The 142,748-nt window shown below is 41.7% G+C and overlaps 12 protein-coding genes and 1 pseudogene across 14 annotated transcripts; 8 read left to right on the forward strand and 5 right to left on the reverse strand.

Annotated features, from left to right (window-relative positions):
• The first annotated feature begins 4,031 nt into the window (after positions 1–4,031).
• Positions 4,032–8,909, forward strand: LOC127766968 (phospho-2-dehydro-3-deoxyheptonate aldolase 1, chloroplastic). The gene is made up of 5 exons (XM_052292158.1): positions 4,032–4,724; positions 4,835–5,112; positions 6,283–6,559; positions 6,651–6,896; positions 8,343–8,909. Exons 1-5 carry the CDS (start codon positions 4,140–4,142, stop codon positions 8,622–8,624), a joined length of 1,668 nt encoding a protein of 555 aa, XP_052148118.1. The 5' UTR covers positions 4,032–4,139; the 3' UTR covers positions 8,625–8,909.
• Positions 8,910–14,518: 5,609 nt separating this feature from the next.
• On the forward strand, positions 14,519–21,907 carry LOC127766550 (lysine-specific demethylase JMJ21). The gene is made up of 16 exons (XM_052291621.1): positions 14,519–14,756; positions 15,568–15,675; positions 15,815–15,870; positions 15,945–16,087; positions 16,202–16,399; positions 16,473–16,672; positions 17,157–17,256; positions 17,340–17,921; positions 18,005–18,127; positions 18,599–18,679; positions 18,760–19,067; positions 19,149–19,388; positions 19,832–19,916; positions 20,000–20,177; positions 20,624–20,798; positions 21,397–21,907. Exons 1-16 carry the CDS (start codon positions 14,629–14,631, stop codon positions 21,551–21,553), a joined length of 2,862 nt encoding a protein of 953 aa, XP_052147581.1. The 5' UTR covers positions 14,519–14,628; the 3' UTR covers positions 21,554–21,907.
• Positions 21,908–22,522: 615 nt separating this feature from the next.
• Positions 22,523–24,816, reverse strand: LOC127766551 (40S ribosomal protein S6-like). Its single transcript, XM_052291622.1, has 6 exons — positions 24,731–24,816; positions 24,546–24,610; positions 23,765–23,822; positions 23,570–23,678; positions 23,202–23,474; positions 22,523–22,968 (listed from the first exon to the last, which is right to left on the reverse strand). Exons 1-6 carry the CDS (start codon positions 24,734–24,736, stop codon positions 22,727–22,729), a joined length of 753 nt encoding a protein of 250 aa, XP_052147582.1. The 5' UTR covers positions 24,737–24,816; the 3' UTR covers positions 22,523–22,726.
• A 3,671-nt stretch (positions 24,817–28,487) lies between these two features.
• LOC127767540 (serine/threonine-protein kinase SAPK1) lies at positions 28,488–32,750 on the reverse strand. Its single transcript, XM_052292908.1, has 9 exons — positions 32,337–32,750; positions 31,285–31,359; positions 30,117–30,218; positions 29,980–30,033; positions 29,803–29,895; positions 29,603–29,695; positions 29,395–29,499; positions 29,193–29,291; positions 28,488–29,069 (listed from the first exon to the last, which is right to left on the reverse strand). The coding sequence occupies exons 1-9, from the start codon at positions 32,454–32,456 to the stop codon at positions 28,782–28,784; spliced, it is 1,029 nt and encodes a 342-aa protein (XP_052148868.1). The 5' UTR covers positions 32,457–32,750; the 3' UTR covers positions 28,488–28,781.
• Positions 32,751–38,095: 5,345 nt separating this feature from the next.
• LOC127767374 (cytochrome c oxidase subunit 6b-1-like) lies at positions 38,096–42,770 on the forward strand. The gene is made up of 5 exons (XM_052292692.1): positions 38,096–38,240; positions 40,617–40,871; positions 40,946–41,028; positions 41,146–41,227; positions 42,415–42,770. Exons 1-5 carry the CDS (start codon positions 38,205–38,207, stop codon positions 42,466–42,468), a joined length of 510 nt encoding a protein of 169 aa, XP_052148652.1. The 5' UTR covers positions 38,096–38,204; the 3' UTR covers positions 42,469–42,770.
• Positions 42,771–45,809: 3,039 nt separating this feature from the next.
• On the forward strand, positions 45,810–48,377 carry LOC127767375 (histone H3.3). The gene is made up of 5 exons (XM_052292693.1): positions 45,810–45,929; positions 47,359–47,430; positions 47,516–47,592; positions 47,684–47,774; positions 47,872–48,377. Exons 2-5 carry the CDS (start codon positions 47,359–47,361, stop codon positions 48,040–48,042), a joined length of 411 nt encoding a protein of 136 aa, XP_052148653.1. The 5' UTR covers positions 45,810–45,929; the 3' UTR covers positions 48,043–48,377.
• Positions 48,378–49,261: 884 nt separating this feature from the next.
• Positions 49,262–52,509, forward strand: LOC127767373 (uric acid degradation bifunctional protein TTL). 3 transcript variants are annotated; one of them, XM_052292688.1, is made up of 6 exons: positions 49,262–49,489; positions 49,608–49,681; positions 50,270–50,327; positions 50,411–50,512; positions 50,823–50,982; positions 51,794–52,509. In XM_052292688.1, exons 1-6 carry the CDS (start codon positions 49,343–49,345, stop codon positions 52,255–52,257), a joined length of 1,005 nt encoding a protein of 334 aa, XP_052148648.1. In that variant the 5' UTR covers positions 49,262–49,342; the 3' UTR covers positions 52,258–52,509. The 3 variants fall into 3 exon arrangements, with proteins under 3 accessions (XP_052148648.1, XP_052148651.1, XP_052148650.1); XM_052292691.1 differs by having other exon boundaries at positions 51,869–52,509; XM_052292690.1 differs by having other exon boundaries at positions 49,263–49,489; positions 51,854–52,509.
• A 4,571-nt stretch (positions 52,510–57,080) lies between these two features.
• LOC127766265 (uncharacterized) lies at positions 57,081–61,872 on the reverse strand (annotated as a pseudogene).
• A 385-nt stretch (positions 61,873–62,257) lies between these two features.
• On the forward strand, positions 62,258–65,985 carry LOC127768567 (cysteine protease ATG4A). The gene is made up of 9 exons (XM_052294174.1): positions 62,258–62,400; positions 62,683–63,233; positions 63,315–63,400; positions 63,491–63,541; positions 63,672–64,057; positions 64,427–64,565; positions 65,205–65,260; positions 65,377–65,447; positions 65,542–65,985. The coding sequence occupies exons 2-9, from the start codon at positions 62,804–62,806 to the stop codon at positions 65,745–65,747; spliced, it is 1,425 nt and encodes a 474-aa protein (XP_052150134.1). The 5' UTR covers positions 62,258–62,400; positions 62,683–62,803; the 3' UTR covers positions 65,748–65,985.
• Positions 65,986–68,552: 2,567 nt separating this feature from the next.
• On the forward strand, positions 68,553–70,056 carry LOC127768304 (E3 ubiquitin-protein ligase Os03g0188200-like). Its single transcript, XM_052293853.1, has one exon. It carries the CDS (start codon positions 68,609–68,611, stop codon positions 69,854–69,856), a length of 1,248 nt encoding a protein of 415 aa, XP_052149813.1. The 5' UTR covers positions 68,553–68,608; the 3' UTR covers positions 69,857–70,056.
• Positions 70,057–73,999: 3,943 nt separating this feature from the next.
• Positions 74,000–79,129, forward strand: LOC127765264 (phospholipase D alpha 1-like). Its single transcript, XM_052290129.1, has 4 exons — positions 74,000–74,193; positions 76,003–76,068; positions 76,175–78,083; positions 78,504–79,129. The coding sequence occupies exons 1-4, from the start codon at positions 74,098–74,100 to the stop codon at positions 78,974–78,976; spliced, it is 2,544 nt and encodes an 847-aa protein (XP_052146089.1). The 5' UTR covers positions 74,000–74,097; the 3' UTR covers positions 78,977–79,129.
• An 11,510-nt stretch (positions 79,130–90,639) lies between these two features.
• LOC127767328 (transcription factor PIF4-like) lies at positions 90,640–92,660 on the reverse strand. Its single transcript, XM_052292628.1, has 2 exons — positions 92,513–92,660; positions 90,640–92,418 (listed from the first exon to the last, which is right to left on the reverse strand). Exon 2 carries the CDS (start codon positions 92,389–92,391, stop codon positions 91,444–91,446), a length of 948 nt encoding a protein of 315 aa, XP_052148588.1. The 5' UTR covers positions 92,392–92,418; positions 92,513–92,660; the 3' UTR covers positions 90,640–91,443.
• A 36,144-nt stretch (positions 92,661–128,804) lies between these two features.
• Positions 128,805–130,846, reverse strand: LOC127768798 (putative cyclin-D2-3). The gene is made up of 6 exons (XM_052294447.1): positions 130,612–130,846; positions 130,105–130,197; positions 129,854–129,952; positions 129,532–129,733; positions 129,293–129,420; positions 128,805–129,207 (listed from the first exon to the last, which is right to left on the reverse strand). Exons 1-6 carry the CDS (start codon positions 130,825–130,827, stop codon positions 128,986–128,988), a joined length of 960 nt encoding a protein of 319 aa, XP_052150407.1. The 5' UTR covers positions 130,828–130,846; the 3' UTR covers positions 128,805–128,985.
• Between the last annotated feature and the right edge of the window lie 11,902 nt (positions 130,847–142,748).

Below are 142,748 nucleotides of genomic sequence, written 5' to 3' on the forward strand. Positions count from 1 at the left end.
TTATTGTGGTAGGGAAAGAGAGAGTTGTGATTAATTATGAGGCCATTAGTGATGAGTAGGGTCCCCTAATATAAAGCCAAAGTCCTCTTAGTTATGCCTCACCAACTACCATAGGAAGGTTAGTCAATGAAGCAGAGAACATAAACTGAACTCGCAATCGCACTCCTACCTAATATCGATTGCTTGAGCTAGCTTGTAAGGCTCTACTTGATACAGAATATATTGTGGATTAGTTACTTGGCTTAGCAAAAAACCATTATGCGATAGAAGTAGTTTGTATGAAAATTGGTAACATATACATCAGGAGATTGGATCATGCATCCTTTGTTTATATTGAAAATTGAGAACTTCCTCTTGTAGCAATGACATGCGAGATCATGTAAGGTTACTAACACGTGGATCAAGATGTTAAATCCTCGATTTCAATCAAAACATCATATATCATCATATTGTACCATGTGTACATGAGAAAATATCTTATTATTATGAAGGTGTGGTTTAATTTTGAGGTGTTGTCTATATTGTGAGGAACTAGAATTATTGTATCCAAGATATTAATTTCTTTCTTAGTCAACCAAAGGTGATCGGTCTTTGTTAATTTGTGTATATGTATGGTGTTTTATTACCCAAATTACTAAGCGTCAAAGGAACTTACAAAATGATATAGTACTCCCTCCATAAGAATATAAGGTGATCTAGCTTCTAAGCAAACTTCATCAAGTTTGACCAAATTTAAAGGAAAACATATCAATATTTTTTAAAACAAAAAATATATTCAAAGATCAATTTAATGAAATTAATTTGGCATTGTAGATGTTGCTAGTTTTCCTACAAACCTGACCAAAGTTAAAGTAGTTTAACTTATGACAAATCCAAACATCTTACGATGAGGACATCCAGTGGCAAATGTAGAATGAAATTTAAGGGTGTGCTCTTACATATGTAAATTATTTTGGCGCCAAGTAAATATATTTATGCATGTCATTTCTCTAAACTCAATCAATTAATACATAAACAAAACAAAGAAAAGATGAATCGTATAGCCAAATTATGATTCAAAATTGTTGGTGTGGCCCATGGCCATCTAAATAGTTTAACCGTATGACCAAATTCCCAAATTATCAATGACTTTATAGTTTTTGGAACATTAAAAAAAATTCATCCAAAATTAACAAATTGGTATTCTCAATGTTTATTAATTGGCACATCAGGTACATTATCTCATAATCTGCTCATCGATCATGTGATAGGATTAACGAGCTAACAAACAATCTGGTCAATTAATACTCACAGCTTTTAAAGTTTTCCATACTCATTGGTTCTCAGTAAACAGTTTTGCGTTATTGCAGCTCGGAAAGATGGAATGGCTCATAGGTTGGGCGGGCAGAGCTGGGGCTTAAGCCCCAACAAGCCCCAACCATAGATACGCCCCTGAGGACATCAACACCATCGATACATTCACGTCTCCACAAGTACATCTTCATGGTCCGATTCCCCGCGCTCGTGCACGTCAACTCAACTATCAGGTGAGTTCATATTCATCTTATTTATATCCAAGAGATGTGTACACTCTTATTTTACTTAGGAATGATGGAGTGGATCAAAGGAGAGAGGTTTCGCGCGGGCTGGATGCAGACTGCAGGACATCACCAAATTGTGACGGCCGCCACGATTTCATGCGAACTCTGATTTGGGTGTGCAAGCACTTCTTGGAAAGCCTATCAAGTCTACTTTCAGATGGATATAGCCTCATGTCCATATCTATTTTGGAGCGGCCGCAGTCATCGTTTCACTACGAGTCCTTTCCTGTCAAAGGTGTTGTGTCACCTTATTTGGGCTCAATGGGCTTTGTACCATGTTGGGTCCATTAGGGACGCGTCCTAGGGTTAGAGCATGACCCCAGCACCCCTGTGGTCGTTCTCCCCCTCTTCTTATACCCTTAGCCGCTGCCAAGAACATTTGGGTTTTGATGATTAGAGTTAGCTTCTTACTACCTTATCGCAGTGAGCGTGTTGGTTAAACCGTCCGTCTGCTTGTAATCGGAACCCCGCCATTTTGTGTTTTTTATAGTGAAACTTTCATCTTCATCTAGTAATTCAGTGTTGGTGTATCGGTTGCTAAGGCGCAGCGTCTTTAGACGGTTGTAGTTGGGTCGTGAACGTCGTCGTCATCCAATCGAGTTATCCCCTGTCTCTCATCGAAAGATCAGGACACTAACCCTCGCGGGTCATCATCATCTTACATTCTAAAACTGATGGAGTAGTCTTTTTTTTGGATGGGGGAGGCTAGTATTCTAAAACTAAATATTATTTTGTTGCTATACATAACTTGTAAATATATAGTGAAAACCCTAACTTGGGTTAAAACTCTTGTAAACCTCAATCAAAAAGATATCTAAATCCATAAAAGAATCACACTAAGATGATGTAACATAAGTACAAAACCATGTAAGAAAATTGTCCAAACTCGACTTCATTTGGGAGAAAAATAACAAATTTCAAACAAAACTTCCCTATGGTTTTTTTTTCAAAATTTAATATTTTTTAGATCTTATAAACGAAGTCGAGTTCAAAAAAGATTTTTTATATAGTTGTGTAACATCATCTCATCTACATGTGTTATTGTTTTTTTGTGAATTTAGATGATTTTTTTATCGGGTTACACAAATCTTCACATGAGTTGAGTTTCCACTATATATTTACCCATATAACTCTAATTCAAAAACTTCTAAATCATGTAAAAGAAATAAAAAAATCCACAACAATGCCAGACAAATACTTGTACTACCTCCATGATCAAATAGATGATGTCCTAGAATAATTAATTGATGAAAAAATATTAGATTTGACATGAGAAAATGATATATATTTTATGAACAGTTAGAATTTGACATGAAAAAAATACTTTTACGGATAGTTAATTTGTTACTATATTTTATAGCATGGGAAATATGTGCATGGGAAACACAAAAAGTAAAACATGTGCACGGGAAACTGGCTCGCTATTAAAACGACAATTCGGAGGTAATATAAATTAGCAGCATTGCTACACACTTAACTAGAAAACCATCACCAATTAGAGCAGGTACAATAGCAGGCTATAAGCCAGCTATAAACATATTTTAAAGAGATAAAAGAAGAGAGAGAAGAGCAGCGGGCTACAGATCTGTAGCCAGCTGCAGCACGGACTTCAAGACGTAATGTGTGTATGACAAGTGGGACCAGGTATTAATAGTGAATGCAATAGCCAATTCATACAATTGCATTGACAAGTGGGCTATACTATTAAACTTGCTCTTAGGAACCTATTTTTCATGCGCACACATCTCAAAATGTTAAACGGATCGTCTTTTGAAAAAAAATCAATAGGAAAGTTGTTTTAAAAATCTTATTAATTATTTTTTAAAAAGTAGCTAACACTTAATTAATTACTTTTAATAAATTGTTTTGTTACGTGCGTGATAGATTATTTCTCAACTCATTAATAACAACACAGCCTTAATTAAGGTATGAACATAACTGATGCTTCCTACCCTGTTTAACTCACGAGACCATGAACCAACACGTGTCGTCTGTTGCCACGTTAACATCGCCGCAAGATCCATTTTTCCCATCACCTATAGCCCCTACCACACTTCCTCTCTGCTCCAGCAGTTAGCAGCACTAATAAGCCCACTAACCTCCCTCTCTAATCGCCATCACCAACAACTCCAAACTCCACACGTCTCCATCTCCATCGAGCCCAGCTCCACGAGCCGAGCCGAGCCGGCACAGCGCGAGCCACCTACCCGCGAGGCCGCCACGACCCGGTCCCACCGGTCATCCTCCCTCCCCCCACCTAACTTCACGGGGGCCGCCTCCATGTGGCGAAACGCGAGCGCAACTAGCAAATTACTACAACGCGAGCTGAGATGAAATCCCCAAACTACCCCTCCTCCTCCCCCCTCTCCCCGTTCAACAACCGCTCACCAACCCCGGCTGCCTCACCGGCTCCGGCCACCTATAAAAACCCCTCCCCCCTCCTCCACCTTCCTCCTCAGGAGACACCACCCGCCGCCGCCGCCGCCTCCTCCATTACCGAGAAGAAGAGAAACCTCTCTTCTACTGTTGGATCCAACTACTACCTACCCGCACGCCGCAATGTCGCTCGCCACCAGCTCCTCGATGGCCGGTGGGGCGGCGGTGGTTCCACGCAGCGCGACGGCGACGACGGCCTCGGCGTTTGTCACGATGAAGCGGCGCGCCACGGCCGTGCGCGCCGTACACGCGGCGGAGCCGTCGAAGAACCCGCCCGTCGGCGTCCCGTCCGCGGCGAAGACGTCGTCGCCGTCGGTGGCGGCGCCGGAGAAGGCCCCCGTGGCGGCCGCGCCCGCGCCTGTGGCTCCGGCTCCGGCGGCCACGAAGCAGGTGGCGCCGGCGAGGTGGGCGGTGGACAGCTGGAGGACGAAGAAGGCGCTGCAGCTGCCGGAGTACCCCAACGCGGCGGAGCTGGAGGCGGTGCTCAAGACGATCGAGGCGTTCCCGCCGATCGTGTTCGCCGGGGAGGCGAGGCACCTGGAGGAGCGCCTCGCCGACGCCGCCATGGGCCGCGCCTTCCTCCTCCAGGGCGGCGACTGCGCCGAGAGCTTCAAGGAGTTCAACGGCAACAACATCCGCGACACCTTCCGCGTCCTCCTCCAGATGTCCGCCGTCCTCACCTTCGGCGGCCAAATGCCCGTCATCAAGGTAGTACTAGTACACCCAATCCAAAAATTCCCAAAACAAAATCCAATCACGCATTCCCTCAATTCCTTTTTCTACGATTCGATTCGATTCGTGTGTGTATGATTGAAAAGGTTGGGAGAATGGCGGGGCAATTCGCGAAGCCGAGGTCGGAGGCGTTCGAGGAGAGGGACGGGGTGAAGCTGCCGAGCTACAGGGGCGACAACATCAATGGCGACGCGTTCAACGAGAAGAGCCGCATCCCTGACCCGCAGAGGATGGTTCGGGCCTATGCGCAGTCCGCCGCCACGCTCAACCTCCTCCGCGCTTTCGCCACCGGAGGATACGCCGCCATGCAGCGCGTGACGCAGTGGAACCTCGATTTCACCCAGCACAGCGAGCAGGGCGACAGGTGAGAAGAGATCTTCCATGCACTTTTGACATGGGACCACCTATACATTTATCGACAAATTTTCTACTAAAAATTTGACAGATATAATTATAGTACAATTATAGTGTAATTACACTGTAACTTATATATAATTACACTGTAACTTCCATGTAACTACAGTGTAACTTGTATGTAAGTTCACGTAATTTTGAATCGTTAGATCTTTTACAAGATTTGTTCTGGTGAAGAAGAAAAAAATCACAGCACACATATATGTGAAAAGAGTTGTTCCCACGACCTCTATTTTACTGAAATAACATGTTACCAAGAAATTCTTGAAAGTTACATACAAGTTACATTATAGTTACAGTGTAATTACATACAAGTTACAGTGTAATTACACTACGATTGTACTGTAATTACATTTGATAAATTTTTGGAGGAAATTTTGTCGACAAATATATAGCAAATTCGTTTGACATAGCTTTTGGTGATCCTAGTAGATGTTTTGCAACTTTTGCTGCGATAAAATTGGCATCGCGTCGTTGTCGAATTTAAAGGGTTGTTGTTCAATTGCTCCCACATACCTCCCTGTCAAGATAACGTGACAACTTGGTTTGCAAACGATTGATGCTACAGCATAATACATTCTTACGATGTAGGTTAGGATTGGAAATTATGATTTATATTCTTTTTCTTTCGGGTAGGGAATCCATGAGAGTTGGTCATCGAAACATGTTATCCAAATTTCTAAATATTTAGGTGCTCTATATAAAGAAATTACCAGTCTTTTGTTTATTGACGTTTGATAATTGATCAATAAATTTCTTTGGTTCTGTAAAACAAAGGTACGTAATTGCAATATTTCCTTGGGCTAAGCAGTATAGTTTAAATGGAGAAACAAGCACTGGATTACATCATTCTGCTACTATTCTAGTACTGTTGTTTCTATAGGAGAGGCTTTGAAAGCATTGGACCATTCATCGTATCCGTTCTAACTCAAGTGAAGTTAGATTCCACTTACTACTGTTTGGATATGAAATTAGTCCTCCTCATAATTCCATCTTGCTCTGTGTCAATCTCTGTTATCATTTATCAATAACAGTTGTTAAAATGCTAAAGGCTTTTGGTAGTATTTGGTAAGTTGTCATGCTATCCAATGATCTGACAATTGTTGGTATGCTGGTGCAGGTACCGTGAATTGGCACACAGGGTTGATGAAGCCCTTGGCTTTATGTCTGCTGCTGGGCTAACAGTGGACCACCCGTTGATGACAAGTACTGATTTCTGGACCTCACATGAGTGCCTTCTCCTACCCTATGAACAATCTCTGACCCGTCAGGACTCCACAACTGGTCATTTCTACGACTGCTCTGCCCACATGCTATGGGTGGGCGAACGCACTCGCCAGCTCGATGGTGCTCATGTTGAGTTCCTCAGGGGTGTTGCCAACCCTCTTGGCATCAAGGTTGCCTTTAGACCCAACTTCATATTTACAGAGTTAAATTCACCCAACCCTTGCTGACATAGAAAAAACGCTCACAAAATATGGATTGCAGGTGAGTGACAAAATGAACCCAACCGAGTTGGTGAAGCTGATTGAGATTTTGAACCCATCAAACAAGCCTGGGAGAATTACCATCATCACAAGGATGGGGGCAGAGAACATGAGGGTCAAGTTACCTCATCTTATCCGTGCGGTCCGCCACGCTGGACAAATTGTCACATGGATTACTGATCCAATGCACGGGAACACCATCAAGGCTCCTTGTGGTCTGAAGACACGCCCCTTTGACTCCATTCTGGTAAGTTCTGTTTTTCGATACACCGTGTCTGTTTTATTGTACAATTGCATCCACAAAATATATAAACAATTCGAAAGAAGATTTAGATTTTCTTGACGTTCTTAGCTGGTATGCTACCCTATCAACATAAAAGAACAGAAAGAGGAACACGTTTTGGGCGTGTACTCATGAAAATAGAAGAATTTTCTGGGGAGCATTGTATGAGCTAACTAGCTGATGCATTGTCAAATGGCAATGTTGATGATGATGGTGTAGCGTGTTATATTCCACTACTTGTTTCAGATGTTCCAGTTCAGAATCCATAGGGGGGACTGCTATTGAAAATTATTCGTTTAACTAGATGATCATTAGTTGTCTATAATAAAAAAGGTTGGTGGGTGGTCAGTGTTAGCTCAAATTTGTATTCCCTGGGGATAATCTAGACCACAAAAAGACATACTAATGGTGGAGTAGAATGTTGCGTTAGGTATAGATGCTGGTACCTATCAACTATCATATGTTGTTTCATTGCGAAGGTGGCTAGTGGACTAGTACTGCCGTACAATAGAGAAAAGATCTTTTGGTCTCTATCATAGGTGGTCACAAGTGGTACATGTCAGTTAAATGGTTTTTAGTGAAGTGGGTCCAATGGTATGATAGAAATTGATCTACTGAAACCACTTCTTGATGTGGGAACTGATTGGGGAGTATTGGAGGTTGAAATATCTTGTCATTCAAGAATATTTGGGCGCATGGGGCATCTACTGAGTTTTTTCCTGCAACTAATGCCATGGTGACAATGGCTACTCCCTCCGTCCAGAATGTAACAACCATCTTAGGATAATGTATCTGGACATACATTGTCCTAGTATGGGTCTCATTCCATCCTAGATTGCTGCATCCTAGAACAGAGGTAGTAGTGAATAGAGAAATACTATCTGTGGGTAGTGTAAGTTCAAGGGCAGAGGATGGTGACATCACAGGACTTCTGGACTTCATGAGTCTTCAGGACTTTTAAATCAACTGAAAGGCATTAAAAATAATGGGTCTCTTATAGTATACATTATGCCGATAGAAAATTGCTTGACGCATTCAACGAACGATTAGGTGTAACAGTGTACAGACCAAAACAGTCCTTGTCACCTTAATGTTGATTATGGGATATTAGGATTCTATTGGAAGATGCTGACAACACAAATCCGAAAGAGCAGATGTTCTGCATGTTGGAATGACGAAGGAAAAAAATGAGATTTGGTCACAAACTATAATCCAAGACTCGTCAATATTTACTTAATAAGACTTTAGTCGTTGAACCGCAAGACTGGCAATAGCTATCCAGTGATAGATATATCTGCTCAATGATTCTCAACTGATTGTTTGACATGTACCTTTTAAAAATGTTGTATTCTGCATTCAGGCCCATGCAATTATCAGACTGACTAATCATGAGCTTGTAATCTATGACAGGCCGAGGTACGAGCATTCTTCGATGTGCATGATCAAGAAGGAAGCCACCCAGGAGGTGTCCACCTCGAGATGACTGGGCAGAACGTAACCGAGTGCATCGGCGGATCCCGAACCGTCACCTTCGATGACCTGGGTGACCGCTACCACACCCACTGCGACCCGAGGCTGAACGCGTCCCAGTCGCTGGAGCTCTCCTTCATCATCGCCGAGAGGCTGAGGAGGAAGAGGATCCGGTCGTCGAAGCTGAACAACATGTTGCCGTTGCCACCCTTCGGTGTCTGAATCTGAAATGGGTAAGGGAAACCAGGGGAAGACGGAGGAATGACGAACGGGGTAGATAAGATAGCTGCAGCAAGAACTCGACGACGCCTATTCCATTTGTTGGTGGGATGCTCTTGGTGAAATCCTATATTTTGCGAGCTTTTTTTTCTGTTGTAACTTTTCAGTTGGTATATATATGCTCTGTAATATCATGCCAGGCTGAAAGGCTTTGACATTTCGGTTTTTCTATGTTTCTATCATGGATAAGAGAATAAAATGCAAGATAGAAGAAGGCTTTGTGAATAATTACTTGCAAGCGATTAATCCCCTATCTTCGTTTGCTGTGTTCCCTTGGTTAGTTTCAAAATGTGCTATGCGGTTTTGGAGCTTTGAATCTGCACACGGGAGCCAAGCAAACGGCCTCTTGCACGGATTGTTCATCCAGACTTGCAGTGCTGCAACAGGGAGCATGAACTTTCTGTAGATATGAAATGCACCTTAGGAAATTAACGCCAGTAGAGTTAGTTTAATCAGGCAATCTTTGGTGTTAGCGGGCCAAATTTTTAGATAACATTAGTATTGGAGGATTCAATTGCATAGTCTTCTCTTCAAGGAACTGGTTGTCCTGTCCAGGATATAGTAAGAACAAGTTACTTAGTAAGAACATGTGTATTTCTCTTTCCACGGTTTTTTTTTTAAAAAAAAAAAGAACAGGTAAAGGAGCACACAGAAACCCTGTTATCAAGGCCAAATTCAACTTATGTTTATTAACAGCACCAAAAGCTTTGCACTCTTGTCCTCAGAAAACGCCCAGGACTCTCCAGCAGACAGACATGGCTAAGCCGAAAGATACAGGAGGGCTGGACACCCACGCCACAGTAGTCCCATATATAATTGGGCTAACCCCGATTATAATCCTGAAAGGGAAAGGAATAAGTTCACTTTAGGTCCCTCTATATGTTGTCGCGTCTAAAATTCGTCTTTAAACCGAAATAACAGATATAGGGAGGAGAGGAATACTGTGAATATTGGATGCAATGTATTGAGCCTCAGAAGACGGGTATGTATAGAATTACATGGGGAGAAGATAATGAAGGATTACAGATATGGAAGGAATCTACACAAATCAATTATTTCTTAATATAACTCTAACTACCATATACTCTAACATCCCTCTGCAGTCCAAACGTGAGCAATGCGGACACTTGGACTAGAGAAGAAATCGGTTAGAGTGCTCAATATGGATGGTAGCCCTTTGTGCCGTAGTCAAGATGAAGTTGTCGTAGTCGTAGTAGCCAATCGTCGCTGATATCAATGCAGCACAAGTCACTCAATAGTGTGCGGTTGCAGTGCCAGGCGCGAGAGTGCGTGGGTGCAGGCGAGAAGCCAACAAACACGATGACCAAAAGAAAAAATAATGAAAAAGAAATAAAAAAAAGAGCACTATGGTGACCACAGCGTGAAGACGTTGGTGATGATGGGCAAACACAATGTCGGACAATGTTGTTGTAGCCTGGGACAAGAGGTTAAGAGGGCCGGTATATATAGAAGTACATGGGGAGGAGATAAGAAAGGATTAAAGATATGGAAGGAATCCACACAAATCAATCATATCCTTATATGACTCTAACTACCATATACTATAACATATAATGTGTCCCTTATTCCCTTAATTTTTAAAACCGGATCAAATGAGATCCAAAGCAGTATTAGGCCCTTCACAGTACGAGGATGTGGTGAGTTCCTTCGCATCGCCAGCGAGGATATTTGCCTACGTGCCGCCTAAACGCGTGCCCTTGCTAAGCCTCTTGCCTCTACACAAGGATACGCGTGCTTCGCCTTTTGCAAGTCCACACGCGGCCGAGAAAACGCATCGCGCCTGCACTATGGCAGTCGTGCCTCCCTCTCGTCGTCCCCTCGGCGCCGCATAAAAAACCAATCCCCAAATTCGCCTTCCCACGCCACGATTTGCTCACTCCCGCGCAAGCAGTATCTCTCGCCTTGACAAGTCCGAGCTCTGCCGGAGCCGACGGCAATGGAGCACTGTAAGTCCGTAGCGCAAGTAAGAAGAGAAAACAGATTTTTTTTTAAAAAAAAAGAAAGAAAGAAAGAAGAGAAAACAAGGGGGGAGAGAAAGAGGCGGCACCGGCAATAGAGCTCGACATGTGAGGCGCCACCACCTCCACCTACGCGGAGAACTTCGCTTCCTTCTGCGATCCCGGTCCCGCTAGCCCTAAGCCTCCGGTGGCGTCTGACCCCCACCGCGCCGCCGCCATGAGGCGGCCGCTCGAGTTTGCCGCTGACAGGCTGGATGACGATGACGACTTCCTCTTGCACGCCACGATGGAGACGGAGCGGATCCACTACGAGGCCAAGCGCCACGCTTCCGCCCCGCTGCCACCACCGCAGCCCCAGGCCCTAGGTTTCCTCGAGAGGCAGTGCATCTGCGGCCGCGGCTCCTGCAATATGGAGGAGAGGGAGCTCGGGCAGTGGGCGTACGTCTAACGAACGACTCCGGTGAGGCTCTCCCCCTCTCCAAAATCATCTCTTTGCCCCCCCCCAACCTCCCTCCCCCCCACTCTCTCTGCTGTGAGGCGAAGCAATCATGGTGGACTGGGCAACGACGACCGACGGGTTGAGGGACACTATGGCGATGGGTCCGAGAAAGGCGAAGGGTAGTTGGCGGAATTAATTTCTTGGGCTGGGGCACCTTCCTTAGCTTGGTCACCTGCATTTGGGCTTTGTGGCCTTTACAGTAGCTCGCCCCAAATCAAAGCCACGCAAAAGAAGTAACATGCACTATGGAGTTGAATGGCCTTGGGCCGATTTCGTAGCGTGACTTGTATTGCTACTGCCCTTATGTCCAGTTTTAGCGAACATGAAAATCTGAGTCAATGGGACCCACACGGACCCCACATGTCGGTGGCTAGCACTTTCTTCCTCCTCTCTCCCTCTCTCTTGCTTTTCTCCTCCTCCTTCAAATTTAAATTACAAATCATTTTTCACAAAGTTTTATATCTCCATTTAAAAGGGATGCATTAAAATAATGGACTAAGAGAAAAACAATAAAACTAAAATGTCATATGATAAAGCCCTAAAACTAAAGTGTCATATAACAATATCATAGAGTGTCTTAGAGTAAATTTTTTTGATTGAAAAAAAAAAAAGCTCATCGACAGATTCCACACGACGCCAAAAGGAGCCCAAGACTCCAACCGGACCAGGGAGCAGCATCTGGACGCACGAGAGAGAGCATCTCAAGTCAACGTAGGATAGGAATGGGATTCGCCACACGCGTACGATAGTGCTGGCACGGAACGGAATACAACTTATCAGATCACCTGCCACGATAGAAAGAGGGAAAAAAAAACACTGCATCAGACAGCTCATAACAGCTCTGCATCAAAGGTGAAGTATATATATATACGGTGAAAACAGTAAGTTTATCGAAATTCTGAGAATTTCCTAAAGAAAGGTTCTGAGAACGACCCGGGAGTTATTTGTGAAAGTAAGACTACAGAGACGAATGAGTTGCAGTGGCATAACTACATATAATCGTCAGTAACTATAACGCGTGACTTGGCGTTTCAGCTTAAGATTTTTATAATTTAGATTATTTACAATATTATGAAACAACCAGATAAATTATTATGATAGACTATTATAACCTATAAGCTAGTATAGCTAGATTAGTATAATCTGTAGTCTCCACTAAATGTGCTTTTCTTTAAAGATTATTGGTAGCTAAAGATCTACTACCCTTAAAAATTTTATGCAAATTACCGACCGCCACCGTCTCATCCTCCTCCCACTCATAATAGCTAAGGGTATTATAGACATTAGTATTTCAAACCCAATAATTTATGCTTCCAATAATCCAAACAGACAAACAACTCATAACTTACCCCCCCCCCCCCCCGTCAAAAAAAAAAAACCAATCCTAGCAATGAATCTGGACACATACGTGTCCAGGTTCATTGCTAGGATTAGATTCTTTTTGGATGGAGTAGTATTCTACTATAACTTATTATAATCAACCTTATAATAATCTGACTCAATAATCTTAAATTGAAACAAACATGACCTTAAAACCTAAAACTAGGTAACTCTGGCGTCTTAATTAATCAAAAAATATGGATTATTGAATAATCTTTCTTTTTTTAATAAAAAAGAAGAAGAAGAAGAGAGTTTAAGACTTCTGGATGTGCTTGCAAGTCACTACTATCTTCGTTTTATATTATAAATTATTTGATTTTTTTCTAAATCAAACTTCTATAGTTCTGATTAAGTTTATAAAAAATATAATAATATTTTCATCATAAAAAACTATCAAAATATGCTTAATGTTAGATTTGATAAAAACTAATTTAGTGCTATGAATGTTGTTATATTTTTCTATAAATTTGAGAAAACTTAAAAAGGGTAACTTTTGAAAAGTCAAATTTACTTGTAATATGAAAATTGTAGGATGACAAAGATAAACAAATAAGCCCGGTGGCGGAGCTGGACAGAAAATCAAAGGGGGGCCAGCAGGTTTTGACAGTTCAAAAAATTAGCAATTTCTCTTTTTTTTCATGCATTGGTAATATATAAAAGCAAATAGTTTCCAAAAGTCGACGACAAAGATTAGCTACAGATGTCAGATTTTGAAATTTAGGATTGGTGGGTACATCAAGTTCATAGTGACGTAATTGACATCTCAAATTGGCTCTCTCTTGTTCTAAAAAATCAGCAGGAAAGAACTTTGAAGCTAGAGAGCACACTTTATCAATATTGAATGAACTGAATGAATCACTTGGATCCAAAGATGTACACAAAGTGAGAAGCTCTGTTGCTTGTTCACTGAATCTGCTATGATATATGGGGGTAATAAAAAATTTTGTTTTTATTGGGAGGGGCCATGGCCCCTGCCAGCACCCCCTCAGTTCCGCCACTGAATAAGCCTGTAAAGTACGGCCGTGTTTAGTTAGTGTGCCAAAATTTCTTTTGAAGTATACGGACACATATTTAAAGTATTAAACGTAGACTAATAACAAAATAAATTACAGATTACGCATGTAAACTGTGAGACGAATTTATTAAGCCTAATTAATTTATCATTAGCAAATATTTACTGTAGCATCACATTGTCAAATCATGGTGTAATTAGGCTTAAAAGATTTGTCTCTCAATGTACATACAAACTGTGCGATTGGTTTTTTCCGTCCAGATTTAATGCTTGATGCATGTGTCCAAACATTTGATATGACAGAATTTTTGAAAGTTTGAAGATAACTAAACACTGCCTACAATTGAAAAAAAATAAATCAACTAATTCAAATTTTGGTTGTGATTGATAAGTCGAAGAGTAAACGATGGGGCTGATTATCACAGCGGATTTTATCAAAGTTTAACAATCACAAGATATGAATGTCGCTTAAATTTTATTAGGGTGCCTACTTGTAGTTTTTTTACCGGAACTTCCGTACTAGGTTCCATTACTTTTTTTTTCTTTTTCCTTTTGGCTTTGATGTAGGTAGACGGGGTTATAAAAATCGTTAATATTAGTGAATGATCTAGTATCAAATAAAAGAGGTGAGGCTTAGAAACTAGCCCACCATCTTGTGGAGCTAACTGGAAAACCTCTTGGTGTTTCCTTGGGTACGGGGTTGTGTTTGCGAGGAAGGGAAAATAGAAGTGAGTTATTAATGCACGATTAATTATATAAATATTAATTTTTAAATTTAAAGAAATGAATTAATATAAACTTTAAATCAAATTTTTTAAAAAAACACACACACACACACCGCTAGGAAAGCGTACACAATACCACCAATGAGTCAGTTTTTCTCCCAATCCGCTGAACACAGCTATGCGAAGCAAACAGTCCACGGTTTCAAAATCTGGGGCACTATAAAAATTCCCCACCGCGAAACCACCACAGCCGCGTGGTCTCCGACTCCCCTCCCCTCCCCACGCCCACCGATCTGATCCACCTCGCCCCTCCCCTCCTCTCCTTGCCCGCCTCGGCCTCCGGGCTCCGGCGATGGCGGCGGGGAACGGCCGGAGGGAGGCGGCGCTGGGCGGCCTCGCGGCGCTCCCCGACGAGGTGCTCTGCGCCGTCGTCGACCTCCTCCCGCCCACCGACGTCGGCCGCCTCGCCTGCGTCAGCAGGTTCGCCGCCGTGGACTCTCTCTCTCTCTCTCTCCTTCTGCTGCTTTCCCCACCTCCTTTTATTTACCAGTAGTACTACTTTGTTTATGCTGGGTTTTCTTTCTCAGCCTCCCTTTTTTGTTAGTTTGCTGGAAATGCTGAGGTTGTGATGCTTCGGTATGTGATGAGTCATGATCGCTCTGGATGACTAGTAAAGTGTATCTGATTGCGAATTTTGTTTGATCGTGGTCAGTTATAAGAGTGGAAAATGAGCCAATTTGCACAAATTGTAGTTTAATCTATTTAATCAGTTGAACTGATTGAAGAGCTGAAGCCATGTTAAATTATTACACATTATATGTTTTACAATATGATGGTATATATGGTATGTGTGTTTGGGGAAAAGAATCAGAGAGGAAACATTTACGTTTCAGTGAGACTCTTGTGGATTTTTTTTAGGCATGGGCCATCCATGGAAAAAATGAATTTGCACTTTAAGTAATGTTTAAAACATGCGACTCATGGAAAAAAATGAATTTACATTTAAGTCTAAATTAGATGTCAGCAGTTTAGTTTTTGATTTCCGCATGCTTATTTTGGTTTTTCTTCTAGGCAGCACTGTCATGCCAAATGAATACACTACATGCTCTCTGTAATTGTGAGATGTAATAAAGTGGTTCATAGGGATAAGGAAATAAATGCTACACTATTAACTTCTTCCCTGACCTTGCTATGATTATTTGCTTTCTTATAGCATCTGCGCAGTTGCACTGCCTTGTTGTGCAATAGCTAATAGGATGTGACTGTGGCATTAACTTAAATTTCTTGACAGTGTCATGTACATACTTTGCAATGAGGAGCCTCTCTGGATGAGCAAGTGTCTTTCAGTTGGGGGTCTTCTTGTGTATAGAGGTTCTTGGAAGAAAACAGCATTGTCTAGGTATGTGCCAATTCTATATTGTGATGTTACTTTTAGCGCAGAGATATGTAGTTATGTTATGCTCAGTATCTTGGAAACCATTCGCATATAACTATGATGGTCACTAAAATGATTACATACTGTTTGCTTCGCCTTCCAGACTTAATCTTTGTTCAGAAAGTGATGAGATTTACCAGAAGCCTCGCCATTTTGATGGTAAGATACGTTTCCTTTTGTTAGCATTCATTTTGCTTATATAATCTGCTGCTTATACACTTAATTTCCTTCAGGGTTCAATTCCATGCACTTATACAGGAGATGGTACAGATGTTTTACTAATTTGAGTAGCTTTTCCTTTGATAATGGGCACGTTGAAAGGAAAGATGACCTTTCTCTGGACCAATTTCGCGCTCAGTATGATGGAAAATGTCCAGTAAGAACTGGTTAACCTTTTGTTTACTTCATATTGAACAACGTAGAATTTGTACACTCTTCTCTTTATTGTGTTTGTCTCCCTGAAAGCACTTTATTTATGTTGCACTGATAGGTTTTGCTTACTAAACTGGCTGAAACCTGGCCAGCAAGGACTAAATGGACAGCGCAGCAACTGACACATGATTATGGTGAAGTTCCCTTTAGGATATCTCAGAGAAGCCCTCAAAAGATAAAAATGAAACTAAAAGATTATGTTTCTTACATGGAACTCCAGCATGACGAAGATCCACTTTACATATTTGATGATAAGGTGATCATAACTTTAGTTTTGCTTGTGTTGTTGAAGTTTCAAAAAGAGAATCTTAGTTGACAAATCATTGCAGTTTGGAGAATCAGCACCTACACTATTGGAAGATTACAGTGTCCCTCATCTATTTCAAGAAGATTTCTTTGAAATCATGGATTACAACCAACGACCAGCTTTCAGATGGCTTATTATTGGACCAGAGAGATCAGGTGCTTCTTGGCATGTTGATCCAGGGTTGACCAGTGCCTGGAATACTCTTCTTTGTGGCCGAAAAAGGTTGGGATCATTATTTTTACATATAGTAGTTGTTACCCAACGGTGCTCCTGAGTCATTGGCGTGTTCTTATAACACTTTTACTATTTTTGCTTTTACAAAATTATCGTGGCAATATTTACACCTTGATATACTGATATTGATTTTATCATCAATCCTGCAACTTCTGTTTTGGATGGAAGAATGTAATGTATATGTTGGAGGCTCATCTGTAGATGATGAGGCATTCAGATGTGCACCAAACCCGATAGTATTTAAGGGTTCAAGTCGTAGACTGGCGTCCACTAATTTTACACTTTTAGGGGCACATTCAGTGGGAAGTGTGTGCACCTTTGGAGACCCTCAGTCAGTGGGTGCGTGTAGTGGACACAAGTGTGTGCTTGTAGTATGTGTTGAATGTGTGCACCCACGCCATGCTATCTTTCTTTAAAAAATGTTATAAAATTAAAATGAATAGTCCACTAACAGTGTCCATCTATTTCATAGGTGGGCAATGTACCCTCCTGGAAGAGTACCAGGTGGTGTCACAGTACATGTCAGTGATGAAGATGGTGATGTTGACATTGAAACTCCTACATCTTTGCAGGTGTTTTACTTACTACTGCCTTTGCTTTCCTTCAGACTTCTCTTGTTTCTCCATGTTACTCAAATTAATTGTTTGTCTTGCAGTGGTGGCTAGATATCTACCCAAATCTTGCTGAGCATGAGAAACCACTGGAATGCACACAATTACCAGGAGAGACCATATTTGTTCCTAGTGGGTGGTGGCATTGTGTTTTGAACCTTGACATGACAATTGCTGTCACGCAAAATTTTGTCAACCAATCAAATTTTAAGCATGTATGTTTGGACATGGCACCTGGTTACTGTCACAAAGGAGTTTGCCGTGCTGGCTTACTTGCTGCTCCAGACAAATCTATTAGAGATATTGAAAATCTTCCTAGTATAACGAGTAGATGGAACCACTCTGACATGGCCCGTAAGGAAAAAAGACTGAAAAGTTCAGAGCCTATAAGAACTTCAAATAATGCAAATCAGTGTTCTGCATTTGAGTTCTCAGATGTTCATGAAAACTTGGGGGACCAAGTTTTCTCGTATGATATAGATTTCTTATCCCAATTCCTTGAGAAAGAAAAGGATCACTATTCTTCTGTCTGGAGCCCTACTAATTCAATTGGCCAGAGAGAAGCAAGAGAATGGCTACGTAGGCTATGGGTTCTTAAACCTGAATTGAGAGAACTAATATGGAAGGTGAGCTTTGTTCTCACAATTATATGAAGTTTTATAGTCCTTGAATTTATGTGTATGCAAATGACATCTGATTGGTCCTGCAGGGTGCATGTCTAGCAATTAATGTAGACAAGTGGTATTCATGCTTAGAGGAAATAAGTGCATGCCATAGTTTACCACCACCTTCTGAAGATGAGAAGCTTCCTGTTGGCACAGGTAGCAACCCAGTAAGTGTACTCTTATGAGAATGGTTAAGTTTAAACTATCGATAAGCTATTGTGGCTTGTTAGCACTGCAAACCTTAAAGTAACCAAAGCACTGAGAATATTTATAGTATCATATTAATTATATATAATTAACTCCAGTAAGTCCATTTGCTACAGATATCACAACAGCGATGAATCCATAATTTCATATACATTTTATTTATATTTTTTAGGGGCAACCAAAGGAAAATGCGCTGCTTATATTGAAAGCATAAAGCAAGAAACAGAGTTCATTGGCCAAGCATACAAACACAGTAACAGACAACACAAACTACCAATTTAAATGCATTCGGTCCTTCTGTTTAGTGAAGCTAACTCAAGAAGATTTGTAGGTGGTACATAGTTGCTCTCTATGGTACCATGACATGTTATAGCTCATATGTTTGCCGGTCAATTTGGTAATTTATTTAACCTATACTCTGAACTTTTCAGGTCTTCATTGTTTCTGGCAATGTGATCAAAATTTATGCTGAAGGAGGGTTGGGTTATTCTATACATGGTTTGGGCACAGAGGTATTGCATTTCGTCCTAAAGCTTAGGAAGTTAGTACTCGTTGGATGCCACACTTCTGATTTTTTTTTTTCTGGCTGCAGCTTGAGTTCTATGATCTTCTGCGAAAACTTGGCTCGCCATTGATCAACCATGTCCCTGAGATCATTGCAAGTGGCTTTCTTGTGTACCTGGATGGTGTCTACAAGACAGTTCCATGGGATGGAAACGGAATACCAGATGTTCTAGCTAAATACTACTCTTTGGAGGTGTCTTATGCAAACGGCTCTTTTCCTCTTGGATTATGGAGCAAGCAACTGTTTGGATTGAGTAATTCAACTGATGCTCCAGACAGACCAATTTGTCCTTACATGGTTACCAGAAAATGCAAAGGGGATATTTTTGCTCGCATGTAAGTTTGTTTACTTGAGGGAAGTGTGGTTCTCCTAATTAATTTTAGAAATTGTACTTAAAACTTTTTAATTTTTTTCAGACGTGATAAATTGACCAAGACTGATGTTTTGAATCTTGCATCATCCTTGGGAGTTCAAATGCGAAATATTCATCAATTACCCCTTCCACATGTGGAACACATATCCAAATCTGGGAACGAAGATATCAAAGCAAAGGAAAATTCAATTTCTGATGTCACTCATGTTCCGCCTGAATGGAAACAAGTAGTTTCTACTCTAGACAGGAGAAAGAAAAGTATAAAGAAGCATCTAAGTAACTGGTAGGTGGAAATCTTTTGAAGCTGGTTTGTCGGTATATATTTGTAGTCACTAAAAATGATTTTTGTTTTGCTCTGTTTTTTATTTATCCAAAAAGTAATATTTTTTAATCATTGAGGAAAAGATTTTTTTCCCTCCGAAATAAATTGCATAGAATGTGAATACAAAGACATTATCAAACTATATAAAGGTTCAGTACAGGTTATGTTTAGATTGTGCCCTTGGAGTTCCGGAAACATTGTTCGAGGCTTGTCCAGGACTCCAGAATACAGTGGTAGTCGTGGATTAGATTACTAGTCCTATCTCTTTTCTCCTTATTTAACATAAGCAAAATCTAAGATGCAATGACTATGCATTTATTTGGAGTTGACTTGTTATATCCTGACAGGCAATCACTAGATGCAGTTCATAATGATACTATAACATTCTTTACGTATCTGTGTAGGGGTGGTTCAATTCCACAGGTTCTAATTGAGAAGGCTGAAGAATATCTCCCTGATGACATCCGCTTTCTTATCAAGTTTGTTAAGGTAAGTTTTGTGGGTTTGTTGTTATATGTATCCACTATCCACTATCAAACTTTGAGTGTAATGTTTTCTGATCAAATAATCAGGACGATGATGGTGATTCAGTCTATGTGGTACCTTCTTGGATACATTCAGATATAATGGATGATAACATTCTCATTGAGGGGACCACAGAACCAGGAACTTCCACTGATTGCATTGCCGTTGAAGATCTGAACAAAATGGATGCAATTCATATCATTGATTTCAGTGATCTGTCCATTGGTGAGCAGCCAGCTAACTTTGTTCACAATAACAAAGCTTGATTGCTCAGTTGTTTATATGCCTACTTTAAAAATAAAGTGATAGTGCATCACTAGTTGATTAAATTCAAGATAAAATAAATGTGATAGTGCATCACTAGTTGATTAAATTCAAGATAGGATAACCATGAAAGATTGTATGAATTATTGAATTGAGTTACCCTATCTCTGTTATTCACTGATTTCCTCGTGGAACAAGATCTACAATTGTGCAAATCTTGGTGAACTGGATGTGGAGGGTTTAGTTGTGATCTTTTGGTTTTGGGGATTTAGTTCAAAATTCAACACTCCGCCCACACAGATCCGAATAAGCCTTAAAATTTTAGCAAATTCTAATGAAGTCTGTGTTGATCTGTTATATTGATTTCTGTGTTGATCTGTTATATTGATTGTTATTTCATTTAACAGGGGATCCTCTATGTGACTTAATTCCACTGCACTTGGATGTATTCCGTGGTGATATTGATCTTCTCAGGCAGTTTTTACGAAGCTATCAGCTTCCTTTTCTGAGAGCAGAATCAAATAAAGATATATACAAGTCAATACAAAATTCTAAATTCAGCAGGGCATCGTATCGTGCGATGTATGTACCTCTCTCTCTCTGAAATAAGATAATCTCATTCTTCTTGTTTTATCCTTTTCCATTGCATCTTGAATTGGCAGTGTAGGTTACTGTTGGTTGATGGAAATTGTAACTGCTGGCAAAATCCGTCTTACTAGAGGCCTCTCAGAGTATCGGCTTGGTGCTTATCAAATTGCATGATATATATAACTACTAGTAGCTAACAAATAGATAATAATCCAGAGAAACAAACAGCTAGCAGCTTATTCTACGTCGGCTTATTATAATCCAGCTTATGGTAATCTAGTTCTATAATCTAGATTACAATAATCTTAAGCTGAAACAAACATGGCCCTAGTTAAGTAGCTAACTCGCATTTGCTAAAAAATTCATCCCTCATTCTTCTTCATGTGCATATAACTATAGCAGTGGCTCAAGCATAGATTTGGCTGAACTCACCCACTTCTCTGCAAGTTCTGTGTATCATTGCAGTAATCCATTTATAGCTGGTTTGTTGATGAACAAGGCACGAACACTTTGCAACCATTGCTGATTCTCTTGGTTTGTCACCTGACGGATGACGATGATACATTGAATTGTTGATCTCCTCTGTTTGCAGGTGCTACTGCATACTTCACGAGGACAACGTCCTGGGAGCCATATTTAGCCTGTGGAAGGAGCTGGGCACCGCGACGTCATGGGAAGATGTTGAACACTTGGTCTGGGGAGAGCTGAATCAATACCAGCAGTCATGCAGCGTGGGCGAAATTAACTGACGCGATAGAGTTTTCCATACTAAGATAAAGGCACAAGAAATTTGATTTGTAACCTGAAACTGTACCACAAAGTATACCATCGAAACAGTGTATTATGTTACACTAACACATGCTTGATATGCAATAACAACGCATCGAAAGGACAACTTCGTTCAGATGCAACATATTGGAACAAACATATGTTACACCCTGTTATTTTACATTAATACAAACTTGATACTCCATCCACCTAGAAAAGCTAACTTCTATCTATGAATCTAAGCATAGCATATGTTCAGATTTATAGTCAGGAGTTGGCATTTTTAGGACAGAGGGAATATGTAGTCAATGCATGAGAAGAACGACTTTGAAGCTCTCTGGCATTACTTCAGGTGCAACATACTGGAACAAACTTTGACCGGGGTTCACAATACTGATGCAGATAAAAACAGCACGCAAACCATATCATCAGATTTCATGAAATTCATCGATTAAAAGCCAAGTAAATGTAGTAAAAAAAAATCAAAAACTAGTTCGAATTTTCAGCTGTTGTTTTCAACCGGTCCGAAAACTGAACTGATTGCCCCCGGGATTGGATCGTAAACGCTAGTCGTGACTCCTGACTGGTGACACCGTTTTGTTTCACATTGCATCGAAGGAACTCGACTTTGAAGCGCTCTGGCGTTACAGATTTCCCTCAGATGCAACATCATATTGGAACAAACAACATTTGCAATATAAAACCTACGACCGGTAGCCAAGTTTTATAAAAAAGGATCTTACTACAAGTTGATTAGATATAATCCGAACAAGTCATGATATAGCTAATTTCAACTTCAAAAGTAAAGATATGACCAAATAAAGAACGTTGCCACACAGGATGAGAACTTGACGACAGTTCTTCAAAATTTGAGTTTTCACAGAAAATAGCACTAGAAATGCATAACAGGGATATAAAACAGTCAAGGAGAGATATTACGAGACATCAAATGACACAAAAACCAAGAAAATAGTAGGCACAAGTTATATCATCAGAATACATAGCAACTGCAAGTGCTCAAAAATTGTGACAAAGCATCATCTTGTCCACAGAAAACTGCACCAATTACCGAAGAAAAACTAGCAGTAGCATGTCTATCCATCACAACGACAAACACTTCCTCATCTATAATGTTTTAAGGTCTTATAGGGGTCTTATGCGGTGGTGGCAGCAGCCTTGGTGGCAGCAGAAAGCTTGGACCTCCTCTTTGCCAAGCTCTCACTCCTGCGTTCCCTCTGCTCCTTGAGCCTCTGGGCAAGCAGCTTCTGGTACTCGGCAGCCTCGGACTTCTTCTTGGCAATTCTTTGCTTCTTCTGGGCGATTCTCGCCCTCTTCCTCTGAAGAGTCAGGGGAGTGACAAGCCTCTGGATCTTAGGAGCCTTGCTAACCTTCTTGCCTGCAGGAAAAAAATAAATGGTTGGTAAATAGGTCAGCTCTACACTAACCATTAAATTGACTGCATATGCTAGGCTATGTCAAAAAATTACAGATTATATCTTAGCTTATTATCTTGATTAGGAGTGTGTTTTTTGTGTTGATTACACAAGCACCAGAGGCATACAATGCAGTCCACAACAAACATAATAGCAAAGCAACTCAAGGTTAATACCGAATGTTAGGAATGCTCACCGTTCTTGGTAGTGAAGGTTCTGCGGTAAGTGTTGACATACTTGCGGACATCATCATCCTTGGCAAGGTTAAACAGCTTCCTGATCTTAGATGCCCTCTTGGGTCCCCTCATCCTGGGCTTCTCAGTGTCAGTCAAGCCAGGAAGGTCATTATCACCCTTCTTTACAATCACCAAGTTGATAACAGAGAGATCTTGGCTGACAATGCAACCACGGACTGACTTCCTTCTGCGCTCACCATCACGCCTGCCATATCCACGGAAGCAGGGGGTACCTGTCAGTATAAAAATGGAACATTCACATTAGAACACCTGCCAGCAAAGCAAAATGAAACATAACCATTCAAATGTAAGCATCTTAAACATCTACCCCTGTGGAGGAGAAGGCGGACACGTCCAGAAGTAAGCACACCCTGCTTCATGGGGAAACCTTGCTTGTCACAGCCTCCCATGATCTTGAATACATAGCCCTTGAATTCCTGTACAAACAGACAAACTTAGTCATCCAACTCATTAAATAGCAAGACAGTTGAAGAATCATGGAGCAAATTGCCAAAGAAATTACTTCGCCAAGAGCATCACCACTGACTTCCTGGGAGATCCTCTTGTCATAAAATGCCCGGCTGCACAATTGATAGGAAAGCACTAATTACATACCATTACAACAGGAGAGCTTGAACAAATATATAACACACCAAACGGACAGATAACTATAATAGTTCTTCTTCCACATAACAACAATAACACCCACACTAACTGATACAGGATTACAAGATAAAACCTAAGCAAGAGAGAGCACTTTTTTCAGTATTACTATAAATGACCATAGATGTTTCAAACTACCTAAACACAGCTAAACCAAAATTACATTCTGATCTAGTGGATAAATTGATGCATTCTATGCTGCCAAAGATCCACCAAAACTAACATAACACTGATGAAACATGGCATTCCCTTCAAGCTTTACTGACTATTATACAATGCTTCTACTTTACAGGACTGAACACTCGACACAATGACCCATTCCACACTATCCTTTCCCAAAAAACTTCCAAACATATTTCCCTCGAATATTTCCGAAATCTGATTTAGCACCTACCAATTCTTCATCTTCCAGTAAGAGACTAAAAATAATCTACGAGCCGCACAAACACATAGACCTAAACATCACAACGCGATCATAGACCAGTTCATATTGGGACTAAAGCCGGAGCCCAACTTGCCAACAATAGTAACAAATTACACAACGAAGGACCGAGCGGACAAGCTAGATTAACACGATGCAAGAGATCTCCACGCATTTCAGAACAGATCAGCATCAAGAGAGAGAGAGGAGGAGCACTCACAGCTTCTGGTCGTCATCGATCTCGAGCTTCTTCTGGCACCCGGTGGTCGGGTTGGCGATGTTGAACTGCGCAAAACATCATCAGGGCGACCACAAAATCAGATCAAACCGCGCTACAAGAAACAACCAGCCGGACCGGATCGAGACGACCGCGTCGCCCGCGGGGAGGGGAGGAGGAGTGGGTACCTTCATGGCGGCGGCGGCGGCGGCGGCGCTAGGGCTAGGGTTCGCTCGGGGAGAGAGTGGGTGAGAAGGGGAGAAGCGGGCTTATATAGTGGACGCGTTGGGAGCTAGGGGTTTGTGAGGGAAGGCGAGGGTTGATCTCAGCCGTTGGAGGATTTGATGGACCGTCGGATTGGATTTCCGGGTCTTGGGCTTTTGGGTCCGGCCGCGTGTGCGGTCGCTCGGTGATTTTCTAGTCAAACTTCGTACAAAAAATATAGAGATTTGGAATATTTCAATTCTATAGAAAAAATTGGTATGAAAGTTTTTTAAACAAATGATTGAATCCTATCATATCCTTTAAAATTCTTATAAAATGGGTAATTCTATATAGATTTTAGAGGAAAGTTAGTAAGAAGTCCAACCTCTTAATAGAACATGTTTGAGTCTATTTTTCTTATTCGATTTTTGTTTTTTTCCTGCAATCAAATCAAATGGTTGTTTCTGTGTTTTTTCTTTTTAGTGTAATTCTCTGTTTTATACTTATATTTTAGAATCATATCTTTTTTCTATTACTTTGTTTTCCCATTCGTTCGATGGGACCCTAGACTTTACAAAACCATACTTTTACACAAAGAAAATTGAAAACATAACTAAAAATGGTTTTGTGAACAAATTGAAATATTTGGTTTTGCATCACATAGGCAAAAATCTTTGGTCTATAAGGAAACTATGCCTTGGTTAAAAAAGAACTTGGCAAGATTCTACTGGGGCTTAAATCTTGATGCTCGTAGTTTTTAACCATTGGTGTTTTTATTTCCTTATGATCGATCTAATCTTTGGAGATAGTACATGCCATTTTAAAGCATTAAGGGATTTCACAGTGACCTGAGGTGTCGTTCAGCCTCAGCGTTCCACCTCAAAGATTCCACGCCACGTTGGTTTCTCCCGTTAGCAAGTGAGGAACGCGGAGCTAAAGTAGGAAACTCGTTCCTCAGCAAAAGAAAAGGTTGTCAGAGAACTCGTGGGGAAAATGATTCATGGTGGGGCCGGCCTAGAAAAAAAATGATGATGGGTCTATACAACAGCTACGCGCACGGTGAGAATGGAAGGCTCGTCCGTGTTTTGCCTATGTGGAGGCTTTGGCTCCTTATCCCCGAGCGGACGCACTGCTACTGCCCTAAGTGGGAAAACACATACCCACGCTACTCCATGTGAGGCTATGTCTCTAATTAAATACAAATCAGTATAAGAGTATACTGGCTATGGATTAATATCACTTATAGTTAGACTAGGCACTACAAGATAAGAACTGCATGTGATCTTGGCCATCCATTTTTTATACGGAGGGTCCTGATTTAAAGCTACAGCAACGGAGCTACGTTGAACACTTAGTGCTTTATTTGGTTGGAAAGTGTTTTTGGATGATCTAATCGTTATATTTACATCGAATGGTGCTAGTGTGACTGCTTAAGTTGTAGTCACGCTAGGGACTGCAAGTGAACCAAATTCACTTGCTTTGTGTGGCCAACTTGTATACTTTTAAAGACAGTAACATATCCATATATAATCTCTAGTATGTGGGATGGGCTAACCCCTTTTTTTTAGAAAACACCCAGCCAACATTGGTTTTCATGTATAAATCTATAATAATTAGATAAATGACTGCACTTAAATACAAATAAGCAGTAATAATAATTAATCCAACATTGTTAAATTCATAGCTTCCTCACTAAAAAAGATCAGGGATGAGTTGCTCTATAGGATTTACTATTAATTTTTCAGAAACACGCAGTAATGAGGATAACAATGTGATCAGGTCCGAACCCTCGATGAACAATGCACGCCGGTTCATGCGCTTTGTGGCCAGGAAACTGGGAAAACCACGCTTGTAACTTGGAAGAGAAGAAGAGACCTAATTAACCTAGTTGGTGTCAGAGTGTGATCGATCGACTCCTCATGATTAAGCTCGATCTCTCTTTAGATTAGCCGCCGCATGCACGTTGTACTAATCACACGCGCATCCCTCGCCGTACGTGCCCTAGATAGCGGGGGCGGCGCGTCGAGGCGCGTGGCATATATGGATCGCAAGAAGAGGAGGATGGCGGCGGCGGCGGCGCCGGCGAGATTCGACGGAATGTCGAGCAAGCAGCTGGTGAGGCTGTGGGAAGAGGTCATCGACCGCGACGTCGTGGCGGCGCGGGAGGTTTTCTTTCGGGCGCTCCTGCGGGACGCCGCGGCGGAGTACAACAAGCAGGAGGCGGCGGCGGCGGCGGCTCGCGGCGCCGCCGGGGAGGAGGAAGGCCAAGATCGAGGCTACCAGCGCGAGCGATTCTTGCTCAGGCCGTGTTCCACTTCCACGCCCCGGGAAGCCTCGCCGCCGCTGCCGCCGCCGCCGGAGCCGCCCATGGTGGTGCTGTGCCTCCGCGCGGCGCCGCCGCGGCCGCCGCCTCCGACGCCGCACCTGGCTGTAGGCGGGCAGAAGAGGGATGCGCTCTGCCGGCTGGACGCCACGGCCGAGCACAAGCAGGACGAGGTGGTGGCCCGCCCCGCCGCCGCAGCAGGGGCGGACGGCGGCGGCGCCGGCGAAGATCGAGGGCACCCGCCGCCGCGTGAGCGGCTCTCTTCCGCGCCCTGCCGGGAAGCCTCGCCGCCGTTGGAGCCCACACCTACTGCTCCCATGGTGGTGCTGTGCCTGCGCGCGGCGACGGCGCCGCCGCTGCAAGCATCACGCCGGCGTGGTGCATCAGATCATGCTTGATAGCACGCAAGAACGATGGCCGGTGTGTCATCCGGGAGAAGAAAATAGTCATGTGTAGATTTGTTCTTTGTTCCCCCCCTAATTTGTTTCTTCAATTCTTTTTAGCACATGTTCATGCATGTTGTAAAAAGGAGTATACAATGGACATGTGACAAATGTGTTGTTTTCAATCTTTTGATTATATACTATCATTACAATATGATAAGAAATACGATGATTAGAATCACCTTGTAAAACTTGCTGCATGCTCCCTTAAAGCGGATCCTGCACGAGGGCTTCGGGGTCTCAAACCCCACGAATCCCTCGCTAACCATTTTCTATTTCTTTCTGAATCCACTTCCTTTGCTCCCACAAAGACTTTATTTTGGGCTTCCTCATTTATGCCACATATACTTTATTTCTAAAGCAATTAATATATTGGAGTTTGAGAAAACAGTGAATAAATGATAAATATATAGGAGTTTGAAAAGTAGAGGTTTTGAGTTTGAAAAGGTAGAGTAGTTTTAATCTTTCGGCTTTGTATTGATATGTGTGAGTTTTTTTTATGTACGAGTATGTGTGAGATTGGAAAGAAAAACAGTTTTTCTATATGGAGGTAGTAGAGTAGTAGTATATATAAGCACATTCCTATTTAGACAGTAAACATGTATTACCTCTATCTTAAAATATAACTATTTTTAACTATTAATCTGAATTCTCTTAAAATATAACAATTTTTAAATATAAATCCGAATTCCATCTCAAAATATAATAGCTTTGAACTATAAATCTGAATAAACACTTGTCGATTCATAACTAAGAATGTTCATATTTTTTTTGACTGGAGAATATTCATATCTTGAGAGGAAAGAAGTATTTAATACCATATATGCGATATATTATCCGATAACACATGAACCCAAAGTATTGTATTATTACTTACACATATAAGTGCATTCCCTATATGTAAATGTGCACTCGATATATGTCCATACTCTGCGGTGCAAAGATGATAGTAAAACAGAATCTGCTCCAGGCTGGTTGTCAATTGCGAGAGACGATAGTAATTTGCATAAAGAAGAAATGATCATACAACTAAAATTCAGAATCAGCAGCACAAAAGCACTCTGCCAAGAATATAACTAAGCATGCAATTAAATTCATCTTATTTATCCACAGCGATGGCAATCTCTTGGTCACAAAGCATATGTGATCCCAGAAGTAAAAACGAGGCATGAATGACAGCAACACATCAGCCACAAAGAAAGCTCGCTGCCCCGCTACTTCAGTCTTCATCCAGCTGATGATCGATCGATCGAATTTGGCATCTATCGATCACAAGGCGCACACGAAGTCCCCGCTGTTCTCGATGTCAATGTCGTCGATATCGTCGATGTCGTCGAGATCCATGCTCCCCAGGCAGGCGACCTGCCCGGCGCCGGCGAGCTTCATGGCGTCGCCCGGTTTCCGGGCCTCCTGGATGATCGCCATGACCTCCTCCAGGCTCTGCGACGGCGTGTTCATGTCCGCCAGCTGCATGCTCCTCTGGTACTCGTCGGTCATCTCGATGGGCAGGTTCTTCAGGAACCATGGGTGGTTCTTGATCTCTGGGATAGTTATCCTCTACAAAGAGAAATGCATGCAATTTACGAATGTTTGTCGGTTGACACCATGTTGGAAAGCCAATGCAGATTGATCACTAAGCTACTAGGTGAAATGGTGAATTATTTCATGACGAGGAGTCACCTGCTCAGGATTTCCAACGAAAATTCGGGACAGGAGATGTCTGCAGTCCGCTGAAACTCGAACGTAGTCTGGAATTGAATACTGTACACTGACTATCCTCTGCAAAAGAGGTCAATAGGCTACATGATCAGACTGACTAGAATTGAGACAGATTTTGAATTAACAGGAGTGGGGGCTATGGGCAATGGCCGGATTTACTCACAGTGATCGTCTTGCGGAAGTTCCTTGGGTCATCAGGGTCCTCAAAAGGATACGCACCAACAAGCATCACATAGAGTGTTACCCCACATGACCAAACATCAGCTACCTAAGATTCGAAGTAATTATGTTTCAACAGTCCAGTCATGGAAATTAAGACTATTTGGTAGGATCATAGAGAGACTCATCCCAAATCATGCGAACAAAATTACCTTTCCATCGTATTCCTTTCTAGAGAGGACCTCTGGAGCAATGTAAGCCGGTGTGCCAACAGTTGATTTCGGTTGAGAGTGCAGGACAGAAGACTGAAAATTAAAAAAGAAAGGCCCAAAGGGAGGGGTGGCCAGGTGGGTACTAATTTTAGGCAACAGAAAACATGAATGTCAGAGGATAGTATCTGCATAAATCATACCTTGGAGTAACCAAAATCACAAATCTTAAGCCGAGGTGCGACACTGCCATCCAAGAGAGTATTTTCGAGTTTCAAATCTCTATGGCATACTTGCTGCAAGCAGAAAAAGATAAGGACAAATGTGGGCAATAGTCTACAAAAGAGTTGATATTTTTAAGTCAACTAGACATCATGTACCATAGAATGACAATAGCTCACTCCAGAAATCAGCTGTTGGAAGAAGAACCTTGCCTGATGAGGATAATGAATAATTTGTCAATGCAATGACATAAATCTGCATAAGAGTCCCAAAGATTGTGGAGAATATTCTCTACCTCATCCTCACTGAATCTCCCTGCGTTGCAAATCCTTTCAAATAGCTCACCACCAGCAGCATATTCCATAACTATTGCCAAATGTGTGGGAGTTAGCACGACCTGAAAACTAAGGACTACTTTAATTTTCCAACTCTCAATACAAGTTTGAATGTTAAACCTCGTCAAACAGTCAAATACATGTGTTCAGCGATGAATGCAGAGAAAGAACTGCGGAAAGTGCTTGCAATATTCACAAGGATAGCTTTATTCTAAAAACCCTGTTCAACAGATCTTGGAAGAAAAAATGACGAAAGAACCTAAAATAGCCCTGAAAATTTTAGCACCTAATTTAAGACTTTCTAGGTCTGTTTTGGGCCTTGGGCCAACTTGTTGTATTCAACTCTCTTCTCTAATGGAATGCCATGCAAAGCTTTTGCGTGCTCCCCACAAAAGAATTTTTTATAACAACGTCGATACAGTAAAAGGCAGCATAAAAGGACACATACGCATTGTCAATCTAAATAAGAATCAACTTCCCTGAGTTACACAGAACACAGACAGCAGTAAGACAGAGTTAACCTGAAAAACATGACTCAACAATTAATGCCAGACACTAGTACATTTAGTTCCCTGAAAATAGCAGATTAGCAACTTTTGCTTTCATGCACTTCTCCTTTTCTTTTGTAAATAACTTGTTTTTATAATAATAACTCCTAATTTTTGTTATTTTAGAAATAACTACTATTTTCATTTGTGCAGAGTGTAAAAAAACTGCCCTGATTTTTTTCCTTCAAAAAGGAATCTATGCAATTAGGCAATTAGCCTACTAGTCTGCCCGTGGAAAAAACAAAGTACAAGGTTCATGCAAATCATACACACTAAAGTGAGCAGCATATTCGAAGTTAAAGAGAACTCAAAACAGAAAAAGAACAAAACAGGGGTGAAAACAGTGACATTCAAGGGATAAAAGTCACCATCAAAAGAGTCCTCCTAAATGTGCAACTAAACTTTCACGTTACGTATTCCATCTGTCGTCCTATAAACATAGAGGCGTGGAAGAATACAGATAACTATCGCTTTCTATCAGTAGAAAAAAAAATTCCCGAAAAGAGCAGAAACAATCATAACACTCAATTCAACTAGAGATTATATTACACATTACTTCCCTACAGGCCCAAGAGATTACCTCCTTGAACCGGATTATGTTTGGATGCTTCAGTGATCGGTGGTTCATAATCTCCCTTTGAACATGTTCATCAATCTACACAACGATAAAAAAATAAGTGGTTAACCAATGAAACAAAGACGCTCAATGATGGATACCAAAGGCCCTTATTAGAGTACCATTTTTTTTTTACAGAGAGATTAATATTACAAACAAAAACAGCTCGAACAGAACAAAAAATACAACAAAAATATCATCAGCCCGAAATAGTAATGGACAGCACCTCGACAGTAAACGAGGAAGAAGAACAAGAAACGGACAGCATAGCACACAGTAACAGTAGAGCAATTAATGAACTAATAAATGACGAGTGACATGTATGAAAGGCTAGCGAAAACGCTAGAAACATCCACCAAATGCCAAAGTGAGCTTAGAAAAGGCCATCAAAAGCAGCTACAAATTTGAATATAAAAGACAGCAAGCTACATAAGTAATAAAATTGATTGAAACTTATGTCATCATAGCCAGTGCTTCACGCCAAAAAAATAAAAATAAAAAATCACTATGCGTAGAACAGTTTGGCTCTGCTAGCTTCCTTGAGGCAAATGTCACCGATAAGAGTTCGTCACGTGTTAGAGAGTCAGGGACCAAATATAGTCAAAGGGATTGACCAATTTTCTTGGGTTCCTTTTGGCCTAACAAAAGGTACCAGCATTTTGGGATATATTCCTTCTCTAGAAGCAAATTAGTTACAACTAAAAGTAATCTAGAAAGAAATGCGCAAGCTTCAACCAATCAACTGCACTAAAAAGATGGGGGAACAAATGTAAAATCCTACTGCAAAACTAACGCTAACCGATTCTCCCGGATGCTGAAAATTCGGCTATTTTTGCAGGACTCCAAATGTGAAGGAAACATTTCAAGCAGCGTTGCACTAGCAATTCAGACAAGCCCCGGCCGAACGGAGCAAACATCTCACAGCCAGCACAGATCGCACAGTTGATGTGCATACCATAACAAAAAGAAAGAAAGAAAGAAAGAAAAAAGTTTGGAGGGTGAAGCTTTCATTTTACCTTGAGTCCCCTCTCGATGAACTTGACGGCGAAGAGGTGGTTGGTGGCGACGTCGCGGACGAGCTTGGCCACCCCGAAGTTCCCGGACCCGATGTCCCTCATCACCTCGTACCGCTCCATATCCCCTCAACGACCTCGCTCCGCCGGTCCGCCCCCTCCGTTAATCTCTTGGCTGCTCGTGGCAACTCGCTCACACGCAGCCAGCTCGATCGATCTCTCGCCCGCCAAGAAGAAGGAGCTGGATGGGACGGGAGGCGGTGCACGAGGGAGGGGAGGGATTCTGGGGCGCTCGTGATGGGGATTGGGATGAGCGAGAGGTGGTGGTGGTGATCGAGCAGGGGAGGTTGGGAGGAGGGAGACGTTTCCTTTGTATAGGCGGCGGCAGTCGAGCGAGTCCCGACCATGTGTCGCCGTGGGTGCCGTCCGAGGGGTCGCCGTCGACCTCATCGTCGATTTATTATTAAATTATGCATAGTACTACCGTGGAGACGGGAAACGCGCCGCAAGGGGATGACACGTCGTCCGTACTACGTAAACTTAGGCTATGTATAGGTTGAGGGTGTAAAGTTTTGTGTGTTATATCGGATATACGGATACATATTTGATGTATTAAACGTAGCTTAATAACAAACTAAATTATAGAATGTTTAATACATCAAATATGTATTAAACCTAACAAGGCCTAAGGGTCTGTTTAGATCCTTAACAAAATTTTACACTGTCATATCGAATGTTTGGACACATGCATAGAGCATTAAATATAATCAAAAAAAATTAATTATTGCGTGTAAATTGTGAGACGAATCTTTTAAGCCTAATTGCGCCATGATTTGACAATGTTGTGCTACAGTAAACATTTGCTAATGATAGATTAATTAGCCTTAATTAATTCGTCTCACAATTTACACGCAATCTGTATTTAGTTAACTTTTTCGTTTATATTTAATGCTCCATACATGTGTCCAAACATTCGATTTGACAGTGTAAAATTTTGTTAGGGGATCTAAACAGACCCTTAGGCCTTGTTAGGTTTGGAGGGGATTGAGGGGGAATAATTCCACACCACAATAGGTGTGGAATAAATCCCCTTCAATCCATCCCTCATGGGGATTAACCGAACAAGGCCTTATGGGGTGTTTAGATCCGGGGTGCAAAGTTTTAACTATCGGATGTTGTATGGGGTGCTTGGGTGTTAATAAAAAACTAACTACAGAATCTGTCAGTAAAGCATGAGACGAATTTATTAAGCCTAATTAATCTATCATTAATAAAATATTTACTGTAGCAACACACTGTCAAATCATGGAGCAATTAAGCTTAAAAGATTCATCTCGCAAATTAGTCGCAATATGTATAATTAGCTATTTTTTAGCCTATGTTTAATACTTCATACAGGTATTTAAACGTTTAATGTGACATGGTATAAAGTTTTGGGATGGGATCTAAACATGGCCTTAGTTGTCCAGAATACACCTGTTTAGATTTGTAATAATATGATATATCATATCTCGTATTAGATTAATTTATTTTAGGATGAAGGTAATACCTCAATCCTTAATTAAATTGCTCCATGAGTCTTAAAAGAAAACTCAGAGATGTGGCCTACTACAACGAATCTGGATAAAGGATTATCTAAATTCTTTATACTAGTAGAGATCATAGGTTAAGTTTTTTTTATGAATGAAGTAATTATACTCCCTTTGTTTCAAAATTTAAGATATTTTAATGGGAGCAAAATCCCTTATATTTTTTATACGGACAAAGTATTTTTATGGGTTGATTGGTATATAATAAGGTTTGCCGTAAAATACTTTTATGACCTTTTCAAAATAATTTATGGTTAAGAATAGAAGGGTAGTTGAGACCGGAGTAAGAGAAAATTGAAATGAGATATAACTGACGAGATAAGTAGTATTTTAAAATGATAAATTTATGAGACAAAATTTAAACGATAAAAATAATTAATTTAGAACGGAGGAAATACTACTCGGACTCGCCCTCTTGGAAATGATCATAGTCGGCATAACTATTACAACTTTAATTTTGATCATACTCCAATACATTTCCGTCGACGTTGAAGTCAATTTAGCTTTTCTCCAAGCGAAACTAGACCATATAAAACTGAATGAAATTCGTGGGTATTTTTAAGTAATGAACCTCCATTGTTTACTTGTAGCCATTGTGATTTCCATCCAATTATCGCATTCATGAAGACTGAAATTGGGACAGAATTTAAAAGCTCCAAAAAAAGCTGATTGTTTTCAATTTAATTATTAGGGATGGCAACGGATCGGATCAGGCACAGGCGGAGCAATACCATGCACGTCAATACCCACCCGAATCATGTCGGATAGCAGTAGCGGGCAAAACTTTATGCTCGTATCCATGCCCATACGGGTACAGGCATGCCCGGTGGATACCCAGAGGGCACCTGACGCCACTTCTCTGGGATCTGTCGTCGCCTTGAGAGCCACCGCCGTCGCTTGCTCATGTCGCCGCCCGCTAGTTGCGCCACTGCCACCTTGAAGCAAGCACTGAGGAGGGATAGAAACAACCCTAGGGTTGTATGTTGTTGGTTATATATATATATATATATATATATATATATATATATATATATATATATATATATATATATATATATATATATATATATGTATGTCCCTGGTTAATGGGTTAAATAGACCAAGAGAAAGGGGTATGAGGATGAAGAAATGGGCCAAAATCAATAATACATACATCGGGTTAGGTATGGGTTATCCACGGGTAAAAATAAGACCCGATTACTGCCTACTATATTATCGGGTATTAGATGGGCTGCACACGGATAAAATATTTCACCCATATCCGTGTTCATAAGGTCGGGTATTCGCGGATACCCATACATGTGAGCAAAATTGGCATCTCTAATAATTATATAACGCACACATAGCCACAAGCACACCATCTTAACACTATAATAAAGCATGCAAGGTCAATCGTAAAAATTCCTAACATCAAAAATTGAATATATCTGCATGTGTGTAATAGAGTGAACACCAAACTTTGAATTCTAGTGATAAAATCATGTATCCTATACCCCGAGGCCCGAGCGCACGATCTTTGACGTAAAGAAAGCTCACCTAAATTCCCTCATTAGAAAACTATATATCATTGGACAAGATAGAGACACATCTCGAGATCTTGGAATAGCAGAAAATAATAATAATATTGGAGCATGTACGAGTACGAACTACTACATCCGTTCAAAATAAGTACATCCACGAGTATCCGTGTCTAACATTTATCCATTCGTCTTATTTGAAAAAAAATAAAAATAGTCATACATAAAGTATTATTTATGTTTTATCATCTAGTAATAATAAAAGTACAAACCATAAAAGAATTTTAAATAAGACGAACGGTCAAAAGTTCAACACAAACAATATAAAATTATACTTATTTTAAAAATTGTACTTATTTTGGGACGGATGGAGTACATGTCATCGCTCCAGGCCACATGAGGACGGAGGGAGTACATGTCATCACTCCAGGCCACATGATAAGCAAAAGAGGACTTTATGGGGTTTTGACATATATTCTTCTTATACCAAACAAATTAATGCCACTTATAAAAGATGACCCATAGTCCCGTACATATTTATATCACTAAAAATAATGAGAGATCTTTGCAGCCACACAGAACATGAAACACAGTGTCAGCTCCTCATTGGTTACCCATATTTCTTAATAAGTCAAAACAATTTATTAGGAATGAAAAGTAATTTATAGGTAAAGTTTTTATATATTTTTTAACGATTTGAAAATCAATATAAAAAATCTACGTTGATCAAACTTCATATTTTGTATTTAGCTTTGATTTATTAGAACAAGCCCTCAACCTCCTCGCTGTATAATGGAAGGGGAAAGATTTGTAGCGGTTCACAGGTACGTACGTGTTCATCCAAGAAAAGAAAGAAAAAAAATAAAAAGCTATACGAACTGCTGTCCTTGCCCTGCCCTGCATGCGCGACACAGGTGCGTACACTGTTCTGCAGTTGCTGGAAGCCTGGAAGCATGTATACAGGCATGCAGTTGCCTGTATGAGATGCACTGTTCATGCCCGCCCGGTCGGTCGGTCGCTTTCGCCGACTCGATGGTGTCGCGCACGCCGCACGCGTAGCAAGCAAGCTTAGCGTGTGTCTAGCTAGCTGGGTGCGTGTTCGTTACCGTATGAGGGGTTTAATTTGGAACGTGCACGCGAAACTGTGCCGGTATCGCCCAAGCAAAAGAGCATGTACTCCCTCCGTGCCCTTTCTATGAAAAATTAAACTAGATAGCTTTTAATTAATAATCATACTAACTACTGTATATCCTATTTATACTAAGTATTATGCATGTTATATTATTATATTCATATTTTAAAATACTTCATGTGATGCTAATTTCATATTTGTTGGGATTAGTCAAACTATATTATTAAATACCATGTAAAAAATATAGGATTTATAATTTGAGAAAGAGGTAGTATTATATAAATGGTGATGCGGTGGTGGCAGGGGAAAGACCGAAAGAGAGTGCCACCACCACCGTCACCCGATGAGGAGGAAAGGAAGGGAGAGAAGAGGGGAAAGAGAGGGATGGTGATCGTCGTCCAAACCGTTTTTGCAGGGGCAGAGAGAGGGTGCTTAGGAACCTAGTCAAGAAAAATATTTTATCTATAGTTTATTCATTTCACTATATGTACATCTACCTCAATTCAAACTCAGGCACTAATATTAGTCTAAACTTAGTCTAAAATAGAGTAAAGTAAGCAAGTGGCACATCTCTCTATTTTGTTTCAACTCTGTCCTTAGCGTTTTGTGATCTAATTTGCACTGGTTTTAGAAGTAGAGATGAGTCATATCAGATATTTCTAAGCCATAATCGGGTTAGGCGGTTAGCCATATGCTAGCGAATACAGCCTAGTCTGAAAATGTTTCTGATTTTTGGTTGGAAGAGAATTGTAATTTCATATCACAATTAGTCTGTGATGACACTTTGATTGAGTAATATATTTCTACCCTTCCCTGCAAAAAAATTACGATTCAGTGATGGAATTCAGACTTGGTGATAAATTTAGAAATTTATTCCTAAAAAGGGAGAGAGAGAGAGGAGGAAGGGAGAGGAGAGGAAAGAGATGATGATGGTGTGGTCACCCTGACGTGTGGGGCTCACGTGGATCCCATGTTGAGTCAGTTGCCACATCGGATAAAACCGGAGTCAAAACCGCCGAGGGATCTAGTTTGCACTGGTTTTGTAAATTGGGGATGTGTTGTATCCGGTTTTATGGTTGGGGGGCGATTTTGTAACTCGATGACAAGTCAAGGGACCTACTCCCTCCGTCCCAAAAAAAGACAAGCCCTGGTTTCCGTGCCCAACGTTTGACTGTCTGTCTTATTTGAAAAAAAATAAAAAGACAATTCACGCATAAAATATTAATCATGTTTTATCATCTAACAACAATAAAAATACGAATTATAAAAAAATTTCATATAAGACGGACAGTCAAAGTTGAACACGAAAATTCATAATTTGTTTTTTTTTTTTTTTGGGGACGGAGAGAGTACGGTGTATTTTTTCCGAAACAATATACCCACACAGCGACACGCGCTAGCCATTTCTTCGGCCCAACTAAAATTTCCGGGCCCATTTGCTCCTCCCGAGTTTTGCAGCCCAGGCCTACCAACCGATCAATCCCCCTCTCGCAGTCTCCACCAAACTCTACTACTACTACTACTACTACTACTCTTTTATTATCGCCTCCCTGGTCGCCCTCCTCCCACTCTCTCGCCGCCGCCGCCACTTCTAGAAGCTTCCATCGCCACCACCGCAGCGCCCCGCGCCGCCATGGCCGCCGAAGCCAAGGCCCCGTCGCTCGCCGAGGTAAGCGGAATCCCCTCCACCCCTTCCATCCCCCTCCTCTCGTGCGTAACCCCTGGCGCGCGCGCGCGCGCGCGCGCGATGTGTTCTCCTTTCCTTTCCTTTCACTGTTCGGTGATTCGGTAGATCTAAGGCGCCGCTGTCGCCTCCCAGATCTGCGCGTCTCCCCGTCTCCTCTACCGAGATAGGGTGGTTGGTTGGCTCGGTGATTAGGTTTCGCTTTGTTCGTCCTGGCACTGGAAGGCCTTTGAGGTAGGTAGGATTAGGAGGGTTTCTGGATGGGTTTGGAATTTTGGGGTTTGGGTTGCTCCTGATGGTGATTAATTTCGTGCTGGGTGGTGATTGGGCTCGAAATTTGCATCTAGGTGCTGTATCTTCAGGGTTGGAGGGGATTGGCCCCTGCGCGTGTGGAGGTTTGAGTAATGTGGTAGGTTCCAGGATGAAAACCTGAATGTGTGATGGGAATTGAAGGATTCGTTGTAGTAAAAAAGTAAGTAGTTTGTGGTAGGATTTTTACAACACCTGAAAAGTATATTCTCCCCGTTTCTAATTATTTGGCACTGTGTACTGCATTGTCACAATATTAACCACTACTTTTTTGTCAATAGATTTTTAAATACTTAAACCAATATGATGTTATTAAAACACGTTGAATCATAGATGTAACCATATTATTTTCATTTAACATAACTGAACAATACACAAGTGATCCAAGTATTCTGAGCTTGAATAGTGCAGTCAACGGTGTCAAGTATTTAGGAACGCAGGGAGCAGGAACTTTTCTAGAGATTAGATATTTTAGGTGAGGTTTCTATGTGTCAAGTTCCAAACATGTTTCCTTGTAGGACTAGGATATTGCTGCATGGAAAATGACTATTGGTCTAATCTATTAAAAAAAAGACCAACGTTGGATATTTTCTGTGTTGTAAGAACCTAGTCTTGCATGGAAATATGTAAATATCTAGAAACTTCTTCGAAAACATCTATTTTCCAGAATGGATTTCTAACTTCTTCTTACTGACAGTAATCTACCATAGTTAAGTTCCTAATAATACCAAATTGTTCCAAAAAGTATGCTTTAATACTTCTCAACAAGATATTTTTTGATACAATCTACGTAGTTTGATATCTGTGCTGTTTTTCTAGTTGAAAATGCAAAATAAAAGGAGAAAAGTCTGACAATGTTGCATGAAGAACTAACCCATTGCCATTGGCTTAGAAAAAGTGGGGAGGTTATTTGTTTGTATCAACGAATTCTGGGTCATTGGTTTGAGTGTGAATTGCTATGTTTTAACGATAGGAATTTATCAATATGAAGGAAACATAGGTGTGTACCAAGTAACATTTTAGGACAGTTAGGTGTTTAGCATAGCTTATGTTATAAAAGATGGGACTTAATTCTTGTTAAGAGTGTAAGTATAATAGTGTGTTCTAGGGTATTTTGGTATTTTCCTGTCTCTTGTACAATATATATTTATGTGCTAAATATATTTTGTACAAGAGATGGGAAAGGACCATAATACCCCTAAAGCACACTCTAGTATACTTAGTACTCTTAACAACTCTAAGGCAATAAGGTTTTCAAAGCAAGAAAACCTCCCAATAGCTATTCCTGCGATTTTTCTTGAATCAGCATATATGCTTGTTGGTGTTCAAATGAAGTGGTCACTTTTCTATTTCATTATCTGATTACTATGTGATATTTTGGTCCAACAGTTTAGAAGGACAGTTAGGTGTTTATCACATGTCATGTCATAGAAGTTGTGACCTAATTCTTGTTAAGAGTACAAGTGTCGTAGTGTGTTTTAGGGTATTAATGTATTATGGTCTTTTCTCCTCTCTCTCGTATAAAATATATTTTGTACGAGAGATGGGAAAAGACAACAATACCCCTAAAAAACACTACTCCCTCCGTCCCATAATATAAGGGATTTTGAGTTTTTGCTTGCACTGTTTGACCATTCGTCTTATTCAAAAAATTTCAGAATTATTATTTATTTTCTTTGTGACTTACTTTATTATCTAAAATACTTTAAGCACAACTTTCCGTTTTTTATATTTGCAAAAAAAAATTGAATAAGACGAGTGGTCAAACATTGCAAGCAAAAACTCGAAATCCCTTATATTATGGGACGTAGGGAGTATTATACTTGTACAGTTGTACTCTGAACAATTCAATAAGGTTTTCAAACTAAGAAAACCTCCCAATAGCTGTACCCGCGATCTTTCTTGAATAAGTAATATATGCTTGTTGGTGTTCAAATGAAGTGGTCACTTCTCCATTTCATTATCTGATTACTATTTAATATATTAGTCCCTATGCTATTGATCTTTGGCAATCTAGAAAGAATGATTTTTGGACTTGACTTTCATTCGCAGGAATACTCACTTCCTCCACAGGAAGCCCCTGTTGAAAAGGCAGTTGAGGATAAGCCCCAGGAGGCTGAAAGTATCGCTGTAACGAATGATGAAACCCCTCAAGCTGATGAGACTGCAACAGCTGTGGAAGTGAACCCTGAAACTTCTGAAGTGCAAGAAGTTGCTGACAAGTCAGAAGTTGAAGACACCAACCCTGCAGCAGAGGAAACAACTGAGACTGCTGAGGAAGAGGCTGAGGAGAAACCAGAGATTAAGGTTTCCTACTGCAAAAGAAAATGATAGGATATTTGTTATAATGATTATTATACTAAGCATGTTTTAATATACAGATCGAAACGGCTCCAGCAGATTTCCGTTTCCCAACAACAAATCAAACAAGGCACTGTTTCACACGCTATGTTGAGTATCACAGGTACTACTATGCTCTTTCAGGGAATTGAGTTTATTAGTTGGTTTACTGTTATGAAAGAAATCCATTGGTTTAGTTGTGTTGATGACTTGATTATCAAAAGATGTGCTTATTTATCAGGTGCGTAGCTGCAAAAGGGGAGGATGCTCCTGAGTGTGATAAGTTTGCAAAATACTATCGATCTCTTTGCCCAGGTGAATGGGTATGTATCTCCTGTTTTTTGAACATTGCTTTCAGCACTTTTAAACTCTTCTTCCTTCTGTCCCTGTAAGTAAAATAGGTACTCATGTGACTTGTGGAGATTCTTTGGTCCTCATCACAATTTTTGTATCTACTCCAGTTTCACCATAACAGCCTAGAGTGATACTGTTGCCATAACTACTTTAATGTTAGAGTTGGTGAAGTTGATGATTGGTTCCAAACCAAATCCTCACACCTCTTCTTTCATAAAAAAAGAAGCGGCAACATGTGGGCCCTTCATCCCTCCATCGGCCTGTGATTCCCCATTTAGCCAACTTTCCTTATACAAATCTCATGTATTGTCAGAAAATTTATTCAGTATTCTCCATTATAAGAAAACCAACTTCTGAATTCCCATTGCAATGCATGTGCACATAGTTCTTAAAATGATTATTTAGATATACACGACACTGCTTGAATAACTTTTTAAAATATTATTTAAAAATTTGTGGTGTCCCAGTTAATCTGCCTTTGTATTGGTTTAGCTATTAACCCACAATTTATTAAGGATCAGTGAATTTTGGTCACCTCATAATATTGGTTTGTTAAGTTTGTTAGTTGGATATGTTAATTATCTCCCGAGATTTGTTATGGCTACCTATGGCTGTTCATGTCATGGCCAGTTTTGCCCTACACGGTTACATGACTGAATGGCGATAGTAGATTCTGATTTTAAGTGCTAAATTGTTACCTTCGGCAAATGGCAAAGGCAATTGATGACTCAGTACATCTATATTCAAGAAATATCTGAGCTACACACTTAGTTGCTTCTGATAATTTCTTTAGATAATGCTATATCCTTCTTTCAACTTTGAAGCGATTGCTCTTATTGTCTTGTGTTTAGCACAACTGCATTTACGTGTGAATCTATATGTATGGTTTCTTTGTGAATGTTATGTTTCAGCCTAATTACTCCACATTGGCTTTATTGGTACATACTAGCTTGTGCAACTTGGTCTATGCATGTGCTTAAAATATAAGCAAATCGATACAAGTTTTCTACTTGCACACATGCAAAGCATAATTGGATCCACAATTACTTGGCTGATATGGGTACCCTTTAATCAAGATCATAGCACTATCATTTAATCAGAACTTCAATGATTTGATCCTGTACACCTTAACACCATTAACGTGTTTGATTTTCAGGTTGAGCGTTGGAATGAGCAACGGGAAAACGGCACCTTCCCTGGACCTCTGTAAGCATGTGCAAAGGGGAGAAATACGTTGTTGTCCGGGCTCTCTTCGTTGGTAACTGGCGTCATGTTATCAGAATCGGAGGGATCGTCCTTTTTTTTTGGAGAGATTTACAAATAAGAGATTTCTTTTTTGATTTGAAGAATGACATCTGTTGACTCTACCTAAACGATCATCCTCTGCACTGCTGAGAAACTCACATTACAGCTATGATCTTCCTCCCTTGACTGATCTTCCATAACTGTTTTCTCAGGATAATGTGGTTGCTCGCTTGGGAAAATGTGTTGACATAAATCTTAAGTTCTTTATTTTCTCTGTTTATGTATTGTCGTCTACGCTATGGAGTTAGCGGTGCACGGCAATTAGACGCGAGTGACTTTGCACTCTACTTGAGTATGACCATTGTTCAGCCAACTTGGCAGTGTTGGTAGTGCGTGTGGTTGCACCTACCAGTTGCTAAGCAGCAGGTTGATCAGGTCATCTGAAATTTGGATGACCTACTTTGAGTGCCAAAGCACCCCCGTTTGCTCTTCAGATTAGCTATATGCGAAACGGTGGGGATTAATCAGCAGGACTACTCTGAAGCAGTAGAAGTTTGTGCGTTTGTTAAAACCCTACGCTCCAGTCCAACCAAGCCAAAGGACTAATTCGGTTTAAACAACTCTCTTTGCCGACTGACAGATCAGGTAAGATGGATGATCGGATACACGGGATAGTCTCCAATCTCATGAAAATGTAGAGAATGGTTTTGAAAATTTTCGAGACGTTAGGTTTTACAATACTACTCCCTCCATCCCACCCTAAAATGTAAGGATTTTGGACATATGAAACACTTACTACTACAATAAATCTGAACTATTAGGAAACGTCTATTCTGTAGTATTAATTTGTACTAGCATTTATGATGGAGACAACAGCGAAATGTAAACGCTAGAGTTAAGAATTCTTTGAAAAAAGAATATAAAATATGAGTTTTTTGGAGTAAAATTTTCTTCCTATACGAAATATACATGCTTTAATCCTCACTAGGTTGTAAAGAATATAAAGCCATGGTTTTCAGATCTCCCATTTGCTATATTTTCCCGTGTTCAGTATAGTATATTTTCCCATGTTCGCTATATTTTTATAGCGTTCTATTTTAAACATGCAAATACGTGTTGTTAATACTCGTGAGGCTGCGTTATGGAGAGATTTTGGATGAATTTTCCGATGGCACTTAAAATGAGACAAAGTCATTAGTGTATGATTAATTGAATATTAATTATTACAACTTAAAAATATATTTATTTAGGTATTCATCAGTTGTCCATATTTTTAATAAGCCAAAAAGGTTTACTAAAAAATAAAAATTAATTTATGGGTACAACTTTTATATATGTCTCCGTGATTTAAAAGATAATATTGAAAAAGAAAAATCAACTTTAAAAATTAAGTTTAAAAATTTAAATTTTAGCTTTGGCTTTGCATTTGACTTATTAGGGTAACCGATGATGCTATTAGTTTTTTTTAAAACAACTTATAAAACACATCTTTAGCGGTTCAGGTAGCTTTGCTAACATAAAATAAGAGAGTTGCTCCCTCCAACCGAAGAATCGAACGCATGCTAAGTATTGTTAGAACTAAAAGAACAATATTATTTATTGGAAGGAATAAAAAAACATAACTAGCATTTATTCTAAAGAAATCCTTACTGCTAGTAATATTGTCTTTTATAAATTCGAAAAAAATTGAAAAAACTTTAATTTCAGATAAAACTAAAACACCTCGTAGGGGTATATATTAGTAGCACTGGCATGTTTTTCCCTTTTTAATTTGAAAAGCCATTGATACTAGTATAGGAGTACGAGATCTTCCCATCATCCCTAAAGTGTTTTTTTTAATTCGATTCATGTCACTACAAATATATTATTTCAGATAAATATTATTACAATTCGTTCATTGTAGCTGTGTTACTAAATTTTTACAAATTTTAAACCATGCCACGACCGTCACGTTTTTCACACTTTTCCTCATGCGCACACGGACCCCATTGGTGCATCATGTCCTTTTCGTTGCACCAGAGCCAAACACGAAGAAGGAGCACATAGCGTAGCTGAGTGGGGATGGGAACATGTAACCCTTGCCGTACGTGGAGATGAAGTAGTGGTTGCTATAGAGGAGGAGCTCGAGCTCCACCGCGAAGAGTGGTGATATCTTGCTGTGCACCGTGCGGCATGACCTCACATAGTACAAGGAGTTCGGCGACAGAGAGAGCGGCACTGCAAGCAAACAAGCTTGACAGGTGGAAGCTTGTCGCCGGGGATGTGTTCCAAGTATAGCCACCCAACGCTCCTCCGTGTGATGGTTGGCGATGGGGGTAGGCTCCATTGGTGTCCTGGCCACCCCCACCACCACCTCCAACCCTAGAGGCTGTGCTGGGGGAATCTCGTCGATTTTTACTCCGCTGCCACTATGTTGCGACTTGCGAGGGAGAGGGAGGAGGAGGAGGGATGGGGGCAGTGGGTCCCTGTGTCGACAACCGTCGCGCCGCCGCTTGCATAGCTACCGTCGCTGTCACAAAACAAAAGGATGGGAAGAGAGAAGAAAGAACATGGAGAATGAATGGAAAACGTGATGGCAGTACGGTTCTAATTTTTTAAAATTCAGTGACGCAGTTACGGATAGATGAATTATAAAGATATTTTTATGCCAAATGGCATATCGATAATGACATGGCTCGAATTAACCTTTTGGTTTTGAGCAATGCTACACGTACTAAATTTTTCTTACTAAACTTTTACTAACAATCATCTCAACCGTTTGATTTAAGTAGATGAAAGTTAAAAAAAATCTAGATGCACTCATAGCATGACACATCAGTGTTAGTGTTAGTAAGAATTTAGTAAAAAAAAGTTAGTACGTATAGCCTTTTCCTTTGGTTTTCCCTGGCTGACGAGTGACAAAACTGCAGTTGAGCACATGCGGCAAAAGAACACCCCCAGCGTCATCGTGCCACGTGGATGGCCCCCGCACCAAATCAAACGGCCCCCGCGAGAGGAACGCCACAACCAACCTCTCCCCCTCCTCTCCGCAGCCGCACACTCCCGTCACGTTGCGGTACGGACACCCACACACACAGAGACACGCTCCGCCTCTCACTGATCCGTGGGACCACCGATCCGCGGCACGCCAGTTCGGACCAATCAGAGCCCAGGGATCCACGCTGGCGGTCCGCGGGCAGTCACTCACCCCCCGGCTCCCACCCCCACCGCCGTCCGATCGTGGCGGAGGAAACACACCCGCGGACGATCTCGGCCGTCCGACCACGCGGGCGGATATACCAACCGGGCGGGGGGTGGGGGATTCCTCGCTATAAATAGGAGGCCGCCGCTGGGCTGAGCAATTTTTCTGCGGTTTCTTCTTCCTCCTCCTCGCGCTCCCCCGATTCGAAGCGTGAAGAGAGGAGCGGCGCTTGCGAGAGGAGAGAGGTAAGCATCACGGCGAAGTTTCCCTCTCTCTTTCTTTTCGTCTCGTTTGCTGCGACCCCGGCGGGGTATTGAGATTCTCCGTTGAGGTCGGTTGGTTGGGGGCTTGGGGGATTGGGTGGGTTAGGGCTTGGGGGGTGGGGGGAATTTGGCGATTTGGGGGGTTTTCTCGGGTGATCTGCTTGTTTTTGCGCCGATTCGCCCGGTGAATGCCAGCCCCGTGTGATTTGCTGGTTTGGTTGTGGTCTGGTCGTCTGATATTCTAGGGCTGTGTAGTCCTGTAGTTTTTGACTAGGTAATTGGAGTGCTGATGGGATTTGCCGTTGAATTTTAGGTTGTTTAGCTCTAATTTACCTGCAACGTTTTGGGAATTAGGGTTTCTTGGTGAATTTTAGGTTGTTTAGCTTTAATTTACCTGCAACGTTTTGGGAATTAGGGTTTATTGGTGATATAGTGGATACGCCTCGTAAACTTGTATTTAGGATTCCCCTTGGGATTTTGTAGGCGAGTGGCGGCTGTATGTGATTGGCACGAATTATTTACTCGGGTGAATTTAGACTAGCTATTTTATTGTTGCCGTGCCCTTTCTGGATATGAACGGATGAATCTGGCGTCACTGCTCGATGATATCGCAATGTTATGATTGAAAAAGCATAGTAGCTATACTGATGCCATTGTGTAGTAGTTAGTTTGTACCTCCCCTGGGTTGCATTGCAACTTGCGTTAATATGGATACTCCGTACAATTGTTTATTGTTTACTTGGTATAGCTATGCTGCATTTTCTATAATTTGTTGGGTTATAAGTTATTGTCCAATATTTTTAATGACTTGTGCCAGAGGCTCTCAATCCTCTGTTATTAGACCTGTAAGTGTAAGGTCTATTTCTCCTTCATTCTGTTTCAATGTTAGTTTGTGGATGTACAGAAATCAAGCTATGACTGATATAATACATTGCTTTGGCATAATGGCACTCTTATTTTTGTTTTATTTAGGAGAGTGCTGTGTATTAGTTTGTTCAGTTAATTCAATATTGTATGTTTTACTGTGTCGGGAACTTACAGATGTTCTCTTTAGGTTTCTATCCATTAGTAAGTAGAGTTGTTGCTTTGCTTGAAACCATCAATTTGAATCTGTTTATAGAGATAGGCTGTTATTCCTGCTTACTATTTTTTATATAGTTACTTTGCCATCCGTTAATCAGGTTAAGAACAATAAATTGTGTCCATAATCAATGTTTTCAATGGAACTCACAAAATTTTGACAGAAACATGTTGCTTTCTTAGGTCAATCTCTAGCATATTGTTTTTTTTTGAATTGTTACTTGTTTCTGTGGTGTTATTACAGAAAGTGCTTACTTCCACTCTAGAATTTTATTACATTTTTGTCACAGCATATTCTGTCTGTAACATGTTATTCCTTTTTGTAACATAGATGGCCCGTACCAAGCAGACCGCTCGTAAGTCCACAGGAGGAAAGGCTCCCAGGAAGCAGCTTGCCACCAAGGTATAATTCTTTTCATACTTGCCTTTTGCTTTGTTAAACACAGAGTGATTTCGACAGATGGTCTTACATCACCATCTCTGTGCAGGCTGCTCGTAAGTCTGCTCCCACCACTGGAGGAGTTAAGAAGCCCCACCGTTACCGCCCTGGAACTGTTGCCCTCCGGTTAGTATCAAATTCCTGGGATGGTTTCCTCCATGTGGTCTTTGATATGCTTTTGCTTATTTGTTTTGCTACTATTGTGCTTATAAAACAGTGAGATTCGCAAGTACCAGAAGAGTACTGAGCTTTTGATCAGGAAGCTGCCCTTCCAGAGGCTTGTTAGGGAAATTGCTCAGGACTTCAAGGTTGGTATCTTAAAAGTTCATGGCATAATTTGATTGCTTTCAAATTTGGATTGTTTGTGATGGCTTATCGATTGAACTTGGCTTTGTTGTTTTGCAGACCGATCTGCGTTTCCAGAGCCATGCTGTCCTTGCCCTCCAGGAGGCTGCGGAGGCATACCTTGTTGGTCTCTTCGAGGACACCAACCTGTGCGCCATTCATGCCAAGCGTGTGACCATCATGCCTAAGGACATTCAGCTGGCTAGGAGGATTCGTGGTGAGAGGGCTTAAATTCCCCTCGGCGATTCCTTTGACAAATGAAGCATGCGTCGTAGTGTTAGTAGTGGGTTTAATCTTTTGCTTATAAGAACAATCTGAGTAGGGTGTATTTTGTGGAACAATATGTTTCTCATGATGGTGCTGTATTCGTCTTATTGGTGGATCTGTCAAAAATACTCAGCATATTGTCAGTGTCTGGTGACTCTTATTTTGTTAGTCTGATTCGTTTGCGTCTTATTCTAGCGGTGCTGCCTCTTTGGCACTGTGCATGGCTAGATACAATTACATTGTAATTCACCTGTCTCTAATCCGTGTTAATGTAAGTGTTCCGTTGCTGTTCGTGTGAATTGTGTGATGCTAATTTCGCTTGGCTTTGGCTGTGTGTACCACAAAGATTAGGTTCAAATTTATACTATGTTTTAACTAGGGCAAAGAATCTTGTGTGGTATAGACCGTTTTGATGATTCATGTTGTATTTATTGGTGCCCTTGAAATTTTGTGGTATTCTTTGAATTTTTTGGCCGGATGCTGAGGTTATATTCAAATTCACAAAGTCACACATTTTTGTGCGAGGTGGTCGATTGCTTACGAACAACAAACATATCTTGAAATTGTTAAATGAGGAAAGTACGGCTCCCTTTGAATTGAAGGAAGGAAATTTATAGGAATTGAAGGAAGGAAATTTGTAAGAATTTTAGAGGATTTTATTTCTATAGGAATTTTTCCTACAAAGCCATTTGAATGAAAGGAATGAACCCTATGAAATCCTATGAAATTCCTATGGAATACCTCTTGCCATATTCCATACAATTTGAAATTCCTATGGAATGGAATACCTCTTCCCATACAAGTTAGGAATACCTCTCTTCCCATACAAGTTTCCCATACAAGTTTTGGAGGAATTTTAACAAGAGGTAGAATCTCATGGAAAAAATCCTTTTAAGTCTTTATTTCTACTCGAATTCCTGTGTTTTTCCTGTGGTCCAATCAAACAGTCATTCCTACGTTTTTCTGTGTTTTGTAATCGTCTATTTTAAACTTACATTTATGTTAAAATCCTATATTTTTTCTATTTCTCCATTTTTTCATTTATTTGATTCAAGGGGCCTACACGTGATTTCCTTGAGAATAGAAGCCCACAAGTCCCAGTGGACCCTGCACCAAACAGCTTTTATTCATTCCAATTCCAAGAGAGGAGAGAAATATAATTATATAGCACAGCACATAAGAGTACTAGTGAGTAACCAGTGAGTAGTACGGCCGGAGCTCGCATCGCATCGCATCACCGGCTGAGAGAGATCCTAATTCCGAGATGGCCACGACGCGGGGGCAGCTGCCCGTCGAGGACGTGCTGCGCGTGAACGGGAGCCGGCGATTCGCGGCCGCGCTGGCCGCCGCCTCCCCCTTCGCCTCCCTCGCCGACGCCCTCCTCGCCGCCCGCCGCATCTGGCTCAACGAGGTAGGTATTATTATACTCCTACCTTTCTAACCACCACATCCCCCCGCGGTTGATGATGATGATGATGCTCGCTGCTCATGGCTGGATATGGTTTGTTGGCCCGCCGATCGGATCGTAGGTGGACGTCAACGGGTGGCTGGAGGCCTTCGCCGCGCACCCGGCCATCGGCACCACCTCCTCCTCCGCCCCCAAGTCGGTGCCTCTCTTTCCTTCTTCCTTTAGTTTTTTTAGTGGAGTAGTTTTTTTTTTTTCTTTTTGGGTTTGTTTGTTGTCGATCTCCACTGTCTGTCGCCGAGAGCGGATTGATTTGCTTAAGAGCTCCTAGCAGGAAACTCCCTCAGCCAAGATGCTTTGCTCAACTTGTTCAAATCATCCATCCTATGGAGAAATTCACTCTGCGGCGTTATCAGTTTTGACGAATAGAGAGATCTGAATTATCAATGCCCGTACTGGCTTACAATACAGAGAGGCATAGCATAGTACATGTTCATGGTGTTGACAACTACCTTAATTTACAGACCTCTACAACCTTACATATTGTGCCACTAATGTAAGGTGGTTCAAGACGAGTCTAGTCTGATATATAAAATCACACTAGCCAAAGCCAATAAACAAATGAATAAAGAGAATCAGGTAGTTTTCATCAACAAGTACACAAGGGTGGACAAGTAGAAAGTGCTTAATTGGTGGTTGGGAGCTCTTGCATTATTTGAGTGTATATGCCCTTTAAAAGCTAGTACCATGGTAGGAAAATTTTGATTTGCTTCGTGGGGGTATTAGGTGGTGCAAGGAGGAGCAATCAGCAGCGCTTGCAACTGCCACTGATTCGACCGCGCAGGTGCTGCAGCTTTCTTTGCCATCATTTTCTTGCATGTTTTACAGTACTTGCAGTCTCAATATGCTTCTTTTCACCTGCTGTAGGAGTTGGCAGATTGGAATGCCAGGTATAGGGAGAAGTTTGGGTTTGTGTTCATGATATGCGCGTCTGGGAGGACTGCCCCTGAGGTCTTAGCGGAGCTTAAGGTCTGGATATGCTCTTCTATTACCTGATTAGTATTCTGTGCTTATTTATCTCTTTTTAACTAGCGCTCGTATGTTTAGATGATTGTTCTCTATGAGTAATGACGAACTGTGTGACCTGTGGAATAACAGTAAAATGAGAGCCATGGAAGTAACACTGTTTCTAAGGGATACACATGTTAAATTTATCTCTGACACTGTTTGCTGGATAACCTATTTCTTAGCATGACAAGCATTTCATATACAACTAAGCTTCATATAATGACTTCCTTTCCATTGTTGAAGTTATCTTATTACCATCCTGCTCTTTCAGAGGCGCTATGAAAATAGGCCAATTGTTGAACTTGAGATCGCAGCACAGGAAGAACTGAAGATAACTGAACTGCGTCTTGCAAAGCTTTTTGCATCAGAGCCTGTTGCCCCCCCTTCTTCAACGGTTGGAGGTCCTACTAGCCAATCGGATAAAGCAGCAGGTACTGAAACAGTTTTATCTGCTGTTAATAAATGCATGCTCTTTATTCAACATATTCGAGGATTTTCCGTGTACCTATCCAATATACTTATCCCAATGGTCCTCATTAAGTTTCTTGGATTGGTAGTTCCCATGCCCACATTTATTTTTTGACTGAGCAGCTGTGCTGTGCATATTTGGGCTTTTCGCATATAGTCTTTTCCATGACGAAGGCTACACTTTGATGTTTTCCATGGTCATGGTTGCACCTCATAGGTTAGTACATCATTTTTTTTCTCAGAAATAAGTCCTGATATCCAATACTAAAGGAACTATATTTTTTCTGACTCTAAAAAAGTAAAAAAGAAATGCAGTTCACCTAGTATTTTGGTTCACTTAATTTGCAGAAAAACGCACTGTAGTACTGTATAGATTAGTAGTTGCAAACTTTTTTTTCTGATGTTAATGAGCAACCTAGTGTTGACATGATTACACGCAGCAACTTTGCTTACTATTGACCTCCGATCCATTTTCTTATCTATATGTATTATCTCTTGGCATATAAAACTGTAACTGAAAACAAGAAATGAAGTAATTCATATGTGGAGTAAATAAGTAATGAACTAACTTTACTGAATGAGCGTATCCTGGAAAGGCATCTCCTGGGCATCGCTTGTCATCAATATTTGAAAGTTGAACTAGCTGCGACAATTAACCTGTACGTTATAATTAACATCACTTTATTTTCCTTCGCATGTTGTGTTGTGGAAGTGTAGCATACTACTAATGGTTTTATAATTATTCTGCTTTCTTACCATTTTACTGTTCAAAAGACCGCATGCGGATTATTGGAGCACATCTTGGATCTCACACCCAGCATTCTGCCAATAAAGCTCCTGAAATTACAGGTAGCTCCAACCGAACTCGCCCTCCGATCACAACCCATGTTTTGGATGTCGCTCGTGGATCGCCAGCATCAGGAATTGAAGTTCACCTAGAGATGTGGAAGGATGCATCAACACCCCCATCATTCAACAACAAAGATTTCAATGGATGGGCAACCCTGGGCTCATCGGTTACGAACAACGATGGCCGCAGCGGTCAACTGATGGACATTGTCAATAACGTCGCTCCTGGTTTCTACCGCATAAGTTTCAACACCAGCAAGTATGCACCTTCAGGGTTCTTCCCTTATGTGAGCATCATATTTGAGATAAAAAAGAACCAGACGACCGAGCATTTCCATGTCCCTCTGTTGCATTCTCCTTTTTCATTCACCACTTACCGTGGCAGTTAAGTTAGCCTGTCCCCAAGTCTGCGAGATGCTGCATATTCCATCTGAAAAGTTCGTGTGTAATATTCCTCTTGGTAGCAAAATGTCGGGAAAACAAGTTTGCTTTGGTAGCAAGGGTTGCCTGTTTATGTGCACTGACATTATGATGCAAGAATAAATTTGATATACTAAAATGTATACAGAAGCTTGATGTCTATAGTACTAAAGTTTCAGTGCATGGTTTGGTACGACACATGCCACTTAGTAGATGGATTATATTACACTTATCAATCTTTACCTGTATGACCACTTTTTTGATTCATTTGCCAATTTTTTTCCTAATCCAAGACTTGAGTTGCAGATACTGATATTATTGACTCTGGAAAGATACGGGGAAATATCTGCTGAAAACCATCAAATAAGTGAAAACTTGTTAAAGGCATCAAAACAAAAATTTTACAAGTTTATATACTAAATTCCATTCAACAAACAAGTGTGTGTAATACCAATTCAAATTATTAAGAAAAAAAAACTAGATATGAAAATAGGCAATGAATTATATATTCAACAAACAAGTGTGTGTAATACCAATACAAATTATTAAGAAAAAAAAACTAGATATGAAAATAGGCAATGAATTATATCACCACCACTAAATTTCAAATTCAAACTCAATTTATTTTTGAGAATTACACAGTACAACGCAGATACTCATAACGCACGCGCACTCACCCCTATGAACGCACGCACACAAACTCTACCCCTATGAGCATCTACCTCTATGAGCATCTTCGAAGACTGGGCCGGCAAATCCTGGAGATGAACGCACGCACACAAACTCTACCCCTATGAGCATCTTCGAAGACTGGGCCGGCAAATCCTGGAGATGTCGACGGGTACGTTGCCTACCACTGAAAGCTCAACGCCGTTAAATCCTGGAAAATTCGCTCCCATGGAGAGTCGAACCCAGGACCTCAGGTGCTACTGAGGCTCTTGTAACCACTAGGTTACAGGCCCTTTCGCAAACAACTTTTAATTAAACAACTTTCACAAACTCAATTTTAGTTGGAAGAGGAAAAAAAACAACTTTTAATTAAATACAAAAGGCACCAAAATAATTAAGCGAATAGCATGTATCTGTTCTATCGGCAAGCATGACACCACAAAACCAACAGACGCACCAATCTATCAGGCCAGGGTAACTAGTAAAATTTAACGATTTGATATTATATTCGTTGACAGTTTAATTCTATTAGCACTTGAAGATATAGTACCTACAGTGCAATCTTAGAGGTTTTTTTTTTTTTTTGAAAAGTGATCCCCATATGTTATTGTATATAGATTAAATCTCCACGAGAAATCTGTTTAAGTTTGTGGTTGGACTCGTTGTAATTTTTGTTTCATTTCTAATTAATAAAATTTGAAACTGTGGGGGACTCCCGTGCAATGATTGAGGTAAAATAAAATTCTCTCACTGTACCCTTCATCACTAATTCACTGCCGTTGCCAGGCCACATCTTCCCCCATCCCCTGCCTTCGGGCGCTGAAGGAACGGTGGTGCAGTCAAGCCATCGTCACCGTCAAAAAAAAAAAAAAACAGTGGCTCACATTCGTGCATGTATACATAGAGTAGAATGGGCCAGCCCATTAGTCCGTGCAATCAAGCCAGCAAATGAGGCCTAGCCAGGTTGGCGCATTATGGCGAGAAAATGTCCGTGGTAATGGAGTCGCGGAGGGAAAAATGGCATCTTTACTCTATTTTGGCGCCGTAATTACATAATTCTCTTCGTTTACCCTTTTCACCTCCATTTCTCTTCTTAGGAACCCCTCCTCCCCGGCACGCAAAACAAAGCATCTATTATTGTATGATTAATTAAGTATTTGCTATTTTTTTTAAAAATAGATTAATATGATTTTTTGAGCAACTTTCGTATAGATTTTTTTTTTAAAAAAACGCACCGTTTAGCAGTTTGAAAAGCTTGCACGCGGAAAACGAGGGAGGGAGGTTGGGAAAGTGAGGTATTGAACGGAGCCTTAGCTGTAAAAAGAATTTATGCCCTTTTCTTGTCACCTCTTCACAGCCTAGTTTTGAGATGCAACAAGCTTGTGATCGGTTAGGTATAGCAGAAGAAATCACTTGAAGACCACGTATTTGCCACCGTGATTGGTCAGTTTCTACGAGAGAGATGGAAGAAAAGGTGGATGGCGAGCACCATGAGTCCATGAGGCAAATAAATACCATCTCTATACTTGTCATTCTTCAAGCATGGCTGTATTTTCTCTGTAGTAATAATCCACTTGTGATTTTTCGGAGATGGGATGATTCCTAGTGCACCACCTCAACTTGGAATGAAGTTTCAGGATGAGATGGAGGCTTGGGAGTTTTGGAAATCTTATGGAGGTAACACTGGTTTCGAGGTTACAAAGAGGTACGCGAATAAGAGGAAGTCTGCTGGTAGTTAGATCATTTAGATATATTTGCTCAAAAAGAGGGTCATCTGAAACAATATAAAAGAGGTCATTTAATAAAAATGTCCTAGAGCTGAAACTAGAACGGGCTGTCAAGTAAGAATTGGCCTTATACTAGACCAAGAAGTAGGAAATTATGAGGTGACTGATCTTGTTCTAGACCACAATCACATCCTTTATCCACGAGAAACATTCCACCTAATGTCATCACAAAGGAATATTTTAGATTTGCAACCTTTTGAAATTGAGACAGCCGATGACTTCGGAATTGGACCAAAAGCTGCACATGAGCTAGCTAGTCGTTAAGTTGGTGGAACATTTAATCTTAGCTACACCCTTCGTGATCAACAAAGTTATTTGCGTACCAAGCGACGGAGGGAGATGGCATATGGTCAAGCCGGAAGTATGTTGAAGTATTTTCAAGACAAAATTGCTGAGAATCCATCCTTCCAATATGCTTTGCAAATGGATTGTGATGAGCAAGTAGCAAACATATTTTGGGCTGATGCTAAAATGATCATAGACTATGCACATTTTAGTGATGTCACTTTTGGTACTACTTTTGGAACAAATAAAGAGAGTAGACTTTTGGTGTCTTTGTTGGATTCAATCATTTTCGAGAAACAGTAGTTTTTGGTGCAGCTCTTATGTATGATGAAACATTTGAGTCTTTCAAGTGGTTGTTTGAGACCTTTATAAAATCACATAATGGCAAGCAACCTCAAACAATTTATACAAACCAAGATAGTGCAATGGGCAAAGCTGTTGAATAAGTGTTCACAGAAGCATGGCATGGATTATGGACGTTCCACATAATACAGAATGCTATCAAGGATTTATCTCAACCGAAGAATGAAGGCTCAAGTATTTTATCTGATTTTAGTGCTTGTATGTATGAGTACAAGGACGAGGCAAAATTTGAAGAAACATTTGACACCATGAGAAGCAAGATGTAGAAGCAGACTTGGTTATATAGTATCTACAAGTTTAAAAAAAAGTGGGCTAAATGTTATATGAAGGATGTCCATACATTGGGGATGAGAAGCACACAATTAAGTGATAGTCTGAATAATGACTTGAAAGACCATTTTAAATCTGATTTTGAATATCATTTGGTTTCTACAACACTTTGAGAGGGTAGTGCAACTGAAAAGAGAAGGAATTGAATTCTCTATTTGAGTCGAGGAAAAAGTTGCCAAGAATTAAAATGAAAAATACCTATATTGTTGCAAGCAAGCAAGCTGTACACACCCATTATATTTGAAGCATTCCAAGCTGAATATGAACGTTTCATGGCAGCATGTGCTGAAGTGTTGGATGGAGATAATAAATATCTTGTTGCAATTGGAGATGAGAATTTAGCATTTGAAGAGGAGTACATGGTTGCTGGTAATCCTTTAGAGCAAATGGCTATATGTAGCTATGGTCAATTCAAGAGGATTCGAATATTCTGTGGCCATGCTTTAAAAGCTCTTGATTTGATGAATATCAAGTCACTGCCAACACATTATGTGTTAAAGCGATGGACGCAAGAAGCACGTCTTGAAACTATACAAGATAACCAAGGAAGAAGCATAGTTGAAGGTCCAAGATTGGATGAAATGCTTCGCTACAAATATCTCTCATGCAAATTTCTTAGTTTGGCACATCAAGCAGTTAATTCACCATAATGTTTCTTGCTAGTAGACAACACGCTTAACGTCCTCACCAAGGAAGTTGAAAATAAAATGGCTACAAGTCCATGTATTAATTTGGGAGACCCATGTGCAGCTCGTGTTGATGTTCAAGAACCAAATGTTTCACTTACTAATGCAAGCCTAAAGAAGAAAGAATTCCGTACAAGAAATTTGAAGAGGAATAGATCATGGACAGATAAGAATGGGACAAGCAGGAAAAAACAAAGTACAACTAAAAAAACTAAGGTAAGTTCTTAGTACCAATTTCATCCTAGTGCTATATTTTAGTTCATGCCAATGACCTTTGCATTATAAATTTTGTTCTCTTTCCAGCAACAAGATGTTGAGAATGCTGGACTGCAGGCACAAGCTGTAGAAGAGAGCAGTTCTAGGACCAACATCAGTGATGTTGGACAATATGGGGTCATAAATACCTTCACCCAATTGTTGATGGTAATCAAAATAATAAGCTAAACGCATAAACTTAGTGACTGCAATGTTACTAAGTTTTTTTTTTTACTCTGGTTCAACTTTACATGGGCCAAACACCAATGAGCTTGGCACTGAAGACATATTTTAGCTATGGCAATGCTTTTGTTCTTGTTAATCATATGCTCTAGTCACAATTTCTTTTGCCTTATGATGTGATTTGGCACTCTATTGTGTAATGAAACATGTTTTTTTAAAACTCATGAGTTGCCTTGCATTTTATTTTCGTGAAATTCTACGTATTTTTTAGGTGAATTAGCAGTTTAGCACTAATCAATTGGAGGCTTTCAGATAATGTTTAGCAGAGCAAAGGCTTTATATGCATAAGCGGACATTTTTTGGGCCAAGCCTTCTTCTATTTGCTTTGATGGACTAGCCCATTCTACTCTGTGTACACACACGAATGTGAGCCACTAATTTTTGCTAGACGGTGAGGATGGCTTGACTGCACCACCGTGCCTTCACCCCCCGAAGGCAGAGGATCTGAATCCCCTCGCTGTGGCCTCTCCTTTCCTCCCGTCATTGCATCTCCTATCGATCGGCTAAATCCTTTCTTCCTATATAATTGGTACCCTCTACAAGTCATTTATGCTATAAAGCTCAAATTTTGTAAGGCCACATAATCATGATTATATTGACCATTAGATCATCTTGCGTCTATGCAAATCAACCATTAGATCAAGTTCTTCTTAGCCGATGGCATCTGAGAGGACCAATGCTTTTTGTCTTCCTCTTAATTACCTCATGCATCATTATCTCTCTCTTTATCACTAACCACTAACCAATACATCTCCCACCCGAATCCTACACCACTACATTTGTGTCTACCTCTTTCTCATTCCCTTTAATTTTCCTAATGCATCTACTAGCCATATCTAGGTCGATCCAATGGATTTTCTTGGAATATTTATGCTTGAACGGGCTTCCTCAATCATCTAAGGAGGAAATGTCAATGGTCCAATGAAAATTTGGTTTGTCATTGTCATAGATGACATCGAAAATTTGTTGGTACAAATTACAACACTCGATGATCTTTACCAATTGCAAGGATGTCTATCTATGTCTATCTCCTATGGTGATTGGTTTTTGGTACTCTATCATGATCTTGCTTCTTTTCACATCTGATTTCTTCGTTTATCACCAAGCTTTATTATGTCAATGTACCACAACTATGGTAACTTCAATTTTTGGTGTTGTAACTTCAATTTTTGGTAACTTTAAGTATTGAGGGATTGGTCCACTCTCACATTTGACCATCTACATCTGATTAAAAGGTTGTGCTAAATCTTTGTGTTTTTCAGACTAGCAATCACTGAATTTGTTTCTCTACAATTCCTCCCATTTACTCATAGGTGAACATGTTTCTTGAAATTACTAGATTCATGCACCCAATAGTTGTTTCTTTTAAGATCATATACCAACATATGCATGCAGAGTTATCCGTATTTTCTCTTTGTTTTCTCGCAAAAAGAAATATTTTATTAGTTGTTTAAAATATCTGAATGAGATCTTAAGCCAATTTAGTACATAATAAAAATAGTATCTTGTTTGCTTACCGTTCATGGTTCTTCGAAATGGGAGTATCTTAATTGGAATCAGCTATATGTTCCCTTCTATGTAATGATACTATACCAATAGTCAAAAGTTCTAGAATTACATCTTACAAATTCACGATATAGCTATCCCGCAGCAACATGCGAGTATCAACTAGTAACAAAAGCTCCCGAGCTGATGAGTAGAACATAACATGGAAAAATATAATACATAGGGATTACCTTTTCTACAAATATCTATCTTAAGGACTGGTCACTATATTTCACTGATTGAATGAATTCAGAAATTAGAAAGCCTTTTTATTTGAAACTTTAGAATGCCATCATCATGCAAAGAATAAGCCGAACATAACTGTACTGCATCTATTTTATATTATACTAGTTGATACCCCACGCGTTGCTATGGGCTTTTGTAGAATTCAATAATGACCAAGTTTGATCAAATTAGAAAGCGATATGCTTTAGTGTGATTGAGCGCAGAGTATGATATTGAATTTATTTATCAAAAGATACGTGTCAAAAAGATGTCATGAAGATACTAATATGTACTTATGTAATTGCATATTAGTAATTGCACTTTGTTACCTTACATGATTAATCCAAAGAAATTCTTCTGTACTGCAGAAAGGCTAAACTACAACATTCAGAGCTTAAAATTTCTCTGCACCAGGAATTTGTCAACTCATTTGAGGAACCGATAAATACGATGCAATATAGGGAAAAAAATGCAAACTGTAGTAAATAGATTCCTCAAACAAAATCATGTGCTTGGGCATACAGGGAGAAAAAGGTAACATCATGAACAGAACATACTAACTGTAATTATATCAGACTTTTGATTTTACCTTCTGAATCGGATCATGTGGGTCAAAGCAATCAATGGTATTTGATCTGTTCATCTCACTGATCACATTCTTAAAAAAATCAATTGTGCCAGAAAAGGAACAAATTTGTATTTAGGAGACTGGTGGCTGGAGCTCGCTGCTGTCGATGTTGCATTGCCGTTCATCTTTGATGGCCTGAATTTTTTTTCAAATATTCAGGTAGGACATGGCTACAACTGCTGAGAACCACCGTCCTGCTCAGGTGTTCTTTATTGGATTGTAACTTTGAAAGTGCTAATTAACAAATACAATCACTTGCTTGAAGCAGATGATCTGCAAACTGAATCATGTACTCCTGATAAAATCAAAAGGATAAAAATGTCCAGCTCGCTTCGATCCTTTTCTTATTTATTCCACCCTGTAATTTAAACTGGAAACACATATCTACAAATACAAAATTAGAAATAAAGTAACAAACAATGAACTGAGAGAAAAGTAAAATCGATCATTGTGGTAGAACTGTAGAAGGTAACAACTGCAAACCTGAAGTCGATTTGGACTGTGGGGACTGGTGTCAGGTCCTGCGTAGCTTCAGTGTGAAGGAGGATGGACAATGCAACAAAGGAAATCCGGCATCCACTGGAGCAAGGTAGCATCCAAGGTTGGGTCATGGGCGTGGATACATGCACTGTTGATGGGACAAATAAGTAGGGGTTGCAATTAGAAGAAATCCTTTCTTAAGAAACTAAAACAATAGTCAGTCAGTGCATACGATTAACGATAGTGTTACTTTCTTCAAGTTAAGAGAAACAATTCAACAGAACTTCATATTGCTCTAGCATGGACAAAATCACAGGGTATGCTCAAATAGTATGCAGACAAAATTCATGATAAATTCAGACTTACTAAACTGAATCAATTGTCGTACAGAATTGCTAAAGAGGCTGAAATAGACGATGTGCCAAACAACTAATGGTGATGATGTGCTACAGTGGTTAATCAGAATTATAAATTTTATCTTGTGTCAGGATTTCTGGAACACCTTGAAACGTAGTGATAATCTGCTTGCTGTCTTGACTGTTCCAACTCTCTGCGTTTAATTCAGACCTAAAAGGCTGAGACAAAGGCATAAGATAAGTCACAGTGGTAAGAACAAATGAAAAATCCCTTCACTCTACAATTTCAGAATGTCGGTAAACTCGTAAACAACCAAAAATAGATTTTATGCAACCAATATTCACATGTAAAAGAAAGAATTGAAGTAAGAGATAAAGCAGATAAATTTTGACATTTGCATCAATTGCTGGAACACCTAAACACTAACCATCCATTACTCTTTTGGAATCACAAATATGTCATCCGATGAACTGTGCAGGATAAGAGAATGGAAACTGGGGGTGATGGCTGTATCCATGAATCCCTACAAAGCAAATCAAACAAATTCAATTAGCCGGTGCAAAGTTAATTTCTACACGCAGTGGTAACAAAACATCCTAACCATGTGAAAGAAACTTTGAGTGATCAGACGAAATTAAAGCATATGCTTTAAAAAAAGGATTGGCCAAAGTATTAGTCAAAGTCTCAGAGATCACACAAAAGTAGTGCTTCATGCATTAGGGATCTACTCCATGAAGTAGAACTGATGAAGGAACATGGGCCAGCGAGCAAACTGTAGCATGCATATCTGTCTATGGATCGTACAGCTCAAATTCCGCCCAGAAGTCCTCCGCAAACGTGGCGCAGCGCGAGTCAATCACAACCTGCATCGAATGCGAAATCCTCAAAACTCTGTAGGACTACAATCTGAACTCCTCAGCTTAAACAACAAACCAATCACGCGCGCACCTCGGTTCCAACTTTGAAGAGGAATGATGGGTCGGCTAACATTCGGTTGTGGAGCATCGAGAATGCCCGGATCATCGCGGCTAGAGGCCATGGTGCTGCCTAAGAGATGAAAAAGGGGACTGAAAATACCTTCTCACAAAATTTTTTTCCCTTGTCACAAAAAATTCTTCTACAATTCGGATTACCTGCAGATCGAAGTAGCGGAGCAACAGGACTTCCCAGATGCCAGCATCCTTGGCCGTCTCCATATCGGCCGGGAGCGAGACACCGCGTGCCACGGCTAGGCGCAGCACCTCATCGAACCTGAGCAGGGGCCCGAACTCGGCCTCCTCACAGTCGTCATCGTCGCTACCGCCGCCGCCGCCGCTGCCCTTGCCGCTATTTCCTCCGGAATCGCTCCCGTGGTCCCCCGCGCCTGATCTGTCGGTGGTGGTGGCACGTGGGGCTTGTGGCCTGGAGCAGGAGAGGGAATGGGGTTTGGGGGGCAGTGGGGAGAATAGCCTGGAGGAGAGCTGGTGGAGGGGTCTTAGCTCGTGAGAGGGATTTGATGGGGAGGAGGAGGAGATCACGGCGGCGGCGACGGCGGAGGCGAGGGAGGGGAGGGGAGGGGAGGGGAGGCGGCGGAGGCGAGAGAGGAGAGGGGAGGGGGCATGGCGCTAGGGCTCCCGGCGCGGGCGCTTATCTCCATCTCACGATACAGCCGACGCTACAGGCGCGCAGCTCCGCGGCGTGGCTGGCGCGTGGGGATGGGGGAGGCGCGGGGAGGAGAAGCGAGCACTTCATCCGACGGCTGAGATGCGATGTAAGATTAGATCCAATGGCTGAGATTTACAAGTGACGTGGCTTAACCACAATTCAGCTTTGGGTCTTAACTATATAGAAAGAAGGGATAAGATCTTTTGATTTTTATAGTTAAATATATTTAAGGTTTATCAATTTTATAAAAAGATTAGCACGTTTAGCTAAATCTAACATAAAACATGTTTTGATAATACATTTATTTTGTAATAATATTATTTATTTTTTTATTAAATTAAAGAAGTTTGATTAAGTAAAAAGAGTAAATAGTTAATAATATAAAAGGGAGGGAGTATATACGAAAGCTCGACAGAAATCAAACGAATGAAGAAGTTTATGTACTAATATCTACAAAGTCAAAGGTCTAAAATGAAAGAAGACGAATCCCCCCCACATCCCCATCGCTCGATTCCTTTCCATCCCTCGCCTCCGCGCGACGGCAGCGACAGCGGCGGCAGCGTTGCCGCTGTCCCCCCATCCCCTCGGGCGGCGGCGGCGGCGGCGCGACCACCGGTGCGGTTCCCCATCCCTAACCCTAGCTAGCCATTTCTCGCTGCCGTACTACCGCCTTGAACTGCAGAGATTCATCTGGAATTTAGGTTCTCTTTTTGTTGTTGGTGACGAACAACTCTAAGCGGTCTAGCTTTGCTCGCGTTGCTTCGTTTAGTTCTGTTCAAATTATGTTTCTGTTCCTGTTTGCTGCGGGCTAATCTAATCCACATATTATTAGCTTCCTCTCCAATGAATGTATGAACGAATGGATGGAATTAACCTATCGAAGCTTGTCTGTTTCAGATTCGGTTGGTGTCGTGAAAGAAAAGGGAAATTGTAGGATTTCGCTTCGATAAGTTGACCGTATTGTGGATGTGATATGCACACATGCCCGTGTTATGTTAGGTAATATGTGTGTTAGGTAATGACGAGCTTGCCTGGTAGGGGTGTATCGCCGTCTTCGTCTGATCCGTTGTGCGAGGGTAACGCTGCACCTTCTTCTTCTTCTAGCTCGGGGCAGGACCTGAAACAATGGAAGAACTCGATCCTGTCCTGCGTTTTCAGCTCCCCTTTCAGTATATTTGAGGCGCACCAGGATTCGTCGGCGAACAGGTCGCTGAAACCGCACTCTGGATCCTATGCTTGGTCGAGGTTTTTGAGGAGGATCGCGTGTACCAGCTCGATGTGGCGTTTCCTGGGCGCCTCCAAGGCTCTCACTTCAAGTGATGTGTGGTTCCTTGGTAAATGTTACAAGCTGTCGTCCGAGGAGTTATCTAATAGCTCGGATTGCGAAAGTGGGAATGCCGCATTTTTAGAGGACTTCTCATCAAGGATATGGATCACTTACAGGAAAGGTAGGCATTGCAACCATATGCCTGGTACAGCAAGTTAATGGACATCAGTGATGAGTTGTTTGCATGATTTTTTTGTCTCAGGCTTTGATGCCATCTCTGATTCCAAATATACTAGTGATGTCAACTGGGGCTGTATGGTCAGAAGCAGCCAAATGCTGGTTGCTCAGGTCCTTCCCTACTATATTTAATTGAAAGCGCTTCTCCTTTTTTTACCACTGCAGATGTAAATAAAATGGTATTTGGATGGATTTTTGCAGGCATTGATTTTCCACCATCTTGGAAGGTCTTGGAGAAAGCCCTCACAGAAGGTGAGATACATGACTACCTGTTCTGATCTTAAGACTAAATAAAATTTTCTGTTTTTAGTTGTAGTAGGTGATGGACCTCTTTTAATTTGTAATGTAGGGTTGCTTATAATGATCGAATGTTCATATGCAGCCGTATAGCCCTGAATATATAGGGATCTTACACATGTTTGGTGATTCTGAAGCTTGTGCTTTCTCGATTCACAATTTACTTCAAGCTGGAAAGAGTTACGGTCTGGCTGCTGGATCATGGGTAGGTCCATACGCCATGTGCCGGGCATGGCAAACCCTTGTCCGTACCAATAGGGAGCATCATGAAGCTGTAGATGGGAATGGGAATTTTCCTATGGCTCTTTATGTGGTATCTGGTGATGAAGATGGTGAAAGAGGGGGAGCTCCAGTTGTTTGTATTGATGTTGCTGCTCAGCTTTGCTGTGATTTCAACAAAAATCAATCAACCTGGTCTCCAATTCTTTTGTTGGTCCCTCTGGTTCTTGGTCTTGACAAACTTAATCCAAGGTAATCACCAAGCTATTAAAATACCATGCTTTGTAGACTTTTGTGGAACAGTGTTTGGTTATCTGATATAGAGTTGTCCAAGTTGGTTTTTTCTACATGTACGCTATAAACCTGTAAGGATAGTGAAGTGGCTTGGGGCCTGGGCATCTACTCGCACTCTACTATCTTCTAAATACAACATCCATTGTGTTATTACTCTACTCTGGTGTCTTAGTAGCTTTCCGTATGTTTATCGGAAAGAACAAAAGCTCGTCTTAAATCTAGAGAGCTATCAATTAAACTAGGTTATGAACAAGGACAACGGTTTGGTCTTTCTGCTGACGATTGATTATAGTACTAACCATTTCCTGTCATTGGACTTTCTATCAGGTACATTCCTTTACTAAAGGAGACATTGACATTTCCTCAAAGCTTGGGCATTTTGGGTGGAAAGCCTGGAACATCAACCTACATTGCTGGGGTACAGGATGACAGGGCGCTCTACCTAGACCCCCATGAAGTTCAGCTGGTAAAACTATATTATTTTCTTAGCATATATGAACACCAGTTTGACAGATGTTGTGTTTTTCTGCCTCCAGTGAGTTAAGCAATCTACTCAATAAGTAGATTGACTTTCATGTAGCTATGTGTAATTAGAGTCTTGATGTCACATTGTCACATGCACCAATATGATCAGCAATTCATGCCTTTCCAATGGTGCTCCGCCGATTGCTCCGTCCTCCCATGCCCTCCCGTTCACAAAAAAGGAAAAGAAAAGAAAACAGTATTACTAGTATGCACCTTTGTCTACTATGCGTGCAGTCAGGGACTGTTATCGTCTGGCATTCTGGATTTTTTTCATGTTCCAGATTAAACCGAAAATCTCTTTCGGAAGGCACTCTGGCTTATCTACTGTTGGGTTGCATAGCCTTTAGCCCTGTACTCCATATTAATGCCTCAAGCATCCCAGTTTCCTAAGATTAAATGGTCTGTCTATGTCTTTCAGCCATGTGTGTTCTTAATCTTGTTACAGTACCAGTTTTCTGCTTGGAATCCCTTTTTGGTTAGCAATCATATGGAAGTATATTTATCAATGTAATGATTAGGGAGCTTTTGGTTTTTCGTTTTGGAGTTATGGTAGTGACAGTGGGTGCTCTCTACATCTCAGGCAGTTGATATTGCAGCTGATAACTTAGAGGCAGACACTTCCTCATATCACTGCAGGTATGTTCACAATTGCAAATTTGCAATTAGGATCTGGTAAATGGTACATGCATTCGTTTTTCCTTTGAAATTTTAAATAGTAAAACCCTTATTCATCTCTAACCGCACATTGACAGCACTGTACGAGATTTGGCCCTAGACCTGATAGACCCGTCATTGGCTATCGGTTTTTACTGCCGTGACAAAGGTGAACTGTTATTGCCAGATAAAATGTTGGGTCATCATTTAAGTTCACTCCAATCTTGGTTTTCTTATTTACTCTTGTCTGTCTGCTTATGTAGACGACTTTGATGATTTCTGTTCTCGGGCCTCTGAGCTAGTGGACAAAGCCAATGGAGCACCACTCTTCACCGTTGTGCAGTCGGTTCAACCTTCAAAACAAATGTATAATGAGGAGAGTAGCTCAGGGGATGGCATGGACAGCATCAACGTTGAGGGTCTCGATGGCTCTGGTGAAACGGGAGAGGAGGAATGGGAGATTCTTTAGTGATGAAGTGGAAAAAAACTGACTTCACGAGGAAACTGAAAAAAATGTTGCGTCCAACACATCGGTGGAATGCCCTTGTTTTATGTGTGGGTGAATGAATAGAAATGACTCGTTATTTTAGAGTGTGTAGAGAACAAGCTGGACTGTCTCAATAGCCCAGGGGAGCTGGGAAAAATCGGCGTTGGGTACGTGCTACCGATGTAAAAATGTGATCAGTTCATCGCTCATTCGTTGGAAATTTTCTTGTGTCATACGTGCTCCTGTGGTTGGTTATGAAAATGAATTTATTACACGATGTTCTGTTATACTGTGCCCACTTATTTATACTATAAGACCTTGTTCGTTTAATTCCTTCCAAAAAAAAAAGATTGAGTAGGATTTGGAGGAGATTTATTCCACAACTATTACGGAATAAAATTATTCTCCTTGATCCCCTCCATTCCTTCTCTCTTGAGGATTAAACAAACAAAGCCTAAGTGGGTTCGCAGGTCGATTCATTTGTGCCCTTATTCTGTTACCATATTAGAAGGTCGTGGTTGTTCTGTTACGGGAGAGGCGACACACTACCCGCTGTGCAAGATGTGATCGGAACTTTAGCATTTAATGCATTCAGATTAGTTTTTTTTTATTAGCATTTAATAGACGGAGCGTTGAGGGCTCAGAGGGCGACGATGGCGCAGCTAGCGTTGATAATGGAGATCGGCAACGGATTGGTGTCCTCGTTGTCCCTTGCAGGCTCCCCTCTCTTCTCCTCCAAGGATGGGATGGTGGGGATTCTTGCAGCCTTGCAGCACGATCCCAACTTTTTTCAGCTAAGGCTCTCGTCTCTCAAGTTAGTCCCGCGTCTTATGAAGTAATTGTCCCACACCATCACGATAACCGTTATCCTATGTGGTGAGCTATGGCTACACGTCATGTAGGAGCACTGTGAAGGACTTGATATTTGCGGTGAGACATGTTTGCTTCAAACTCCTGAGGTTACCGCGATCTTGTTTAGTGTATATTCTGGTTGCTACGGTAGTGGGGGTCTCAGTTTTTGAGGTCATGTTACTGTAGAACTTCTTGATTTATATATAGACATAGGGTAAATAAGTAGTGGAGATTAACAAACTAAATAAATCTTAGTGAAAAACTTCATAGAAATAGAATGGAGACAATAAGAACTTTTAACCATTAATGCACTAAAATATTTTTTATTATCTTTTTTTTCTTTTTTTCATCTCATGCAACAAATTTTCTTTGATAGGTGGTACGAGTCGACTATAAGCCGTTGGTATACGTATTCTCTTTTCTCCGCTCTCTCTTTCACATCAGCAGAGATTTATTTACATAGTATCAGACAGAGAACACTCGTTAACAATCGTTGTACGTGCCCTTAGCACCATCCAAACTTCTTATGTTTTTTTATTTCAACGACCATAATCACGTACGCGTACGCTCAATATTAAAAGAAACAATGCCGTGTGGGAGATTCCATGTGAACTACCGGGGGAGCTAAATGTGGGGAAATGAAGTTAGGTGTGTCGTCAAAGATTTGTTTCATCAATAAAAGATGGATTAATTGAGTTTGGAGCTGAAAAAGAAAAAAATGTTTTTAATAAAAGATGGATTAAGTTTTGAGCTGAAAAAGAAAAATGTCTCCATCCACGACACCACATGGCTAATCACCAACCACAAGAAAGGGTTTGACTTTGCCTAAACCACACACATCCATGTTACTAGTACGTACGATCGAGTATCACTGAACACTTTGGATTACTCCTGAATTAACAAAGTCAACAAATGGCAGATCCCATATTCCCCCTGATACTCCTCCCTCTCCATATAGAATTGTAATTTATGTGGTTGGCATATCCAAACAGGTAATTAATCTCCAATGCAGCAGGTGCTTCGAGAAGAAACAGTAACTATTTTCTCTTGTTAGTCGAATGTAAGGGTGTTTTAGTCATCACACACATATGCTTAGCAGGTACTTAAGTTGGTAATCACCTTTGCAGCAACCATTTAAAACTCATGACAAAATGTCATCACCGAAGAACATAAATTCTTCCATACCTGATCAGCCCACTGAAATGGCAATGAAAAAAAAAAACACACTAGCGATCTAGTGGAGTATACTTTAGACACGTTATATTATACGAATCAAAACAAAAACAATCTTTTATTACAAGCCATCTTGCGTAACCATTGACTATCTTTCCGATCACAATGGAGAACACTGAACACCACCCACGTAGCGTAGCCCCATTTTGTTCGATCGTCATCATCTTTAATCCCCAAAGATAGAAGAAACTGTAGCAAAATGTTTTATAGAACAGAATGACTGTACATACGACTCTATACGTACGACCTGCATACGACCGCACATAACAGATTTTAACTTGTTTTAATTGGGCCACGTGAATGCGTATGAATCCTGTGATTGGTTGATTTGGTGCAGTCGTATAAGACCCGTACAGTTCAGTTAGATGTATAGCACTACTCTTTATACAATAGGGATATTACATCCATGTAACTACTTTTAGATTAGATTACTTTTTTTTTACACAATTATTTGTGAATAGGGATATTACAATGTAACTACTTTTAGATTAGATTACATTTCTTTACACAATTATTTCTGAATGGGTGTGTACTTACAATGACGCTATCTTTTTCGTATATATGCGTCTTAATCAGTTGTCCTACCTTAATTACTTATTATTACCTGTACATGAGATGTGTAATTGTGAGGTTTGTCTCCAACCCGTTTCAATTCCCACGCACGTCACTCCTCCCACGTCTCCACCTCTTCTCCCGCCGCCTTCTCCTTATTTTTTCCTCTCGCCATCACACATCTCTCCACTTCCACCTCCACCTCCATGGCGCCCACCACCACATGCCAACGCATCCTCCTCCTCCTCCTCCTCGCCATTGCTCGGCCTGCCTCGTCGCAGCTCTTCACGCCGGCGCCGCCGCCACCGGTACAGGCTGCGGATGGCGGCGGGAGCGCGGGCTTTAACGTGGCGACGTCGCTCCTCTTCGTCGGGGTTGTCATCGCGCTCTTCTTTCTCGGCTTCTTCTCCGCGTACCTCCGCCGCTGCTCCGAGGCCGCCACCGCCGCGCACCGTCGCCGTGGGGGCGGGGGCGGGGGCGGCGGCGCGGTGCACGCCAGCGCGGCCGTGGCGGCCGCCGCCGCGGCGGCGTTCGCGGGGAGCGCCGGGAGGAGGAGGGGGCGCGCGGGGCTCGACGTCGCCGCGATGGAGGCGCTGCCGGTGCTGACGTACGCGACGGCGAGGGCGGTGAAGGCCGGGCGCGGGGCGCTCGAGTGCGCGGTCTGCCTCGCCGAGTTCGCCGACGGCGGCGAGAAGCTCCGCCTCCTCCCCGGGTGCTGCCACGTGTTCCACGCCGCCTGCATCGACGTCTGGCTCGCCGCGCACGTCACCTGCCCCGTCTGCCGCGCCGACCTCGCCGACCCCGCCGTCGCCGCCGCCGGCCACGTCCTTGCTGCTGACCTCGCCGCGCAGGCAGAGGCGCCCAACCACACGGTGGTCAACGTCGACACACCGGAGTCAACGATCGGAAAGGACTCGCCGTCCGATCAGCAGCCGCCGGAGTCGTTGACGGCGGAGGAGCGGGTGGACCGGTACACGCTGCGGCTGCCGGAGAGGCTGAAGAGGGAGATCGAGGAGGCCAAGCTGCTCCGCCGGTCGGTGAGCGCGGTCACCTCGGCCGCGGCCGCGTCGAGCGGGCGGTGGGCGTCGGCGGCGTCGCGGACAATGTCGGCGGCGCGTCCGAGCCGGCGTTGGTCGGCGCTGCTCCGTGCATTGTCCGGGCCGCGATGCAGCGACATGGACGGCGGCGGCGGCGGCGGCCGGAGGGTGGCGCCGCTGCAAACCCACGGCGCCACCGGCACGAGCCATGGCGAAGGGGAGGACGTCGAGGTGGTGGTGGTGCAGGGCGACGCCGGGACGGACGTGGAGAAGTACTACGCGCACAGCCTCACGTTCGCGGGATTCGTGATCGACGGCGACGTCGCCGCCGGCGACTGGAACCCCGAGGTGTTCCAGGTGTCCACCGCCGTTCCAGCCGCCGCCGGCGCCACAGCGATGAAATGCAACTCATATTGATGAAATTTAATTTCAATAGGAGCTGTACACATTTTTCTTTCCTTGGTAATCTTTTCATTCCAGCAATCCTTTTAGAAGTAGAAGAGGGGATTAAATGCTTATGGTGAATGTACCCCTAATTTTAATAGGAACTGTACATTTTAGATCAGACAATTTGTTGATGTATGTGGTAATCTTTGCAAGAACTACAGAACATGAAAAAAAACCCCTAACAATCTCTAATTCATGGGGATACCTCTGGCATGAAACTCTAAATTGATCTTAACTCTGGTCATTTTACATGTAATGTTCATCAGAGTCAACATTCCAATTCATCCATCATCACCATTGACCACAAAAGATGCACCTACCTGAAGGCTGAAGCATAAAAGACTTTATGTCCATGCAGTTAACAGTGGATGCACCAGTTTTCAAGGAAAATAAATTAAAGGTTGTTTACACAAATTAATTTGATCCCAATAAAGTACAAGGGCACAATCATGGGAGATCTATCTTGGAAATCTGCAGCATCACACCAAGATCAATTCAGAAATCTGAGGAGGACAGTGCATCACAAGCTTTGACATGATGAGCAATTACCATGACCCCTGACATCAAGCAATGCATGGAATTCAGAGCCTAAACTGGATGCCCTAATTGTTAATTAGCTCCACAAACTTCTGGGGAAAATCAGTAGTGAAAACCACAATTATTAAGATCAGACCAGACCGGCGGTCCGACCGAAAAAATCCGGAACCAGGGCCTCAACCGGTCCGGTCCAGCCAAAAGATCGGCCATGCAATCAAACCGGAAGAAAGCCGGTTGAACCGCCGGTTTTAGGTATGAACCGGAGAAAAACCGGACATTAGACCAGAGCATAAACTGGTAACAGGCAGTTGGAACGTGGGATGGGAGAGAGAAGAGAAAATTAGGGGAAAAAGAGGCGCGCGGTGGACTCGAACTGCCAACCTGTGCTCTTAGAGCATCTCCAACAGAGTGGCCATTTTTGACTCTCCAAATACCTATTTAGCCAGCCTAACAAAAATTTAGAGAGTGAAATTTGTCTTCTATTCCAACAGACTCTCCACATTCCACTCTCTATTAACCAATAGACCCCACCTGTCATTCTCCTCTTTCTTCTTCCTCCCCCTTCTCCCATCCTCTGCTCGTTCTTCTGCAGAGCTTGTGCCAGCGGCGGCGGTCGTGGCGGGCGATGGCGCGGACTGCGGTGGCGTAGGCCACAGCCGGCGATGGCGCGGACGCCGGCGGAGGCTGCGGCCAGCGACAACGCGGATGGCGGCGGCGGGCGTGGCGGACGACGGCGCGTACTGCGGCGGCGGTCGCAGCGGGCGACGGCGTGGCCGCGGTCGGCGGCGGAGGTCGTGGCCGGCGACGCCGGCGGAGGCCGCGGACGGCCGTGGCGGTCGCGTGCAACTACGAGAAACAATAGCCGGATGTTAATGTGCGTGGGGCCCACAGTTGGACAGTCATTTTTGGCGGGCCAAATTTGGCTAGTGGAGGGAGGGTTTTGGCCAGCCAGATGGCTTAGCCATCCGGTTGGAGAGGCTGTTGGAGGGTGTTTTTTCGCTGGAATGGCTAAAATTTAGCTTGGAGAATCATTTGAAGAGACTGTTGGAGATGCTCTTAGGAAGCAATCTCCCACCACTGAGTTATGATTTTAATAAATATGTGAAGCTATTTGATCCGTGTTGAGCCAGTGGTCCAACCAGTCGGACCATGCAAACCGTGAACCGACGGCTTCACCGGTTTAACATCCGATCCGGTCCTAATAACTATGGTGAAAACAGTATTACGAGTCTACTAACTCGCAATCGACTTCTTTCAGTCCATGAATATACATATCCATTTCCCCAAGAACAAGGCAGGAAAAGAGGTCTCTTCAACTTCTAATGCAAGTAATCTTCAGACCTTTTCATGAGAATTGTCTGACAGTAAATGAACAAATAATACAGTGGAGAATGATTCAAGGCCACTAATGCAAATACTTTCTTTTCCACTGTACCGACAGAGACTCTGTTAAATTATGGTTTCTCTGAATCTGACATGGTTCATCACAAATAAAAAATAATCATTGGTTAGAAACAAGTTGGTTGGAATTGTTTAGAGGTAGGTGCAAACTGGATAGCCAAGTTGTTGCATATTCTATAGTTCAAACCAGTGTATATAAACCTTGATGACTTTTTCAGGGACATTACAATTTAAATAGGAGGGAGTCAACAAATAGTAGAACCATGATTGATTATCGATATTTTACATCAGCATGCTATTATTATTAGGTTCCCTTTGATCACAAAATAAATCATTTTATATAAGATTATGTTAAACTTTTGAAAATTTAACTATCAGCGACTTTTAAAATAGATCGTTTGAAAATATAAGTTGTATGTGTATATTTATATTGAAAATTAATATCATTAATTAGAATTCATAAGCTAATTATAATATAAAATTACGATTAAAGTCATGTCTCGAATATTTAGGGGAAAAAACGTTTGTTTTTAAACAGAGGGAATACTTCAGTCTTGAAGTTCCTCAATATAAGAATAGTTCACTATTTCCATATTCCAAAATGAAAACATGTTTATGTAATACATTGTGCAAAGTCAATCAGTCATTTAAGTATCTGTACAGCAAGATGCCACCAAATCTAATTATGGTTTTAAAATCCAAGTAGCAAATACAAAGCCTTCTTTGGTCAACAGAGCAAGCAAGATGCATTGCATTCTCTTAAAAAATAAACATATAATTCACTGGGTATTACCTTAGAAATTCAGCTGTGAACTACAAATACCTGATAGTATAATTTAGTCAGGCCATCTCTATCTTAAACAGGTCGTGCTAATTCCATGTTCTTTTCAGAACTGCAGAACAGCTTGTGCTTAATTAGTTATCTTGACTTGTTAGTTGTTACTCCATTTGCTGTACTTCCAATCAGGAAGAGAAAAAAATTATAAAAATACAATGCAGGTTCATCTGATAAACGAGCTCACCTCTTCAAGGAGTAAACTAGTCCCAGCTATCATATGCATCTTCTCAGGGAAGTCAAAGTATCTTGCAGTCCTCCTACTCCTAGTGCTCATTAGTCCAAGTCAAATTGATTAGCCTATCAAGTACATGACTGCTATCCTCTTAATATTATGTACAGAGATAATCGGAGCAGATTGTTGTTCCTTCATCAAATAAAAATGATTCATATCACTTGTTGGGAATTGGCAATGCAAAGAAATTTGGCCACTTGTGCCATGAGGTAAGATATGCAGTTATGTACAATATTCCATACATTTTCCAAAAAGAATATTGTCTATAAGTTCCATGATGTTTACATAGCAATCTATGAAGATTGAAAACCAAGGCCCAATAACTGAAGATGGTGGTGTTTTGATGATGAAGTCCCTGCCTGAACCCTGGTGTTTTTTGTGGACTCTGAATTTTGGTCTTCTAGGAGCTGCTGATGCTGTACAAATCTGCTTTTTGGTTTAGTTTCTGGAGAGTGTAATCTAGCTTGTGCCTTTTAGTTGTTCTGTTGTCAGAATATAACAGAATGCTAAGCTTGGCAATCCCTGCACTCCAGCAGAATCCCCTCCTTTTCTTTTCATTAGATTCTTGCTCTATTACTTTATACTACTGTGAATCTGTTTATTTGATGTTCAAAAGGAAATGACATCAATTCTATCTTGAAGGGAGAACATTTGTATTCAGTCCAACCTAAGTGCAACACTCAATAGAAAGCACACATAATTTTGCTGGAGCAGTAAACTGCAAAAATAAAATGACACTGCACTCGAATCTTCACCACTTTCTCGCTCATCTTTACACGTACCTGAAATCATTTTGTTTTAGACAAAGCGTACCTGAAATCTAGAAGAAATATCATCTCGCGAAAGCAAGGGAAATCTAGTAGCAACGAACTTGTCCTTTACTTTTCTTCCACTGCTCAAGATCCCTTGCTGCGATACCCTTCCATTAGCCCCCTCGAGCTGTCTTCTCTTCTGAATTGTTCTTCAAGGAAGGTAGAAAAGAATGCATAGTTTAGTAGACTGTTGACCCACAGAACAAATTTCTGGCACCTTTTTCTCCATGGATAATCCTTTGCAGCCGCAACATGCTCTGCAATCTGGGTTTGATCAGAGTAGTAGTATATATTGCACTTGTCTTGGCATGTTAGGCTCTGAACAATCTTAGGTTTTGGGGCAACGAGTGCAAGAACTGAACCAGAAGGAGGAGATCGGAAGCCGGGCGCCATGGCACGGATGCTGCTGCACGGGGTGATCGACGCCAAGATCGTGGAAGCAGACCTGTCCGTGACGTCAGATGGGCAGCTCAGGCCGTCCCGGAAGGTACGCTTAACGCTTCCTCCCAGCTAACTAGTTTCTTCCTGTATCTGAAAGATGGAAAGTACTATATGTTCAGGTGTTGTTTCCATCTGAATGTTCAGTGAGAGTGTGAATGTTTTGAGTTGGGGTTCTGAATGACAATATAGACAGACATGTCCTGCTGTTCTTTTTTGTTTTTGCAGTGAGAAAGGAAAAGGGGAAACATTATCTGAATTCTTAGTGCAGCTTATCTTAAGACTAATGAAGTCAATGGGTTGGACTCCGATTGACATAATATTTTGCTCAAGAGGAATAGCACATGTGGCAGGCTCTGCCAAAAGAATACAATTTCCTGTTCCTGACTGAGCTTAGGAATTTTAGATCCTTAGACTATATACAAAAGGTTTGCATATAGTTGTATTAAGAGAAGGTAACCAGAGAAGCACCTAAGGTGGTGTTGTTGTGTCATGCATGCATGACGTCACCCACCAAGGTTTAAATCCTAATACTTATAAATATTATGCATACATGGTTGCGTATTTAATAAGAACTTAATGAGACAAATGATTTGTTGTCGTCTCCATCTCTTTTAGTATGTGTTAGGAGATATATTTATCTGTGTGAGAGTGTGATGTGGACGTGTAGAACTACGAAAAAGAAGAACACGGGTCTTAACGCTTGAGGGAAAAAACACAGCCAAACTACAAGTTGGCCGGGGGGCTATTTTGCGTAGAGGGGGAGGAAATGGAAGAGGACCTATCTCGAACATTGCTTTTCAACATGTCTAAATTTTACACGAATTTGATAGAAAAACATTCAATTCCATTTAAAATAAAACGAACATTCAATTGCTGTATTCCTCTGTGTTTTTTTCGGCCTCTTGGCCTTGTACTTTTGACACACCATTAATAACATGGTTAAGCGTAAAAAAAAAGTTATATCCAATTCATGTTATTATTGTGACATAATTGCATGGATTATGCTGCTGTGCAATTGTATGAATTTCATGTTAGATGAACTTCTTAGCATTCTAGTATATCGTCAAATCTGTTTTTAGAAGTTTCCAACACAGTTTGTATTGCATTTAAGAGAAAAGAAAATGCATAAAGGAGATAAAAATCCATCATCGACTGATTAGAATCATCCTCATAAATGCAATAATAGTGTATATTGAATTTCTTATAAGTTACTTCCTCCGGTCATAAATATTTGACGTTTGAAACAATATTCGATCAAAATTTTAAAATTTCGGTAATTAATATTACATTAGAATAAGTTTAAAAATCCAATAAATTAATAGTATTACTTTTTAAGATTGTTTTTAAACTACGGCTGTGTTTAGTTCCTTCAAACTTCCAAAATTCCATCACATCAAATGTTTGGACACATGCACGGAGTATTAGATGTGGACAAAAAAACCAATTGCATGTAAATTGCGAGACGAATTTTTTGAGTCTAATTACACCATGATTTGACAATGTGGTGCTACAGTAAATATTTGCTAATAAATGATTAATTAGGCTTAATAAATTTGTCTTGCAGTTTACATGCGGAATCTGTAATTTGTTTTATTATTAGTCTATATTTAGTACTTCAAATGTGTGTTCGTATACTTAAAAAAATTTGGCTGTGGAATTAAACAAGGCCTACGTATTTGAGAAAACATTGATGGTCAGAATTTTAAAAGCATGACTGAATTATATCCTGAATGTCAAATATTTTTTACCCGAGCGAACATAAACCATCGTGAGCTGCGATATGATTCTCATTAGTCATTACAGTTTGAAAATGCAATCTAATTAACCAAACTGAAAATTGAAACACTTCAACCAGACTCTGATGAAGAAGAAGGTCTTCTCATGGATCAAGAAGAAGCTGCCCTTCTGCAACAGCTGCCAGGTTTAAGCTTGATCACAAACTAACCCTAATACTATAAGGCCATCAAATTAAGGCCAGTGTTGTATTGTATCTTAATGATTATATTAACGCGGCGGCGGCGGTGCAGACGCAGCAGGTGGAGAACGCCGTCGGCCTCGGCCCGCTGTCCGGCAAGCTGTACGCGACGGTGGACATCGACAAGGCCCGCGTCGCGCGGACGCGCACGGTGGAGCCGACGGGCACGCCGCGGTGGAAGGAGTCGTTCCACATCTACTGCGCGCACGACGCCGGTGATGTCATCTTCACCGTCAAGGCCGAGAACCCCGTCGGCGCCACGCTCATCGGCCGCGCCTACCTCCCCGTCGACGAGGGCCTCGCCGCCGGCGCGCCGGTGTCCGACCTGTGGCTCCCCATCTGCGGCGAGGGCCGCCGCCCGATCGACGGCGGGGACAAGATACGCGTCCAGCTCCGGTTCACCGGCGTCGCCGCCGACCCGGCGGCGCGCTGGGGCGCCGGCGTCGGGAGCGGCGCGTACCAGGGCGTGCCGCGCACCTTCTTCCCGCAGCGCCGCGGGTGCCGCGTCAGGCTGTACCAGGACGCGCACATCGCCGACGGCTTCGCGCCGCGCATCCAGCTCGCCGGGCGCAGGTGGTACGAGCCGCGGCGGTGCTGGGAGGACGTGTTCGACGCGATCAGCAGCGCCCGGAGGATGGTGTACGTCGCCGGGTGGTCCGTCAACACCGACGTCGTGCTGGTGCGGCGGCCGTCGTCGTCGTCGGAGACGCTCGGCGAGCTGCTCAAGAGGAAGGCCGAGCAGGGCGTGACGGTGCTGCTGCTGGTGTGGAACGACCGGACGTCGGTGGGTCTCGGCCCGATCCGCCGCGACGGGCTGATGGCGACGCACGACCAGGACACGGCGAGGTACTTCGAGGGCACCAAGGTCCACTGCGTCCTCTGCCCCCGGAACCCCGACCAGGGCCGGAGCTACGTGCAGGACGTCGAGACGGCCACCATGTTCACGCACCACCAGAAGACGGTGATCGTCGACGGCGGCGGCGGCGGCGGCAACACGGCGCCGGGCCTCGTGAGCTTCCTCGGCGGCATCGACCTGTGCGACGGGAGGTACGACACGCAGGAGCACCCGCTGTTCCGGACGCTCGACACCACCCACCGCGGCGACTTCCACCAGCCCAACTTCCCCGGCGCGTCCATCGCCAAGGGCGGGCCGAGGGAGCCATGGCACGACATCCACTGCCGCGTCGAGGGCCCCGCGGCGTGGGACGTGCTCGACAACTTCGAGCAGCGGTGGCGCAAGCAAGCCGGCAGGGGCAAGGACAGCCTGCTGGTCACCCTCGACCGGAGCATGGCCGCGCGCGACGCCGACCAGGCCGACCCGGAGCACTGGAACGTGCAGGTGTTCCGCTCCATCGACGGCGGCGCGGCGGCGGGGTTCCCGGAGAGCCCCGACGAGGCCGCGGCGGCGGGGCTGGTGTCCGGCAAGGACCAGGTGATCGAGCGCAGCATCCAGGACGCGTACATCCACGCGATCCGGCGCGCCCGCGACTTCATCTACGTCGAGAACCAGTACTTCCTGGGGAGCTCGTACGCGTGGCGCGGCGGCGAGGGCGGCGTGGCGAGCGTGGAGGGGATCAACGCGCTGCACCTGGTCCCGAGGGAGCTCTCCCTCAAGATCGCGAGCAAGATCGCCGCCGGCGAGCGGTTCGCCGTGTACGTGGTGGTGCCGATGTGGCCGGAGGGCGTGCCGGAGAGCGACTCCGTGCAGGCCATCCTGGACTGGCAGCGGCGCACCATGGAGATGATGTACAGGGACGTGGAAGCCGCCATCCAGGCCAAGGGGATCCGCGCCGACCCCACCGACTACCTCAACTTCTTCTGCCTCGGCAACCGCGAGCGCCTCCCCGTCCCCGGCGGCGACAGCTACGAGCCAACGGAGCGCCCCGACCCCGACACCGACTACATGAGGGCGCAGAACGCCCGCCGCTTCATGATCTACGTCCACGCCAAGACGATGATAGGTAATACGGGGTACTCCCTCCATTCTCCTTTCCTTCGTTTCACAATGAATCTAGATAGACCGATTCATTAACATTAATATTGAAAATGTTAGAATGACTTACATTGTGAAACAAAGGGAGTAAAATATAATCATTTTTAAATTTTTACACGATCTTCGAGATAATAATTTGATAAAAATATTTACGATAGTAAAATGTTTTAAATAAACAAAGTTGTATATTATGACAGTTCGTTTAACGATAAATATAGTAATATCGAATTCATATAATTAATTTTTTTTAATTTTTGTTATTAATATTTAAAATTTAAAATGTTTAACTTATTACTATTGTAAAAATGATGGAGTAATCAATTGACAATCTTAATCAATCTAAGAACATGTCGTCGTGATGCTCTGTTTCTGTTCGATCTGTTTGTAGTGGACGACGAGTACATCATCGTGGGGTCGGCGAACATCAACCAGAGGTCGATGGACGGCGGGCGGGACACGGAGATCGCGATGGGCGCGTACCAGCCGAGCCACCTGGCGTCGGTGAACCGGCCGGCGAGGGGCCAGGTGCACGGCTTCCGCCTCGCGCTGTGGCACGAGCACCTGGGCAGGGCGGCTGCGGCGTCGGCTGCCGGCGAACTCCTCCGGCCGTCGAGCCTGGCGTGCGTGAGGCTCGTGAACCAGGCGGCGCGGCGCCACTGGGACGCGTTCGCGAGAGGCGACGGCGACGGTGCGCCGCCGACGGAAGACCTCCCGGGCCACCTGATGGCGTACCCGGTGCGCTGGACGGGCGGCGGCGGCAGCGACGGCAAGCTCGTCGCGGCGACGGAGACGTTCCCGGACACCAAGGCGAAGGTGCTGGGTGCCAAGTCTGACGTGCTCCCGCCCATCCTCACCACATGAGGATGAGGAAGTCCCCATGCGTCGTCATGCTGCGCTTGCTGAGTGCAGAAATGTTCGTTTACGTGCAATGCAAGGTGGTTGTGAACTTACAAGTGTACATGCTGTATCAGGCTGTAAACGTCAAACAAACGTGCATGTTTCGATTGTGATCAATTGCTCAAATTCTTCACTTGTAAATAAATACTCCCTCCATACCATAATGTTTTAAACTAACTAACATCAAACAGAAAAACGAGCAAGGCAATCATGCTTTGCGTGAATAAAAGTGAAATAGCTGTAAAAAAAAATAAAAGTGAAATAATTTGTATTAACCAATTTTGTCGATTCCATCTAAAGGTTATATAGATTTATTATTATAGTATAAGGTTTCATCAAAATTTATCTATAACCATGCATGTTCAGAAAAATTTAGCAACATGTTCAAATATGACATAGATAAAATAAAAATGAATGGTGAATTGCAGTTTGGGCTCTCTTTTATTGGTGAAGTTTCACTTTATATCATCTTTTACCTGGTCTTTTCACTTTGAACTAGATAATTTTGTCTTTTTTACGTTATGGATGACAACCCCAACTATATGTACTGTAGCAACATATAACGAATTCCCCACACTATTGTTGCAACAAACTGAAACATGTCGCTAATGTTGTAGCAAACTGATAGTTTTATCACTAAAGTTGCAGTTTTCTGAAATTTACTCTTTTTTAAATTCTAATGACACATAAGCACCACGTGGGATGAAGACCGGTCAACACCGTCACGTCAGCGCCACTTCAGTAAAACCGTCCTCCAAAACCGCTGGAGGAGTCAAATTACACTGGTTGTAGTAGTTCGAAGAATCGTCCTATCCGGTTTTCTAGCTGAGGGGCACTTATTAGATTTGGCCAATCTTTCAAGGGAGTCAAAGTGAACTTTTTCCTTTTCCAAATACTCATGTTTGACCCAACATACCAATTCTCTCACCACCAATGTTTCTGTCTGCAACTCTGCATCGCACACTACCTCCATATGGTTGGTATTCACATGGTATTTGAACAACGCTTCCTATTCAATTCTATACTAGGACACTCCTCACTACATACAAAAAAAAAAGAAGAAAAATGGAAACACCACATCAGATCAGTACAATGCTCTCCTCCCGCCGCCTCCATCGCCGAGGACCAGCATCAATGAGCTGAAGCAGATTCTTTTTTTTTAACGACTCGCACAAGACGGTGCAAAGTTCTATTGATAGAGTAGAAGAAAAATTATAAGATTACAACCCTTGAGGGTCGTAACCAGAAAAAAGAAAAAAATTATACCACCACCCACACATCGACAGCCGCCAATAAACCATACCAGGAGAAGGCTAGCACCGGACCGGCCGCTGCTAAGCGTGACCGACCACCGCTAGGCTAACAAAGAAACACGGCCGAGATCGCCCAAAACCCAACCCTTACAATCAACACAAAGCCCCGCTCTATCCAAGTCTTCAGGAGTTAAGGAGAGAGAGTGAGAGAGAAAAATGGAACTCCTCACCCCCTAGGCCCTCCGACGTGGCCAACTTGTAGAGACTAGGTCACCGCCACAAGAGGATGAAATCTAGAGTGAGTTTGCATCAATTGGTTGGGGGGTTTTGACTAGAGGATGCCTAAACGACGTCTCCGAGGAGAGGAACGACGGAAAATACCGCCGCCGCCGTCCGTCAAGGTCTAAAAGGGAACCGAGACTAGGCTTTCACCTGGCATCCACACATAAGGGATAAGACGGCACGACAACGCCCTCAGGAGGGGAATGACGCTTCTAGCGTCATTGTTGCTGGCCCGGCCGAGGCTGGGCTGGGTTTTCACTCGCCGCTCACCACCTGCGAGTTCACGGCTAGCGCCCCGATGCTCCACCGCCGTCCATCCTCTACCGACATATGGGACCACTGCACCGGCACCCCCCACCGGCCAGCCTTCGTGCATCGTAGACCGCACCGCACCCACCGGCAGCTCCTCCTCCTTGTACCGTGCCCGCCCCCGTCACCGCTGGCCGCGCCTCACCACGCAAGGCCAACCTCGTCCACCGCCGGCCGCGCCTCCTCGCGCCAGGCCGGCCTCCCGCCGCCGGCCACGCCTCCACACACCACGCTAGCCTCTCGCCGCCAGCTGCGGCTCCTCGCGTCGTGCCGGGCTCCGCTGCCACCGCCTGTGCGTCTATGCGCCAAGCTGGCCTCCGAGCACTCCTCCTGCAGCTGCCGTGCCGGCTAACTGCGGTCGTCTGCCATGCCTCCCGGCTAGCCGCCCGTGGCCGTTCGTGCCTCCTCTCGCAATCGTCGTCGCTGAAGCATCTAGGCCATCGTTGTTAATTTTAGTAATTAATGACAAGCGCTAATTATGGACTAACCATTCTATTGAGCTATACATTTTAAGTTAGGTTCAGATTATGTGTGCGCATGGATGACTACCAATGGATTAAAATTTGGTGGCGCAAAGCGAAGAGAAAAAGATGGTAAACTAGTGTTTTAATTCTAAATTGATCGAGGTGTTGGGCGATTAAATTTGCTAATTTATTTTTAGCTTCGCCGTACTACTAAGAGGGGTAATGACATAGCAAAAAGATGATTTAAATTGCCACATTAGGTCATTTGCATTTAGAATCAAATTTCATTGCTATCTCTTGTTGTCACCGGTCTGGGTGACCAGGGCCGGTCTGACCGTTGCCCAAGTGCCGGTCTGACCGGCCAGTGTAGCAGGTTTGACCGCCGCCTCAAGTGTCAATCTGACCGCCCGGACTAGCTGGTTTGACCGCCACCTCAGAGCCGGTCTGACCGGTAGGTGTTGGCCGGTTTGACCGGCCGATCATATGCCCTGGGTGGTGTGCTCTAGGGTGGCCGATCCAGAGCCGCCAGAGCCGAGGTCGGTCAGACCAAGCCGATGGCGGTCTGACCGAGCCAAGGCCGGTCTGACCGGCCTCCCCATGACTGTCTGACCGGCCGGGCCAATGGGGCCCAATGTCAGGCCTACAACGGCTTTCTAGCCGTTGTAGAGTAGCACAGTCTGACCGGCCACACACCTCCGGTCAGACCGGCAGTACACCGAGTTGGGGGATTTCGCCCCCAACGTCTAGTTTTGGTGGGTGGGAGTATAAATACTCCCCCACCAGCAGCAAGGGGACTCTCTTAGCACCACTTCAATTGCACCTCTCCCACACTCATTTGAGCTTAGTGTTCATCCACTTAGTGTGTTTGAGGATTGTCTAGCTAAGAGTCAAGTGCATTTGCTTTCATTTGTAGAGCTAGTGTGGCACTTGATCATCTCCGAGCCGGGTCATCGCTTGTTACTCTTGGAGGTTGCCGCCTCCTAGATGGCTTATGGAGGAGTTGCCCGGTGACCTCTCCGAGAAGATTGTGAAGGAGGCCCGGCGCCAGTTGTGAGTGGTTTGGAGTTCACCACCTTTTGAGTGAAGGAAGAACTACCCTGAGTGATCGAGGCTTGGGTAGTCCTCTCCGTGGGCCGGCTCCCGCCTTGCCCACTCCTTGACGAAGGGGGCATGCGGTGGCTTCGTGGTTGAGCGGTGGAGTTGGGCTCGCCTCAATGGGGAGTAGGAAACCAGCGAGTTTCCGAACCTCAGTGAAAAGTTCCTTGTCTCATTGTTTCTTTTATTTGTCGCATTTACATTTGTGCAATTTACATTCCTAGAGACATACTTGAGCTCATATCACCCTAGGATTGCTAAACTTGATTTAGGAGTGTGATTTACTTTCCTAGAGACATACATGAGCCACTATCACCCTAGGTTTATAAAATATAACTTAGTTGCTTAGTTAGACTTGACCATCACCGAGCCTAGCAACTTAGGTTAGTTTTGATTAGGTGTCATTTAGTTTTTTATATCGCCTATTCACCCCCCCCCTCTAGTCGACATCTCGATCCTACATTCGCCCGTTTCCAATCATCGACACTGTGTCCACACCTTCCCTGCCTCCACATGCTGCCTCAGTCACCACCGCCGCCACCACAGGCGCTGTCGCGGCTGCCACAACCACCATTGCCGTCGCCAGCCGCCATAGACGCCGCTGTCACCGCCTCCGACAGCAACGCCTCCAGCCGCTCCTACTGACGGTTGTCGCCACCGTCGCTGTGGGCCTCGCACCACCATCGCTGCCACGACAGGCGCTCCTGCCACGAGCTCGCCCTGTTGCCGCCGCGAGCTCCGCCACCCCCGCCGTGAGCTCGGTCGATTTGGCCGTCGGGTGGCCAGATCCGCCTCCGGGTGGTGGGGGGAGGGGGCCGGATCCGCTTCCACCGCGGCTGGATCCGACGCGCCATTGACGTCCCCGCCACCGTCGAGCCGTGCCCCTACCATCGTCGTCGCCATCCCCGCCGTCGTCCTGGGATGCTCCCCTAGCCGCCCAAAACGATGCTAAGTCGGCCAGAAACGAGAAACGATGCTAAGTCAGGCGGCGGCGAGGCGGAGGAGGAAGATGGGGGGAAGGGACGGCCAAAGTTCGTCGCCTCCCATGCCACCCCATGTGGAGGGCGACGCGAGAGCAAGTTATTTCACCCACAGCTAAAGCGGATTCATGGTAGAACGTGATATGATTGTACTGCATGCTCAATTGTTCTGGTCCATAGAAAAAAATAGTAGCTATAGATTAATAAACATATTCTTGAGATTTCTATACAAATATATACTTATACTACTTATAACTACTCCCTCCGTCCTGTTATAAAACCAGCCTTGAAATCAACATCGGTAGCAAAACACGGAAGAAATGCCATAGGAGATCCAAACATGATGACGACACCGAGACACAATATTTGGTAATGGAGTTCAGCCGAGGCCTATATCTCCGGGGCATTGATTACGGGTGCTCCTCCCCGATCGAGCATATACAGCTTATCAGAGTTACAACGACTCACGGCCGGTCGCCGCCAACAGATGCTCCTTCTTGCTATGCTAAGTCGTCATGCGGTTACAACAGGCACGCCCCTCTATTAATGAGAGATCCTATGATAGAGTACAACTCATACTCTATTCCTAATACCTATTACAACTCTAAGTCCTAAACTGTAATCGATATTGTACACATATTCGACACAAACTCTAACAAACGCCACCTTGACAAATATGCCATGCCAACTTGAATCTGTTATATGCTCGAACCTCCGTGTACCAGGACTTGAGTTGATTCTTCCGCCGCTCACGTCGAGCTGCCTGACGAGCCTACGTCAGGCTCGCCGCCTTTAGGATTGTGCATAGCAACACCAGCATGCCCATCTTCCATGACTCCACCTGCAACAGCACTCCCTTGTAACTTGTACAAACATGAGCTTGTCCTCTCACCAGTCATAACAGTCTTGTCGTCCTTCATGATATTCATGGTCTTCCTATCAGAATCCATCTGATACAACCAACCTTTTTCATGTAGGCTCCCAAGCGAAATCAAACTCTTCCTTAGTCCTAGCACGTGTCTCACATCCGAAAGTAGCACCTCATTTCTATCATACATCTTGAACTTGACATCGCCCACTCCAACAACACGATAACTCATGTCATCGCACAAGTAAACAACACCAAAATCACCAGATTTGTATGAAGAGAACCACTCCCGCTTCGATGTCACATGATAGGAACTAGCTGAGTCCAACATCCACCTCCAAACTCATGACACTTATAGCAATGTGCCCCCTTCTCCTTGCTCTTCGATATCCCCGCTTCATGATCATGCTTTGCCTTGACCAGCAAATGCTCAGCCTGAGAATCCTCCGCTGCCTCTTTTTCTTTTATCTTCTCAAATCTCGTGCAAGCAATGATGAAATTATCTCCTCAGTTTTGACAGTATCCTTGCCGTACATCAGGGTAGTCACCACATGCTCATAAGACGGTGGAAGCGAACTCAGAAGAATTATGGCCCTATCTTCATCATCCAGTTTCACATCTATTTTGGTTAGATCTATGACCAACTGATTGAAGACGTCCACGTGCTTCTTAAGATCTGACTCCTCTTTCATCTGCAAACCATACAGCTGCTGTTTGAGATACAACTTACTTGTCAGTGACTTGGACATATACAGGCTTGCCAACTTGTCCCAAATTTCCTTCGGTGATTTTTCGTCCTTGACCTGGAACATGACAGAATCCGAGAGACTCATCCATATTGTCGCAGCTGCCTGCGCGTTCATCTCCTCCCACTTGCAGCATCCATCGGCATCGTCCCATCAAGAGCTTTGGATATACCCTGCTGAGCCAAACAGATCATTCAGTCTTGTCTGCCAGAGAACGAAATTTCCGGTGCCATCGAACTTCACCACCTCAAATTTGGAAACCATCACCGCCGCCATCGATGTGTTAACAACGGAATTTGGCATCAGATTCGGAAAATAAGGACGAAGATCAAAGTGGATTTGGTCTTGAATCAAACTGAACTTGGAGTCGGATTGCACATCGGCTGGATACTGTTTCGGCTGAAAACAGAGTATGAAGCTGATCAAGGTTGATGAAGCCGATAGCCGATACAACTGATATAGCATGACTTGGGCTCAGCATGGGCCTAGATTGGGATAACTGTCATTGCCAATAAGAGATAGAGCTCGATTAAGACAATTGTATCTATTAATTAGAATGATGAGTTGGTTTGTTAGAGATTTGGTAAGAGACCACCATATATGGTCTTGTTTGAATCTTAACTTTAGAAAGGTTTGAGTTGTGTCCGTAATGGACTAAGTTTGTACTTGGGGTATAAATATGAACCCCATAGCACTGTAATAGGGAAGCCAATCTAACACAACTTCGGTGCATCGCCACCCTTTTACTTTTCTCGTTATCCGACGAGTTCTTCGCAAGAGGTAACCCGTCTCAATGGCCCGCGCTATCGGGGCTAACATGTCGCTTTAGATGTGTTAGGCTCGATATCGCGAGTCATTACTATCATATGTCTTAGTTAATCTATTCTTAGCTTCTCAATTTAGCTTTATTGGCTGCTGCTCGCTTTAGGGTTTATGTTGGTTTTGGTTAAATTGTCTTGCTAGATTATATTAGCTAAGGCATCTAGCATCCTAAAAAGTGTATAATTGCTTGGATAACTAGACTGCATGTTTCTTTCAATACTTTGAGATGCATCATCCCTAGTCGTGCTTAGAACCATGCAAACTAGCCTGCAATTAGGCATAATAAGGATAGTTCAGGGTTTCAGCCGATCTTACCTAATATGCATGTTTCACCCCCTGTTTCATGTATATTCGCCACTTATATAAATAGATCGTTTTATATAAGCATATCAAGCTTCAGTCAATATCGGTTAGACTCATGCCCTTCATGCATGATTTCTGTTTGATATGTTTATATGGATCTGTTTATATAGGTTTGTACTAGAGTATTAGCTAGTATATTATCTTTCTTGCTCTAAATATTGTCTCATCAGCTACTTTCATAATATTGTCTTCAATCAATTTATTAAACTCCATAGATAGTATTACAGCCGATTGGGCATATTTAGGGCTTATTATTCTTTGATATATCCAGTCCATAGCCGATTTGGTCTAACTCCATCGGCTGAGACCATCAACGATACGCTATCGGCCTATCGGCCGATCGGCTATCGGTCAAATGATTCTGCTTTTATTCTTTCTTGCTGATTCCAGGATCAAATCAGCTGGCACGCCCTTGACATACTCGAGGCTAGCGTTGGACCTGCACTAGAGTTAAGCAAATCTCCCAGGCCACTGTGTTTTCATATCAACATGATAATAATTAATTCAATCAACTGTCGCCTTGATCAAATTAATCTGCCTTGGTTCAATTGACCCCACCAACTAACCAGCTGGACCGGACAAACCTTTTTCTCCACAAAAAACCGATTGGTTTCCTTCACTCGGTCAAAAAACTAGTCAAAGCGATCAAAGGGAAACAAATCGAATCGATCCCCTTCCTCGCTCATTCTGCTCGACTCCTCTCAGCCCGAGTGGTGCCACCACCCAGCACTTGCCGCGTCTCTCTTCCCGCCAACCAGCCGAGCACCAGAGCCGCCGCTCCTTACCGCCTAACAGCGCCGCCATCGAAAATCGCCTAGGTTCCCACCGCCGACGCCTGTCCTGGAGTGCCGCTGCGCCTGCAGGTCCTATTGCCGACGCCTCTGGAGCCCCACCGGTGATTGTCGACGCTGCCCCGATGCAAGAGAGGACATCCTCTGCCGCCGGAGTCCGCTTCCTCTTCCAAGAGCCGGCGCCACCGAGTCTCCGCCGCCTGCACCTGCTGCTCGCTAAAGCCATACAACGCCGTTGGACCCCGACACCAACAAATCACCTCCGCCCAGGTACTCTCCTCTTGCTTCCGTGATTTGCTCGATTTCTTGTTGTTGCAATCCCGTGGTCCTCTACTGCTTTTATTAGGGGGAAAATTTAGTCCGATTTAAGAACGAACCGTAGTCCTCGTCCAATTCCCTTTCATGTTGAATCTTGGTATCCCCTGCTTGTCTTCGGTCGTGTCCATGCCGTGACTGAACTGCAGATGACTCCATGTCCGTGTCTTCCACACCACAAACCATCAAGACCGAACCCTGCACGACCTAGCTAAACTCCAGCCTGCTCCTTCTCGGCCTTGCCCTGATCTCTGTCATCGTCTCGGCTTCGACGCAAGAAATGCGCACACCGCAGCGGCTCTGACCTTCCTGGGCCACCACATATCTCTGACAACATCAAGCACCGACGCCAAGCATCACCGATGACTCCACCAACAACTGATGTCACTGATTTACAGCCCTTGTGGTCTAGAAAAAACAGGTTGAACCAAGCCTTTCCAGGGTTGAACCGATATTGGATGCCGGTCTATTCGCCCTAGGCTTTGTTCAACCATATGCCACAAATATGCCGCCTTTGGAGCAATTCCATCGTGCAAATACCTTGTCAATACCTCCAAAACAGCCTGTAGGATCCACCCGCTCCGACTTCCGATTGAACACCATTAATCTAGTCGCGAGCCGAAGCCGACAAGTCGCATGCCGTCTTTCCAGCCATCGAATGACCCGAGCACTATGTCTAGTCATTTCCCTGTTGAACACAACTCATCGAAAGGCCCGGACCACCCCGCCCAGAGTGATTGATCCACCGACCGAGAACGCCAATCGCCTCCAGCTTCAATCAACCTGAGCGTGCGGCCGCACGTCTCCCTGTCGAGAGTAGCTCTCTGGAAAGTCCGAGCCACCCGCTCGAAGTGTCCAACCCACCGATTGGATCGCCAATCGCTTCCGCCGCCATCAACCCGAGCACCACGTCTGGTCATCTCCCTACTGAAGCAGTCATCGAACGGTTCTGGCCGCCACCTGAAGTGTTTGATCCATCGATCAAGATTCTCTTGATTGCCGCCGTGCTCCACCTTGCGCACATGTTCCTCCGTGAACATAAACCGCGAGCGGCGCGGTGTGAAACACCTCCATCGTGCCTCTACCATGGACTTACTGCAAGCTCTATTACCATTTGTAATAAAACTAGCCCCCGAAATCGGCATCGATAGCTAAATGCGAAAGAAACGCCAAACATGATGACGACACTAAGACACGATAGTTGGTAACGGAAGCCAAGGCCTACATCTCTAGGGCACTGATTAACATGATGACGACACTGAGACACGATAGTTGGTAACGGAAGCTGAGGCCTACATCTTTAGGGCACTGATTACGGGTGCTCCTCCCCGATCCAGCATATACAACTTATCAGAGTTACAACGACTCAACGCCGGTCGTTGTCGGCCGCCGCTCCTTCTCGCTATGCTAAGTTGCCATACGGTTACAACAGACACGCATACTTTATGAGAGATCCTACGATAGAGTCCAACTCATACTCTAGTCCTAATACCTATTATTACAACTCTAAGTTCTAAACTGTAACCGACTTTATACACATATTGGATACAAACTCTAACACATCTCATTATGTAGCAACTTAGGATGGGATTAGACCCTGATGGCCCGTAATAACAAGGCTCCTGCAGCCTGCAGGAAGGGCCGGAAACGCCACGCCCACGCGACGGGGGATCCTAATGGGCGATCGACCCCCCGGAGACGGGGGTAGCGATCGATCCCCTCCCCTCTCCCTCCCTCCACCCCTCCACTGGTTTCCTTTTTTGGCACCGCATTACTTTCTTATTTTAGGAAATTTATACACTTAAAGTTTATACACCTCAAGTTTACACATCTAAAGTTTAGAGATCAAAAGTTTATAAGTCAAAAGTTTATATATCCGATTCAAATTTGAATTTGAATTCAAATATTTTTTTATGTATAGTATTTCTATACATCTAAAGTTTATACACCTAAAGTTTATATACCTAAAGTTTATAAGTTAAAAGTTTACATACCCGTTTCAAATTTGAATTTGAATTATATCTGATTCAAATTCAAATTTGAATTCAAATATTTTCTATATATAGTATTTCTATACATCTAAAAGTTTATACAGTTTATAGACCCAAAGTTTATAAGTCATAAGTTTACATACCCGATTTAAATTTGAATTTAATTTTTTTATATATAGTATTTCTATACATAATTTTTTCTATCGTTTTGTTTTTTTAAAAAAAATTGTGTGGTGTAATGTAATAGGAAGAGAAGAAGGGGAGGAGGAGAGAGGAGTGTATCGTATAGGGGAGGGGGCGGGCGGGTGATCGCTCGGCGGACGGGGGAGCGATCACCCGCCCGTTAGCATTCTCGCACGCGACGGTCAACGCGCTGCGCAGCGAGTGAGCATTCCCCTTCCCCGTCTCCGCATAATTTCCCCGCAATAATAATACTGATCCCCACCCCAGCACACACACCCGCACCAGGGACACCACCGGAAGAAAAAAGGAGGCGAAGAGAGCGAGACAGAGATAGGCAAGCAGGCAGGCCGCACGCGCGCGTGGGGGACGAAGCGGAGCAGTTGATCCAACACCCACCCAGCCAGCCAGCACCCACCGCGTGCCGTGCCGCCGCGCGCGCGCCGTAGCTAGCGTACGTGCTGTGTGGTGGTGGGGTGGGGGCGCCCGCCCGCGATCGGCGTGGCTGATTCGTACGGAGAGATCCGCACTCCGCATCGCCCCAACTCCAACTGCCCGTCGCTCCGCTTGCTCGTCGCGCATCCGCATGCAGAAAGCTGCCTACCACCGCTGCACCCTGCACGTACGCTCCTCCCTCCCACACGCCTACTCCTCCCACTCCATGGCCATGCACGCCACCCACTACTACTTCGCAAGTCGCAACCCAAAAAAAAGCAGCAGGCAGCAGCAGCAACTCTCAGCCCTTCGCCATCCTGCCCGTGCAATCAAGTGAAAACGAACCCCATGCCCACGCGTGGGATGCCTGCCCTATCATGCTGTCAACGACGCCCGCTGGGCCCACCCGCCCGGAAAGAAAGAGACCCCCGCGTCCCCCGTTCCAACCAACCAAAATCCTAAAACACCCTGAAAAACGAAACGAAATCAATCCCCCTCTCTCCATGGTGGCCCCTGCACCTTGCACACACTTTCTAGTTGTTGTTGTTGTACTACTGCTACAGGTATAGTACAACAGCTTTCCATGTTACCACGGCTTCTCTTACTTCTTACTACTACATGTATGTATACCAGCCTAGGCCTACATGTATGTATGCTACCAGCGTAAAGTCGAATCATTGAGATACAGGTATCATCACAACGCGTAAAAAGAGTTTAAAGTAGCGAGGGATCAAACACAAACACAAACACATGCAGTATTCATACATAGGAGTACAGTATACAGTAGCATATATGTATAGTACTAGTAGAAAGGCAGAAAAAGCGCGAGGGACGACGCCATCACGCACACTCTGCTAGCTACACACGCCACCACACAAACACACACAAGGGAGCCCGAACTAACCTCGGGCGCGGCCCCGCCATCTCATCTCTCAACCTTTAGGGGTCAAAAAGCCATCGACGCATGCAGCACCAGGCCACCAGCACTGCACTTTGCATGGACTTCATTCATTCATTCCTCCTTCCTTCCTTTGCTTTGGATCACACCACAATGGAGGGGAGAAAAAAGATCTTTATAGCTTAGCCTCCCTGTTTTACTTATTGCGCCATCAACGCCATGAGAGCCTTTTTTATGAGGGAGGAGGTGCCTACCAAGAGGCACTGCACTGAACTGACCCAGAAGAAAGATGTGACACCGGCTTGCTGCTAGGTAGTACTCTCCATCAGTGGATGGATGGATGAAGGTGCAGTGGTCGGTGATCCACACTTGAAGATGGAATACATGGCAGCCACCATCAATTCACTAGTAATATACTGCAATACTGAATCTTCATTGTAACCACTCAAATCATTGGACCCTTGTAAGCAAAGCACCATTGAGCTTTCACTCCAGTAGTCCTCAGAATCACCGAATGGAACTGGCTGAGTTTCATTTCACCTTATTGCTGCTATAGTTTTAGCTCATTACTTGTATATATGGAGAGAGAGATAGGTATTGGGTTCAGGAACCAGAACAGAACCGTCATCGATCGAGGAGCTAGAGGGAAACAGCTCCCAGTGTCTTGACCTTGAGCTTTAGATACTTGAGATAGCATATCGCTTCATCAAGAACGGCTGTGGCATCTTTGGCAATGCCTCCAGGAACTATCTTTCTGAGTGCAGCAACAGTCTCTTGGATCCTCTCTCTTCTCCGCTTCCGATCATCGGGGCCATCATCACCTTCTGCTTCTTCACCTTCCCTCAGAGCAAACTGGTGATCGCTTTCCACTTCACCAATACAACACGACTGTGCGTCGTCGTCATGGCTGAGATGTTTCTGATCAACGGAGTGGTCAGGCCTTGCTGAGCTGGCTGTGTCAACCACAGATCTGTCGGTACCAGAGCTTAGTCTTCTTTTCTTTGCTGGTTGGGAAGCACCAGCGCTTGCTACCGACTCCACACTCATGGTGTCATTCTGCATTGGGTATTTCCTGACTCTGTTGTTGAGTTCTTGCACTTTCAAGCACCCTTCATCTGAGTCGGAACACAGGAGTGCATCAATCTCCTCAGTATTCTCATGCATACACTCAGTATTTTGTGCTCCAACATCAGTTACATTGGTCTCATTGCTACCTTGGAGCTCTGGAACTGTATCCAATGTCCCCTTGCTCAGGAGAGGACCTACAGTGAAGGTATTATTCACATTATGAAAGAAAACCAGAGGTCTCTTTCTCAGTGTCTCAGCTGTTGATAAGCCTACACTGGGTACCAATGTTGTGACAAATCTAGAAGAGAATGAAACAGGTCTGTCAGTAACTGATGCTGCAATAGACGGCATAGATGCAGCAACTCCAGAATAAATGTAGCCATCGCTGTTCAGATATGTTGGCAACGCCACTGAATTTGTGTTGTCGAGGCTAACATCGGGTGGGTGGAGATTGTTTGCAGAGCTCTCGGTCCATGGGGGATTAGACCAATGGCACCAGGGATTAACCTTCTCCCCCATCAAGAAACAACCAGCAAACAGGATCTTCTGAAATTGCAAAAAAAAAAAAAAGAACTGATTATTAATCTACCCATAATTGAAAACAGATAGGTACACATGATGATGAAAAAGAGATTCTTACCACCAGAAAATTGAGATGAACAGGAAATTCTCCTGCTTTACTTTTGCTTCAGAAAAACTTAGAGCAGCACAGGTTCTATTCAACAGCAAATGGGAGGGAGGGAGTCGAACTACGTCACGGGCTTAAGAAGATGGCGGAAGTACTCGGCCTGCAACAAGCATATCAAATCAATGTTAGAATTGTTCAGAGCAAAGAAAAGCAAGCCTTGAAAAGGTCACTTGTTTCTACATACCTGGCAATCTTGGGATGGCTGGAAGCAAGCTATAACTCTCACAGCGATTCCATTCTCATGTTTAAACACGCGGAATCTCGTCTGAGCCACCGGTTGCCACACCATTAGTACTCCTGCCCGTTCTCCTTGAAAGAATTGCCAGGCAACCACAGAAACCCAAACAGCAATGCCAGCAACCAGATCTTCAATCCCAAACTTCAGAGACTAGAAGATCAGGATTGGAGTAGAGCAATAATGGAGGCAATTTACAGAATAACCCGGCAGTACAGGTTCAAGGAGATCCCTTTGCGGAAGATGTCTACCGAGAGAGCCAGCCACCGCATGCTGCCAGGGTACCCGTGCTAGTTTCAGCTCCTCAGACCCTCAACACTAGAATTACCTGCATTAAGAGGAAAATTTGGTTAGCTGAATAGTTTCTGTAAACATGCCATGCAGCAAACCTAATACAGGATGTTTATGTCAAACTCCTGCCTGGTAACATAAATCGATGCAGTCAAACATTTGGGCAAGAATGTAAGCACTACACTCAAATTCCAGCTCCCATTAGTTAAGTGAAATTGGTGGATAAGATTACAAGATATCTATGAACCTCCTAACTTAACTAATAACATAGTAAATTCCTAAAACATTCCAGATTAAAAAAAAAACTAACTAGGCCTAAATTTACAAAAGAAAACAGAAGAGGGAAAGATATGCTCGGCATTGTTAACGTGGGCACAACGTAAATCCTTATGCACAAGCATCCATCTAAATGAAAACCACCTCAAGCTCCAAAGTTTCCCCAAGATGTGATTTTGACAATGAAATCGGTATCAATGTAGCTACTTCACACACCATATTCGACCTGACTACAAGAAACCACAAATCTAGCTCCGGAAACCAGAAAAGGGAAGAAGCAGAGCCTCCAAAAGAGAAAAGGGAAGAAGCAAATTTGGTCGTTTGACCGGACTTCAGCATGCAAATATCCCCTGTATGAGCCAAGAAACAAAACTTCCCCAGTTTCTTTGTTTTGTTCTTTTTTTACCTAGCGAGGAACATCTTAAAATCTCCAAAAACACCAACCGATTTGACACCATCCGGACTCAACACAACACAACAGTTATTACAGTATACACAGCATACATACCACTAACACTTACTACACAAACCTCTTTTATCCATGGGGAAGAAGACCGAAAGTATCCGAGCGGCTGAAGAACTCTACCCGCAGCGACAGACAACGCGAGACACGTCGATACAGAATCAGAACCAAACTAGCCCACGAATCTTTACGAGAAGAACATCACGGGGTCGATCGAGCAGAGCACCACATCCCCACCCAACCAAGAAAAACAAATCAAGCACTCACCAGATCGAGCAGGATGAGGAGGAGGAGGACGACGAATCGGCGATAGGAGCTGAGCACTCACACACCCGCCCGGGCCAAAGCCGAAGGAATTGAAGGGGAGGCCGACCGCGGCGCGTGCTGTTGCTCACGAGAGAGAGCCGCACGGCGAGACCGAGACGAGGACGAGAGAGAGAGAGAGACAGCGAGAGCGTGCGGCGCGGCGCGGCTTCTCTTATCGGCGCCCTCGGACGGAAATGCCCCTGCGGCGCCGCGTGCGCGTTCGTTCACGCCTTCCTCCGACTCATCACTCCCTCGACCTCTCGCTTTCACCTATAGCGTGGGGCCCACAGAAAGAGAGAGAGAGGATAGGACTCGCCTTTTTACTCGCCATCTTTTTCTGATTTTTTCCCCTTCTCTCCTCCTCTTTTACTACTACTCCGTACCATGCCTGTAGTGTCATCTTTTTCTTTTTCTTTTTTTTTGATCGAGCCACTGGTTGGTGCCATGGTGTGTGTGCTGCGTGCATGCATGCACTGCATAGCACAAGGAGATGTTGTTCAGTTGGATCCTGACATGGAATGGAATGGAAGGGAGGAAGAAACCCTGCTGGTTAAGCAAAGCTCCTCTCTCTCACCTTTCAAAAGCGGTTCAAGAGATGATCTTTTGGGTGTTGAAGAGAAGGTAGTGCTTTTGTTTTTTTAGGGGCGTGTTAATTGGTCGGGAGGAAGCGGCAAATCATGGTTGAGAGAGCATTACTGGGTCTGCATGCACCATATATGCCATTTGGTTGGAGTGTACAGATGAGAAATGGATAAAGGAATTAATTATGATGGACAAATTTTCCCTCCCTCCGGTTCCTAACATTATCACAAACATCAATTAGAAATTTCTTACTCTCTCTCTCTCCTAAAATATATAGGCTCTTTATATTCATAGTTAAAAGTAGCTATGTACAGAGGGGGTCAGAATATATGGGTTCGCTACAAATTTATATGGAAAATGTTTTTAGAAATAACATAAAGAGTCCGAGTGAAATATAATTGAAAAAAATAGTAAGTTTGTCACCATCCTGCTCAGCAACCGCCGAATGTCCATTGTCCGAACTCTCCAGCAGCATATTCACTAACCAATTTACTGATTAGTGCCAATTTTTCTACTTTATACTCCCCTCCATCTACTTTTGATAGTTATATTTTCAAATCTAAAAAATTTATTTTTGATAGGCATATTTCAATTTAACAACCTATCATCTTAATGACTTTCTTGGATTTAATGCATGACTCTTCATTCTTACACACAAGATTGGCTACATGGGCATCGAGAAATGTAAATATTAATGAATCGCTTATTTACGAGGAATGACTAGGACTCCCTCCATTCTAAATTGATCTACATATTTCATAGGTATACTAAGACCAAGAAAAACTAATAACTCTCCCATACTAATTTACTCTAACAACAAACTCTATGCATGCACCATCCCCACTATTTCCTAGCCAATAGCAAATCAAGATATTGCATGTGAGTTATAAATACTTGTATGTATGGATGCATGCATCAATGATCATTTACTCCAATGCACAAATAACGAATAGACTTAATGAATAAACACAAATATGTAGATCATTTAGGAATAACCTAAAAAAACTATATGTAGATCAATTTGGAATGGAGTAAGTAACATGTTTAAATGGATGATAAGTAAAATTACTTATCATTGGTCTGTGTGCCAAGATGAAATATGACTATCAAAAATAGATGGAGGGAGTATTTTTTTTACCGATTGATATATATTACTCCCTCAATTCCAAATTGATCTACATATTTCATAGGTACACCAAGACCAAAAAAAGCTAAGAACACCCACAATGGTAAAGCAAAGTGCTCTCTATAAAACATGTACATCTCAGCAATAGACTAGATTAATAGTAAACCACCTCAATAGTATGTCTACATGGGTATCTATAGCTCTCTAATATATTGCCTCGTTTTTCTCTATAGACTATCTCCAGGTTAGTAGATAGCTTTGCTCTCTCTTTTCATTTAATCTCTTCTAAGTAGGAAAATATGCTGACATGGATCTCTTGTAGAGAGCCTATTGATAACCATTGCGGGTGCCCTAATAACTCTCTCATACTATATTTACTCTAGCAACAAACTCAATGCATGTACCATCCCCAATATTTCCTAGCCAATAGCAAATTAAGATATTGCATGTGGGTTATAAATACTTGTGTGCATGGATGCATGCATCAATGTCCATTTACTCCAATGCACAAATAACGAATAGACTCTAATAAATGAACACAAATATGTATATCATTTAGGAATAATCTAAAAAAAATCATATGTAGATCAATTTGGAATGGAGGGAGTACTAACTAAATAGTTTTATATCAAAATAAACACACATGCCATGCAACTTTTTTCGGTAAAATTTCGCAGTCGCCGCCGCCTCCGATTGAGGAGGAGAAGCAAGGCGGCGGCACCGGTTGGGGAAGAGAAGCATCGCGGCAACGGCAGCGGTGGCTTCGATCGAGTGATTCACGGTTGTACAGTCTTAGGTTTCCAAATAGGTAGTGGTAAAAGTACTACTTTACCTCCCGCGTCCAATTTTTTTAAGACAATTATGCCCCCATCTACGTTTCTACTACCGTCAAATGATATGCTAGTGTAAATAGGGGCATGTTTGATAGAGTTCCAACTTCTAAATTTAGCTCTGGGAGTTGGGTTTGAAGTAGAGTTGTCTAAACCCAACTCCACCTCTCTAGTTCATTTTGTGATATAGTTACATCTTCGCTTCCATTTTAGGTGGAGCTGAAACTGTTTGGCTGAGCTGGAGCTAGAGTTATGCCAAACATGCCCTAGATCTTAACCATTGCATAGGATTAGATTGATGATTTAGATCATTTTCTATTACCAATAGAGAACATCGTAACGAGGCTCAAACGTTTTAGGGCACGAGAGAGGAGAGCACCGACCGTGCCTCATTTTCAATTACAGATGATTGGAAAGAGTCATAGCAAGCGGTAGAGTTTTCAAGCGTATATATAGGCGTTTATATGCCAAAGAGTAGCGGCAGAAGTCGCGGAATGTAGGTGACAAAATTCCTTTGTTTTGCCATTTTGGAGCCGGGATACAGTATATATTTGTTTATCAATTGTATATACTAGTATTTGTTTGTCAAAATCAAAAGTAAAATGCTAGTACACTGCTAGTACCTAGCAGTAGCTAGTTAGCTCTAGCTAGGTGCTAGGAGCACTACACTTCGGCGTGGGTGGCATGAAGTCGGAGGCAAGTTTCCGTAGGCGGAGGCACCAAACACACGCGGCGCCGGCGGCAGTGGACGACTCGATGATGGATCGAGCACACACGCATGCACACATACATTTCGTTCCTTTCATTCTTCCAATTACATGTAGTACTGGTACGCTCTAGCTAGCATAGCTTCCACGCGTGCACGATGCATGCATGCGCATGGAATTGGAATCTTCTGCGAGCAGGAGATGAATGGATCCGCATGTATGTCTGAATTATTGCTCACTTGATTTTTCACACACTACTGCACACTTAGTAAAAAAAAAAAAGACAACTTTTAGGAATGAATCTAGACAAAGGTTTATCCAAGTTTATCTCTCGAAGTTAATTTTTAATGGGACGGAGGGAGTATTTCAGTGGAACGGTATATATTAGCAAGGAATGCGACTAGTACTGTTTAGTTCCCGAAAACTTTTTTCTAAAAACATCACATCGAATCTTTGGACACATGTATTGAGTATTAAATATAGATAAATTTAAAAACTAATTGCACAGTTAGGGAAAAAATCGCGAGACGAATCTTTTGAGCCTAATTAGTTCATGATTAGCCATAAGTGCTACATTAACCCACATATGCTAATGACGGATTAATGAGGCTCAAAAGATTTGTCTCGCGGTTTTCAGACGAGTTATGAAATTAGTTTTTTTATTCGTGTCCGAAAACCCTTTTCGATATCCGATCAAACGTCCGATGTGACACCGAAAAATTTCCTTTTCGGGAACTAAACAGGGGATTCAGCTAGCTAGCTAGCTGATCGATCCTCACTTTGTTGACCTTTAATGTACGGGCACAGTTGAAGATGAACAAGAAAGAAGAGACGTGTGGGTACGCTTGGCTTGATGCTGTGCATGGCGTCGTCAGAATAATTGAGCCGCATGCGAAGCCGATCGATAGAGGAAAGGAGAAAGCTAGCTACTCTGATCCATATATACTACTACAGGAGTACTGGAAAGATGGGCGTGCAGAGCCCAGTAGGTAGCTAGCACGCGTGCCGTGCTGTGCTCGCTCCCTGCCACTCTCTCCCAGGACCATGCATATGCAATACTAGTGTCGTCGTGATGATAGATAGGAGTATATGCCATGGGAGAAGAAGGTAGTACAACTGTACAAGAGAGATCGGTGCTGGGAGCTGGCTGGCTGGGTACAAGAAAACAACCACATTCTTCCTCAAGGGAGAGCTAAGCTAAAGCAGCACCAGCTCTAGCCCCAACCAAACCAAAAAGAAACCCAAAGAAAAAGTGTCTGCTGCAGTACGTGTGTGCTGCTCAGATCATCTTTCCATCATCCATGCAATACATGCCATGCCCTTCACTCTTTTCCAAACCCAAACCCCCCCCCCTCTCTCTCTCTCTCTCTCTCTCTCTCTCTATATATATATATATATATATATATATATATATATATATATATATATATATATATATATATACACACACACACTCACTAGTATGTACTGTACTCCCTCCATTACAGAATATAGCAACCAATATAGCAACCTATATCCGGATAGGACTTTTCCCAGTACTATAGATTCATAGTACTAGAAAATGTTCTAGGATAGGTTGCTATATTTTGGAACGTATTCTGAAACGGTGGGAGTACTATGTTTGTTTGTGTGCAATGCATGAACTGCCGCAGGAAAAGAAAAGGGAGTTGAAGAGAAAAAGAAAAAGGCCTATCTATATAAATGCTCCTCCATTCATGGCTGCAGGTGGCCAATAAAGCCATGAGCATTTTGTATGCTTGCCCCCATGGCCGCTTTTGGACCTGACACATATATATGACATACTACTATGGATCATGGAAGCATGCAATGGATGGTGCCACCGACGAGCCCCCACGCCCCGCCTGTACGTACCAACTTCTCGCGTGCCAGTGGGGGCTCACTTCACTTCACCTCCCACTCCATCTTTGCAAATGTTTAGTGTAGTGCCAATAGAATACTCCCTCAGCTCACAATATAACGGATCTTGAGTTTTTGTTTGTAACGTTTGACCACTCGTCTTATTCAAATTTTTTTACAAATATAAAAAACGAAAAGTTGTGTTTAAAGTACTGTAGATAATAAATTAAGTCACAAATAAAATAAATAATAATTTTAAATTTTTTTAAATAAGACGAGTAGTCAAACATTGCAAGCAAAAACTTAAAATCCCATATTATGAGACGGAGAGAGTAGCATCCTAGCTAGACTACCGCTTCCTCAGCATCTTCTCACACAGTTCACACTCACTGTTGTGCATAGTATTAGCCACTGTGCAGCGTCTCGATCGATATCCATTTCAGAACTTGATTTTGGGCCGAATATATTGATTTAGATAGACAGTGATCTTTTGGGCTCTTTTAGCACTTTTTTTTCTTGTTAGGAGTTTTTTTTAAGACAAAATGTTGGAGACCCGGTTTTTAATTAAAAGCCACACTGCTAATGTTTCAGCTAGGAAACCAGCGAACAAGAAGAGTTCAGAAACAACATAGGATTACAGAAAACACCCCAACCAACTCTGCTAATTAAAGCAACAGAACTAAGGAAGCAGGATTACAGTTTGAGGACGGCGAATATAAGTGACAGAAAACCACCAGCAGGACTCTAACAAAAAAAAAAAAACCCAGGACAACAACTCAAAATGGGCGGCAACTGAGAACACAGTCCAGCTACCCGACTCGTGTTCTTGGGGGTCTTAAACTTGCTACCACCAGCTTCGTCCTTTCTGTTGGCTTATCCTCCTCCTCATATCGGAAGAGCTTCTTCCACCGCAACAGATTTAAAATAATTTGGAAAGATAAAGTTATGGGAGAATACAATAATTTATATCTGAAAACCATGTTATTTCTGGTGAGCCAAAGAATCCAACAAACAACTCTTAGGAATATTAAATATATCTGTGCGCACATGTATTTCCATGCGCGATTACCTCCATGTCAATATGGGAGCTCAACCTCTCCCATTGCTTCCACGCAATCGCAAAATCCAGCAATCTCGTTGCCTCCATGCGAACGCGATAATGCAACATTTTTTTTAAGAAACACACTCACAATGCGTATACACTCACCGGTCACCGCCTATGAACACACGTACGCACACTATACCTCTGTGAGCAACTCACGAAGACTTATCGAATCTATGTATCTTGAGATTGACAAAGTTATCACAGTCACTTTGTTGTTGATAAATTTGTTGTCTATCACTAGAAATAATTTATCATAAATATAAGTACTTTTTAATATTATTCCTACATTAATTAATGAAAACCACATCCTCGATTCAAAACTGGGCCTTAATTTTCTTTCTTGTCACAAAAGAAAAACAAAGAAAAATACATACATACACCATTGGAAGGGGTGAAAACAATCGGAATCGATAGCATACGGCGCTCGATCAGTCAGCATTTGACTATATTTATCATTTAAACTACTTAGTGTTGGCATTAATATGATAAAAAAAATTTAGAGAAAACAAAATTTACAAATAGTAAAAATGATATGGTCGAAAACGTTATCTCTTATATAGAAACAATGCTCGGTCGATCGATGGATTAATTATGTTCCATCGATCTACTCTCTTTGTTAAAAAAAATCCAATCTAATATAGAATGAGATCCTATATTAAATTGTGTTTTTTTACGGAGGGAGCAGTAGTTTGAAGCAGAAACCATCGCGGTTGTTGATGGAATCTACCGTTAGATCGATACCGACAGACAGCAATTCGAGGAGATGCAAGCAAAGCAAATTAAAGCACGATTATCTCATTCATGGCACGCCTATACGCAACGGCGTCTACCTTCGGTCCTTCGCTTCTTCCGAGGCTAGCGCCCGAAGAAGAGTCAACTTTTTTAGCCGGGGTTCCTGCCCTAGCTACAACCAATACAGTAGAGCGAGCGAGGGCAGGGGGTCCCACGTGTCATCGTGATTCGCGCCGTACTTGCACGCGTATCCCTACCCATCCATCCGAGAGATCGATCGATGCTGCTGCTAGGAGCTGCACGCTGGCACGCTGCTGGCTAGATCATCGGCGAGCGTCGTGCTCATGCATGCGCGTGCACGAATCGCGAGGCGTGGATTTTGTCATTGCCTCAGTGTGTGTAGTGTACACCTCCATCTCGCTCTCGATCATCTTCCTCCTCGTCCTCGGACCTATGGCTAAACTAACACTGATGTCTAATCCCTTGGAAAATATTGTTAATTAATGGACATTTGATAGATTCCTCTCGAGCCAATTAGAGAGGATAAAATTAAACACAAAGACACATTAGATACGGCGGGTTTTCGACGGTTAATCAGCAAGAAACAAAATACTATTTCATGAAAACTGACAGTGGAAAGAGATTTTATACTATTTTGACAAAGAGAAAAACTATATGCCGTCTGTTGATAGGTAATTCTAATATATGTGGCTACGACGCAGCCAACAACAATGGTGCTGCACGCACACGGCGTAGGCACGGCCAATTTGCCAAACAACCCATATATTGCTATTTTAATTGGATGCACTTAGGAATTGGCAGAACCATCTCCCAATTTGTCGGTTGGCTTCCTAGGCTTCGACTGGTGCCCAATCCTTGGCAACACATGTAAAAAATTGTCGATCACTGATAAACGTTAGCTCTTTGTGTCGTCCTGACTCGATCGATGATCTCACCGGCTTGGACACTAACCTTGGACTCCCAGGTTAAGAAGAATTGGATTACTAATTAGGTTGATCATATGAGCATAGTTATATATTACTTTCTCCGTTTCACAATGTAAGTCATTCTAGCATTTCCCACATTCATATTGATGTTAATGAATCTAAATAGATATATATGTCTAGATTCATTAACATCAATATGAATGTGGAAAATGCTAGAATGACTTACATTGTGAAACGGAGGGAGTATATATTAAGAACTCGTGTTAAATATAACATTAACCTTTTTCAGTTTTCTTAAATTCAGAATTAACAAATATAGACTTGTATTCATATTTCGAATCTAAATTTAGTATTTAGCTAATTAAAATTTGAAATGTCAAATTAATAATTGGTGAGTTGCAATAAATATCAACTCTTGTTTTAGTCTAATCCTGTGTAACTCAGAAATTAATATCCTATACATTCGTTGTATGACTACAAGTTTAGCATCTAACATATCAAATTGTAAGTGCAATGTAGAGGTTGACAACTGGTACAAGTAGGATAAGGCTGAACTTCACAAGGTGTTGAATTATCCGTGCCAATGAGAAATTTGAGAGATAACCACTGGCTACACCACACTGTACTAGACCAGTACAGGTGAATATATAATCCGGCCGACATATGAAAGCCAAGGAGAAGATGGTACAATATTACTCCATAAAGCCGGAGCCACGCATGCCTATGCAAACCAAATCTTAGGAGCCCCAAAGCAGAAGATTTTGCCACCGATTGTTTATTGTTCCCCTCACACCCACTATTACACTATCACCTTTAACCACTTTAATTAATCAATTGATCAATTAATTAACACACACGCACCAAACAAACAAAAGAGAGATGATCAAAAAGCCGGCAGGCTAAAAAGCAGCCGTGTGGATGCATGGTCGCTTTTTAAAATCACATAATTAATTAATTTGCGCCATTATAGTATCACAAGTAGTTTGTTTGTTAAGAGCGGAGGAAACAAAGGCAGCGGCGAGTCAACATGTGGAGGTCTACTCTTTTGGTAGCAACCGCATAAAGCTAATCCTTAGCCATAGAATTTCTAATATTATACTTTTCTTTAGCACTGCTCCACTGATAAATAACTTGACCAGCAAATTAATTATAATTAACTAAATTAATTAGCAGATTAAGCATGGGCTAGCGAGCCAGAGAGAGAGAGACATGGCTGCTTTTAGTAAAGCTAGCAAAGCATCCATGCGGTTTGATTAAGCCGCGCTAATTATTTCGTTAGCGTGCAGGGGGCCGGACTGCCTGCTAGCTAGGCTGCTAGTGACTCAGTCTCAGACTCTGGATTGCTAATTAGCACTACTACTGGTAAAGCTTTTGTCTTTTGATTAGGCGGCTCATCTCAGGTAGCTAAATGTTTAATCAAAGGAGAGTTTTGACGCGACGTGTCGCGTGGTGATTAGTTTAAGCATGCTGTGCTGATAAAGGAGGATTCAGCTAGCTAGTACTCTATAAGTTTTTTTTTTTTGAACATTAGTAATACTCTATAAGTTAGGGGCTTATATATTTAGTTATATGGACACAGCAAGATACCGAATTCAGCTTATAATTAATTTAGTATAAACTGGAATTAGAATATGATAGGGTTCTTTGTTTAGTACTGTAACTTATAGTCGACTTAATCTTGTAGTGCTTTCTTTGTTATATATGCTTAACTCTTGTTTCCCTTATCTGATAAGCCAGATAGGAAAGCAAATCGTTCTGGATATAGTATGCGGTGACGGCCAAACAAAAAAAAAACTGACAATATAATGTAGCAGATTTTAGGCTTTTAGCTAGGTGACTGGAAACAAGCCATACCCCTTTTTAATATTCTAATTAATGGGATGAATCAATTGTCAACCTTATATATCTATAAGGACATTCTCGGTATTTTTAGAAATTATATGTGACTCAAATTATATTGTAGAAATAATTGATAAACTTGGCATCATATATTATAGAAAAGGGACAAATCGATGAAAAATAGTTGAGCAAGTAAAAACTAAATGGCATAGAGTAAATTATATCTTTAATATATTCCATCCTAATTAATCTCTTATATCTATAAAATGTATATTGGTACGAAGATAGCCGTTGGTTGGCCTAATAGTGATTATAAGCCATGCTGCTTATTAGTATTTTTTAATTTATAATAATTTGTTAGAATATATATATATATATTTATTTATTTAAAGCCAATGCTTAAAAAAAACTTCGATGAAAAATCAGATAAATCATGTTCAAAATAAAGTTTTAAAATTTAAATTTTAGCAAACTGTGATACCGAAACTCTTCTAGCTACATACTCCATATTGGCAATGCCATTTTCCATATGTTTTTTTAATTATTTATTCCACATATTAGTGATTTTAAGATTTATCTTGGAATTAGTATTGTAATGAAATTATCGATTATTATTATTATATATATGTTTATTTGGAATTTCAGTTAATCCCATATTGTATTATGTATGTACTCTTTTTTTAAATTTCATTCTGAATTTTAGATATTTTAAATTATATTTTTAAGTTGGACCGTTTGGTTTAATATAGGGTATTATAATCTAGACCCACACTTTAATCAAGGGCTTAATTAGAGTATTTTCTACTATTAACGAGAGAATTTTTAGATAGTGAGACCGAACACGGTGATTTTTGTTCTACTATTTTATTAAGATAATAGATTTTGATACTTTTGTGGATAATATATATGAATGAGACATTAGAGCTAAAATTAAAATTGGTCTGGATCGGAATGAAGTTCAACGACCGTATTAGCTATTCACCCAGTTGGTTTAACGACAAGGGCTAGCTATCATCTGTAGTATCTCTGGCCTCTTAATTTATGTCTTGCATTCGGCGGCCCGGCCGGCGCGTGCTTCATGCACGGAACGCACCGCCCCAAAGCCAAAATCAACACAATGTTTACACCAACTCGCGGTGCCCCTTTGGAAACCAGTAAATATAGAAAAAGAGAGGGTATAAAGCTACTTAGGGTCTGTTTGGCACAGCTCCAGCTCTAGCTCCACCCCTCCTGTAGCTGTACCAAACAGGCCCTTGGTACAGCTCCAACTTCTAAATTTAGCTCCAGGAGTTGGGTCTGGAGTGGAGTTGTGGAGCTGTCTAAACCTAGCTCCACAACTCTAGTTCATTTTATGAGAGAGCTCCACCCAGCTCCACTCTCAGTTTTGGTGGAGCTGAAACTGTTTGACTAGCTCAAGGAGAGGTAGAGCTGGAGCTGGAGCTATTCCAAACAGACCCTTACATGTGAGTTGAAGACCCCATTGTCATGCGCAGTGATTAGTGAACAAATATGCCTGTTTTCTTTTTTTGTTGTTGTTGTTGTTGTGGTTTTTTTTTTTTTTTTTTTTGGTGGGGGGGGGGGGGGGGGGGGGGGGAGACAAATATGCCTGTTTTGTTTGACAAACGGTAGCACTAATCGATCAGCGTGGGTTGGTAGTTTGGTACTACTATGGCACACCATTCCTGCGTGGACGTTTTGTTGATTAATTTAGCGCTAACCAACCATATGTACACAACTCCCAAGTGCCTTTTGGTAATTATATATATTCTCTGGTTTCTACATACCTAGGCATATACTCCATCTGCTTGTATGAATTCGAGTTTGGTGTCTGAATTGAAAAAGAACAGCGTATACATATGGTTTGGATTAAAGCAGATCGTCATCGTCCATATATCTCAGCAAGTAATTAACGTCGTCCCATACTTATCGATGACCTGCTCTTATAAACCTCCTAAAAGTTATAAATCTTTATATGGCTTTTATAGGTGGGATTTTAACTTCAAGATAATATTTGACCAAACGAAAACGAGAGGTAACAAAATTGCAGTTTTAGTTTGCACCTCTAGATTAGACAATTCAACATCCCTTTTTCTTGTCTTTTGCATATAATGTTTGATGCTAGCTATATTTGTTTCAGAATTGCTAAAATTATGGCACCAAATTTTTCACTTAATTTCAGTCACTTGTTTTTCTATACAATTGTTCTCTCTTCTATATATAACTATGTTTTTATATCTCATATCTCCTCTTTTAAGTAGGTAATAAATTACTTTTAATCATAATTCTAATTTACAATGTAAATTTTAAAATTTACGGTGTAAATACAATACAAGTGTAGACAATTTACAATGTAAAAACATTTTAACTATTTTTTTTAACAAATATAACTACTTTTTTCAATGGGTGTTTATGTATTAGATATTGCTCAATTTGGCTTTGTTCCAATTAATGGTTTTGTTCTCGATGAAAAAATAATTATTGTAGGCCAAATTCATATATATATATACACACACACATACACACACACACCAACTTGGCACTATACATGGTCCATGATATCGTGTTAGAAATAAGATAGTGTGGCTATCTGAAACACACGCTTGGATCAATCGTCATCCATGAACTTTGGTTGTGTACATCCTATATATGCAGAGGCTGGGGATGCAATTTGGTGACAACGGGATGGCCGATCTCCCGCCAGGTGAAGATAACTATTAATTTGGTGGAAACTTGACACACACGATTTGGCTTCTGATCAACACAATTCGAACCCTGCAATAGCAGCACCACGTCTCTCTGGTTATCAACCGTGCCGAAATCTGATTGACCTCACCAAGAAGGCTAATCCTTGCGTGTGAATCAAAAAACACAAGCAAGAATATGAAATACAACAACTCATTTACAATTGAATGATTAATCAAGAACTCGAAATTAGGGTTCTACAGACTGATCTAGCGGCAAAACTGCGATGACAAAAATAATCTAAGCAAAACCCAACCCTAACTCAATGACGACTACTGAATATATAGGTTCTAGGGTCGACCTTGGACCCCTGATGCATCCCTATTGGACTCTGACACGATACACGGCCCAACGGGCCCAAAGACAGTGACTCAGCACCCAGACAGATTTTGAATGCTTTCTTGTTTCGAAGATTCCCGTTGACTCAGAAGAAATTTTTACGTGGGACCTTGGAAAAGTAGTCTCGTTAGCTTTTCATACATATGTAGAATGTCGAAATCGGAGTCCGAATGCAACCTGGATGGCGAATTTAGTGTGGATGGCTCCTGATGCCCTAGATGAACTCGAACTTGATATGAGTTTAACCTCCTTCTTGACTTGAACGTTCATGACGTCCTTGTCCATCTCCTAGCCTCTCTCCAAGTGCTCCATGGTCATTTCCGTAGTTTCTAATCACAATTAAATCATTAGGTAACAATCTATCCTTAAAAGCACATAAAGAAATACTTAGGAACGAGCTCACCTGTAAATTTAATTGTCGGACGCGAGCTATAGTGGTTGGACATTGCAAAACATCTTGAGAAGTAGTGTGTATTTGAAGGAGTGATATCCTCATCATAATTCACGTTCCTTATCTTAAAAATAAATATTGATGACCTGCTGTAATAAAATGCCACAGTACAATATTTAACCTGCAACACTCGTGTACAGTTCCTTGCTAATTTAGAGGATTGTAGCATCATACTCAAATAAATGTAAAGTGTTACCTAAATTTATTTGCTACAGATGTTTCCTGTGCATGCTTTCCAATTCTTATGCAACTGCATAATCACTGAATCATGTTATGCCGATGCCGATTATATTTATGATTGGTTATATTTTTCTCAATCATTTGAGACTTTTTTTTTGTTGATTAGCCAACAAGCCGAGCCGAGCTAAGCCAGGGTAAAAACAATTTTCTTTCAAAATAAAATAAATTTAACTTTAAACGAAAAACTAGATCAATCAGAAGAATTTTAAACCAAGCCAACAAAACGGGCTTTTAGTTCCACCCCAGAGTCCCAGCAGACTAGACCGTCCATGAGCGACTGAAATTTGAGCTTGCACCTAACTCATTCCTCACAAAAATCAAAGCAAAGAAGCAAAAGGCATGCAGGCCAGAGATGGAGATGTGCATGGATGCCTCCGTGGAATTGCATGCAAAGCATGAACGCTTGCTGGAGATAAAAGAAGAAAGAAAGAAAGAAAGAAAAGCCAAAAACACTAACATGATATGTACACGTAAAGGCATCGAGATGGACAATAATTTGATAGGTGACAAAAGGAAAGAGGGTGTCGTGCGGGTCATCCATCCATGCATGTATACATACTCCTACATGCCAAGTAAGCATATATGTGCATTGGTGCTCGATGCCATGCGCACTCCATTGCTGCGTGGATGCGGCAAGCAATATATTATATGCATGATAATATGATACTTATGCAACCCCACAAGCAAAGCGAAGTCACCACACCTAACCTTAAAGCGATCGATCAATCGAGGCAGTAGTGACTAGTGAGCACTACTAGCTAGCTAGCTAGGAGCTAATCTATTATATATTAAAAGTCCATTAAACTTCCTACAAACGCTCTCAAACCGCCATGTGGCACTTCTTCAAACGCTTTTAGGCTGCCATGTGGCACAGTCAAATCTCACCGTCAATTTTCATTTAAATTGGTGGACCCGTTATTTTATACCGTTAGATTAGATCTATACCTGCTGTCGATTTTCACTTAAATTGGTGGACCCATTATTTTATATAAATAAATTAGATTATATACATGTATACCTACTTAAAAATACACGTAAGTATTCCAGAAAAATATCTATCAAAAACTGCCGATTAAGTATGTGCATAGTATTCCTGCCAAAAAAGAAAAATAAACGTATGTACGTACTTATGTTCTCCCGGTTGCACATCTTTTTTTTTCTTTTTATTTAGATTAGATGAAAAGCAGATTAATCCCTCCAAACACCCCATGCACGCACATAGGCCGAAAATTCTGTTGGTGATTGATCGCCCTGGGTGATCACCCTCCCCATCCCCATGTGGCTGGCTTCCGTTTTTAGCACCGCGTTACTTTCCTATTTTAGTGAATTTATACATCTCAAGTTTACCCATCTAAAGTTTATATACCTAAAGATTAGAGACCCAAAGTTTATATACCCGATTCAAATTTGAATTTGAATTCAAATATTATATATATATATATATATATATATATATTATTTCTATACATATTTTTTTCTAACTTTGTTTTTTTATTTTTTATGGTGTAGTAGGAAAAGAAGAAAGGGAGGAGGAAGGAGGAGAGGAGCATATAGGGGGATGGGGATCGATCACTCCAAGCAATCGATCGCCCATTAGCGTCGCCCCACATAGGCACGTACCTCCATGCTCCAATAATCCTCTCTCTCACCTTCCTATTTTCTAGCTAATATTTTAAATTTAGAAAAAAATATTACAAAGAAAAAAATACCCATTAATTTTCATTTAAATCAGTAGAACCATAATATTATACCGGTGAAACCATTAAATCCACGTATAAGAAAACACTCTTCTAACTTTAAACATATATGTACCACTGTCTTTTGCCATTTGCGTGACAACCAAATAACAATGAAACAATAAAAATATACTAAAACCATACTGAATAATAATACGCATATAAGTTGGGTGTTATGCTTTAAGGTGTAAACATGTACTACATCAGTTCCAAAATATAGTAACTTTTAACTATGATTCTGAACAAGCATTAGTCCCGATTCACAGCTAAAAATTATTACATTTTGGGATAGAGGGAATATGTTATTTCGAGTTGTATTCTAATTAGACGCATGTCATCGAAAAATCAATGAAAAAAATAAATGAATTGAAAAATGTAGATTATATAATAGCTAAATTAGACCTATATCTTCGAAAATAAAAAATAACTCCAACAATGAAAAATACACACATATATATAAATGACACTTCTAAATTTATCATAAATATACTTTTCATGTATTTTGTGTTTTCTCTATTCATATATTATTGGAAAATTAAAGAACAAATATATTCTTTTGACACCATATTGATTTTCTTTATCTCCTACTTAGCCTTCGTTCCATCTTGCTCATTGGTTGAGCATGTCCAGGGCACACAAATCGACATAAATCATTAGCACAATATTAATTAAGTATTAAATATTATAAACTCAAAAGTGAATTTATTTGATTTTGAAAAAAAATGTATAGAAAATATTTTGCAAATACGCACAATTTAGCAATTCGGTAAACGTAGTCACGATAACTAAGTGAGTAGCCAATCGGATAAGCATTTTAGAACTTAAGCATAAATTTATTACTTATGTACTAAAACACTTAATATGTAGTATACAATATATAATTTGTCAATAAAGAATATCCTAATATATCAACCAAATGTCCCCACTAATTTATCGCTATGTATATAAGTTCTATATACAAACCACTATCCACCAATTGCAAAGTCATATTGCTTACATGGTATCCATGCACAGTGTGTCTAATAATTAGCTGACATCCAATGAAAACATTTGTCATGAAGCACAGAGGATAAAGGACGATACTAAGGCTGCTTTTCATTTGTTAGAGTTGGGAATGTTCTCCACTGGCATGGAAAACGGAGTAGCTCATTAGCGTATGATTAATTAAGTAGTAGCAAAAAAACTTGAAAATGGATCAATATAATTAATTTTTCAAAAGCAACTTTCCTATAGATTTTCTTTTTTTGCAAAAAAAAAACACACCGTTTAGCCATTTGAAAAATGTGCATGCGGAAAATGAGGGAGGAGAGTTGGGAACTCTCATTGCCAAACTCAGCCTAAGTAAATAGATAGTGCCACCAAACCATATCAAATAATAGTTAATTACAAATAGATTGTGAGTATGAGTAATAGCATTCCTACACTCCTACAAACACTCCTAAAATGCTATGTGACGCTCTAATAAATAAAAAAAGTATAAGAAAAGGCAAAACATCTGGTCATCAATTTACACTTAATCCGATCAATCCATGATTTTCAACCCTTAAATTAGATCTATTCTAATCCCTTGCTCCAAAAAATCAGCTAATCTATCCCTATATACATAAGAGATATCGAAAAGAAGAAAAACGAAGAGTGCTTACGATCTGTCTCATCTTGGTAGTTTTATGTTTGTTTCTTTATAGCCCTAAGGTTTTCTTCAAATTATGCATGTATGTAGCAACCACTCCTGGCGATGTTGTCAAAGAAGCAACGCCGCTATGGCGCTGCTTCACGCCATCCCACCAATTTTCTTGAAAGGATTTCTTTTAAAAAATAATGTAAAGGCAATCATATGCGCTCATATAAATGTGTACATACCCACCCCATGTATACATATACACACACCCTACCCCATATGAGAGAAAAATATTTGTTCAGAAAAAGAGAAAAAGTAAGTGCGTATGAGAGATTACTATTGACTAGAAAAAATATATATACATATGTACAATTGGAAATGTCATACGGAACCACATTATATCCTTTTTTTAATTATGTTGTTCTCATGAAAATAGCGTTAGCAATTAGCACAAATAATTTCAACAATATAAATTATTCCTTCGTATATTACCCATAAACATACATAGGTGAATTAGATGTATAATAAAAGAAAAAACTCAAAGCCCATATTATGTTTGCGAAGGATGGTGATAGGCGAGTTTACATATAATTTAGACAAAGTGATTCTGTTTGAATACGATAGCCATTTTCATTTATTATATAAAGTCTATGATCTATTTAACAGTATAAATATTTTTCTCTTTTACGATTATATGTTAATCTAGGGTTCTTATAATGAATATAGTGATACATGACTTCTTTTAGTATTCTTTTTATAAACAATAAATAAATTGCCCGCGCATCTGCACGGGCTTCTTTTCTAGTTAACATAAAAACTCATTTTATTTTTCACTTCATCACTCCCTCCTTTAATCAAGTTTCTTAAATTGATCATAATATAACCGTATGGATACGGATCTCATCATAATACAATTAATACAGCATGAGAGAATGTGTGCATGGTATAGTGTAATTGGCATGGTGTTTTTATCGATACATGCATTGTTGGAGAATATGTGCATGGTGTCTTGATTGATGTGATTTAAATTATTTTTAGTTTTGGTGCATAAACTTATATGATGATTAATTTGGTAAGGAGGGAGTAATTCCTTTACCCCATCATCGCAAATGCTGACATGGCACCACCAATAACAGAGAGGTAATCCTAATTTATTGTGAATTAATTAACAGAGAAGAAAAATAAGCATACATATATGTAGGGTATATAATCGAGGTCAGATCGATCGGAGAAGAGAGGCAGAGAGACCGACAAGAAACTAGCTAGGCAGGCAACACCATGTAGTGGAGTGGCTGTCGATCATGGGGGGATTCATGGGCCGGCGCGCGCGGAGGCAAATATGCATGAGGCGCGGTGCGTGCATTTGCATGTAGGTGTAGGCGGTGTTCGTGGGCGGCCGCACGAGCGAGAGATTGCATAGGGTGGATGCTTTGATATCATGAGCTCGATCGATCGATCGATCGATTGCTGCTATACAGTCCTACGAGCTTTGTACGTGCACGCGCGCCTTCGTCCACCCCGCAAAAAATACTTTAATAGCTCTAGCCCAGTGACGGACGAGGCAGCTTTATATCTTCTATATACGTAATACAAAAATACGTAAGGCTTCCGATGAAATTTTTCGTCCACCGTTCGGCTCTTTGCTCATACACGCAACTTTCTGGTTTTCGATCGTTTGTGTGTATGCCCGCTTGTCTAACCGGTTTGATTGGGATTCGCCATTGCCCTCCGCGTTTGTTTTGAACTCTGCATCGGGTAATCACTACTTAGAAAACCTAAACAAAAAGGAAAAAAATGGAAAAAGGAAAAAAATCACACAAATCCAAAAGGCCCAACCAACCTTGAAAAGGATCGCATCGTCAAAGTTTTCTAAGCCTTGATCTGTATCACAAAAATAGGAAGAAGATAAATTCTAGCCTGTTCTATCCAAATCATGTATTGGTGCTCAAATCAATGCGCACAGCATGCCTAGCTAGATCGATGCCTAAATCACCAAGATCATCATATCTAAGAATTGAATCAAATTGAAAAGATGTGAATCATTCATGTCCCTATCCCAATAAAAGGAACTAACTTCTCAAATCGATAACATGCTGAGGTCACTACCGTCGCCGTTGCTTGCCTTTCATTTTCCCTAAAATCAAGAACCCTAAACCCCCAAATCAATTAATCCCTAACCGAAAAACACCAAATTGATCAAATCCCGAAGCAATAGGACCTTTGCTTATCGGATTGGGACTTACGGATCATCGGAGACAGCCATGCGAGGCATGAACTCCGTCGTCGTGTGCATCTCTGAGCACCTCCTCCGTCTTCATGCAAGTGGTGCGGGCAGCTTCAGCTCCCCCATGTACACATCTTACTTTGCCGTACCGACCAGTGCCGCGCCTGTCTAAGTTGGCCATGTGAGACTGAGGCTCGCCTCAGCTACAGTTTCAGCCGCACCGAGGAGAGGAACCATGGCGGGGGAGTGTTAACGCCAAAATTTGTGTTTTTTGCATCAACAGGGAGCGGATCGGCAACCTTAGCCCATGGGCACTTGACACAGTAGACTTAGGGGTGTCGACTTGCGGCGCACCGCCGGCTTGACCTTCTCCTGAGTCGTGCGTGGCCTAAGCCCACCGCGCATGGGCACGTTGTCGTCGCCACTCTACCGAATCGCCACTGCCGTCGGCTCCCTCGCTCACGCCGGAGGAATTGGGAAAAAGGAGAGAAATGGCCTAGGGTTAGGGTTTTTCAGCAAGGGGGCGTTGTCCCAAGCTCACAAAATCTCAATCATTCGATCAAGATCCTACAGACGCCATCAATCACGCAAACTCACACCGCCGCAAGCAATCCTAGCCATTGATTATGATCCAACGACACAAGCTAATGGGCCTGCGGGTGGTAACTAGGCCACACGTGCTCACCCACATCTGGTGCCCGCCTAATTTACTATATATTTGTCGTCAAATTTTCCTCCAAAAATTTGTCAGATGTCATACTATAATTACACTGTAACTTGCATGTAATTATACTATAACTATAATGTAACTTGTATGTAACTATCAAGAATCTCTCGGTAACATGCTATTTCAGTAAAATAAAGGTCGTGGGAACAAATCCTTTCACATATGTGTATGCTGTGATTTTTTTCTTCCTCACCAGAACAAATCTTGTAATAGATCTAACGATTCAAAATTACGTGAAACTTACATACAAGTTACACTGTAGTTACATGCAAGTTACAGTGTAATTACACTACGATTGTACTATAATTACATCTTTTTAGTAGAAAAATTATCAACAAATAGGTGGTCCCGGTGCCCGCGCTCGCCCACTGCCTGCTCGGCTGCCCGCACGTGCTACGGGCCATGTGCTCCTCCGTGCGCGATGAAGGGCCTCCTCGCCTAACGGGCCGCACCAACCGAGCCTCGTGCATTATCGGGCCAACGCATGCTGTTTTGGGCCACCACCAGCTTTCAAGTCTTATTCATTTCCCTCTATTTTTTTGGCCAAAAATAATTTATATTTACAGAACTAACTTTTAATCACTTTAAGCCATCATTTTAAGATATAAAATTGTTGTAAATTTTGTATGTGCATTCTAATTTATTTCTAAGTAAATGGAACCAACGAGAAGAACCTAAAAAAAATAATAAGTAAGGCTTCTGGTAAAAAATTTCATTAGTCATCCATCTCACACGAAATCTCTTTCGGTAACCAGTTTTTTTTTTTTTTTTTTGACAATCACATCCATTTAATTTGCAAAGCGGTATAAAATTTGGATATATTTGCGAGGCATGTACATATTTAAGATTTTGTGCCTATGTGTTATAAGTACACAAGCAATCTTAACCATCCATATTTGTTAGATATTCACCCATTACAACGCACGAGCATATTTGCTAGTAAAAAAAGTTTATTTTACTCCCTGCCAAGGTAGGGAGAGGATACGCCCCTTCCATAAAAACAAGTGTACATAACACATACGTAAACATTGTGATCACATTAAAATATATAGTACTATGTACTAAATATATCACATCTTTTACTAGTTTGATTACTACTTCCTCCGTTTCACAATGTAAGTCATTCTATCATTTCCCATGTACATATTGATGTTAATGAATCTAGACATATATATTTATTTAGATTTATTAACATCAATATGAATGTAAAAAATGCTAGTGACTTACATTGTGAAACGGAGGGATTATATTTTCGAAAGGAGGGGTAACTCATTTTCGTAGTTTACATACACCGCCACACCGGTCCTAGTACCCGGGCTTCTTCTTAAGTTTTGTTTGAGCAGTTCATTTCCTCTTAATTTTGGCAGGTCCTGGACCATAAATAATAACTGCCGAGAAATTAAATGGGCTACCGTTCTACTAATAAGGCCCTTAATGGGCTCAGAATAAATTGTTGCAGCCCACCAAATCAAAGGAATAAGTTCATTCGAGGTCCCTTATCAACGAATTCGATTTTCATCCTTCAACCAGAAAACCAGATACAATTGGTCCCTCAACTATCAAAACCGGTGTAATATAGGTCCGATGGCGGTTTGGAGGGCAGTTTTTGCTGATGTGACGCCTACGTGGCTAAATTGACTCGGTCTTCATCTGACGTGGCAGTTGAGGGACCAATTATATCTGGTTTTCTGGTTGGAGGACGAAAATCGGATTCGTTGACAAGTTAAGGGACCAGACGAACTTATTCCCAAATCAAATGCGTACTCCCGGTGGAAGTGGACACCGTGAACAGCCGCAGCGTGCTAACTGGACACGGCCACATGCATCCACGAGGGCCAGCCCAACGCAGCAAGCAGTTCGAGCCCAACAATGTCTATATATCCAAATTTGGAGAATTATCGTGCTACAAGTTTGGTTTGGTGCCAAATTTCGCCCTACAATTCAACGCTGCTTTAAAATAGTGTGATCTCTTGATGGTTGGTTTTGTGCCAATTTTTGTCAACGCTATCTCTTACTCCTTCCGTTTCACAATGCAAGTCATTCTAGCATTTCCCACATTTATATTGATGTTAATGAATCTAGACATATATATCTATTTAGATTCATTACCATCAAAATGAATATGGAAAATGCTAGAATGACTTACACTGTGAAACGGAGGAAGTAGATAGAAGTAGTAGCAAATTTGTCCTACTAAATTTGGTAGCGCTAAAAGTTACCCATCAATAATTTCGTACTAAATTTGGTAGCGCTAAAAGTTACTCATAAATAAATCACACACCTCACAACCCTAGCAACTCCTTTTTTTACATGATTTAGAGAATTTGTTTGATTTTTTTTTCATTCTAACCCTATCAAAATTTGACACCACCAAACTTTGGCATACTTAGCCATTATTATTGTTTGATAGTTTTGGGATATGTTCCCTTAAGGGTTCATTGGATCCATGACATTATAAATTTGCAGGTTACTATTCATGAAATTGGAAGCATGTCATTACAACTTAACGTGCCTTCAAGATATACCACCCTTCGCTGAAATTCTTTTCTGACCAAATTACCTTCCTGTTCTTCCATCCTTTCCTTCCTTTTCCTTTCTCTTTCTCTCCTATCACCCCATCGCCTCGAAACCCGATCTATGGTAGGCGGCGGTGCGATGGATAGACCTGGACAGAGCACGGCAAGAGGAGGCCCGCGAGACCCCAGTCGCGGGAACCCCGTCCCTAATCTGACACCTCGTGGTGGGCAGCGGCACTGGCCTCTCTGCTCGTGGCTTCATGTGTCGCCTCCTCCTCTGGGTGTGTGACAACGGTGTTGGCGACACGCATCGTGCCGTCGTTGACTTCGGTGAATTCAACCTCCTCGCCGGAGAGCGTCGGGTGGGGGGCAGTGATCCAGGACTCGAAGAGGAGGCGCCAAAAGAGAGACGAGGGGTGAGAGGAGAGTGAGAAATGGGAAGAGGAAGAAGACGAGCACATTTTAATCAGAAAAATTTAGAGTTTATGACAAAGGGGTAAGCGGTAGTACATCTCGAAGACCTATTAAATTGTAATGGTATGTTTCTAATTTTGTAAATAGTAAGCGTATTTTTCTAAACTTATAAATTTATAATGGCATGATCCAAGTCTTGTCAATTTTTGGCATATTCTTAAAGAGTGAAAACTTCTAAAGATATGTTAGCACCCTTTGCTCCAATTCAATTAGCAACCATATCACCTTGACACTCAAGTATTTGGTGGAACAAAAAATTGAATAAAACGGGGGATACAAGTTGCTAGTAACTCAAGGAAGAGGAGGAGAAGGAGAAGAGATCGACAAGGGTGCCACCGGCCGCCCAGGTTGCCGTCGCCGTCGCTGCCGGTTGAAATGTTCGATCCTCCTGGAAGAGCTGATGTTGTTTGCTTTTGTATCTCTCTCCTTGGATTTGCTTGGGCCATCATGTGTGAATTGATGTGCAGGCCCAATAGGAGCCCACTCGATTCCTCACAAGATATAAACTTAGTAGGGTAGCAATGTTTAGGATACTTCTGGTTCATTCCTTACTGGGAGTACCTATACATCTTTCAAAAGATTTTTATTATCGTATCACATAGATTTTTAATCTTTGGATTAAAATCCGATAGATATAATAAAAGGCAAAAAAGCAATTAAGAAACACCATAATGGACACTAAATTACCATATCCTCGTGAAAAAGACCAAATCCAATACAAAATTTAAAATTTACATGCGAAGATTAAAAAATTACAGTGTAACTTACAAAAGTCACAGTGTAAGTTTCATAAATTACATTGTAACTTACAAGAAAATGCACTATAAATTTGAGTGAGAAAATCGAGTGAGAGATAAGAAAAAATCTTTCGAGTGAGATATAGCAAAATCGTTCCTTATTTATCAAAATTTGGTAAAGTTAAAAGAGCGATGGCAAACCAAACAAAATCAACTAATACATATGCTTGTTTGTCCAGTTTCAAAGATATTATTGGAATATTGTCAATATTATAACATGTAGCGCTCTACCTCCCGGTGACATTTATAAAACGTAAAATCATTAGTAACTCAACCCATAACAGGATCGTAAAATCAAAATAATTCACGCTCACCCGGCAACCAAGGTGTTTCTCCATTCATTTTTTTTAATATAACGTTGGTTATAGTTTATATTTTAATAAACCAACATCCAGTGGCGGACCCAGCGTTAAAATTTAGCTATGGCGGATTAACGTGCCATATCGAACAACATTGTAATTTCAACAAATAAGCTAAAATTTGTTTATACATAAATCACACTATATTTACACTTATTAGCTAGAAAATATAGCACTACACACAATTAACAAAGCTATAATCCTGAATTTTTTATGTAAGTTTGACGAGTGAAATAATTTTCACAATGTGTTCCCCATTTTACAGATGTATGCTTACTCTTGTTTTAATTTTTTTTCCGCTGTTGCGTCCTGTTGTGCCTTTTGGTTAGAGCATCGGACGGTCAGTCCAATCAACGGTTATACTTAAGAAAAAGAATGCGGTTATACTTAAGAAAAAGAATGCAGTAAACTAGAGGTTGCACTTATACGGGTTAATTATTTTATTAGACAATTCATTCATTTTTAGAGACACAGGACAGTTATACCATACCCCTTACATCCAAGTAATCAAATAAATAGAGTTTCTACCAAACCAAATAGTCAATTAATCATCTAAATGTCCAAATGTCCAGATATGCTACTTAGTTTGGCTGTGGCATAGTTATGGCAGCTGCCATACCATGCCACAAGAGAGGTTCCGCCACTGCCAACATCAAATGAAAAGACAGAGGGAGTAATAAATTTCTAATTTCGTGTAGAGATCTAGCTTACATTCCGAGAGGTTTCTTAACTAACCCTTTTTTTATCTTCAACATCCAATACAATGCTGCTATGCATCACAAAATTATCGGGTGTAGCAACGTGATTGCAGTTTATAAAATTATAAATATATGTAGGATTTAGATTAGCCACCATGAAACTGAAATCAATCTCTCTCTCTCTCTCTCTCTCACTGTGTGTGTGTTTGTGGAATATTGATCAGCATTGAGATGCGCACTGAATTAAGCAATGACTAAACTAAATCTGTGTGACTGATCTGGACATCCTAATTAACAGGTACCATAAGCGATTTATTCGTGGTCACTAACTATATATTGACCCCCAGAAAACGACTCGATCTTGTGTAGTTACCAATTAACAAAGGTTCAGATCGTACAGCACATTCTGACCACTTCAGAACAAGCTAAATGCTTACAGTTAGCTAAATATGCACTCGATATTTATTTAATTACTTCTTGATAATTAACAAGTCAGGTCCCCAAATCGATCAAAGGTACCCCTCAGTTCTAAAATATAACAGCTCTAGCATTGTCGAGAAGTGATCCTCTCTAGCGGGTGGTCGTGAGACCCCCCCTTTGTTAGTTCGGCCGGAGGATATGGCGCGATGATCAAGAGCCTACTTCCGCTTGTGGTCTAACTATTAGATCGCTGTGAATCTGTGTGCGAGGTCGGGGATTATACAGGTTCGGGCTGCTGGGAAGCGTAATACCCTACTTCTGTGTGTGGGATTATAATGAATTCTTACAAGAAATCTTGAGCGCTCGGGGAAACCTAGCTGTTCTTCCTCTAGAGCTCAAGCTATTGAGAGTCGTCCTTTTTCTCGGTGGTGACATTCCTCCTTTTATAGTTCAAGGAGATACCACATGCACCGTTCATACCTCCCCCTCCATAGGAGGGGGGCCCACATGGCCCTGCTCAGATCGACATCCTTTGCTTCAACCAAAAGCAAAGCAATTGCTCGCACCCAGATGGGGCCATGAATTGTCCTCCGCATGATACGGGGATATCCCTGTCATTCCTTCATAAATGTATGAAGACTTTGGTGGACTCACCATGCGCAAGCGGCGCACTCGGCAGCGTGCCGATGGGACAGGGCATACCTGCCCCCACTCCGCTTGACACAGGGCAAGACGTGGGGGCACTGCCACCCGTCCAATCGCTAGGGATCGGTCACAGACCGGTCAAGCCCGATTCACATGGGTCAATCGGGGGGCGCCGCACGCCCGCCCATGCCGCATTAAATGCGGTGAGGGACGGTTGGGGCGCCACGCATTGAAGGCGCTGAGCAGCGCCTCCTGCTCCGCCCACTCTCCCCGCCACGTGGTGGCCAGGCGTGGGCCTCGGGGCAGCACGCGCCGGGGGCCCGAGGGGCGTGACGTGGCACCACGAGGCCCCCTAGCCACCTCAGCGCTACCTGATCGCCCCCCGAGGGGGCGGGGAGAGGCCAGGCCGCGCGGCCACGTAGCTAGGTGGGAAGGTTACTTCCCTCTATTGTGCGTACCCCCGGGCCCATATCACCGACAAGCATATAGAATTTGTCTAAAAATATAACAACATCTTTATCAATATTCTCTTCTCAACCAATTACAATCCTACACCATTCAAAACTTTCCTACATACCTCCATTTCTCATCCAATTATAACTCTCCCCTATTTAATTCTACCTACTTTCTTAATAACCGTGTCTAACTCTAAAAATTACTTATATTCTAGGACGGAGGGAGTAATAAGATAATACAGATATCTTCGTTCGATCGGACATTTCTTAATTTCTTAACTCGCTTAGTCCGACCGGTCATAGATATTTGAGATTTAAGACAATATTGATTTGATTAGTTAGTATTAGAATAACATTATAAAATCCAACAAGTTCATGCTATTATGATAATATTTTTAAAGAAAAATATGCACAAAGTTAACCAATAATGCTCAAAATTTTAAAACGTGAACCATATATTATCTTAATCGTTAAATATTTATGATCAGAAGGAATATCTTGTAGACTGAAGAAACACATATCTTATCTCTTGAGTGCTCTTGAGTTAGTTAGCTAGTGCTTCTAAGAGCATATCCAGTAATAGCTCATATTGTAAAGCCCCTAGAGGCCTAATGGGGAACTGCCCCATCTTCTAAGGATCCAAAAATTCACTTAAACTTCAGCAACAACCCCCATTTCTCATGTGTCATTTCTCTTTCTCTTCTATTTCAGTATGCATAGTTACACACTATAATTATACCTAGTTTAACACCAGAATAATTCAAACATAAATATTCCGAACACGTAAAATTCAACCATATTCAAATTTACAATTTTGTAGACCACAATTTAAATTTAGGTTCAAAATTTTCAACATTGCAAAATGCATGAAAAAATTCAATTTCCACAATCACACACATATGCAAGTTCACAAGCAATATATAATTTAAAAAATAACATATTCAACAAATATGAATGTTAAGATAGTCAGACAACGACAGGTGGCATGACAAAGGAGAAGGGCGGTGGCGACATAGTGAGGACGCGATAACGACAGGGGAAGCGCGGGAATTTTCACCTGCGCCAAAAAAAATGAGATGAGGGTTGATGTAGAGCCCCCAGGATTGCGGGCTAGTGAGGGGGATTTGGGTGCCTTCCTATTTTAGGGGTTTAATAGGAGTCGTGTTGGACCTCGATTTTTCTCCCTTCACCCAAAAATTGTTTTGGGGCTTAGTTTAAATGCTCTAATATAAAAGAAAGATGTTTATTATTCCCTATATTTTCAAGCATCAATATCATGGTAAATTTTGATTTAAAAAATTGTAAAACCAGATATGCTTTGATGTTTGTTTTGAATGTAGGCACGAGTATTAAGAAAATAGGTAGAGATGATTGGATAAGGGTTATATATGATTGGTGGAGATGAGAAAGTAGGTGACTAGAATGATTCTGTTTGGTTGAGAGTAGAGAGTTGATGAAAAATAACTTTATTTTGGGACGTGGTGCTTTTACTTGAAAATAGCTGCATTTATGGACGAAGGTAGTAGTATGCAGTAATAATATTATCTTTGACCCAAGAATCGAATGCCCGACAAACCAGCACTTGTAGTAAACTACAGATGACCTGGTATCTATCAGATCTCTACAAGCCTTCTGAAATAATATTATGAAATGCATATAGGATTTGCCACACGTGGACTATATATATGAGCTTGCTAGCTGGAGTAGCGCATGTGCTCTGCATAGTACTATTGACTAAATACCTTTTTTTTTTCTTGAAGTGCATACAAAGTGACAAACTAATGTTTCCAACATCTACTCCCTCCCTTCCAAAATAAAAAGATTCGGATAAAACGTACGCTAGTAAAATATTTATTGAATTAGGTTACATCCTATCTCAATTTAGATTGGTTTATTTTGGAATGGAAAGAATACGTGATACAAAACTACTAGTAAACGATAAAAAAAATCCTAGCTAGTCATGCCAATATGATGCTTTCTTCTGGAATGGACTCTAAACGGTGGTGCCAACTGCCAAATGACATTGAGATAGAAAACAAGACAAGGTAATAAGTTCAAAAGGATCGATTATCATTTTCCTCTTAAAAAACATCATTTTGATATTCTATCTAATTAAGTCGGTCCAGAAGTCCTTGTATATTCGTTCATATAGAATGAAGAGATCGAAGAAGATGAGCACATGTGTGGATGCAGAAAATAGGTCATTCCCAGTGCTTAATGTCATGTGCAAGTACAAACTCAGGAATCGTTATTAATTACTGTACGATCAGCAAATGCAAGTACAAATCTATTGTACTAATTAATTAACTTGCCCCAAGAATATATTGAAACACATTATTAACCATCACTAGATTAACCATGGAGTGATTAATTCGACAGTCTGACCAGATCTCGCTAGCTAGCTGGCAGCCCCACATCAACCACGCATCCAGTATTTGCCACATGTAGCTAGGTACAAAAGAGCTAGCTCATGTGTTAATATGACACTTCCTCCGTCCCATAATATAAGTGATTTTGAGTTTTTCTTACAATGTTTGACCACTCGTCTTATTCAAAAAAATTATGCAAATATAAAAAATGAAAAGTTGTGCTTAAAGTACTTTGGATAATAAAGTAAGTCACAAAAAATAAATAATAATTCTAATTTTTTTTAATAAGACGAATGACCAAACAGTGCAAGGAAAAACTCAAAATCCCTTAGGGTGCGTTTGGTTGCAAGGATGGAATGGGATGGGATAGGACGAACCCACTTTTGAGGTTGTTTGGTTGAGGGGTGAGTGGAATGGGTTGGTCCCTGGAGAGGAATATTCCTCTCAGATCCGGGACCAACCGATCCGGCAAATTCTGGCGGACGAACTGGTCCCAGTTGGGACGAGCGAACGGCATGACCCGCTCGAGCTCGAGGCCAGCCTGCGCGCTCGCCCTACTCGCCCTCAGGAGCAGCGGTAGACACCGGCGGGCTCGACGACAGCGACCGTGGCCGCGGCGGGCTCAGCGACGTCGATGGCGACCGCAGCGGGCTCGGCGATGGCGGCCGCGGCGGGCTCGGTGACGGCGACGACGACCGAGGCCGCGGGGGCTCGGCTCGGAGACCGCGGGGGCCTCGGCGACGGCGACCGTGGAGGCTCGACGACGGCAATCGCCTACAGCAAAACAGGCAACTAGAGACGACTAAAATACTACGGGTCATCAAACCGTTGCTACTAAACTATCCCAACGTACGTGCGAGAAATCCCCCCTCACCTAGAGTCGGATAAAAGAGACGGAGAGATAAACCATGGCTACCTCCCACTTAACTGCACCCACCATCATAATATCCTTTAAAGTTATTAATTAATCGGATAATCACTATTTATTTTTGGAACTGCTCGGTACAATCGTTGGTCTATCGAAACCCTCGACGGAGTCGCACGCCGCCGCGCGCCCGCCCCAGATCGCCGGCGTGCCTCCTCCACCACCATCGCGCGCCACCGCTGACCACCGCCGCTCCGGTCCTACACCCTCGCTTCTACTTTCTGGCCGTTGCTGCCTATCGCCACTGAGCTGCCACTCCATTGCAGCCACCACGGCGCGGTTTAGATCTTGCGAGTCGCTAGGTAGATGAACACGTGGGGAGCAGATTTGTGGAGGGATGAGACTCTGATTTTTGGCTGATTCAGAGTATGATCCCCCGATTGGCTGATTGAAAGTGCTAGGACGACCAAGGGATTGACCTGCTGTGAGGAATCAGATCGAGTTGCACAGCTTCATCAAAGAAAAGGTAATTTCATTGTTCTCCCTTTCTAATGAGAATCCACACAGGTATACATTGGTTTAGGACGATTCGTGATGAACATTTGGTTTGGTATGCTTTGGTAGTTTTAATTTGCATCCATTGGGACTGTGGTTAGAGGCCATTGTTCTTAATGATCTTTCTTTCCTGAAAAGTTAGGTATGTTGTTCAAAGTTGTCAACATTACTGCATTCAATGTAAATCTAGTTTCTGGAAAATGAACTGAATCCCTTAATTTCTGAAGTTCAAAAAGGGCACAACCTATATACACAGATATATATTGACTTTGATTGCTTTCATATGCTTCCTACCTTAATGCAGGGTTTCTGTTAGCACACTAGCTAGAGGGACGGCTTTTGCTGCTATTTGACACATATGCGATTATCAATTCTCAGGAACTTCAGTTACTGCTGAAGCACCTCCATGTTACTACAAGCAAGGTGAGGTTGATTAATTCCCAATAAAATATTATGCATATATGATTGCTAACTTACATGTTGCCTTATCATGAGAAATGATATCAACTCTGCACTTGTTGTCGATATATATTTTGTTTCACTATATATCCAATGCAGGACATTATTAATCATGTTTCACTATTCTTTTGCTTTTCCTTAGCAGATCAAAAGACAATTTCTTTTGTAGACTTCACTACAAGCTGAACCTGGAAACTCCGTGATATACTTGATGATTGAGAGGCATATTCCTTTGCATCCATGGTGCTTCTTGTATGACATAATTTTTTTTTCATAGATTCTCTCACAAACTCTGATCGAGTGATCTACTTTCAGTTTCAGATGTTCAGATAAACCATGGAGTTAACTTGATCTATTATTCACATGATTCATAGTCCATCCCGTGTTGTTTTGCACGGTAAGTCTTGTCATTATTTTGTTGACAGAATATTTTATCAATAGCTTCCTTCACAATCTCTACTCTAGTCCACTTTCACTATTTATTTTTTTTCACATTGTAAAGTTACATTGTATAGCAGGTTCTTGTGTGAAGATGATGATTAACGGGTGCATGAAGATGATTTTTTTATTTTTTTTAGAGAAGGGTATTTTTTGCCCGGCCTCTACATCCAACCGGATATATACGGCCATTGAAGTAGGGAACTTAGCCCCGCAAATAACCCAATCTAAAATTCGCTCCATAGGAGATTTGAACTCAGGACCTTAGGGTGCATGAAGATGATGATTAACGAAATAACAGTTCAATCAATCTGGAGCAATAGAGAGTATACTTCAATTAGATGGAGAAGTCCAAGTTATGTATTTGTTTATGATATTGTAGCTGAAATTGTACATTTTTTTTCCAGAAGTTCACCTTTTCATGTAAGATGTAAATTACCATTCAGTGAATGAAATATGTGATTTTTCGACAAGTCCCTCCCTGTTTTTTTTTATTTATAATGCTAAAGTGTGATGCAATCTGATGTTCTCCAAATAAAATTATGGATGCCAGAATTGAGGAGGTTTGTTTCTGTATCTAAGAAATTTATCTGTAAAGACGGTCCGAACCTGTGTCTAGTGTGTTTATTATGATATTTCTACAAAATATGGAAAATATATGTAGAGACGGTTTTTCCGTCTCTATGGACCATCTCTACCTGGTAGACACGGCTAGCAAAACCGTCTCTTGTTTATTGAGACGGGAGCAATGGCAACGCCTCATAGACGGTTCACAGGGCCGTCTCTAGTACACCTAGAGACGGGCAAAACCATCTTTACAAGAGAAGAAAGCCGTCTCTACATCCTGTTTCTGCTGTAGCGACCGCGAGGGGCTTGACTCGGCGATGGCGACCGCGGCCGTGAGGGGGCTCGGCTCGGTGACCGCGGGGGACTGGACGACGGCAACCGGCGGGGGCTCCGCGACAGCGACCGCGGGGGGCTCAGCGACGGCGACGGCGGATCTAGTGGTGGGAAGGGCGGTGGAGGCGGATCCGCGTCCTCTACCTGCTCGCCGCCGGCCTGCTCCTCCAACCGCACCCCTGCTCGCCCGTCCATGCTCCTCCTCTGTTCGTCCGCCTGCTCGCAATATTGCGCCGCTCCTCCTCCTCGCCGCCAGCCATCGTCGCACCTCCGCTTGCTCTCCTCTTTCTCGCTGACGGTGATAGCAAACGGCGCCCATCCCATCTCTAGCTCATCCCTTCAACCAAACAAAAAATTGGGATTGTCCCATCCTACAAACCAAACACGTAAATGGAATCATCCCAACCCTAAAATCAGGAATGGTTTCATCCCATCCCACCTAGTCCCGAAACCAAACACATGCTTATATTATGGGATGGAGGGAGTATATATGGAACACCAATACTAAGGCCATGTTTAGTTCACACCAAACTTCTTCCAAACTTCTAACTTTCCATCACATCACATCACATCACATCCAAAACTTTCCTACTCACATAAACTCCCAACTTTTTTTCCAAACTACCAACTTTCCCCAAATTTCTTCCCAATTTCAGAAACTAAACACAGCCTAAAGAAATTGAATGCTACAAGGTAGACTAGTGGAGTATTTCATAATGTTTGTTTATGTATGGAGACTATATATATACTCCATATGAACAAAGGTTTTCTTCCATACTTGAAGAGATATATACATTCTCATAATTATACAGTACCTCTCTACGAAGGAAGAGGTAAAAGAACTAATCTCATAGAATGGAATAGGACGGAAAACTCATTTTTGCATATTATCTTGATTTTCTTCATTTTTTGGCAGATTTATAAGCATATGCGTTTGTCAGGAGGTAATATATACCTCTCTGTGCCTCTCAGAGATATGAAAAGTCTCGCCATTACCAGTCATAAATTAAATTCAATCACTATATTTCTTTTTACCTCTCGCCATTAATTACCAGTAGTAAGGAGGTATATACCTCATTTGACATCGTGGGAAGCGAAGAAAAGTTCAAGAGGCAATCTAGCTAGTAGCTAGCCACTTGTGTCCATTATGACAAATGGAACCTCCAAATTTCAGGGTTCTTGATGTTTGTATTCAATTCCATTTGGATGGTCAGGTTTTGGTCCCTGCATGGTAATATCAGGAGTTCATGAGAAACATGAAGTGACGTCTAACCTGGGCCCACTTTGCAGGGACACACACTCCCCTGCATGAGATGAAATGGAGCTCAGTCAGGTAGCCATCATCAAACTGACACTGAGCCATCTCAGCTTTCTGGACTGCACTAAGGTTACCCTGTACTTGATAATACTGTAGCAAAAGGAGCTATAGCTGTAGCCTGCACTCCTGCAGGCCCCTTCTCACCTGTAATATTGTCTAGGGATGAAAACATCTGAAATCGATAACATCTCTTCGAAAATAAGGTGCGGTCGGTCGGTAATTGACCACATTTATGACTTAAACTACTCTTTTCTTCCTAGAATATAAAAAGTTTTAGAGTTGGACACGGTTATTAAGAAAGTAGGTAGAAGTGAGTGGTGAAGAGTTGTGATTGGATGAGTAGTGGAGGTAAGTAGGAAAAGTAAATGGTGGAGGGTTATGATTGGTTGGGAAGAGAATGCTGATGAAAAAGTTGTTATATTTTAGAACAAATCCTGAGGGCTACAAGTTGTTATATTTTGGGACGGAGGGAGTACTTACTTCGTCTTAAAATATAGCAATCTAGTACTGGATTGGTCATATCCTAGCACAACGAATCTGGATATACCATCCAGTTGTAGGTTACTATATTTTAAAACGGAGTGAAATATTCAGCGTCAACATCAATACGACACTAAAGAAATTAAGGAAAAAAAATCAAAGTTTATACTCATTAAAAAGGGAAACGGTCGGAAATGATATCACTTATACAGAAATGACGCGATCAGAAATGTCTGTGACCATTCTCATCTCTCGTCATCAGAAATGTCTGTGATCATTCTCATCTCTACTACTGTTTACTGAAGATCGTGTTCTCAAGATCCAGTGTGTGAGCAGAGCAGACTCTGTGTCGACCTCGAGCATTGACCATGATCACAGGACTCAGGAGATAGCAGTAGCACATCCTATGCTATCCTAGTACAAGATGTATTTATATTTCCTGAACCAAATGGTAGTACAAGGTTAACCCTGATGTGCATCTTCAGTAACTCCTGCTGCACTGTTCCATTGCTGAAGGCCTCACCATGTGCTGCCTGTGACTGAATTTGAAATGTGCTCGATATAAATTCAGTGGCAGGAGGCATGTAAGGTAGATTCATCGATGGCTGCGTCTATCAATACGAGGTGATTCGTCGAGGCTACTAGCTAGCTACTAGCATTGTAACTGTTGGAACTTTCTGCACATACTACAGTGTGTGCAGTCAGAAGGTTAGAGTTTCATGGGCTCTTCACTGCTTGCAGATTGATGCATAGTTATCATGGTACAAAAACCTCAAGAAGCACTAACATGGGGCCAGGTATAGCAAAGCAGTATCCTTCTGTTTTGATGTGCAATGCCACACCCCAGATGTGTAGATTGACTCTCTCCTTTTCATGTAGTGATGGATGGAAGCATAGGAAAGCCTGACAAGAGTCAACTCAGTAAAAGGGAAAAAAGGGTAATGAGATGGAGGAGATACATGGGATGAACACAGTTACACATAGAGGCCAAGTCTGATTTTCCCCTTTCTTTTTTGAAACAAGAGTCTGATTTTCCATATAGTCAAAGAACAAGCAAATGGATGCACTTTTCTCTGATTTTCTGTATATCACTTTTGCAGGAGAAGACTGTATTAAAAGAAAGAGAAAGCATAATTGTATCGAATCTCTCTTACTGTTTTTCGTAAAAGAAAAAAGGATTGAAGAAGAAATATGGTTCTTTTCTAGTTACCATGCCTATTGTTTCTTTTTAAATTATGCCTAAGTGCCGAATTCGGCAAAACGATAAAGAGAATATCAATCCTGTATGCCTTATGTGTGTGATCTTATGACATTGGTGCTTCCTCTACCCTTGCCCTTTTGGAAGCAAGAGTACAGGCCTGGTTGTTGTTGTTATCGACTTGTGGTGATGTTCCTGGGATTGAGTTGTCATCATCACTCTTAGAGGTGAAACATGATGTGTCCAACACACCAGATGGACTTGCAGTGCTGTTTTGCATCACCAATGCCATCTCTTGCATTGCTTGATGGCATCTCCCCACATTGTCCTGCAAAAAAAATGCAGGTTCATTTCTCAGAAAACAATGGAAAGGAAATTACATGATGTGATTCTTCTGCTAAGAGGATCCACACCTTATCTACAGGGAGTTTAGAAGATTCAAGAACACCGCCAAAGTCAAGAACGCGGCCTCCGTCAGCAACTACAGATAGAGCTACAGCTGTGGCAATCTCAGAAGGTCTGAATCTCAGGAGCACAGTTGCTGCAAATCAAAATGCACAAGACAGTCCAATCAAATCAGCTGGTGCTTGATACTGGAACTAGCAATGCAGATGAGTAAGTTATCATCAAAAGAAATTAAATTCGATGGTACCTTTCATGGTGCTGAGTATGATCTCGGTGCATCGAGATATCAGTTCACTGGTTATCCGATTTCCCTCATTGATCTTGTCCAAGAAGTGAACAATGTAAGTGAAAGGGGTCACAGCTTGCATTCTCCATTTCAGAGTGGTTAGCACAATGATCTCCATCCTATGGATAGTCTCTGCGTCGAATACGTATTCTGGATTGCAAACCTATTACACAAATGATAGAATTTAAGAAAAACTTATGTCATCAAGCAACATTGAAATTTAATTTATCAGCCACTGAACTAATATTATTGATCACATGTAATGCTACTGTTTCTTCTTCACCTGAAGGTCTAGAGTGCCGGGAGCTGCAGTCTCCTCCATCTTGGCAGCAAGAGATAGGCAAGCAACTATCAGCAGCTGCTGCATCCAGGGCATGTCATTCTATGCATACATTGCCACAACAAAGGATCAACATAATTTTGTCACATTAGCATCCACTGATGCAATAATTATTCTCATGATAGAAAAAATAGTACATGCTTACTAATGATCATGTTGATAAATAAAGGACAATGTACAGTCGAAGAACTTACTGTTACTGAGAACTCTACCGAGGAGAGGAACCTATCCAGATAGTTGACAGCAAGGTAAGCACACAATGGTCCAAAACTGTAGTAAGCCTGAACCTGCATGAGCAGGTGATAGAGACAAGCAGCCCATTTCACTTATTAGCATCTTTGGTCAAATAATGCAAAAGTCAATGATATCTTGGCAGTTATAACTTAACGCACACAAACAAAATTGTTTTATGTTTGTTGTAAAGAGAAAAAGATACATGATGTAAACCAAAACAAACCTAAGAACTAGATTGCAATAAGTAGAATAGACCAGACCCAACAACAACTGAAAAATTCCAGACAAAATAATGGACAACTCAAAGCATGCACTAACCGATCCTAAAAGAAACAAACCAAAATAAAATGAGGACCGATGCCTAGCACGGCTGTTTGAATCGACTCTTATCTCTTGATACAAACATGCGCAAATCGATCTCTTGCGTATTCCCTGAACAAAAAAAAGTTTGAATGATTTCTGCTCACCCTGCAAATCCAATCAATGGCAGCAATCCTGCAGGAGAGCTCTATGCCTCCATTGCTCAGCTTCGTCAGGTACTCTCCTCTCGCAGTCTCAACCATCTGCTCCACCTCTTTCTCCATGAAAGATCCAACGAGCTCCTCACCACCACCACCACCATCCCCAAGATGGTGAGACGCAGAGAAGCCAAGGCTCATCATCTTCCCCAACTCCGGCGCCATCGTCGCTGTCTCCACACCGTCGTCGTCGCTGCCGAAGACGCTCTCGCTGTCCTCCTCGCACAGCAGGGAGAAGGACTCCGCCGGTGCAGCGCTGCTGCGGCGGCGGCAGAGGAACCCCATGGCCAGCAAGCAAAAGATTTGCCTCACAGAAATCAAACAACTCTAGAAACAAAAACAAAAAAACAAAAAATCAAGCAAGAATTCAGTAGCTGTTTCTTGAACTTGTAGAGGCTAAAGATCCATTTCCTACCTGTTGTTGGCTACGGTCTCTCCAACGGAGACAATGAGCAACTTATAGCTTAGGCAGAAGACATGGAGAAATGCTCACGTACAAAAGATTCACACCTATCCATCTATCTATCTACCTATATCTATCTATCTCGATTTCTCTTGGAGACGACGATGACGACGAGATGAGGAGGAGATGTGTGTGCGTCTATATATGGGAGTGGAGGAGGGTGATTAGCCATTAGTGGCAAGCATTTAATGGTGATTAGACGATGATTGCATCGTTGGTTTTTGCCTGCAGAAACCGGGGTGGCACTGGCACTGGCAGTCAGAAGAGCTGCAGAAATTAAATGGCGCTTCGCTGATGAACGCCAGCGAGAAAATTCTATCCTAATGTGGCATTTTTGGCGTTGATTTTTGCCGACGTGTAATCGATGGAACGCGTTCATATGCGCATTGGCTGCGGCTGCTTCTTTTGGATGGGTTGTTTCTGACTTTCTGTTTTCTGCGTGTGCTAATCCAGGTTAGGCAATTATTATGAAGTAATTAGACAAAGATGATACAGCACCTTTTGTGCTAGCTTGTCCAATTAAGCATGATTCTTCTAATTGCAATGTTGTATTTACCATTATTAGCTATAAGAATGTCCCTGCTTACAACAATGGTGTCCCCAGGTAACTTGTGTTTGATACTATTTATTGTTTTATTTGAATTATGTGAGGCTTGAAGACTAACTAACTAGTTTGCAAAGTACACATAGGCATAGGATATATAGTTGTGATCTTTTATGTATTTCTATTACTGAAATGAGAGGAATTTTCCCACTGATTAAAATAATATATTAATCTCTAAATTATAAATCGTTTTGACTTTGGTCAAAGTCAAACTACTTTAAGTTTGGCCAGGTTTACAGAGAAATATAGTAATATTTACAACACTAAAGTAGTTTTATTAAATCTATAATTGGATATATTTCATAATATATATGTCTTGGGTTGAAAATGTTATTATTTTTTTTACAAACTTTGCTTAACTTGGAGTAGTTTGATTTTGACCAGAGTCAAAACAACTTATAATCTGAAATGGAGTGATAGTTGTGGTCTTTTATATGATTTGTTCACATTGGCTGTTGTTGGTCACTTCGAGTATATATATGCATTAGAGTTTACTATATGTGCAGAGGATCTATAAGTGTCATGTTGCAATTGTTTTCCTACAAACATATTAATTTATATTTGCCACACTAGAAATGTCTCTCTTTTCTTAACAAAAGTGCTTGTCTCTCTTAATTAATTCGAGGTGGTCAAACTAGCATATGACATCATCGATATGACTTACGTACTGATGATAACAATAGACAAGTATTGACTCTACGAAATCTTGTAGATAGAGCAATGACATATTACAGCTGACTAATATTGCTCACAATGTGTGACTACAAATAATTGAAATAACAAAGCCATCCACCAGTGAGAAATATATTATTATTATATTTGTATGTGGTCATTCATAAGTCAGGTTTGCATCCATGACTACTACTATGTTTCACCATTGGCGGACTCTGACGAAATGCCCTGCATCTGATCAGGTGAACTAATTAAGGGCTAAGCCCAGTAAAAGTGTTCATCCCATTTTTTACAATATATCATGTACAATAACTGTTGAGAACTCCAGCATGTTTACTCAGTAGCAAAAGCACCCATTAAGAAAAATTACAGGTTAGCTGAACACAACATTCCCCAATAATGAACCAAGCTCTCTTAATATGGCACCAAATTGATTTATAATATCGATCTCTTGATGAAAAATGTGACGCGCATATTTAAATTAAGTGTATCTGTGCAAATGTTTCTGGTGGCTTTACACCTTTGAACATGATTCCATACCTCTTTTGGTACTAATTAATAGCTAGTGAGAAGGATTCACGGTTTTTTAAGGAAGAACTAATGCAAATATAATCAGTTGTTTAAACTTACTTGAAATATACAAACTCAGATCTTGAAAACAAGGTCACTGTGTTTATGGAATACTAACATGAGAAGAATAAGAAAAATCCTATAGTTTATCTTGACTTCTCTTCTGTGTTTCTATTAATCTCATCTGATCTCGGTGTTTTAACCCTTTCTTTTTATTTTTCATGTAATATATGCTACCGTTATATTGTTGCACGCATATATATATCTTATGAAATTGTATTTTGATTTAAGCTAGCATCTTGAAAACTTTTGGTTTATTAGTTCTAGTGATTACACAAATTTTGAGGCACCCTACTTCTAGGCCCGACCTCATCAAGTCAGCATTAGTAAACCCTGGAGAGTTGGAATATACTCTGCACCAGTTCTTAAACTAGCCCTGCAATGAATCGATCAACATCTGGTCATTTGGTGTCAAATTGATTCATGGTACACATGTTTATTAAACGGGAAATTTTTAGCTTTAAAATCTTTGACATCAATGAAAATTGTTGTTTCAATTATCTTGACCAGATGTTTAAACTTTAAGACAATTCCCAGTTTGGTCTTTAAAATTCCTTGAAGATTATATTTATGCCTTTTTATGATAGTGGATGATTGTACATGTTTTATCATACAAACGTGGAGAGAGAGAGAGAGAGAGAGAGAGAGAGAGAGAGAGAGAGAGAGAGAGAGAGAGAGAGAGAGAGAGAATCTATACATCTATCAATATGATCACAAAAGTCAGCAAAAAAACAAAAACAAAAATCAAGCCAAGTAGTATTTGCAGAAAGAAGCTGATAATACTACAAGTTTTGGTCTAAGATATAGTATCACGAAGATCCCTTTACCTTGTTTTTTTAGAGATGTCATTTGCCTTGTTAGATTTGAGTCAATGGGTGCTTCTTGATGACAAGTTCATGGTTCAACTCTTGTTATTGTTCTTCGTACATATTAATTTACCCAAAACTTAGTGATAGTAGTATTCTTGGTACAACGTCTGAAATCATAAAGGGATAATTGAATGGTGATAATTAACTCAGATTATTTTTTTTTGTTTCGCAAGGCATTATTTTGTGGTCCATGGCTCGTGGAAAATAAATTTTGTACTCTCAAAGAGTCAAAATTGCCTCAGATAGGGGCAGTTGCTGTTGTACATAATGCCAGGGATAACAAGCAGTGACATCGCTTCATGCAGATCAGGTCAAAGACATGGCTGCAGTTGACATGGTTGCAGACCAAATCAGGGACAAGCCGTTACTTGGGCAAAAATGACGCCATTCCTAGCTACTCATTCGCCTTGAAAAAATTATTTCCTTCAAAAATCCTATCTTCCAAAGGAGAAAACCTTCGAGAAGTAAAACAGCTTTGGGAAGAATTGTGATGCTTTTGGTAGCTAATTAAACAATTACGGAAGTCGAAATGCTATAAGTACCACATCCATCAGTGCAAATCAGTTGACACTCCCAGATTTCATGGTAAACTTTCAACAAATGCTTAGCAATCTCTAGCATAATCTAACAAGTAATGTGCCAAAATGGATCCATGGATCCTTATCATGCCTTCGCTTCAACCACAATAGTTCCCTTCATACTTCACGTCTGCCATCACAAAGTGGTATGCCATGACCAAAACAAATATGAAGATTCCCAGGAAATTGGCAAAGAAACCCAGGTCTTGATCGTCAAACATCTGCAGGAAAGATAGGCAAGCACAAAAATGGTTCAGATCTTGAGATTTGAGAAAGAACACAAACAGTATCAAGTTCATATGCATTCATCATTAGGGTAAATAAAAACATAAAAATATGTAATAATCAGAACAAAGGTTACAAAATTGTTGCACATATGGTCTGGGGATATAAAATACTAATAAAGGTAGCAAGAAGAGTTTTTAGCCTTCCAAAACTGAAATGTACATGTTCAGGGATAATGGTAGTATGCAGGTTCTTGCAAAAAATCCTAGATGAACTAGCCATGTGGTGACCCAGAATCAAACTATTATATGCTAAACATCAGAAACAGGTATTCCAATAATGGGTTTCTGAGTTACTGAGGTTAAAACAAATCAATCAATATAGTATGTTCCGTTCATATAGCAAGCAAATTTTGACTACTTGTATAATAGGAATTCTAAGATTCAAAGATCGCATCTTGATTATTTTCATGTGCCAACATGTAATTCAACAATTGAATAAGCACAGAAAACCCTTGAAAGTTGCTTTTCGTGAGGAGCAAAACTAACAATTGAGTGGAAAGCGTGCCAAAGATCACAAACAACCGATAGACAGGGAACTTGATTAATAATTGTTTAAAACATACAAACATGAAATTTACACCATAGTTCCCAATTGAATAGAGTTCAATTTCGAAATCAAAACAGCGCTTTAATTGATCTTCATTTCTTTTCCTTCACAACTCTATTTAACAGCACGCTAAATCTTTGCCGTATCATATAAAAAGCTCCATCCTCGCATTTATGCTAACCTTAATACCCCATTGCAGAACGCAGTACTTAATTACTTTGAGGTAGTAATGTAGGCTTGTTTATCGTTTTTCCTTCTCTCCCCCCACAACCATCGTATGCACCCATTCCTCCAAGGTTATGGCCCCACCCTCCTATATCATGCCCCTCAATATCATCTTACATGGGAAACTGGAGATGACCATACTATTAAGGTAAAAAGTTCACTTGACTCAGGAGATTTATGAACAAAATATTGAATTGCAATTGTAAGTTATAGAAACCACACAAATAAAGAAAAATAGTAGCGGAAAACCTTTACACACAGGTTAGCAGTGGCAGTGAATACACATAAAAATTCAACTTCCCTTCACAAAGCAGACCAAAAATAAAAAATTGCAACATGAGTATGTTATAACACCTGCCATCTTGGTTATTGCACTCAAAACTACATGTAAATTGGAGATGGAAATGGACAAATGAAGAAACTAAGAGATTTATGATTTATTTGCAAAAAATATACAGGAAAAAGAAAAACATCAGGTAAACCATATTAGTTATGTACAAAGCTTTATACCATAATTACATATATGATTAATTATACCAAAAATGAATCAAGGAATAAAATTTGGACAACAAAACAAACAGACAAGTAAGCATAATTTAATTTTTCAGACAACTTATAATGATCTTTTATTAATTAATTAATTTTGGGTGAAAGAACTAATGACCATAAAAGTGACGTGCTACAATGTGCTGTGCTTTAAAACCACCATGTCACTAGATTCATATTCTGTGGCCGCCATGTACTGGGAAGGCTCAGGTGCATCAAACCAGTCGCAAGGCCCTATATATGTTACAGCAAACACATTTTGCCCATACTCAGCAATGTTAGGCTAGCCACAACACCCCCATGGATTTTAGGAAGGGGTGACTGGAGAGGAATGGGAGAGTAGAATTAGCTGATGAACATGATAACAGAAGGGAAAATAGTGGAGACGAAGAAACATCAGAGAAAAAACACTGGGATCTTTATTAGCTTGGAGATTTCCATGGGTTAAAAATGAAAAGCACCACAAATTCTGGAAATATGTTAGCACAACATACCAAAGATGTAAGAAAAGCCAGAGATGTATTGATCCCTAGGAATAAACTGATATTTCTGCAGACATACTAGTTTTCATCATGTGCTGAATATCAAGTCATGAGTAAGGCACCAAGTAGGGCTACTGGCACAACCAAGTTACCATGTCCAGATAGCAATGCTAAGCTAATGGTTGCAAACTTTAGCTTCCGTCTATCACAACTATCATGTTTGAGGAAACATGGAAAATCTAAGAATAAATGGAGCTGAATTTGACATCAATTATGAACAAAAAAAAAAAAGCTTCTCACTGTGGGATCCATAAAACGGTATAGGTAACAATAAGGCTCAAAGTAATAACAATGTGATATGCAAGAGCATATATGGCAGGCATTATTATTTAATAGTAATTGTTGTGTGGTACTTGACTTTCTACAAGTTATTTGTACCAAATCAAGCCATCTTACTGTTACCACATATTTCAAGTGGATATAAAAATTAATCCTAACAATGAATCACCGCACATTGAATCCCTAGATAGATTACACACATATGCTCATAAAATAGGCCATAAAAACAGGTGTCTCACAAGCAATTCCATGCTCTATCCACCAGAAAATTTCTCCATGCACATCACAGAAACAAGACAGATAATAAACATGCGACGACATGCGTGCCTTGTATTAGACTTCTCTACAATGGATTTCAAGTAACATTCTACCACCCATTTTGAACACAAGATTCCTTCATGAATTTCCTTTGAAAACCTCACATCCAGTGCCAAAGCAAGTGGATGTTTGCTTTCCAATCAACCCGCCGCATTCAAAATGGTACATAAAGAAAGTTTTCTGGAATCTGTTACAGCCGCGCCTTAGTTCTACATGCTACCGCATAAATCTAATCTAAGTGCGAAAAATTCCTCCACGCACGATCATTCTCAAACATACTACCACATTCGCAGGACGAACCGTCTCCAGCAGACGCCGTGGTCTCTCTCTCTCCAAGGACACGCAGTAACTCGTGATCCGCGCAGATGCCATTTTTTTACCAAGAATGGGTAGGAAGCAAACAAGAAATCAAGAAACCCCAATGCGGGTTCATGCGACGGAAACAAACTGTTACTTGTATTAAGGTTAAGGCTCTGAAATTAAGGGAAGAGCTTCTTCCAGATCTAGAAGAGAAGCTAGGGTTAACGAACGAACGAACGCAAAGCAAATTCCAGACAAAAGTAGTCCCGATGGGAGAGGGAGAGAGAGATGAATCAGAAAGAGGATGTGGATGCTCACCGTGATCCTATCCCCTGCTCTGCTCGCCCGATGGAGATCGCCGCCCTGTTCAGCCGCGACTCGTCTTGGCGGCGCAAGGAGACGGGAGATTTTCTTTCTATTACGCCACAAAAGAGGGAAGAGAAATGGGATATTCTGCCACGGCCAAAAAAAAACAGTTTCGCTTAAATGCCGTTCGAAGAAGGGTTAATTAGATCCATGCCATTATAAAATTACCGATTTAAAAAAATATCATTACTATTCATAAAACCTGTTACATGCCATTGTATTTTTTTTAAATTCAATCCACGCCATTGCCGTCCGGTTGCTATTGTATTATTTTTCAATTCAATCCACGCCATTGCCGTCCGGTTTTCTGTTACCATCACCGCTACCGTCAAGGTGGGTCCACTCGTCAGACCCTTCTTCAACCTCCAGCCAATGCCTCCTTTCTCCACTGAAAACTCAGTGCGGCAACTCCTCCAAATTCAACTCTCTCGGCCATTCTCGTTCCTAATTGATGAAGGGGAATTACTCCCTCTACTTCCCTCTGCCATTTCCACACAAATCCCCATTCAATCGGACCCCGAATCATCGCCAACTATCACGCCTTAACTCGTCATCTCCATGGCCAGACATCGAGTTCCCACCAGCCGTTCTACCGCTTGTCTACATCTCTAACGTGTTCCAACAGTAGCAGTAGCAGCAGGGCAGCAGAACGAATCAATCTCTGCGTGTACCACGGCACAAAGGTGCCGCCATGCCGCCCAAAACCAAGACCACGGAGCTCGACGTCGTCGTGCTCTCCCCCGCACTGGGGCCCCACGGCACCATGCGCGTCATGCGCCCGGATCATCGGCGACATGCTGGAGCCCGGTTTGTCGGCGCCGTGCTGGTATCAACTCTTTACGGTGGCTGGAGATTGAAGACGGTCATGACCTCGACGGAAGACGCTATGGAAGATGATATTGACAGAAAACCTGACGGCAATAGTATGGTATGGATTTTAGAAAATTGTGATGGCATGTACTACTAGATTTCACAAATAGTAATAGTATTTTTCTAAATAGGCAATTTTGTAATGGTATGGATCCAATTGACCCTTATAAGAATTAGATTCGTTAAAAAACCATCCCCAAGTGATGCCAAACATTTTCTTTGCCATATTCACCGATTCACTGGATTTCTACCATTTTTTGCACCGGGCTGACTAAAATACCCTCAGTCCACAGCTGCTCCACATCAAGGTCAGGGACAGCCTGCTCTGGCTCAAGGCCAGGGAGCTCGACAACGAGGTCGTCCTCATGAAGCGGCAGGAGGAGGCGAGCTGGCATGTCCGGATGCTCACCCACGAGACACAAGTTGCTCGAATGCCACACCGTGCTCTACACCATCCTCATCGAGCTCTCCAGGGTGCTCGGCCTCACCAACTGCGCCGTCAGCCCGTCAGGATGCCCGCCGGCGACGAAATGAACTTGACGCATGAGCTCCGGCGAGACGGCGGCGAGGTCGTCGGGGGATGATGACGCGGACGTCGTCGAGGTGCGGGGGGCAATGGCGTCATACTTCTCGGGTCAGCGAGCTGCGGCGGCGGCAAGGAGGGCACCAGTGCAGTGGCGGCGATCCGGTTGATGTCGTTGAAGATGGAGATGGTTGGGTCGCTCCTGTAGTTGGTGCATGAGCTCTGCAGCGCGCGTGCGCTCTTGAAGCTGTACAGCCTGTGCGCGAACTCGCCGCAGTGGGAGAACCCGACGGTGTGCGCGCCGGCGAGCGCCACGAGCTCCCGCGGCGTCGATCCCTTCCGCATAAACAGCACTGTCATGGCGCGCGCGGACATGTTGATGCGCGGGAGGTAATTCCCCTCGACATCGCGGGCGTCGGACTGGCGCGCGTCCCGGCGGCCCAGCGCGACGGGGTACCGGGATCCCCTTTCCTCAGCTCGACGAGTGGGTATTCTGGTCAGCCAATGTGCAAATAATGGTGGAAATATGGTGAATTGGTGAATATGGCAAAGAAAAGGTTTGGCATCGATTGGGGATGGCTTTTTAACGAATCCAATCCGTGGAATGGTATTTGAGCGAAACCGTTTTTTGGCAGTGGCAGAATGTCCAATTTTTCCAAAGGAAAGGGGAAGACGCTTGAAGAGGAATTATTAAGAATTTGCCGCTGGTCCCACATGTCATATACACATGAGGACCCACGTATTATAGACTATGAGTAGTAAATTCTTAATTACCATATTTTAAAAGTGGCAAAAAGTTAAAAGCTCTCTCACCTTTATATCAATATTTTACTACTTTAAGACTATCTACTCCCTCCTTCCAAAAATCCTAGACCTAATTCATTTTTTGGTTTTTCCTAATTTATTCTTTGGTTTTTTCCAAAAATCTAAGTCCTATTTGTATATTTGTAGTCACTATGTGTTAAATTAAATTTTGATCGAAAACCAAGAAGCCATTCTACTACTTATTGGTTGCATGTTCATTGGTTTTGCTAAATAATGAGTGAGATACTTGCTTCTTGATATTGATGAAAAAGAAATATGTCTCAATTTTTGGAAGGAGGGAGTATTTCTTTATAACTAGCATGGTGGCCCCGTACAGATTGCGCAGCTAGCATATATGTTTTCTTAATGTATTATTCAAATATATTAAAATGACAATATAATTTTAAATTTTGTATTGTCTTTACAAAGCTACTAATGTATAATATTCATATTGTATTTTATATACGTGTTAGTTATTAATTATTTTTAACATCAGATTTTAGTTATTTGTAAATTATATTCCTATATGGACTCTACAATTGTCCTTCAATATTTCTTTTTTTTTAATTTTGAATTTTCATTATCTGTAAATTGTATTTCATATAGACTCTAGGCTCTTCTTCCAATATTATTTATTTTTAATTCTGAATTTTTATTATTTTTAATTGTATTTCTATGTGGACTCTAAACTCATCATTCGATATTCTTTAATTTTTAATTTCAAATTTCAGTTACTTATAAATTGTATTCTTATATTGACTGTTTTTTTAATTTCGAATTTTAGTTATTTGTAAATTGTATTTTTATACGAACTCTAAACTCTACTTTTAATTTTATTATATTTATTCTGAATATTAGTTAGTTTTAAATTCTTATATGGACTCTATACTCTACATCTAATATTTCTTATTGTTAATTCTGAATTCTATTATTTCTTAATTGTACTTCTATATGTACTATGTACTCTACCTCTAATATTCCTTATTTTTAATTCTGAATTTTCTATTGTTTCTCAATTGTATTTCTATATGGACTCTAGTGTCCTCTTTCAATATTCCTTTTTTTTAATTCCGAATTTCAACTACTTCAAAATTGTATTTCTATATGGACTCTATTTTTCTTTTTCTCCGATTAATATGAGAATTTCTAGGCTGTGAGAATGAACGTGAAGGCTTCTTTTTCTATTCCTTTAATAAGTTAATAGATGATGACTAGTGGCCCACATTCCGCCACCATTGCTCTTTCTTTATGAGCCACCATCGTTCCTCCTTTCCGTCTTTGCATGCGTAACCGCACCTTCTAGTTACACTCCATGAGCCACCTTTTTTTCCTCTCCATCTCGTCATGCACACTATTGTAGGGACTCACGGAGGCAGGAGTCGACCCGATGAAGAGCGGAGACGCTAGATCCAGGCTCCTTCTTGTTGGATCTAGCAGTTCTCCAACTGTCGGAGGGAAAAAAGAAAATGGAGAGAGAGAGAGTTAGTGTGTGGTTGGTGAGTCACTGGACTTAAAGATGGATGAAATAGGGTGGTCCAAATTGAAATGTAAAGTTAGTTGTTCTGTAAATGAAAAGAATGGTTAAAGTATGACATAATATGAAAACTTTTAAGAATACATAGCACGAACTATAATTTATTTTTTTCTTTAGCACAATTAAAGATGAGTTGTCAATTACCCGATACTCCTGTGATATACTAAGTCTTTAGCACAATTAAAGATGAGTTGTCCATTACCCGATAGTCTTGTGATATATTAAGTATTGTTGGGTCAGTGTACTTGGCTATTACTAATAGTCTTATGATATGTTGACGCATGAAGATGCAGACTTCTACTAACACGGGCTAATTAATTATGGTTAGATAGATTTAGCTAAAAAATGATAAAATTAATGCCATTAATTTTGCTCAACAATAAGGGATTCGATTGTGGTCACCTTTTCTCACTGCATGATATACGATCGTAGGTATTTCCGTAATTTTTTTCATATTATTTTTTTACATATACGTTAATTTGGACTAATATTGTTTCTCATATTTAAATAATAAATCATTTTTCATATTTCTCCTATAAAATGTGCAGAGGGCATTGTATAAGTTGAAAATTATATTACAAGTGTATGTAATTTAATGTGTAAGATATGAACTTATAGTATAAGATTTAACTTTTTATAAAAATGTCGCACGATAGTAGATAGATAGGTAATGAACTAAACAACCATTAAATATATAGAGAATCCATCGTGTGTTATTGATTTTGTCCTTATTCTACAATATGCCACTAGGTTTGTCAAGTTCTAATATGCCATTGCTTATTCTACAATATGCCACTAGGTTTGTCAAGTTCTAATATGCCATCGCACTTTGCTTAACTTCTATAACATACCATCGTCGTCTAGTTAGCTTTCGTAAGTATTGTATAATTTTATTGTAATGACCGAAATAGCCGTGGGACGAAAAATTCAAATATCATATTGTAAAACTTCCAAAGTTTGAGATGGATATCTTCTCTGCCTTGTTTATAATATGATATTTCGGAATACTCGGCCAAATTTTGGAATTTCTATCCCGGGGATATTTCAGTTATTAGAACAAAATTATATAGTACTAACGAAGTCTAAATGGACGGCGACAGTATATTATAGAGGTTAAGCAAAATACGAT

Source organism: Oryza glaberrima, chromosome 3 (genome assembly GCF_000147395.1).
Source record: "Oryza glaberrima chromosome 3, OglaRS2, whole genome shotgun sequence".
Lineage (NCBI taxonomy): Eukaryota > Viridiplantae > Streptophyta > Magnoliopsida > Poales > Poaceae > Oryza > Oryza glaberrima.

Excerpts from the sequence above, each read along its gene's own strand:
- LOC127766968 (XM_052292158.1), top strand. The coding sequence starts at position 4,140 with ATGTCGCTCGCCACCAGCTCCTCGATGGCCGGTGGGGCGGCGGTGGTT. Across the intron at positions 4,725-4,834 it reads GCCAAATGCCCGTCATCAAG|GTTGGGAGAATGGCGGGGCA; the intron begins GTAGTACTAGTA and ends ATGATTGAAAAG. Across the intron at positions 6,897-8,342 it reads GCCCCTTTGACTCCATTCTG|GCCGAGGTACGAGCATTCTT; the intron begins GTAAGTTCTGTT and ends AATCTATGACAG.
- LOC127766550 (XM_052291621.1), top strand. The coding sequence starts at position 14,629 with ATGGCGGCGGGGAACGGCCGGAGGGAGGCGGCGCTGGGCGGCCTCGCG. Across the intron at positions 19,389-19,831 it reads AAGAAGCATCTAAGTAACTG|GGGTGGTTCAATTCCACAGG; the intron begins GTAGGTGGAAAT and ends GTATCTGTGTAG. Across the intron at positions 20,178-20,623 it reads TTTCAGTGATCTGTCCATTG|GGGATCCTCTATGTGACTTA; the intron begins GTGAGCAGCCAG and ends TTCATTTAACAG.
- LOC127766551 (XM_052291622.1), bottom strand. Across the intron at positions 23,823-24,545 it reads ATCGATGACGACCAGAAGCT|CCGGGCATTTTATGACAAGA; the intron begins GTGAGTGCTCCT and ends TCAATTGTGCAG. Across the intron at positions 23,679-23,764 it reads GTGGTGATGCTCTTGGCGAA|GAATTCAAGGGCTATGTATT; the intron begins GTAATTTCTTTG and ends CTGTTTGTACAG.
- LOC127767540 (XM_052292908.1), bottom strand. The coding sequence starts at position 32,456 with ATGGAGCGGTACGAGGTGATGAGGGACATCGGGTCCGGGAACTTCGGG. Across the intron at positions 30,034-30,116 it reads GGAGATTCAGTGAGGATGAG|GCAAGGTTCTTCTTCCAACA; the intron begins GTAGAGAATATT and ends TATCCTCATCAG. Across the intron at positions 29,500-29,602 it reads GAAAGGAATACGATGGAAAG|GTAGCTGATGTTTGGTCATG; the intron begins GTAATTTTGTTC and ends TTCGAATCTTAG.
- LOC127767374 (XM_052292692.1), top strand. The coding sequence starts at position 38,205 with ATGGCCGCCGAAGCCAAGGCCCCGTCGCTCGCCGAG. Across the intron at positions 38,241-40,616 it reads AGGCCCCGTCGCTCGCCGAG|GAATACTCACTTCCTCCACA; the intron begins GTAAGCGGAATC and ends TTTCATTCGCAG. Across the intron at positions 40,872-40,945 it reads AGGAGAAACCAGAGATTAAG|ATCGAAACGGCTCCAGCAGA; the intron begins GTTTCCTACTGC and ends TTTAATATACAG.
- LOC127767375 (XM_052292693.1), top strand. The coding sequence starts at position 47,359 with ATGGCCCGTACCAAGCAGACCGCTCGTAAGTCCACAGGAGGAAAGGCT. Across the intron at positions 47,431-47,515 it reads GGAAGCAGCTTGCCACCAAG|GCTGCTCGTAAGTCTGCTCC; the intron begins GTATAATTCTTT and ends ATCTCTGTGCAG. Across the intron at positions 47,775-47,871 it reads AAATTGCTCAGGACTTCAAG|ACCGATCTGCGTTTCCAGAG; the intron begins GTTGGTATCTTA and ends GTTGTTTTGCAG.
- LOC127767373 (XM_052292688.1), top strand. The coding sequence starts at position 49,343 with ATGGCCACGACGCGGGGGCAGCTGCCCGTCGAGGACGTGCTGCGCGTG. Across the intron at positions 49,490-49,607 it reads GCCGCATCTGGCTCAACGAG|GTGGACGTCAACGGGTGGCT; the intron begins GTAGGTATTATT and ends ATCGGATCGTAG. Across the intron at positions 50,328-50,410 it reads CCACTGATTCGACCGCGCAG|GAGTTGGCAGATTGGAATGC; the intron begins GTGCTGCAGCTT and ends CACCTGCTGTAG.
- LOC127768567 (XM_052294174.1), top strand. The coding sequence starts at position 62,804 with ATGACGAGCTTGCCTGGTAGGGGTGTATCGCCGTCTTCGTCTGATCCG. Across the intron at positions 63,542-63,671 it reads GGAGAAAGCCCTCACAGAAG|CCGTATAGCCCTGAATATAT; the intron begins GTGAGATACATG and ends GTTCATATGCAG. Across the intron at positions 64,566-65,204 it reads ACCCCCATGAAGTTCAGCTG|GCAGTTGATATTGCAGCTGA; the intron begins GTAAAACTATAT and ends TCTACATCTCAG.
- LOC127768304 (XM_052293853.1), top strand. The coding sequence starts at position 68,609 with ATGGCGCCCACCACCACATGCCAACGCATCCTCCTCCTCCTCCTCCTC.
- LOC127765264 (XM_052290129.1), top strand. The coding sequence starts at position 74,098 with ATGGCACGGATGCTGCTGCACGGGGTGATCGACGCCAAGATCGTGGAA. Across the intron at positions 74,194-76,002 it reads AGCTCAGGCCGTCCCGGAAG|ACTCTGATGAAGAAGAAGGT; the intron begins GTACGCTTAACG and ends CACTTCAACCAG. Across the intron at positions 76,069-76,174 it reads CCTTCTGCAACAGCTGCCAG|ACGCAGCAGGTGGAGAACGC; the intron begins GTTTAAGCTTGA and ends GCGGCGGTGCAG.
- LOC127767328 (XM_052292628.1), bottom strand. The coding sequence starts at position 92,391 with ATGGGGGAGAAGGTTAATCCCTGGTGCCATTGGTCTAATCCCCCATGG.
- LOC127768798 (XM_052294447.1), bottom strand. The coding sequence starts at position 130,827 with ATGGCGCCGGAGTTGGGGAAGATGATGAGCCTTGGCTTCTCTGCGTCT. Across the intron at positions 129,953-130,104 it reads CGGTAGAGTTCTCAGTAACA|AATGACATGCCCTGGATGCA; the intron begins GTAAGTTCTTCG and ends ATGTATGCATAG. Across the intron at positions 129,208-129,292 it reads CTAAACTCCCTGTAGATAAG|GACAATGTGGGGAGATGCCA; the intron begins GTGTGGATCCTC and ends TTTTTTTTGCAG.